The sequence below is a fragment of the Kogia breviceps genome, chromosome 20 (genome assembly GCF_026419965.1).
Source record: "Kogia breviceps isolate mKogBre1 chromosome 20, mKogBre1 haplotype 1, whole genome shotgun sequence".
In the NCBI taxonomy this organism is placed as follows: domain Eukaryota; kingdom Metazoa; phylum Chordata; class Mammalia; order Artiodactyla; family Physeteridae; genus Kogia; species Kogia breviceps.
Genome location: NC_081329.1, coordinates 5,829,034 through 5,973,212, shown reverse-complemented (window position 1 = coordinate 5,973,212; position 144,179 = coordinate 5,829,034). Strand labels below are relative to the sequence as shown.

Below are 144,179 nucleotides of genomic sequence, written 5' to 3'. Positions count from 1 at the left end.
AAAACTTCCATCACTTTCTGTATCCACCACTTTATTTTTTTCCATCCAAAACCATCCAGACTTACTTTTTTTTCCCCTTAATAAAATGCAATTCCATTCCTCATACCTTCTTTACTAAAAACACACACCTTACTTTCCTTAAAAGTTTTTTTCACATCGAGTTACTTTTCTCCTTGACAAATTTTAACAGATAGAATGAGGTCTTATTTCACCTCTAGTAAACCTAGGTACAACAGAAATATTATACTTAAACACTGATGACTCGAAAGACAGGTCTATCTTAATTACACCAACAAGCTTAAGCCATCTTCAATGCCAGATATTAATTTAGTATTGAATATTTTCCAGATGACATAAACCTGAAATTCATTCTGGTCAGATCATATTTCTGAGTATTTATATAAGCTATAAGCACTTAATTTCCTTTAAGTCAATTAAATAGAGCTCTTTTAGGAATTACTTCTGGCAATACCTACAACACACATAGATGCCTACGAACACACAAATAGAGACTTCATAGATCCCATTTCAAAATTTCTGCCCTGTCAGGTACAACATAAAACCCATCAGTTACAAGGGGTTGGATTCAAACTGGGCTTCTGGAAGATGGAACAAATCAACGTCACCTGTCTAGATGGCTAAACCCTTTTTACTAATGTTTTCAGAAGACACTTAGGATTTCTAAGTGTCCTTTATCCTTCACAAGTCAAGTTCTAAATTACTTTACCCTCTTTAAAATTTGCATTTTAGTTTTAAAATTTTTTTGGCTGCGTTGGGTCTTTGTTGCTGCTCGAGGGCTTTCTCTAGTTGGCGGCGAGTGGGGGCTACTCTTCATTGCGGTGCGCTGTAGGATGACATTATAGCTGAGGCTCCCGTTTTCTGGCCAGGCCTCGTCGTCCTTAAGTTTATACATTACAAAAGAAAATGAGCTTTTTCGTTTGAAAGAATCTAGAGAAGACTTGTCCCAGTGACTCCACTTGCACCCGAGTCCTTGGGGATGGTGGAGGTGTTCCCCATCGTCCCCTCAGGGAGAGAATGCTCCTGTACCACAGAGGAGTACCAGGGTTAGGAGGTCCCATGGGGGCTCCCTAAGCCAGGACTGTTCCAGGCATCCCTGTCCACCGAGTCCTGCTGACTTTATCCGCAGCGGGCGCCAGCCACTCCCCATGTGGCAGTCCTGCTGGCCGCAGCGTCCTGGGGCCCGTGTCCTACCCTGGCATCCGCAGTACCCAGGATGAGTGCCCTTCCTGAGGTTCCTCTATAGATTCTATAGGTTAATCCCTGTGTTCTGGGATATGTTCCCCCTGGACATCCTCATGGTTCTAAGACCTATTTAATCAAGCCCCAGGCTTTTTCTCTAAAAAGGTGATAAGTTTCAGAGAGCAGGCACTGGCCAGTAAGGGAGATGGTTTCTCAAAAAGGAAAAAACCCTGTCTTTTCCTTTCCCTTTTGTGGGCAGCACCCCTGGGGCCTCGGTGCCACCTTCGCACACGTGCTCCGGCCAGCGGGAAGTGGGGCTGGGCGCAGGGGCGGATCTGCAGCGGAGGCGGAGGCCTCGTGACTGTCGTTGGGGGGGCGGAGACCCCGCGACCCCGAAAGGACACTCCCAATCACTCAACCCGGTGACGCAAGCGCGGCAAAGGCGGGTCAGTGCCCGGGCACGTATCCCCGGGGCGGGGCCGGGTGCAAGGCCCACCCAGCTTGAGCCGACTGCCCCGCCCTAACCGGGCGGGGCGACGCCAGGGTGGACGCTGGAGGGGGCGGGCCAAACACCAGGAGGCTGGCGGTGAAGCGACGGACCCACTGCCGTAAGTCCCAACCAGGCGGCGCGGAACCCTCCCCCACCCCGACACCCCGGCAACCGCCCGCCGTGGAAGGAGCGCCCCAAAGGGATCGCAGCTGCAGTAACCAGGGGCACGAACTCTAAGAAAGGCTGTAGGCCTTCTTTTTACACAGCTGGACCTGTTAAGAGTTAATTAACTGGTGCATAAGGCAAACCCAGAGGGCAAAGATCCTATGGTTAGGGTCCTTAGCTGTCTGAGGATAGCTGGAAGCTTTCCCTGGCATGCCCTGCGCATATGTACACAGCGACAAGGTTGGAAAATGCCTGGCAGATTCCTTCCCCCCCCGCCCCCGTTTCCAGCAAAGTCACGAGATAAGAGTGGCAAGTAAGAGTGAGGTAGGGGCGTAGAGTTGAGACAAGGATAGTCAGGCGTAGGTGGACCAATAAGCCTATGGGGTAGCCTCGGGGGGGCGGCGACGTTATGCTCGTCCTGAGCCCACATTTTTGCTGCAATAGGTCTGAAAATGAGACAGACTATAAGAAAGAGAGGGAGGGAGAGATGGAAATGCTTGGGAGTAAGGCCGCGCTTCTCAGGCCCGAGAGAGGCGAGCTGAGGTTTATCGTGTTCTTCTGACTCGCTTCGCCAGTAGTTCAAGGTGAATTTAAGGTTCTCTCTTCGTCGCGAAAGAATTTGGAGACGAAGTGATGGGTAAGACTCAGATGTATTTAGAGAGAAACACACTCCACATCCAGACAGACTGTGGGCCATCTGGGAAGGCAAGAGACTTTGAAGCAGGGCGTGGTTAGTTTTTATGGGCTGGTCATTTCATAGGCTAATGAGTGGGAGGATTATTCCAACTATTTGGGGGAAGGGGCGGAGATTCCCAGGAATTGGGCCACCGCCCACTTTTTGACCTTTTATGGTTGGCCTCAAAACTGCCAGGGCGCTGTGGTGGGTGTGTCATTTAGCTAAAGTATTACAATGAGCGCATAATGGATCTCAAGGTCTACTGGAAGTCGAATCATCCTCCATCTTGGACCTAGTTGGTTCTAACCAGTCTTTGTCAAGTAGTATGGCTATGTCATTCTTTTTTTTTTTTTCTTTTTTGTGGTACGCGGGCCTCTCACTGTTGTGGCCTCTCCCGTTGCAGAGCACAGGCTCCGGACGCGCAGGCGCAGCGGCCGTGGCTCACGGGCCCAGCCGCTCCGCGGCACGTGGGATCTTCCCGGACCGGGGCACGAACCTGCGTCCCCCGCATCGGCAGGCGGATTCTCAACCACTGCACCACCAGGGAAGCCCTATGTCATTATTTTAAAGGTTGTGCCCTGCCCCCTTCCCTCCTGTTTCACTAGGTTTAATAGAAGTTAAATGAAATCTTGTTATACCTGTTGCAAATTTGTCAGCAAGAAAGATAACTTGGTATGATGAAATTTTTATGAATGAATTAAATGCAAACAAGATAAGAGCTTTTAGGTAAACTCCGTAGGAATAATTACATTCTGAAAATTATCTAAAATAGTCTCTCCAGATTTTGGTAACTATTACTTGCCTCTTGGTTTTTACTAGAAATTAAGGTTTTTAAGAGTTGGGGGTTCTAATTTAAATAAGTAATTAAAGCTACTAAAAATTATAAAACATTTCACTATACAGTAGGAAAGTCGGATATGTGTTCTGAGTAAAAAGGAGTTTTATGCATGGTCAGGCTGAGATTAGATTAAATTTATTTGGGTAAATGGATTTTGTCATTAAAAGTAGACTGGTGCCGGACCAGACCTGGTTCCTCTCTGATAAGAGAACAAGTTTACTTAGAATGCTGCTTTTGATAACAGATTGTGTGAACTATCTCTTGCCTTTAACTGATCTGTATTTGTTCTTAAATATTCTATCTGCCCAAATGTTTAAAAAAAAAAACGTTTTGATATTTTTGATGAATTTCCTATCAAATTCTAATTAAAGTTCTTTCGATTTCGGCTAACTTTGGGATGCTTCAGAGGGCCCCTGAGAGCCTTCCCTAAAGCGTAGGTTTCGCCTGCGGTGGAGATTTGGTTGGGAGTTTTCCTTTTGAACTAGCCTTAATCATTCATTCAGCTTCATCTCCGATGGGGCATTGGTTGGGGTTCTCCCATTTTGGACGGGGCATTGGTTGGGAGTCTTCCTTTTTGGGGGCTAGGGAACTGTGACCCTGAGAGACCGACTTGATAATGGGACTTGTGTGTGACAACACCAGGGTCTCCTTCCCTATTGCATTGGTTTTGCCTGCAGCAGAGCGCTGGTTGGGATTTTCTTCCTTTCTTGGGGCTAGGGAACTGTGACCCTGAGGCACCTCAGAAAAGAACACACACACACACGCACACACACGCACACACGCACACACACTCACACACACACACTCACACACACACACACATTAAACTGACTAGAATTGGTTGGTATGCTAAATTACACAGAAAGCATTGTCAAATGTGTGTTAAGCCTCCTCAGATTATATGGTATGAATAAATGTTATTAATATAGACATTCTAGAAATTATATAAAGTTTCTGAAATTGGTATATGTCCTGGTATAATGTTATAATTTTAGTTGTTATCTTAAAAAGTTGTATGTCACGGCAACTTAGATAAGCTTCTTTGCCAAGAAGAATTGTAGTCAGATCTTTAGCCTTGTCTTTTTTTTTTTTTTTTTTTTTTTTTTTTTTTTTTGCGGTATGCGGGCCTCTCACTGCCGTGGCCTCTCCCGCTGCGGAGCACAGGCTCCGGACGCACAGGCCCAGCGGCCATGGCCCACGGGCCCAGCCGCTCCGCGGCATGCGGGATCCTCCCGGACCAGGGCACGAACCCGCGTCCCCTGCATCGGCAGGCGGACTCCCAACCACTGCGCCACCAGGGAAGCCCTAGCCTTGTCTTTTAAAGACCTTTATCATTCATAGGCAACTAAGGTGATGCTTTGCAAAACTGCCATCTTCAAGAAGACTCATAAAAAGGAACTTTTTTTTTAAACAAATATAAGTTTCTGCTGGCCTTTAGATAATACCACTGGACTGGGTAAAAAAATGACAAAACGAATGGAAAACCTGATTACTTCATCCAGATCTACGGGAATTTATTACATGGGACTGAATGAATTGATGAATATGATGTCAACTTAAAAAAATGCACAACGTGAGAGTTGCGAGTTAAGTTTTATTTGGGGGAAAATGAGGACTGCAGCCCGGGAGACAGCATCCCAGATAGCTCTGAGAAACTGCTCCAAAGAGGTAGCGGGGAAGGTCAGTATATATGTGATTTTGGTGAAGGGGGAGTACATGCAAACGAGCACGTATTTTTTGCAGAAGGTTTCTGCTAGTCACAAGCAGTCAGCACCCTGAAGGATTTTAGTGCTTTTCCAGATATGAGGAGATACAAGAATTGGGCTCATAAAATCGGCTCCTGAAAATCTCTCACTCTCTGAAGACCTGTTCTGCCAGTTTTTCCCAGAGCACAGAGGGCCTCATTTCAGCTCCCCACCCCGAACTCCTTTCAGGGGGCATTGAAAGCCAGCAGCTGAAGCAGCACATGATTTACTCCATGTAGAGGTAGATGGCCAGTGCCAAAGGTGAGTGCCAGTTGTAGATGACAGTGATTTATAACTATGACTTTGGGAAATATACTAGCCTTAATCCTTGTTTTCCAGAAAAACCTTTTCTCTTAGGCTATGACCTACAATAACTTGTTGCAGTATACCTTTGTAAACAAAGATGAAACATTTATCTTTTTCTCTATACCTGATCCTGCCAGAAGTTGGCTTCTCCAGCCGGGGCACGAACCCGTGTCCCCTGCATCGGCCGGCGGACTCTCAACCACCGCGCCACCAGGGAAGCCCCATGATTATTTTTATTCCTATATCTGTTGCCCTTATGTATTGTGTTTTGGTTATATTTATACAACAATGAATAGAGTCTCTCTACCCCCCCCCGCCAAGGGTGTCTGATTTTCTGAAGATGTCTGTGAGGGGTCCCCAACACAAATACTCACATACTGCAGCTCCCAGCTCATGATATGAACCTTCGGCTTGAAGTTGCTCCTGAGATACTCCTCGTCCCCCTTCTGAGGCAGGGGCTCTCCCAGGCTGGAATGTGAGAACCAAGGATGATGTACTGGGCCCTCCTGAGACTCTGGAAAAAGTCACAAGTCCCTGCGAAGCCCAGCAATTATTTGTAGCCAGCTGGAATCGCCACCTGAGGGCATCTTTGGACATCTTGAGAAACGACTGAATTTTCTCCTTCAACTCGGGGACCCAGAAACAGCTCTTAATGACACAGAAGGCCAAAGAGTGAATGGTGGGCATGAGACTCCTGATATTTCTCTCAGATGCCCCCTAGGACACAAGAACCAGCCCAGAAAGGCTGCAGGGACAACACTTCTCCCTCTTCATAAATTTTTACTTCAGCTCGAAAGCCAGGAGACCACCATTGGTCAAAAGGGCTGCACAGAGGCAGCTACCTTGTTCCTCTTGAGCTGATGAAAACTTTCTAGGTCGCCTCTGGTGGCCAGCAAATGTTGATACTGACCTGGAAGCCGTAGAGGAAGTGACTGGCTCACTCAAGCAACCACGGAACTTTCTAAGTACTCCGGGGAACCTTGGAATTTTATGGAATTTACTCCAATTGGGATATAGCTGATGATTTTTCTTATAATTAGTTTGGCTTATGTGTTGCTTTGTTGAACTTTTATTTTGTTCATTTGTTTTTTGAGAAAGATGACAGAGGTAAACTACCATTCTCATCATTTCATTTCAAGGCTACAAGTATGAAATGATTTATCACTAGGATGTTAATGTTGTCTGTCCAGCTATTTATCAGGTTTCTCCGGTGTAAAGTTATGCTTTCGCCATGTCAAAAAATGCATTATTTTGGAAGGATTTCACTATGCACAGCCCTTAAGGAGTGGCGAGTCTACTCTACCTCCTGGATTGCTGATATCCACCTGAATTATCAGGAATTCCTCTCCATGGGAGATTTGTGCCCTCCCCCAATTTATTTATATAGTTAGTCTTTTATTTAAATCTGTATGAACTCTTGGATATTTACTTTGTACCCTGGCTTATAGTGAATGCTACTACTTTAATTATTTTGTTGCCCAGAATCTTGTTTTCCTTTGACATAAACCCATCTGTGCCTGTGTGTGTATGTGTACGTTTATTGTTTTGTTGGATTAACACTTCCTCACTGTCTGGAACTACAAGAGTCTCCAGGTTCATCTTGTACATTTCCTGCTCCAGACCTAGAATGACCTATTTCTCCAAGGAACATGGTTTCTTTTCATTGGCAAATATGTTCAAAAACAACAAAAACAACGTAGATCTGAATGCGTCCATTGCTACAGGGGAGTGCTTGTTTCTTGGCTTCTCAGCTGACAGTGTGAGGAAATTTTTGTAGGTTCTGACCTACGTATGTCCACCTAAGTTGTATCTACCGATCCATTGATCCATATATACATATAGACATAGATGCATGTCTATAAGGAATAATCGTCGTTTATATTAACATAGTAATATAAATATTAATCTCTATAATATTAAGCTATCAACATAGCTTAATATGTTAAGCTCCATCATCCATTAGCACATGGGCTATTCTAGCCGTCTCCACTCAAGTGTCTGTTACCCGCACGCTAACTGCGGAAGAGCCTGTGAAGGGCTCACTTCCCCAGCGAACAGCGAGCTCTCAGCATCTTGTACCGAGCCCGGCCGCCGGCAGAGGGCGCAGGAGCGCCACGTGGCGTGACGCACAAAAGGCGCATGCGCCTTCTGCCCGCGGGCCTCGAGGACGCCGCCTGCTCCCGAGAGCAAGCGGTTTGTTTCCTCCGGACAGACCCGACCTGGAGGTAGGTATTTTTCTCAAAGAGCGGGGAAAGTACTTTCCATTTTGTGGATTTTCCAAGTGTTTTAGTCTTCACTTTCTCGTGCACTGATTTAGCAAGACTTCTTTTACGGAAGTAGGCGTTCAGTGAGGGGTTTGCGGTGAAAATCGCAGCACACTGCCGTATTTTTTACGGGTTCAAGCTCATTTTTGAGGGGAAATCCCGCTACAGATTCGGAGGAAGGGACCCGTGTGAACAGCCGGGGTGTTTGGTCTAGTGACTTGGGGAGACGGGAAGGGCCTGGTCAACACGCACCCGGTCGCCAGGCAAAAGGGAAGTAGTGTTTGCAATGCCACACGTGTTTATTACTTTCTAGAGGGTAGTTTTTCTTAAAGTGAAAGTAGTTGAAAAAACATTGAAAAATTGAAGAGTAGGTGTATTAAAACTCCCAACCATGTTTTTTTTTTTTTTTTTTTTTGTGGTATGCGGGCCTCTCACTGTTGTGGCCTCTCCCGTTGTGGAGCACAGGCTCCGGACGCGCAGGCGCAGCGGCCACGGCTCACGGGCCCAGCTGCTCCACGGCATGTGGGATCTTCCCAGACCGGGGCACGAACCCGTGTCCCCTGCATTGGCAGGCGGATTCTCAACCACTGCGCCACCAGGGAAGCCGCCAACCATGTTTAAATGTTGATATTTTATTCACATCCAAATCAGAATTTATTATGATTTCACTTTGCAGGAAGTTGCCTTCTCTCTCATATATTTAAAATAATGCTTCTCAGCATATCTCGTTTTCAAGTTGAATTATTACCATGATTAACTTTTTGTGTGACCCAATGACAGCCCTAGATACTTTTGAATTAATTTCATCTTATGACAAGTCTTCTGCAGGACCTCAGTGTGACAGGAATTGTTGAAATAAACCGAGGACACTCCCAAATTTATAAAATTGTCATAAAAAGACATGGAGGGAAAATATTGATTTTGGAACAAAAGCTTATACTCAGAATGACAGTAGATTGTTTTTAAACAGTTTTTCAGAATCTTGTATTATTCTTTCTTGCACTAGTAGCCTGAGACATCTCAATTCTAAGTTTTATTTATTTATAAATTTTATTATTTTATTTTATTTATTTATTGTTTCTGGCTGCATTGGGTCTTTGTTGCTGCGCGTGGGCTCTTCTCTAGTTGTGGCGAGCGGGGGCTACTCTTCATTACTGTGCATGGGCTTCTCATTGTGGTGGCTTTTCTTGTTGCGGAGCATGGGCTCTAGATGCACAGGCTTCAGTAGTTGTGGCACGCGGGCTCTAGATGCACAGGCTTCAGTAGTTGTGGCACGCGGGCTCTAGAGCGCAGGCTCAGTAGTTGTGGCACACGGGCTTCGTTGCTCCACGGCATGTGGGATCTTCCCGGACCAGGGCTCGAACCCATGTCCCCTGCATTGGCAGGTGGATTCTCAACCACTGCGCCACCAGGGAAGCCCCTAAGTTTTATTTTTTTTTAAATTTTTTTAAAGATGTTGGGGTAGGAGTTTATTAATTAATTTATTTATTTTTGGCTGTGTTGGGTCTTCGTCTCTGTGCGAGGGCTTTCTCTAGTTGCGGCAAGCGGGGGCCACTCTTCATCGCGGTGCGCGGGCCTCTCACTGTTGCGGCCTCTGTTGATGTGGAGCACAGGCTCCAGACGTGCAGGCTCAGTAGTTGTGTCTCACGGGCCCAGTTGCTCCGCGGCATGTGGGATCTTCCCAGACCAGGGCTCGAACCCGTGTCCCCTGCATTGGCAGGCAGATTCTCAACCACTGCGCTGCCAGGGAAGCCCCCTAAGTTTTATTTTTTAAAAAATTAGTTAAAACACATTTTATTTATACTCAAATCACTTATAAGTTGTAGCTCAGTTATTCTGAAAGGTCCTAATATTTTTAAACTTTGTAGTAGTGATTTACATACTTAGGATATAGCTATATATCCTTGGAGAGATATAAACTGGGTTGGCTTTTCTTAATTTGTAGTAACACATGAACTCTCCATAACCCCCAGTATGTTTGCTTCTTGGCAGTGTCGCCAGTGTGTTTTTATCTGAAATGTTTTTTAAAAAGTTCAAATCAGGCAACAGGAGGCAAGCTAAAAGCTCAGAGGGGCTATATAAAGATAATCATTTTTTGTTTTACTTTTAAGTGTGCATCTTACTATGTCCAATCTCATGCAGGACCATTTATCATCATATTCTGAGGGCAGGTTAGGTGATTGTGTACATGGAACTTCTGTTTATTCATAATTCATAAATCAGTCAAAGAGAAAATTGCATTAAGATTCTGCAGGTGATTTTTCTGCAGGTGGTCTTGGCAATGAAGAAAGGAGCAAACAAATAAATGCATAGTGAGAAATTAGATGAATAGACCAAAGGAAATGTAGAGTTCTACTCGGGCCAACTAGTTGAGAAGGAAAGGCCTATAGTTTAAAGATGGGATCTCAGAACAAATGGCATTTAATCTCAGGCTGACATCTAATGAATATGGAGGGGTCCTATGTGCATAGATAAAGGGGTGAAAATGAAAGATAACAATCGTTCTAAGTGTAGGGATAACAGCAGTACTCCCTTGTGTGGTTCTGAAAAGTAGTGTCGAAGATTAATCCTTGGATAGCTAGTGGGACCATTATCTAACTTTGAAGACTAGAAGAGAAGGAATTTTTATTTGCGGAAGAGTTAGTGGCTTCATTTTGAAATATATTTCGTTTTGCACACCTGTAATACATGCAGGTGGAGATTATAGCTCAGAAGTGGAATCTAGATATGAGTTTTTATTTTTTATTTATTATTTAATTAAAAAAATTTTTTTTGCGGTACGCGGGCCTCTCACTGTTGTGGCCTCTCCCGTTGCGGAACAGAGGCTCCGGATGCGCAGGCTCAGCGGCCATGGCTCACGGGCCCAGCCGCTCCGCGGCATGTGGGACCTTCCCGGACCGGGGCACGAACCTGTGTCCCCTGCATCGGCAGGCGGACTCTCAACCACTGTGCCACCAGATAAGCCTTAGATATGAGTTTTTAGATATGAGTTTAGATTTAACAAAGGGACAATTGAAACGAGTAAAGGATTGTTGTGAGAGTTCTGAGATAGTATATTGTAAGGGGAGAGAAAAAAGGGGTAGGATTGAACCTTGAGCTATTTTAACACTATTGTTGGAGGAGGACCTTGAAAAGGACTCCTGGAAGGAGTGACTAGAATATTTTATAATTTTTTAAAAATTTATTTATTTATTTATTTTTGGCTGCGCTGGGTCTTCGTTGCTGTGTGGGCTTTCTCTAGTTGCGTCGAGCGGGGGCTACTCTTGGTTGTGGTGCGCGGGCTTCTTATTGTGGTGGCTTGTCTTGTTGCGGAGCATGGGCTCTAGAGCACAGGCTCAGTAGTTGTGGCACACAGGCCTAGTCTCTCCGCAGCATGTGGGATCTTCCCAGACCAGGGCTCGAACCCGTGTCCCCTGCATTGGCAGGTGGGTTCTTAACCACTGCGCCACCAGGAAAGCCCTAGAATATTTTAAAGACAGGAATTTGAGCTGATAATCCTAGGAGAGAGAAAGTTCTCAAAAGGAGATCATGCTTTGGTTCCAAGTAGAAGGTTGAGAAACACTCATTGCATTTAATTATGAGGGAATAACTGTGATCTTATCAAAATGTATTAACGAGATCATTAGTGATTTTTACAAGTGAGGGAGTGTGAGGAAACTGTGACCAAGTGTGTACTGTTTTTCAGTTTTATTTTCAAGGGGAAAGGTCATGTGGCAGGGACGAGATGTCAATTGGCTTAGAGCTGGGTTTTATTTCAAGAGTGTACAGACTAAATGAGTTTAAGGAGATGGATGGGAAAGTGATGAAGAGGGCGCTGGTACAATAAGTTCAGTTTCTAATCTATAATATGAAATATTTGAGGGAGTAGGTGAGAAACGATTACAACTGGAGAAGTTGGATTTAGTTAGGAATAGAGATGACTTTTCAGTTTTTACATGAGAAGACACACTGATGAGTTGGAATTCAGGAATCAGTATAGATTTCATGGCAGTGAGCAGAACTATTTCTTCAAATTATCTAATTCATCTCTGCAGTAGGAAGTGAAGCCATTTTTGAAAAGTGAGGAAAAGAGAATTTGAGAGATTTGAAAGGTACAGAGAATATTGACATATTAATGAAGCATGGCAGAGTGATTAGTAAGCCATAGTAAGATGCCAGATATTTAGACAAAGCCTTTGGGAGCTATATGCCACTGTAATTAGACCAGATCAATACCTAAACCTGAACTGTGACAGATGCAGCCATGGGAAGAGGAGATATTTGGGGTCACCTGGGACTGGTGCTCAGTCAGCGGATGTGGGAAACGACTAAGGGGCATTAGGATTGTTGGTCTTGGTGTGTATATGCTGAAATGAGTAATTGTGTGTCACACTGATCAGTAAAAATGAGGAGAGGTGAGGGCTGATTTTGGAAATTGAGGTCAGTGAACTGTAGGTTACCATGTAGTAGGAGAACGTGGGCATGGGCAGTATTTGTAGGAACAGGCTGAAAGGAGGAGGTTTGTGAGGGAGAGGTCTCTGGTCATGGATCTGACTGGTGACATATACAGGTAAAACCTGGTTTTGGTGTCTACCCGCAAGATTAGAATATTTAGTTATTTGATCTTCAGAGATGGGCAGAGCTCGTTTTAAATTCTTATTCTGTCGATTTCTAGCCGCGCAATTTTGTCATATAAAGAAAGCTTCCTGAACCTAGTGCACATCAGTTGTTAAATGTGTGACTAGGGCTTCCCTGGTGGCGCAGTGGTTAAGAATCCACCTGCGAGCGCCGGGGACACAGGTTCGAGCTCTGGTCCGGGAAGATCCCACATGCTGCGGAGCAAGGAAGAGTAGCCCCTGCTCACCGCAACTAGAGAAAGCCCGCGCACAGCAGCAAAGACCCAACTCAGCCAAAAATAAATACATACATTTATTTAAAAAAAGAAAAATGTGTGATAATCCATAAGGCAGGGTTGTTGTGAGTATTAAGTGCAACAACATGTATGCAAGCAAATACATGTGAATGCCACTCAGAGTCTCACTTAATACTAGCAGATTTTTTTTTTTTTTTCTGTTTCCAGGTCCTCAACATCAAAGGGTTTTAATCAGATTCTGTTGACACAGTATCAGTATTTGGTGATGTAATATATTTAATTGTAAACTTTGTTTTAGGTAGTACTTGAGAGTTGACAGATTCTTTCGTATCTTTAAATTATAAAATGAAGGGATAATCTTGTTCATAAAAATAACTAGAATTCCAGACACCATTTCACTGAGATATCCCAAAGAGTCAATACATTTCCTCCAGAACGAAACCCCTTCACTATATTTTATGAGCCTGTCTGCCTTATGGGGGTCGTGCAGCATAACTGTAGCATTATGACATTTGTACTCCTGCTTGTTTCTGTGCAAGGGGTTGTATGTGCTAGACTTGCATGAATGAGAATCATTGAGCACTTGAGCAAGGGATTGGTCTCTGAATTGTTTCCACCCAGCATGAAAGAAATTCCAGAGTCGCTTGGTCACGTATCCAAGGCCCTGAAGTATACAGCTAGGGTTGAGACACTGACATTGCCTGAATTCCACATGTGGAGGTGCCAGATGACTAAAGGCAAGTTATCTTGAGCGAGAGTACGGGACACTAATGCGCTGAGACGCTTGTTGCGAGACAATGCTAGTGGACCTCACCAAGCGTTATAAAGTCAGCAACTCCAGAATGGCATCCTGGGTTAGGGGTACGAGAGGCTCCATATGGCAGGAGTCAGGTTCTCTTAGGATTTGGTGCCAGGGATGGAACTAAATAATACATCGGAACACCACGTCTAATTAAACTGTAAAGCCCCATACTTGTGTTTTGTTATCTGTGTAGTGAGGATGTTAAGATCTGCATTATGAGCGTCAAGAGCCAAAGACTTATAGTTGACCCTTGGAGAGGAGAGCCCTCTCCCCATTTGTCCTTGTCCCCGCTGCAGACACGTGTGGGTTGGACTATGGTGAGGAGTCACTACCATGTGAAGGTTTGCAGATTCAAGATGGTGGGCATGTCTGGGAACGTTAGAAAAGACTGGAGTCTCTTGGCTTCTTTCTCTTTCCTCAGCTTTGTCTGCTTAGTTTTTGAACTGTCCTTTGGTGAGAATACACAGGAAGACAGGGCCGCTGAGTTCTAGACAATGCAACCCCAGGTGAGTAGGACTTGCTCTTTCTTGTGAATTGATACCTGTTTTTCCAGGGGAGGAGTGCATTTCCCTTCTTGGCCTGGATCTCCTGTGTGCCCCCGTGAAATTAAATTACTGTCTGTCATATTTCCTAAGGACTCTGGGAGGCTTATGGCAGGTCGGGGACTGATCAAGAAATAAACCCCTACCCAATATTTACACTACTTTATTCCATTCTCCACCCCCTTAATCATGTCCTTGAAGAAAAGGTGAAAAGTTGTTTCTTCTAATTTATCCCATGTTAGCGTCCACTTTGGGCTTAGGCCTGTGGTGGACACAGGTGATGGAAATGAGTAAGAGCAAACGTTTATAGTCCTACAGGGAGGCAGATGTTTCTTCGGGTGAGTTCAGTCCATCCAGTGATTCAGATGCTGCAGAGGAGGGCTGTGCAGCATTGAGATTGGGGTAGCAGGGAGGAGAGCAATGAGGAACAATTTATTTATTTTTCCAAATTTCAAATTTATTCAGGTGTGTATAGAACACGCTTGAACATTTAAATAAGGAGAAAAAAATCCTCCTTACCCCTCTTGCTCCCCAAAATCCAGTTTCCTTCTTTGTAATTAAACTTTGTTCAAATTTGAAAACAGAAAGAAATGTCTGGAATCGTTTTCTTAGTTCGGGCTGTGCATTGCGAGAAAGGATTGTAACAGAATAACCCTAGGGTGTTGTGGCAATTTTTGAAGGACTGGAAAGATCAGGTTCAACTGAGGGGCCTCTATTTCCCGTTAGCATATAGACAGGGTTGTGATAACGGGAAGGATAATGATAATCCGTGCTTGAAGGTCCCAGAGAAAATGGAAACGCAAAGCCTCACCACAGGAGGGTCGGGCCAGGACACTCCTTTGGTACAGCAGTCTCAGGGCCCCTTGGGGTTTGCTTCTGAACTGTACGACTTATTCTCTGTCGCGCACGTGTGAGTTGTGTAGAGATGAGAGAGGCCACCCCTGATTATCCACGTTCTCTAGGAGGATGCTGAGTCCTGCAGAATTTGGCCATTATCTGTGCCCACGTTATTTCCACCACAGTTATCTCACTCACGTTTATAAGGATGTTATGTTTTCAAAGTGGGTGGTTGTTTCTGTCTGTGTGAAAGACACACGACATGTCACTGTGAACATTTGACTGGAACCCCAAACAGGGTTGAGCTTTCTCTTATACAGCAACGCAACCGCAGCACTGCCGTGTCCAGTATCTTCCCGTGGCCCTTTGTAGGGAAGGCCCTGGCTGCACAAAATGTCCATGATGTTTTAGGAATTAGTGACCTTCAAGGATATAGCTGTAGACTTCACCCAGGAAGAGTGGGCCCTGCTGGACACATCCCAAAGAAAGCTGTTCAGAGATGTGATGCTGGAGAACATCAGTCATCTGGTGTCTGTGGGTGAGTCTGTCAACACTGATATATTTTAAACAAGAATCCACAACAGCTTCCCCCTCCCTTCTCAACCCTCATTCACATTCTTTCATGGTTCTTAAAACTACTTGAGGTTAATTCGTTTATTTATTTACTTACACCTATTTTGTCAGCCCAAAAGAATATAGTTTTCCTGACCACTCTTCCCTTTCTCTCTTCTTTATCTTTAACAATCAGGAATTCAATGAATATTTTTATTTATTTATTTATTTTTTGCGGTACGCGGGCCTCTCACTGCTGCGGCCTCTCCCGTTGCGGAGCACAGGCTCCAGACGCACAGGCTCAGCGGCCATGGCTCACGGGCCCAGCCGCTCCGCGGCACGTGGGATCTTCCCGGACCGGGGCACGAACCCACGTCCCCTGCATCAGCAGGCGGACCCTCAACCACTGCACCACCAGGGAAGCCCAATGAATATTTTTAAATGAATAAAAGTATTAAATATTTACTAAATAACTGTCCTGCTCTGTAAACTCTCCTGATGGTTAAAACTTCATTCTTGAAGATGATACCAGTGATCTATTTCCAAAGAGAAATTAGATTATTCTGGTGGAGCTTCTGTGTTTCGGATTCTTTTTTTAAACGTAAAGTTCATCCTAATGTGAGAACATTTAATTTCTCCATTGAAAACACTGAGGATTCTTCACTTTGGCTTTGACCTTGGGCCTGCACACCAGCAACAAGAAGAGCTCCCTGTGTTGTCACAGTGGCAGTGTTTCAGCGTTGGGGATGCTCTTCCCTGGGCTGTCCTCCAGTTTTCACCTTGTCCCTCTTTGGTGTCCTGCCCTCAAATTAAAGGACATGCATTGTTCTCAGCAGAAAGTGCAAAACCAATGTATCTTTTTTCCCCACCACAAACAGGGTATCAACTCTGCAAATCAGATGTGACTTCCCAGTTGGAGCAGGGAGTGGAGCTGTGGAGGGAAGAAGAAGGATTTCGCCAGTGCCCGAGTCCAGGTGAGCTCCAGGCTCATGTGCGCTCAGCATGAGGAAGATCCTGATATTGGGAGAGCAGAGGCTGGGAAATGGCCACTGCAGATATTGTTTCTTTTTAAAATATTTATTCATTCATTCATTCATTCATTTTTTTGTCTGCGTTGGGTCTTCGTTGCTGCACGTGGGCTTTCTCTAGTTGAGGCGAGCGGGGGCTACTCTCATTGCGGTGCGCGGGCTTCTCAGTACGGTGGCTTCTCTTGTTGCGGAGCACAGGCTCTAGTTGCACAGGCTTCAGTAGTTATGGCACATGGGCTCAGTAGTTGTGGCTCACGGGCTCAGAGCACAGGCTCAGTAGTTGTGGCTCATGGGCTCTAGAGCACAGGCTCAGTAGTTGTGGTGCACGGGCTTCATTGCTCCATGGCATGTGGGATCTTCCCAGACCAGGACTCGAACCCGTGTCTCCTGCATTAGCAGGCAGATTCTTAACCACTGTGCCACCAGGGAAGTCCTCGCTGCAGATTTTCTTGAGTGAGTTATGTTTTTAGGAAAGCAGTAGAGGCCACTGGGGCCTATACTCTCTTTTGCACTTTGTTTTGGCCTCAGAAAGGGACTGTTCCTGTCCTCTTAGAGTTAAAGTCAATCTTGATTTTATTTTTTCTCTTATTTCAATCCTGAAAATACTTTATAATTTTGAGTTGTCTGAAATGTGTTTCAACTCACTTTACCTCCTTTTCACATTCCTGCTCTGTGTCAGGGTCAGTATTTGAAACATACTTAAATAGGCCTCGCATGCTTTCAGCAGGTTTCTTTCTCCAATGCCACACTAGCATTTTTTTTTTTTTTTGTGGTACGCGGGCCTCTCACCGCTGTGGCCCCTCCCGTTGCGGAGCGCATGCTCCGGACGCGCAGGCTCAGCGGCCATGGCTCACGGGCCCAGCCGCTCCACGGCACGCGGGATCCTCCCGGACCGGGGCACGAACCCGCGTCCCCTGCATCGGCAGGCGGACTCCCAACCACTGCGCCACCAGGGAAACCCCACACTAGCATTTTTTTAACAGTATTTTAGACAGGAAAAGTGGCCTTATGGGAGAAGAAATAATATTCGTACAAGATATCTGCAGAAAGGACCCATCTAATTGCATGTCAGTGATGAGTTTCAAGGGGGTAAACCATTTCCTTCATATTAAAGACATGGGAACTGAAAGGCTTTAGAATGCAGGACATGATGGTTATTTGGGTTGGATGTAAATTCTGCCCCAGCAGAAAGTTGTGGGTAGTTTCAATTTAGGGAGAAATTAATGTGTGCTCAAAACCATAACCTGAGTTCTTATAAAAGAACAATTGCATAAACGTGGCTCATCCTTGAAGTCTTTGAAACTAGTGAAATCTTTAACAAGTTTGATAGCCCTGCCGTTGAAATGTTATGAAACAGGAAATCTCTTCGTGTTGTGGAGGATAACAGGCAATGCATATGTAAATAACATGGGGAAGATTTCAGCAGGAGACATTCACATCATGGTCAAAGTAGAAGTCATGTGTACGGAAAAGAATTACTGGACATCTGTGAAATTCATCAACAGCCTCTCACCTCCTCCCAGCTGCAGAGATTTCACACTGGAGAGGCTGCCTGTGGGCGTAACGAGTATGGGGAAGTTCTCACTAACAGACCCACAGTGACGCAGCGTGTGTGTTAACTCACGTGGGGAAAACCTGTAAAGTAATGAATGTGGGAAAGAATTCCGCCAGAGCACTCAGCTTTCTGTACACAAAAGGACACACACTGGAGAAAAAACCCTATAAATGTAATGAATGTGGGAAATGCTTTAGCCAAAAGGCTAATGTTTGCTCACATGGAAGAATTCACACAGGAGAGAAACCTTACAAATGTAATGTGTGTGGCAAAGAGCCCTCAGCTTTGTATACACCGAAGAACACACGCTGGAGAGAAGCCCTATAAATGTCATGAATGTGGGAAACACTTCAGTCAAAAGGCTTAGATTCACACAAAAAAAGTCACATGGGAGAGAATTCCTATGTTTACAATAAATGTGGAAAAGCTTTTTATCATCCTTCATCCTTTAGTCAACATAAGAGAATTCACACTGGAGAAAAACTATAGGAACACTTTGGTCAAAACTCTGGCTTTAGCATAAGAGAGTTCACACTAGAGAGGAACCCTATATATGAAATGAATATGGCCAAAATTCCAGGCATACGTCCTATCCTTAAAATAATCACGTGTAATGGAAAAGCCTTAAATGGTTCTCTAACCCTAATTGATGTGAAAGAACCCACACTATAAACGTAATGAAGAACTGTCTTCATCCTCAGTTTTAATGTTTACGTACACCAGAGAACTTACACAGGGACAAATTGTGTGTCTGCAATGAATGTGGAAATGCCTTCATTTATAATCTATCCTTTAAGCAACATGGGCAAATTCTATAGCGGAGACTACAGAAAAAATTCTGTCAAGAATTCTTTAACTTATATTACATCCAAGTATTCAGCATTTTGGCAAATGACCTTTCTTAAACAATGTAAGGTGAAAATGTAGGTTTGTGCTATGATGTGGGAATGTTTAATTAAGAGTTTGTAACAATAAAAAATTAGGTTAGGGCTTCCCTGGTGGCGCAGTGGTTGAGAGTCCGCCTGCTGATGCAGGGGACGTGGGTTCATGCCCCGGTCCGGGAGGATCCCACATGCCGTGGAGTGGCTGGGCCTGTGAGCCGTGGCCGCTGAGCCTGTGCGTCCGGAGCCTGTGCTGCACAATGGGAGAGGCCACAGCAGTGAGAGGCCCGCGTACCGCAAAAAAAAAAAAAAAATTAGGTTAAATTATTTCAATGATTAGTACTTGTAATCCTGTATACACAGGAAACGTTTCCTCAAAAATCTGATATGTTGCTCAGTTTATATTTTTACGCAGCTTTCAACATAATTACAGAGACTTGGTTCAGTCATAATCTAAATAAACTGAAAAATATAATACAAAATAGTGTAATCTAACTGTCATATCAGTGTTTAAAAATGTATGTGGTAAATAATACAAACATGGAAGAATAAACATACAGTTTGTGACTAAAGCTTGATGTTAAAATAATACTTCTCTTCTTGAAATGTCAAACCTTTCTGCATTTTCCTACCTGTCCTGCCACAGTCATTCCTATCTTGAACAGGTCAGAGGAGAAGAGGGAGGGGATGGGAGGCCAAGAGACCAGGGCCAAGGTGGGGTAGGAGAAAAACAAAAGCAATCAGGAGAAAGTACAGGTGGGTGAGGGGGCAGCGGTTCCTAAGGTGCGCTGCTGGCATCTGAGGCACAGGGTGTCACTGGAGCAGGGATGGAGTGAAGGGAGCGTTCTGTGACCTTAGGGGCTGGCAAAAGCAGAAAGCAATGTGTGATCCAGGACTGGATCCTGGAGAGTGGAGAATTAACAAATAGCATTTACATTAGCACCAAAAGTAATAAAATACTTAAGAATATATTTATCATAATAGATAGTTTACACTGAAAAGTATAAAATGTTTGGAAAGAAATTAAAGATATATGAAAAAAGTAAATACCTAAATGCCCTAAATGAAAGTGATTATGGATTGGGTGACTTTATATTAGACGACAATACTCCCAAATTGATCTACAGATTAAATGTAATCTTTATCAAAATCCCCAGTTGGCATTTTTGAGATCAGCAAGCTGACCATAAAATTCACATGGAAATTCAAGGACACAGAATAGACAAAACAACCTTGAAAGGAAAAATAAGTTGAGTCTTCATACTTTTCAGTTTCAGATCTTACCACGGAGGTACGTTAATTAAGACTCTGTGATATTGGCATAAGAATAGATTTATAGATTGATGGAATAGAATTGAGAGTTCAGAAATAAATCCTCACATTTATGGTCAATTTTTTTTGTTTTGTTTTGTTTTGTTTTTTTGTGGTACGCGGGCCTCTCACTGTTGTGGCCTCTCCCGTTGCGGAGCACAGGCTCCGGACGCTCAGGCTCAGCGGCCATGGCTCACGGGCCCAGCCGCTCCGCGGCATGTGGGATCTTCCTGGACCGGGGCATGAACCTGTGTCCCCTGCATCGGCAGGTAGATTCCCAACCACTGCGCCACCAGGGAAGCCCTGGTCAATTTATTTTTGACAAGGGTACCGAGAACATTCAGTGGGAGATGTGAGTCTTTTTTATGTGGGCATCTACATGCAAAGGAAAGAAATTGTACCCATATGTAACATAATATTTTTAAAAACCTAAAATGGTTGAAATACCTAAATGTAAGAGCTAACATCACAAAACTCTCAGGAGAAAACAGACGCAAATATTTGTGCCCTTGGATTAGGCAATGATTTTTTAGATAATGGTGTCAAAAGCACATGCAACCAAAGAAAAATTGATAAATTGGACTTCATCAAAATGAAAATAAAAGTTGAAAGACAACCCACACTAGGGGTAATTCTATGACTGTTGTCTTATGAAATCTCTCTATGGAGGTCTGAAGAAAGCAACACTACAGCTATAATTTGTAAAGAAGCAGCAGTCACTTGTATATGCTGAGACAGGGGGATGGTGGTTATTTTTTGGCTTGGACGATGTCCATATGTTGTCTGTGTCCAGACATAACTGGGTGGAATTGTTTTCGTCTTGATTCATCATTGTCACGTAATGGCCTTGAGTGATGCTGATGTTCTGTGGAATTGTTATGTTCACCAGACAACCATGACCCAGCTGAGGGTACCAGCCCGGCTTGCAGCTGATAAGGTCTGCTTTCCTCTCATACACTTCAGAGAAGATTAGGGAAGAAGGAGAGCTCGAGCATTCAGGGCGTCTGCTCTGGACTCTAGGTCCAGGAAAGAACAGAAGTGGAGTAAAAACCTGATGGAAAATATTGGAGCCACAGTGAGCCTGACTGGAGGAGGAAGGGAACTGGGCTGCTGGTGACAACGACTTTCAGCAAAGGGGCGAGGCAGGGTCCAGGCAGCCAGTGAGCCCTGGTTCATTCCCCTTAGGGGGGTCCCTCCCCAGTCTCTCCTGATGTTGGTCCCCCACCTTCCCTTGCATCGGGAACAGATGTGAGTTTTCTCCCTACCCACTCCCCCAGCTCTGCTCTACCCACTCCCATACCCATTGCACTCACCTCAGTCCTGGAAGCTGCTTCAATGCCAGCCCCATAGGATTCAGAGCTGGTGAGTACTGAGCCTCCCTCACTCCAGATGCCAGCTTGGAGCGGATGAGATGTACAGAGGCTGATCAGTGACCTAATTCATGTGCCACAGTGGCTTCCCTATGCCTCATTTGAGAACGTTCCAAATAGTAAGTGAACTGATACAAAATAGAAATGTCTACCACAAAAATCATTAAGTATGGAGCATTCATGACAGTGAGAAACTAGTTGAAATAAAAAGAAACAGAAAAAGCCTTTGGCTTTTACTCCAAAAGTTAATGTGTAAACTGTATGTGATGTAACAATGAAGTGACACTGCATATTGGATCCAGCAGGAGTGTGCCAGTGGGCATGTTCATGCCACACGCTGTGGGCGCTGGGTCACTGTCACCTGGGCCCAGTGGGCTGAGTCTCCCAGAGAAAAATGGCCTCAAGCGTTTACAGTTTATCTCAGGAACTACTTTTACTCCTGCTTTTGGGGGACCAATGGTCATTTTCTCCTCCAGGAAGGCGAACTTTCTATTTCCCAAACTTCTCTAGTTTTTTAATTTAAGGAGAAGAATAACAAGGAACCATATGAGTAATTACTAAGTGCTTTCGAATGATCCCTCTAACATAGTACAGGAATTTGATGCTGTTTTGTTATTGTCACTGTTAAATCTGGATTATCATATTTAGAATATATATTAAAAGTTTATTTATTTATTTATTTTTTATTCATTTATTATTTCCATGCTGCGTGGCTTGCGGGACCTTAGTTCCCCGACCAGGGATTGAACCCCGGACATGTCAGTGAAAGCCACTGGACCACCATGGAATACCCAGAAGTTGATTTTAGAAATCTACTACAGCTTGTTTTTTAGAGAATCAGCAGAGTGGAAAAATTAAAGTGTCTTTTTAGTTATGCATGATGTACATTGCTGATTCATGTGATAATATGTGTATTCTTATGTTCCAGGCACATAAAGACTAAAATAATGTCTATTTTACATTCTATCTTAGGGTCTGTCATCTAGCAACATTTCATGCTAGGCTCATTCACACACTACAGCACTGGTGATGTACAGAAGAAACTCTTCCAGAATAATTGAAATAAAAAAATTATGTAAAATGAAAAATGTACATTGAAATATAACCAACTGTTATGAAATTTAAAATCAATAGTATTAACAAATTTTTTTTTTTTTTTTTTTTTTTTTGTGGTACGAGGGCCTCTCACTGTTGTGGCCACTCCCGTTGCATAGCACAGGCTCTGGACGTGCAGGCTCAGCGGCCATGGCTCACGGGCCCAGCCGCTCTGCGGCATGTGGGATCTTCCCGGACCGGGGCACGAACCCGTGTCCCCTGCATCGGCAGGCGGACTCTCAATCACTGCGCCACCAGGGAAGCCCAACAAATATTTTTATAGCACGTTAAATATTGTAGATTAAGGTAGTCTAGTTAATAGTAATGTGAACGTTCAAATAAAGCGCTCTTTACCAAGAAATGATATATTTAAAGTATGCCAGAGTGTGAATCACTTAACATTTCAGATGAGAACATTAACCAGTACTTGGAATCCTTCATAAATATAAGGGGGTAATAATAATTTCATTATGTGGAAAATTAAAAGACATTAAACTATAACTTCAGATAACCCGTTCTTTTGCAAATATACACTTTTTAAAAAGTTAATCAGCGGGCTTCCCTGTTGGCGCAGCGGTTGAGGGTCCGCCTGCCGATGCAGGGGACACGGGTTCGTGCCCCGGTCCGGGAAGATCCCACATGCCGCGGAGCGGCTGGGCCCGTGAGCCATGGCCGCTGGGCCTGCGCATCCGGAGCCTGTGCTCTGCAGCGGGAGAGGCCGCAGGGGTGGGAGGCCTGCGTACCACAAAAAAAAAGAAAGAAAAAAAAAAAGAAAAAGTTAATCAGCACAGAGGATTTTTTGGGCAGTGAAAATACTCTGTATGACATTATAATGATGATAAATGTCATTATACATACAACTCCCAGAGTGAACTGTAAACTATGCACAGTGGGTGATTATGATGCGTCAGTGTAGGTTCATCCTTAGTGAAAAATGTACCATCTGGTAGTAGTGTTGATAATGCAGGAGGCCATGCATGGGTGGGGACAGAGGGAAATGGGAGATCTGTGTACCTTCTAAATTTTGTTGTAAACCTAAAACTGCTCTAAAAGAACTGTCTTTAAAAAAACTGTTAACCAGAAAATGCCAACACTTTAAGAAACATCACTATTTGTTGACTAAACAATACCTCACACAACTTTTATATAAATATTACTGAGAATCTTATAAAGTATTCTATTAAAATTTTATTAACATCACATATCTTTCAAATTCTAACAATATTAGTAATGTAAACTAAATATATTAACAGTATTCATAATTTGATATTAAAGTATCATTACTTTTAATTACTGCATAATTCAGTATTAATAGTATAAGCACAGGTTATATACATAATGTTAATGAAATTGAAATTTATATGTTTACCATTAAAATATTCCGCTATAACTTAATATTTTCATTAATTACTGTATCATCAATACTGCAATGATTATTATTTTAATTCACCCTTCTACTCAAAATCTCATTGGTTTTTCTTTGGAATTCCAGATATGACTGCAGTCCACCTATCATAGAATCCTGCTGTTCTAAAATCTGAGGGCTCTCACTGCCTGGGCGCTGCAGGAAGAAATGTAACTTTGTTTTCACCTCAGTCATATTTGATTTCTAACATTTTAATTAAACCAAGTTTTAAAATGTGAAAACCCCTAAGAATAGTCTCTTTATTAAATGTAGTGGAACTTGAATTTAACTATAGTTCTTCTCATTCAATTCAAAGATGCTTTTCAGAACGCTTCCATATGCATGTGATCATGAGTCACCAGTTGCTTAACCTTTCTCGGGGCTAGTTTTCCCCAAAGGGCAGCTGTACGGTTTGTCCTCCGGAACTAATAAACTGAGTGAGGGATCCCATTGAATATCAAATGTAGCGGTGATATTAATCTTCTAAATACAGCGCAGTTATCACCCAGAGGTCGCCTTCCCATAGGGAGAAGACTAGAAACCGGCGGATTGTTCTCCTTGCTGTAGTTATGGCTGATTTACTCAGAGGGCTGTGGCTGAGCTCTGCGTGCTGTGATGAGGAGGGTCACAGAGCAGTGGATAAGGGGAGACCCACATACGCGAATGGCTTTTTCTCTGATTTTGCAACACTAGAACCAGTTTTAGAGACAGTTCTGCATGTCATTCAATATCTTATATATTTAATCTTAGGAATCTCCAGGTATTAACGCATGTCTTATGGAGGAACTTCTCAAAGGATTTGAGGACCTGTTTTCTTATCTGGGAGATATTGAGGTGATGGAGTACACCAGGGGTAGAAAAACCTGGTTCCCATGCACCATCTGAGGACACAGAGGTAGGTGACAGAGAGGGTGGTTTTCATGTCCTGTATGGAAAACAGCAGTGAGAGGCCTCCCCAATAACATGAACTGAAACCTAGAAATAAGGTGCATACAAGTTCATCGTGATAGACATATATTATATATCATATAATATGATATACATAGTATATAATATATATTATGTATAATATATAACATACATTATATATGTGATATATATAACATGATATATAATATATATGCTATACATTATATACTATATATAATACATTATATATTGTATATGTGATATGTAATATATATTATATATATTATATAATATACATGTGATATTTATGGTATTATATATTTTATACAATATATATTATGTGACATATATTATATATGTGATATGTTATGTATATATATCACATATATAATATATCATATATAATCGCATATATAACATAATATACAGTATATAATATAATGCATAATATATAATATATTGCATAATTTATAATGTATATATCATAATAATACATATATATGATGTCACATATTTTATATACTATATTATATATCATATATGATATATATAATATGATATGTAATGTATTATATATCACATATAATATATAACATTATATATCACATATAATATATAATTGCATATCATAATATATAATGTATATAATATATAATATATAATTGATAGAAAATATATACAGTATATATAATGTATTATATATTATATAACAATATATTGTAATAAATTTATTACATACAATATATATAATACATTGTATGTATTATATTACATGTGATATATATTATGTGATATATAGTACACAATATGTAATATATGATATATAATATATATTATATAAATAATATAAAATATGTAATATATGATATATAGTATAAAATATATATAGTATATATTGTTATATATGATATATATTTTATATACCATATATATTATATGATAGTCTATATATCTCACATATAATATATATTATATACCGCATATACAATATAATACATTATGTAATACATACTATTATATATAGTATATATAATATGTATAATATATATTATATATCACATATATTATATACTATATAATATGTAATATATAAAATATATATTATATATCACATATATAATATATATTACATATTATACATATATGGTATACAATATATAATGTATTGTTTATATAATTTATTACATACAATATGTAATATATTATATATATTATATATATTTATATATATATATGAGCCCATACGATAAAACCTAGAAATCCAATGGAGATTATAGCCCAAACCATTTCCATATATCCAAAAGGCTCTTTCTTTCCAGAGTAGTAGGTCACAGTATGTGAGATTATTCCGAAACCAGGTAGAATTAGGATGTATACTTCAGGGTGACCGAAGAATCAGAATAGGTGTTGGTATAGGATAGGATCTCCTCCTGCCAGATCGAAGAAGGTTGTGTTTAGGTTTCGGTCGGTCAGTAGTATGGTGATTCCAGCTGCTAAGACGGGTAGGGATAGGAGGAGCAAGACTGCTGTGACTAGAACAGACCATACGAAGAGAGGTGTTTTGTATTGGGTTATGGCAGGGGGTTTTATGTTGATAATAGTTGTAATAAAGTTGATAGCCCCGAGGATTGAAGAGACACCAGCCAAGTGTAGAGAAAAGATGGTAAGGTCGACTGAAGCTCCTGCATGTGCTAGGTTTCCGGCTAGGGGAGGGTAGACTGTTCAACCTGTGCCCGCGCCAGCTTCGACTATTGAGGACCCTATTAGTAGTAGAAATGAAGGAGGGAGCAACCAGAAACTTATGTTGTTTATACGAGGGAATGCTATGTCGGGGGCCCCAATTATCAGGGGAACTAGTCAGTTTCTGAAGCCGCCAATCATGATAGGTATGACTATAAAGAAGATTATCACAAAGGCGTGGGCTGTTACTAACACATTATAGACTTGGTCATCCCCGATAAGTGTGCCTGGCTGGCCTAGTTCAGCGCGAATTAGTAGGCTTAGACCAGTGCCTACTATCCCTGCTCAGGCACCGAATAGTAGATACAGGGTGCCGATGTCCTTGTGGTTAGTTGAAAACAATCAGCGATTTATGAACATAGGTAAAATGGCCGAGTAGGCATTAGACTGTAAATCTAAAGACAGAGGTTGAGCCCTCTTTTTGCCAAGTCCTGTAGTGAATGATCATGTTGAATTGCAAATTCAAAGGAGCAGCTTCAATCCTGCCGGGACTTCTCCCGCCTTTTTTTTCTCGCGGCGGGAGAAGTAGATTGAAGCCAGTTGATTAGGGCATTTAGCTGTTAACTAAAAGTTCAAGGGAAGCGTATCCCTCCAGTCTAGGGAGGGCTTAGCTTAATTAAAGTGTCTGATTTGCATTCAGTTGATGTAAGATATAGTCTTGCAGTCCTTATTGAGCAGGAGTTAAGTGAATTGTACTTGCTTAGAGCTTTGAAGGCTCTTGGTCTGGATTTAGCCTAAACTCCTATAGTAGGATGGAGAGTATCGGAGTGAGGGGTAGGAGTATTGTGGATATTACAATTGCTGTTGGCAGGAGGGTTGTTCGTTTTGTCGGGTGAAATTGTCACTTTATTTTTATGTTGTTTGTGGAGGGGAACAGGGTTAGTGCTGTTGAGAAGGTGAGGTGTATGTAGAAGTATAGGTTGAGTAGGGCTGTAATGGCTATGAAGGTTGGTACAATGAGTATTTCATTTTTTGTCAGCTCTTGGATGATCATTCATTTGGGTACGAATCCCGATAGTGGTGGGAGTCCCCCCATGGAAAGTAGAGTGAGTATGGCAAAGGTTGTGGTAATTGGTATTTTGTTTCATGTTTGAGATAGGGACAGTGTAGTGGTAGTTGAGCTTTGAATGAGTAGTATGAATATGGTGAAGGTTATTGTGATGTAGATTAGTAGGTTTAGTAGGGTTATGGTGGGGTTATAGAGTAGAATGGTTGTTATTCATCCTATGTGAGCAATTGATGAGTAGGCTATGATTTTTCGGAGTTGTGTTTGGTTTAGTCCTCCTCAGCCCCCGACTGGGATGGAGAGTAGGGATATGGTTAGTATTAGGTTTGTGTTGATTGATGGTGAGATTTGGTAAAGGATGGACAGGGGGGCTAGTTTTTGTCATGTGAGGAGAATTAGGCCCGTGGTCAGGGGAATGCCTTGTGTGACTTCGGGTACTCAGAAGTGGAATGGTGATAGTCCTAGTTTGATGGCTAGGGCTATTGTTATTAGTGTGGATGCTGTTGGGTTGAATATTTTGGTAATGGTTCATTGGCTGGAGTACAACTGCCATTATGAGTAGTATAGATGCGCAGTGGCCTGGGTTAGGAAGTACTTAGGAGGCTTCTAAGGCTCGAGGGTTGAAGACTTTTATTATAATGGGGATTATGGCTATAGTGTTTGTCTCGAATCCGATTCAGGCGAATAGTCAGTGGGAGCTGGTAATTACAATTATTGTGCCTAGGATGAGTGTTGTTAGTGTGATAATGGAGACGAATGGATTTATTAGTATGGGAAGGGTATAAACCAACATTTTCGGGGTATGGGCCCGATAGCTTGTTTAGCTGACCTTACTATAGATTGTAGTGTAGCAACGTGGTAGCACGAAGAACTTTGAATTCTTAAGGGCAGCTTCGACTCCTATTATTCTAGAAATAAGGGGGTTTAAACCCCTATTATTTACTCTATCAAAGTAACTCTTTTGTCAGACATATTTCTTATGTTTGAGGGGGAATGCCTGCTGTTATAATGGGTATTGAGACATGTCATATGCAGAGGGCCAGGGTTAGGGGGAGGAAGCTTTTTCAGAGTAAGTGCATTAATTGATCATATTGGAATCGAGGGTAGGAGGCCCGGATTCAGAGGAAGGATATTGTGAGTAGTAGTGTTTTGAGGATGAGATTGGTTGTGTACGTTTCTGGTATGTGGGGGTTGTGGGATGGTCCTAGGTATAGGATGGTTGTAAGTATGTTTATTATGATAATGTTGGCATATTCTGCCAGAAAGAAGAGGGCAAAAGGGCCGGCTGCGTATTCCACGTTGAAGCCGGAGACGAGTTCTGATTCTCCTTCTGTTAGGTCAAAGGGGGCTCGGTTGGTTTCTGCCAAGGTGGAGATGAATCATATTATGGTTAGTGGTCACGAGGGGAAGAGCAGTCAGAGTTGTTCTTGGGTTGTGCTTAGTGTTGATAGGGTGAAAGAGCCGCTTATCAATAGGATTGATAGGAGGATGATAGCTAGTGTTACTTCGTATGAGATTGTCTGTGCTACTGCTCGGAGGGCTCCGATTAGTGCATATTTTGAGTTGGAGGCTCAACCGGATCATAGGATAGAGTAAACGGCTAGGCTAGATATTGCTAGCATGAACAGTACCCCTAGGTTTATGTTGATAAGGGGGTATGGTGTAGGCAGGGGGCTTCATATTGTGAGGGCAAGGGTTAGGGCTAGTGCGGGTGCAGTGATGAATATGGCAGTGGAAGATGTGGCTGGTCGTAGAGGTTCTTTAGTGAATAGTTTGATCGCGTCAGCAAAGGGTTGTAGTAGTCCGTATGGGCCTACAATGTCGGGCCCTTTTCGAAGTTGTATGTAGCCCAGGACTTTGCGTTCCACTAGTGTCAGGAATGCTACGGCCAGAAGGACAGGGAGGATAAGTATTAGGATGTTAATTATAAACATTTTGTTGGGGAGGGGATTTGAACCTCTGGGTATAAAAGCTTAAGTTTTATGCAATTGCCTGACTCTGCCACCTCAACAAAGCCCTGGTCTTGGGCAGATGTGATTTGCGCTACTTATTAAATTAAGATTAGATCATTTATTGTTTGAAGGCGCTTAATTTAAGTTGGCCTTATTTCTCTTGTCCTTTCGTACTGGGAGAAATGCGTAATAGATAGAAACCGACCTGGATTACTCCGGTCTGAACTCAGATCACGTAGGACTTTAATCGTTGGACAAACGAACCCTTAATAGCGGCTGCACCATTAGGATGTCCTGATCCAACATCGAGGTCGTAAACCCTATTGTCGATACGGACTCTAGAATAGGATTGCGCTGTTATCCCTAGGGTAACTTGTTCCGTTGATCAATACTTTGGATCAGTAAGTGATACTATGCTTTGGCTAGTAAGCCTAGGCTTTAATCACTCGGAGGGGTTTTTGTACTCCGAGGTCACCCCAACCGAAATTGTCAACCCATATAAAACTTTTTTATCCCTTGGTGGTTTTAGATTGTGATTTTGGGGTTGATTAATTGAAGCTCCATAGGGTCTTCTCGTCTTGTTTCATTATTCCCGCCTCTTCACGGGAAGGTCAATTTCACTGATTAAAAGTAAGAGACAGTAAAACCCTCGTGTGGCCATTCATACAAGTCCTTATTTAGAGAACAAGTGATTATGCTACCTTTGCACGGTCAGGATACCGTGGCCGTTTAACGATTAGTCACTGGGCAGGCAGTGCCTCTAATACTGGTTATGCTAGAGGTGATGTTTTTGGTAAACAGGCGAGGTTTGTGTTTGCCGAGTTCCTTTTACTTTTTTAAATCTTTCCTTAATGCACGCCTGTGTTGGGTTAACAGTATGTTTGATAAATAATTTAGTGGTGAGTTCTATTTATCGGCTGTTAATTATCAGTGTAATATCAGTTACTGATGTAAGCTTGTGCGAGGAGAAAAATTTCTTGTTACTCATATTAACAGTATTGCTTCTATGGTTGCATAGATTGGTCCAATAGTCAGGCTAGGAGTTGATTTATTTATTGTTGGGATCATAGCACGGTTTTGTTGTTGAGCTTGAACGCTTTCTTAATTGATGGCTGCTTTTAGGCCAACTATGGTATGTGTGTGCTTGTTTTACTCTCTAGTTAAGGTTGTATCCATTTCTAAAAAGCTGTACCTTTTTAGACTAACGATTAAACATACGTTGGAACTTAGTGTGGTTTTTAGTATTGTTTAACGTTGAACTGAAATTCCTTTCTTGGACAACCAGCTATCACCAGGCTCGTTAGGCTTTTCACCTCTACTTATAAGTCTTCTCACTATTTTGCCACATAGATGAGTTCATTCTGGGTACTGCTCGTAAGTAGCTCGTCTGGTTTCGGGTGGCTTAGCTTAAGGTCTCTTTGCTAAGTTATTGCTAGTTAAGTCATTATGCAAAAGGTACAAGGGGTAAGCTTTGCTTTTTTTTACTTTTAGTGTATCTTTCATCTTTCCCTTACAGTACTTTCTCTATAGCGTCACTGATGTTTAAATTTCTATCTCCTATTTTATTTGGTTGGTTTGTGATAGTAAAAGTTGAGAAGTGTGAGCTAGATCTAGTTCAAGATATGCACGAGCTGTGGAATCTTCTAGGTGTAAACTGGATGCTTTATTTAAGCTATATCTTGTTTTGTCCAAGCACACCTTCCAGTATGCTTACCTTGTTACGACTTATCTCCTCTCGTGAGATTGTTTAGCGTGGGTTGACTAATTGGAGCTTTGTTGTAGTACTTGAGGAGGGTGACGGGCGGTGTGCGCGTGCTTCATGGCCTTATTCAACTAAGCACTCTGCTCTTAGTTTACTACTAAATCCTCCTTTGGCTCTCAGATTTCATGAAAACTTTCGTGTAAGTATGAAGGGTGTTCTTGGTATAGAAAATGTAGCCCATTTCTTCCCACCCCATGGGTTACACCTTGACCTAACGTTTTTACGTGGGGTAATTATGCTTACTTTCGTTCCTTTTTAGGGTTTGCTGAAGATGGCGGTATATGGACTGGAGTAGCAAGGGTTGGTGAGGATGATCGGGGTTTATCGGTTACAGAACAGGCTCCTCTAGAGGGGTATGAAGCACCGCCAAGTCCTTTGAGTTTCAGGCTGTTGCCAGTAGTACTCTGGCGAATAGTCTTGTTCTATGTCTATTTAGGTTTACGGCTAAGCATAGTGGGGTATCTAATCCCAGTTTGGGCCTTAGCTGTCGTGTAGTTAGACTATATTAAAGTCACTTTCGTGGTTTATCTTGGTTTTGACTATGGCTTTTTACAGCTTAGTCAAGGCTTGACTTTTATTTTGTGTGATTCCTAGACACTCTTTACGACGTACGCTTATTAGCTTGGGTCAATCGTATGACCGCGGTGGCTGGCACGAAATTTACCAACCCTAATTAACATGACTTAGTCGAACTTTCATTCATAGCTTAATTTTTATCACTGCTGTGTCCCGTGGGGGTGTGGCTAAGCAAGGTGTTGTGAGCTGCTGGTATAGCGTGCTTGATACCTGCTCCTTTTGATCTTTATGATTTGGAGGGCATTTTCACAGGGGTGTGGATACTTGCATGTGTAAATCTGTTAAGAGCTAATGAGAAGGCTGGGACCAAACCTTTGTGTCAGCGGGACTGGCAAGTCCATCTAGACATTTTCAGTGTCTTGCTTTGCGAGAAGTTTAAGCTACGTTAACCGTTGGTGCAGGAGGGGCATTCGTATGATTGTGTCATGGGGCTTGTGTCGGATTTAGTATTGATTTCTTTAAAAAATGTCTTGTAAATCTAGGGGGCAACCTGTCTAGGGAGGTGGTGACTATCTAAGAAGGTGATTAGTATTGGGTAGGGGGAAAAAAGGACTCCTATGGGATACAGTTTTCTCACTCTGGGGGGGTATAGTGGAGTACTATGTCCTGAGACCATTAATTAATTATGTCTTACGATCATTAATTTAAGTAGGGACTAGGAGAGTTGCCTGATCAAAAATACACACAAGTCCAGCTACGACCAACCCTGACTGCGGCGGGGCCGCCCCGTCGGCCATAGGGGAGTCGATGCAAATCCCTCCCCACCAAAAAAAAAGATACCAGAGGTATGAAAGACCACCCGTGACCAGATTAAGAGACCACAAGTAACTAATCCATCGAGATGTCTTATTTAAGGGGAACGAGTGGGCGATTTTAAGTTAAGATGGCCCTGAAGTAAGAACCAGATGTATTGTAAAAGGCATTAAATAGCTACCCCCACGGTTAATGGGCCCGGTGCGAGAAGAGGGATCCCTGCCGAGCGGGTTGCTGGTTTCACGCGGCATGGTGATTAAGCTCGTGATCTAATGGAGCGGCCATAGTGTTAAGGGACTAGAACTGATTTAGAACCATGTCTTATGTACGATCAATAATATTTATGTAATATGTAAAATTAGCAAAATTCAATACGAGCTTTAACTTCCCGTGTGGAAAATAATTGAATGCACTATTACACATAGCATGTATATACATGCATCTACGAGGAGAACGCTATCTGTTAAGATGGGGCATATACTTGTATGATCTCCAACATAAAGATGTAATTGAACGAGCTACCTTTAATACTGACATAGCACTAGGGGTTCGTGACTATTTACAATAAAGTCTTTTTCAAGGAATAGTTTATGTAGAATTTCAGCTTTGGGTGTTGATGGTGGGGTGTGAACACCTCTTCCTTGAGTCTTGGGGAGGTGTGATTTTCTCCTTTTCCGGCTTACAAGGCCGGGGTATTCATTATACTACAAAGACTCTTCATTTTAAGAGTTTATTCTCAATAAGGCTAGTCAGTGGTATTAGGACTAGGATCAGGAGAAAGTATAGGATAGATGCTAGTTGACCTAGGGTTACGTATGGGTGTTCTACGGGTTGGCCTCCAATTCATGTTAGGGTTAGTAGATCTGCGACTAGGGTTCAGAACAAGAATTGGCTGAATGGCCGAAATATCATGCTTCGTTGTTTAGACGTGTGGAGTACTGGGATGAGTATTAGGACCAGGATGGAGAGGAGTAGGGCTAGGATGCCTCCTAGTTTGCTGGGAATGGATCGTAGGATGGCGTACGCGAATAGGAAGTACCATTCTGGTTTAATGTGTGCTGGGGTGCTTAGTGGATTTGCTGGGGTATAGTTGTCAGGGTCTCCTAATAGGTCTGGTGCGAATAGGGATAGTGTGAGTAATGTTGAGATTAGTAATAGGGCGCCTAGGATGTCCTTGATTGTGTAATAAGGGTGGAATGGGATTTTATCCATGTCAGATGGGATTCCTGTAGGGTTGTTGGATCCCGTTTCATGAAGAAATAGAAGGTGGACTATTGCTAGTGCTAGAATAATGAAGGGAAGGATAAAGTGGAAGGCAAAAAAGCGTGTCAGTGTTGCTTTGTCCATGGAGAAGCCACCTCAGACTCATTCTACTAGAGTGGTGCCGATATAAGGGACTGCGGATATGAGGTTGGTGATGACAGTTGCCCCTCAGAATGATATTTGGCCCCAGGGTAGGACGTAGCCTACGAATGCGGTGGCTATTACTGTAAATAGTAGGATTACTCCGATGTTTCATGTTTCTTGGAAGGCGTAGGAACCATAGTATAGGCCACGCCCCACGTGGGCGTAGAGGCAGATGAAGAATATGGAGGCTCCGTTTGCGTGTAGATATCGGATTACTCAGCCGTAGTTGACGTCTCGGCAGATGTGCGTGACTGATGAGAAGGCGGTCGCCGTGTCTGGCGTGTAGTGTATTGCTAGGAATAGGCCTGTCAGGATTTGTGTGATGAGGCATAGGCCGAGCAGGGAGCCAAAACTTCATCATGAGGAGATGTTTGATGGAGTGGGGAGATCAATAAATGCGTTGTTGACGATTTTTATCAATGGGTGTGTTTTTCGAATGTTGGTCATTAGTGTTCTTGTAGTTGAATAACAACGATGATTTTTCATGTCATTGGTTGTGGTTTGAGTCCACGTGAGAATGATGATGGCACACATTGTTTTTGTCTTGAGCGTTATATTTGTGATTAGCTTTGTAGGGGTTTCTTCAAAGCCTTCGCCTATCTACGGAGGTTTGGGGTTAATTGTGGGGGGTGGTGTGGGGTGTGGGATTGTTTTAAGTTTTGGTGGTTCGTTTTTAGGTTTGATAGTATTTCTGATTTACTTGGGGGGAATGTTGGTTGTATTTGGTTATACTACGGCTATAGCTGCTGATCAGTATCCTGAGGTTTGAGTTTCCAATAAGGTTGTGTTAGGGGCGTTTCTTTTAGGGTTGGTGATAGAATTTTTAGTGGTGTTTTATGTAGTGCAGGGTGAAGAGGCGGAGGTCGTGTTCGGGTCTGATGGACTGGGGGATTGGGTAAGTTGATATGGGGGATTCTGGAGTTTTTAGTGGGGAGGCTGTGGGGGTTGCTGCGTTGTATAGTTATGGGGTTTGGTTGGTGGTTATTACGGGTTGGTCGTTGTTTGTTGGTGTGGTTGTCGTTATGGAGATTACTCGGGGTAATTAAGTAGGAATATGGAGAGGGTAATAGCGGCGAGGAAAGATAAAAAGTATGTTTTAATAAGGCCTTGTTGGTTTGAGATTAGTGTGGAGGCTTTTAGTTGGATAAGGGCTGTGATTTTGGGTAGGACTATTTCCAGTCAAGTCATGTCTAGTGAAGAGGTTGCCAGTTTTGGGGCTATTGTTAGGTTTAGGGCAGGGAGTATGCGATGCAGGGTCGTGGGGAAGTATCCTAGTAGAGTGGAGAATTTGGTGTAGTTCGAGGGATGGGTGCGTTTTAAGTTTTGTGTATCGAGGTTGATTTCGAGTGCGATAATAAAGCCTAGGATTGTTACTGCAAGAGCGGTTAGTTTTAGGTGTAGGGGTATGGTTGTCAAGGGAGTGGTTATAGGGGGGATGCTGTTGGACAGAATGAAACTGGCGAAAAGGCTTCCAAGCAACAGGCGTTTGATAGGGTTGATTAATAAGGGGTTATTTTCGTTGATGGGAATGCAAGGGGGGAAGCGGGGTTGTCCTAGTAGTGTGAAGGAGATGATGCGGGTGCTGTAGACGGCTGTAAGGGAGGTGGCAACTAGTGTTAGTAGTAGGGCCCAGGCGTTGGTATAAGAGGAAGTGGCGGCTTCAATGATGGGGTCTTTGGAGTAGAATCCAGTGAGGAATGGTGTTCCTGTTAATGCGAGGCAGCCGATAATGAGAGCGGTTGTGGTAAAGGGGAGAGCTTTGAACAGTCCTCCTATTTTTCGAATGTCTTGTTCATTATTTAGGTTGTGGATGATGGAGCCGGAACATAGGAACAATATGGCCTTGAAAAAGGCATGTGTACAAATGTGCAGGAATGCCAGATAGGGTTGATTAAGGCCAATTGTTACTATTATTAAGCCGAGTTGGCTAGAGGTGGAGAAGGCAATAATTTTTTTGATGTCGTTTTGGGTAAGGGCACATATGGCTGTGAATAGGGTGGTGAGAGCGCCCAGGGAGAGGATTAATGTTTGGGCGGGTTTACTGTTTGCTATTAGGGGGTAGAAGCGGATAAGTAGGAAAATACCTGCTACGACTATTATGCTTGAGTGGAGTAGGGCTGAGACGGGAGTGGGGCCTTCTATTGCTGAGGGAAGTCAGGGGTGAAGTCCGAATTGAGCTGATTTTCCAGCTGCGGCCAGTACTAGTCCCACGAGGGGGAAGTTTGGGGTGTTTTGGTTGAGTGCGAAGATTTATTGTAAGTCTCATGTGTTTATGTTAGAGAGGGATCATGCTATTGATGTGAGAAATCCAATGTCTCCGATGCGGTTGTATAGAATTGCTTGGAGGGCGGCTGTGTTTGCATCTGTTCGCCCAAACCACCACCCGATGAGCAGAAAGGATATGATCCCTACTCCCTCTCATCCGATGAAGAGTTGGAAGAGATTGTTGGCTGTGACAAGGATTAGTATGGTGATGAGGAAAAGAAGTAGGTATTTGAAGAATTGGTTGATGTTCGGATCGGAGTGTATGTACCATATTGAGAACTCTATGATGGATCATGTGATGAATAGTGCTACAGGTATGAACATGAGTGAAAAGTAGTCTATTTTAAAGCTGAGTGTTAGTTTGAAGGTTTGGATAGTAATTCAGTGTCAGTTTGAGATGAGTGCTTCTTGGTTAGTGTGGAGGTACATTGTTATTGCAACTAGGCTGATAGTGAAGGCACAGAGGACGATATTTTTTACATAAAGTTGGTATTTGTTGTTTTTGTAGAAATCTGTGTTGGATATTATGATAGGGGTGGTTAGGATTAATAGTGTGAGCAGGGCAAAAGAGGCAAATAGGTTTATTACTTTTATTTGGAGTTGCACCAGTTTTTTGGCTCCTAAGGCCAATGGATAACTACTATCCTTTAAAAGTTTGAAAAAGCCATACTATTAGGCATGGGGGCATGAGTTAGCAGCTCTTGCGGCACTTTCTCGGTAAGTAAGAAGTTTTTATCTTCTGTCGCTGGCTCCACAAGCTAGTGTTTTTTCTAAACTATGCTTATAGTAGAGAGGGCCTAGGATGATTTTAGGGTTAAGTGATAGGAGTAGGAGGGGGATGATGTGTAGGGCTATTAAGGTGTGCTCTCGTGTGAAGGATGGAGTGAGGTTGTTGATGTGGTGGGTGTATTTGCCGTGTTGTGTGGTAATTAGTATGTACAGAGAGTATAAGGCAGTGATTAGGATGTTCGTTCCTATTAGGATGATGGTGAGGTTTGATCACGAGAATGTTGATATAACTATGAATAGTTCTCCGATCAGGTTGATGGTGGGGGGTAGGGCAGGGTTTGTTAGATTTGCTAGCAGCCATCAAGTTGCTATCAGTGTGAGAAAGATCTGTAGGCCTCAGGCCAGGATTATAGTTCGGCTGTGGATTCGCTCGTAGTTCGAGTTTGCTAGACAGAATAGTATAGAGGATGTAAGGCGATGAGCGATTATTAAGGCAGTGGCCCCCATGTAGCTTCAGGGGGTTTGGAGAAGGATGGCTGTGATGACGAGTGGATGTGACTAACTGAGGGGTATGCGATGAGTGACTTTAGGTCTGTTTGGCGTAGGCAAAAAACATATAAATATATATTTATGTATTACATATATCACATAATATATAATATATAATCACATGTATAATATAAAGTATGTATAATGTATAATATATAATATGGTATATATCGTGATATATATGATATATAATATATAAAATATATTGTATACATTATATAAAATGTATATCATATATGTAATATGTTATATATAATATGGCATATATAATTGGATATATATTATATATTATGTATAATATATATGTAATAAATAATATATTGCATAAGATATATTTTGTACGCACTATAGGTCACATATATATTGTATATCATATATCATATACTATACATAATATGTGCATTTTTTTCATTATATATTACATATGTATATTAAATATCATTTATATAGTATATATTATATAGTACATACTATATATGTAATATATAAAAAATATATATAACAATATATATCATATAAAATATATCATACATTATATATCATCATATATGATATACATAATATATATTATATAATATATATCACATTATATGTGATATATATGTAATATATAATATATATTATAAATGTTATACATATATACTACATATAATATAGTATATATTATATATACAGTATATATCATATACATTATATATGTGATATATGTAATATATATAACAATATATTATCTTATACATATATACTATATATAATATAGTATATATTGTATATGTGACATGTAATATAATATATACACTAATATGTGATATGTATGGTATATATTTTATACAATATACATTACTTAATATATATGTGACATGTGATATATATTTTGTCTACAAAATATATAATTTATTACATATTATATACCATATATATCACATATGTATTATATAATCGCATATAATATAGTATATATTATGCATAATATATATAGTATGTAATATATAATGTATATAATATATATGTAATACATATAACATGTGAAGTTATATATTTTATATACTATATTACATATAATGTATTCTTTATGATATATATCACATATAGTATATATAATTCAAATATATAAAATATATAATAATGTATAAAATATATTATAATTGATATAATATAGACTATAAAATGTATTATATATTAATGTGATATATATTTTATATGCCATATTATGTATTATTTAAAATATACTCCATATAGCATACACCATATATCACATATATAATATGTATTATGTATCACATATACAAAACATATATAAGGTATATGTGTAATATATCATATATTATATATACTATATCACATGTATAATATATATTATATATAATATATCACAATGTATGTGATATATAATAAATATATTACATGTGATATATATGATATATAGTACATAATATATTAAATACGATATATAATATATAATATATTTAAAATATGTAATATAAGATATATAAAACATATTTTATGTTGTATATTATATATAACATATATCAGATAATATATATTGACTATATATCATATATAACATACAATATAATGCATATTATTTATAGTATAATAATATATAATATATATTATGTATATCGTATATGTATGATATATGATATGTGATATATATTATATATTACATACTATATAGTGTATAATATATAGTATATATGTGATATAGTATATATGATATATTACACATATACTGTATTATAGGTATTGTATGTGATATAGTATATATTATATAGAATATATATAATATATAATATGGCATATAAAATATATCACATATATAATATACACTACATATTCTATATATTATATATTATGTACTATATATAACAATAAATATATATTATACATTATATATTCATTTTAGTCTATTATATTTTATAGCATTTATATACTTGATATGTACATTATATATTATATATCTTATACAATATGATTTATTATATTATGTGATATAGTATATATTATATGTGATATATAGTATATATCATATACATTATATATACTATAGTATATAAAATATATAACATCACATGTTATATGTATTGCATATGATATATAATATATATGTGTGATATATATGGTATATAATATGTAATAAATTATATATTATATAGACATATATCAATATGTCACATATATTAAATAATATATATTATATAAAATATATACCATACATATCACATATATATTAGTGTATACAATATGTTGCATGTCACATATACAATATATACATTATATACAGTACATATAATATATATTATATATAGTATATCACATATATAATATGTTGTTATATATAATATATAACATATTATATATCATATATGTTATATATTATATATTGTATATATAATATACAGATATATATAGTAAACATGTATAACATATATGTCATTTACAATATATTACATATATGTTATATATTACATAATGTATGGAATATATATTATATAATATATATTATATATCATATATGTGTTGTATATAATGTATATTATATACTATATATGTGATATATATTATATATTAAACAGAATATATAATACAGGTAATATATAATATATAATATGTACTATATAAATGATATTTAATATAGATATATATTATGAATAAAATTCATAATAAATGTGATAAATGTTATATATCATATAACATATTATATATATGTGATAGTGTATGCAAAATATATACCATATGCAATATATTTATTACATAGAGACAATATATGTTATATATGCGATTATATATTATATATAACATATTTCATATATGGTACACATTTTATATAATAGATAATATATACAATATATTTTCTATATTGTATATTTACTATATAATATATACTATATATAACATAATACTAAATATCACATATATACTATATATCACATATACAATACATTATACATAGTATATATAATATGTGTAATATATATCACATATGTGATATAAAATATATCACATATATATTATATACCATGCATATGATATACATGTTTATATCATTTATTACATACAACATGTAATATATAATATATATTATATTACATTTTATATAACATGCAATATATGTGATGTAATATACATTATATATATCACATATGTAATATATAATTTATTCTATATAGTGTATATTATATATCACAAATATGTTATATATCACATATACAATACATAATATATAGTATATGTAATATATGATATATACAATATCACATATACATTATATATTATATATGTAATAGAATATATATCACATATGATGCATATGGTATACATATCTTTATATCTTTTATTACATACAATATGTAATATATAATATATATCATATATTTTATACAACATATACACTATATATGTGATATGTAATATACATTATATATCACATATGTAATATATAATTTATTCTATATAATATATACTATATATTACATGTATATCACATATACAATACATAATATATAGTATATATGTACTATACGATATATACTATATCACATATACAATATATTATATATGTAATAGACTATATATCGCATATATTATATATCATGCATATGGTATACATGTTTATATCATCTATTACATGCAGTATGTAATATATAATATATATCATGTTACATTCTATATAACATGAAATATATATGCGATATGTAATATGCAATATATATCACATATGTAATATATATTATATATCACATATACAATACATAATATATAGTATATATAATATATGTACTATACGATATATACTATATCACATATATAATATACTATATATTATATATGTAATACAATATATATTACATACATTACAATATGTAATATATAATATGCATTATATATCACATATGTAATATGTAATTTATTCTATATAATATATACTATATATTACATATGCAATATATCACATATACAATACATATGTGATATATTACATATGTAATAAATAGTATATATTATGTAGAATAAATTACATATTACATATGTGATATATAATGCATATTATATATTACATATTGTATGTAATAAATGATATAAACATGTATACCATATGCATGATATATAATGTATGTGATATATATTTTATTACATATAATATATAGTATATTATATATGCGATATAGTATATATCGTATAGTACATATATTATATATACTATATATTATGTATTGTATATGTGATATAATATGTACTATACGATATATACTATATCGCATATATAATATACTATATATTATATATGTAATAAAATATATATCACATACATTATATATCATGCATATGGTATACATGTTTATATCATTACATACAATATGTAATATATAATATATCATTACATTTTATATAACACTATATATGTGATGTGTAATATATATTATATATCACATATGTAATATATAATTTATTCTATATAATATATACTATATATCACATATACAATATGTGGTATATCACATATGCAATACATAATATATAGTATATTGCATATATGCGCTATATGATATATACGATATCACATATACAATATATTATATATTATATATGTAATAGACTATATATCACATACATTATATATCATGCATATGGTATACATGTTTATATCATTTATTCCATTCAATATGTAATATATAATATGCATTATATATCACATATGTAATATGTAATTTATTCTATATAATATATACTATATATTACATATGTAATATATAATTTATTCTATATAATATATACTATATATCGCATATACAATATGTGGTATATCACATATGCAATACATAATATATAGTATATAGCATATATGCGCTATATGATATATACGATATCACATATACAATACATTATATATTATATATGTAATAGACTATATATCACATATATTATATATCATGCATATGGTATATACATGTTTATATCATCTATTACATACAATATGTAATATATAATATATACTATATTACATTCTATATAACATGAAATATATGATATGTAATATGCATTATATGGTCACATATGTAATATATAACTTATTCTATATAATATATACTATATATCACATATGCAATACATAATATATAGTATATATGTACTATACGATATGTAGTCTATCACATATATAATATACTATATATTATATATGTAATACAATATATATCACATACATTACATATCATGCATATGGTATACATGTTTATATCATTTATTACATACAATATGTAATGTTATATATCCTATTACATTTTATATAACATACCATATATGTGATATGTAATACATTTTATATCACATATGTAATATATAATTTATTCTATATAATATATACTATATATCACATATATAATATATAATATACCACATATACATGATATATAGTATATGTGTAATATATACTATATAATATGTGTACTATATGATATATACTGTCACATATATATTATATAATATACATGTAATATATAATATATATTATATATCATGTATATGATATACATGTTTATATCATTTATTACATACAATATGTAATATATTATATATTTTATTACATGCTATATATGTGAAGTATAGTACATAATATACGATATATGATATATAATATATACAATATATAAAATATGTTACGTATAATATATAAAACAAAGTATATAGTATATATTATGTATTATATATTTTATGTACCATATATATCATGTATAATATATTGTAAATGTATATTAAATATATATAAAACATTGTATATCAAATATACAATATAGTGCATATAGTATACGATATTATATATGGTACATATATGTGCAATATATAATATATCACATATATATCACGTACATAATATAGAATATATCACATATAATGTATGTGATATATAATACATATATTTTTTATGATATATATGTGATATACTACATAATACATATTAAATATGATATATAACATATAATACATAAAATATGTATGATATATAACATAAATTATATATGTTATATGTGATATACATTATATACACCATGTTATATATTATATATTTTACATAAAATATATTACATATATAATATCACATACACAATATAATGTATAGACTATATTATATATAGCATATGTAATATGTGTAACATATACTATATTGTATATATCATATGTAATGAATATTTATAATATATAATATAATGTATATCATGTGATATATAATATATATTTCTGATATAATTTATATATTATATAGTATATAATATATATTATATATGTGATATACTATGTGTACTATATATATTACACATATATACTATATATATGTTATGTGTATTCTATGTGATATGTAATATATATTATATGTGATATATAGTGTATATTATATAGAATATATATGATATGGCATATATATCAGATATTTATATAATATATATTGTGTACCATATAATATATAATATGTACTATATATCACATATATACAATAAATACATACTATGTAATATATTGTATGTAATTATATATACAGTATTTTATATACGATATATAATATATACATTTTATACTTTATATATTCTTTTATATCATTTATATAATATAGGATATATTATATACTATATACATTATAGATTTTATGTGATTTATTAAACATATGTGATATATACTATATATGTGACATATAACATTATATATTATATATTGTAGAGATGTTTATTATATACAATATATAATATATATAATATATTATATATATTATATTACATGTGATATATTATGTGATATATAGTACACAATACATGATATATAATATATATTATATAAATATAATATATGATACATAGTATATAATGTATATACTATATTACATGTGATATATTTTATATACCATATTTTATATTATATATAATAGTCTGTATCATATATCACACATAATATGTTATATATCACATATATAATATAATATATATAATATTTAATATATCCTGTTATATAATGTATATGTACAATAAATATTATATATATCACATATATTACATAGTATATAATATGTAGTATAAAAAATCTATATTATATATCACATGTATAATATACATTATATATTACATATTATACATATATACAAAATGTATATTGTTGACATAATTTATTACATACAATATGTAATATGTAATATATCTATTATATAATATATTACATGTTCTATATATGATATATAGTACATAATATATATGTAATACATAATATTATATAAAATATGTTACATATAATATATAATATGTAATACATATAAAATACATAGTATACATAACATGATTTATATTTTATATACCATATTATATATAATATATATTCTATATTATATATTATATGCCATATATCACATATACAATATAATGCATATAATATACTCTATTATATATACTACGTATAATGTGTAATATATATCATATGTGATATATATAACATAATGTGCTATGTAATATATATTGCATGTGATATATAATGATATATAGTATGGTATATAGTAAATATGTATATAGTATATATACATATATATAGTATATAGTAAATATAGTAAATATGATATATGTAATATATAATATATATAATATGTAATATAAAAGATATATAATATAAAGTATATATATTATATATGTGATATAGAACATACATATTTAATATGGTATATATAATATATATTATATTATATATCACCTATAACATCACATATACAATATAATGCAAATATATACTATTACATAGTATATATATGTAAAATAATGTATATATCACATATATAATGTATGTGATTAATATATAGTATATATTATGTATATATTACATGTATGATATATAATACATACATTTAATATATTACATATTATATAGTATATAATATATATTATATATGGGACATACTATATATATGGTATATATTATACATATATACTATATATTATGTGTACTGTATATGTGAGATATATGTGATATAAAGTATATATTATTTAGACTACATTATATATAATACATAATATAGCATAAAATATATGAGAAATATAATATACTATATATTATACTATATATGTAATATACATATATATTACATATATATACATACATATATACATATATACTATATATACATATATATTATATATTACATATATACATATATATACATATACTATATAATTTAGTATATATTATATATCGTGTTTTAGTTTATATATTATATATCTTGTATTATATATTCTGTACTGTATATCACATATACTATAATAAGTATATATTATGTTATGTTGTATGTAATAAATTACACAATACATATATGATATATAATATATATTATATATACATTTTATAGTCTATATTTTATATTATATCCTTTATATATGACTTTATTATATACATTATATTATATATTTTATATATGTGATTTATTATATATATGTGATATATATGATATGTGATATATATATTTATCATATATAATACATTATATATAATATAATATAGTATATAAAATATATAACATCATATATATGTATTTCATATTATGTGATATATACATTATATATTAGTATATATTTTGCATAATATATAATAGTATATATTATATATGTGATTATGTGATATATATAATATGTAATATATATTAGACAAAATATATATGTCACATATATATTAAGTAATATATATTGTATAACATATATACCATACATATCACATATATATTAGTGTATATTATATGTCACATATACAATATAATGTATAATATATAGTATATATGTGTAACATATATCACATATGTTGTATATAACGTTACATATATATCACATATAATGTGTGATATATATTATATATAATATATAAAATATATATGTATATCATATGACATATGTCTATTATATACATTACATATATTATATAGTGTAAAGTATATTATATAATATATACTATATAAATGATATATAATACACATAATCTATATTATATAATACATATTTTGAATATAATACATATATGTTATATATAATATACATTATATATGGCATATTATATAGCATATATTATAGCATATATGTTATGTATATACTATATATGTGGTAAATATTATAGTGTAATATATAATATATGCAACATTATGTTGTATATCATATATTATATAATGCATATATAGAAAATATATATAATATATGCAATATTTAATATATATCACATATACATGTTGTATACCATATATACAATAATACAGTATAATGTATAATATATATCATTTATATAATACATTATGTATGTTAAATAATATATATCACATATACATTATATATATCAGGTATATATTTTATATATTATATACCTTACATATGTGATATATAGTGTATTATATACTATATATGATACATGTTATATGTTATATGTTATATATTGTTATATACTACATACTACATATATTATACATTATATAATATATAGTGTATATTATATAAATGACATAAGTATATAAATATATAATATATAATATATTGTAAATGATATATGTTAATGTGATACATTATATGTAATCTATCATATATTATACTATATATGATATATATTATATAATCTTTTATTTTTTGTGATATATATTATATATCTATTATATATATGTAATGTATTACATATAATATTTATATTATATATATGATTTATATGTGTTATATGTAAGATATATGTATTTTATAATATATAGTATAAAATGTACATTATATATAGAACATGTTATACAACATATTTTATATGATATTATATCCATTATATAACATACAAAATATTCATTATAATATGAATATAATATTCAAAATATCCAGTGTTCAACAAAAGATTGAGTCATGCAAAGTAACAACAAAGTACAAACCATCCTCAGGGAGAAGAAAAAGAAAACAGATACTGTACCTGAGGGAGTGCAGACATTGGACTTGACGAGACAAAGGCTTTACACAACAATCTCGATGCTCAAAGAACGAAAGGAAAAGCAGGCAAATGACGCTTCACCAAATCAAGAGTTTCGATAAGGAGATAGAAAATATAAAATGTAGTCAAATAGGAATTCTGGAGTTGAAAATTGCTATGAGTTTTCACCTCTATGTTTTATATTATAGAAAATACTAATAGAGGGTTGCAACATCAGTTTTGAGCAGGCAAAAATAAATAACCAGTGAATATGAAGAAAAAAATCTATTGAAATTATCAAGTAGTGTTTTATAAATGAGTCAAAGATGGTGCTTGCATATTGCGCCTGTTGTTTATGTCTTCACAAGAGACTGGGCCCATTAGCTCAAAAGCCCACCAGTGCCAAATTTAAATTTTTATATTCTGAATTGTTTTAAACACAGCTCAAATTAGATTTTTAACCATTTAGAGCCTGCCTGCTGTGCATACCCTGTGAAAATGCACCCAACATTTGCTGACCATAGATAAGGTAAACCATGGACTATACAAGTCTCTAAGCTGCTGCTGGCCTTTTATAGTTCTCTGACCAAGAGACTCCCCATCTTTGGGCTGAGAGACTTCATTTGGACAATGAAACCACCACCCCTTTCCACACACCTTCTCCCCCAGGTGTTACTTTGTTATCTTCCCCTTCCTGGTAGTGGTCCCAACACTCTAGCCTCTGGAAGGAGTTATCCTTGACAGGGAAGCTGCACCTTTGTGCCACCCAATACATCTCATTTTGTGATGCTACCCCTCTGTGGTCATGACTTCATGTGATCAGTCCTGAAATCCCTTGATCTCACTGAAAATGCCCAGCACACTCACATGCATAGGTCAGTGTAGATAGATTCCAGTGGGACATGAGCTCATCTGAGAAGGGAGTGTGCACATCATTCCTGGGGGTCCCAGCACCTACACAGGCCCTGCCCCCAGCAGCGCCAGGTCCTTCCCTCGTGGAGACACAGGCAGAGGAGGTGATTTCTGACTAAGCCACCAAATAAGTCTCAAATTCAGTTGTGGCCCAGGATCACAGCTAAAGTCAACTATAGCTTTAGGGTAAATTATGTAGTTCCTAAGCAGATTAAATGTAGTAGCAATAAGAATCTATTATATTTCTAAGTGATATGAAATATTTCAGTATAAAAATGAGGTAAGAGTGGTGTTTCCAGATCTCAATTTATAAAAAATATTCTCTATTTGCAAACACAAAGTGCCTACTACCTGCAGTAACAACTTGGTGTATACAGTATCAACTCAGTAGTACTCATTACTACTCTAAGATAGAGGCACTAAGCTTACTTCTACGTTAGAATGGAGGAAACTGAACCACAGAAAGTTTTAGTAACAAGGTCTCATGGGCTGTGACAGTGGAAATAACCCATGGGGTCTGTCTTCCATATCTGAACTTCTCACTAGTTTGTTCCACTTAACCCTTGTTCACACTTCCATGTATCCCTGCCTGATCACAGCCAATACCTCTCCAGCCAGAGCACCAAGATGTTGAATTTTGGTTGCTCATCATTCTCACACATGACTGTTTCCACCCTAGCTGAACAGTAGAATCACTTTTTTTTAAAAAAATTAATGATAATGATGTATCGGTTTCACCCCAAGATGTGCTTAATCAGCCTGTCAAGCTATGATTTTCGGATTGTGCTAGTTTGGGAAGAGCACAAACCGGCTGAGTTATCTCTTGAGAACACTTCCCTTGAGGTTTAGGTTCAGTATGGAAGTTTGTTGAAGGGCAACACATTTCCAAGCCCTAGGCACAAAGCAGGAGAGACCTCCTTTGAGAGAACTTTCATTTTGCTTGGGGAAAAGAACATTAAGTTAATAAGACAGGCTTGTGTGGTGTCTGATAGGTTAGGGGATATTATTACTGGGGTCTTCTTTTCAGGGCTGCTGTGTGTGTGTGTGTTGGTGGGGAGGGCACAATAGTGGCTCCTTTGGGAAGCAAGTAGGTGCGTAACTCAGGACTCACCTGAATAAGATGTGGGATGGTGTCGTACGATGAGCTCCTGCCCCCAGCTAGCTCAACTCACGGGCGTCACGGAAAAATCCAAGGAGTATTCTTGGCCTGGAACAACAGAGCTGCCTGTGTCTCTGGCCCCGTGGAGCAGCCCAGGGGCAGAGACAGGCTGGGGACTACCCCATGGTTTACACTAGACGTCCATGATACTGTCCACGTGGTAGGCCAGGGTGATGGCACATTGAGAAACCAGCCAGTGGGGTGAAGGCCCCTGTTGTGTCACCACCAGTGCATAGATGAGACAGCTGATGTTGGTGGGAAGCTGGAATGAGTGGAGGTGAGCTGTGTGGAAGGGGCTATGGAGAAAGGGAAGACAGAGAATCGGGCCGAGTCTCCCCGACATGCCATGGAGTGCAGACCCAGATCTGTGTTTGCAGCTGCATGGAGAAAACTACACCTTCACCAACAGACTAGACTTTTCAGCAACTGACTTTACTGTTTAAATATTTACAAATAATCTATTGGAAAAAGTTTAATTTCTTACAAAATTCTGCATTCAGTATTCCCAGATCACTTTACTGTTTGCATTTATATGTCAGGTTTTTCCCCATAAATAGTTCTCTCAAAGTTCTGAATTATTTGCTGAATTGTATGTTAAAGGCTCTTTTAAAGGGTTTTTCACCCCTTCAACTTAGCTTTTCTGAATGTGAAGTCTAGATGAAGTTTTTGCCACACTGATTTCAGGATTGCTGTCTCCTCAGTGTGAGAACCTTAACGTTGATTATGAATTGAGAGATCACTGAAGTGTCATCCTTCTTTCCTGACACTGAGCACGTTTTGTACAGTCTGAGTCCACACAGGTACCACAAGTGTGGCTCTATGAATAAAGGATTTCTCATGATTTTACATTGAATCACTTCTCCTGGATGAATTACTTGGTATTCCTTAAGAGCCTTCATCCTCTTATTTCCTGTTGTAGTGGTTATTCATTCCTTCACTGAGTTTTCTTGCGCACATCAAGCCTGTGCTTGGCTGAATGTTTGTTCACAGTGATTAGACCTAGGGGCTCTCCCAAATGGAGTTTGCTCATGTTGTTTAACCATGGATTATAAATGAAAGCATTTTCACATTGATGGCAGACCTGGATCCTCCCTGATGGCAAGTTCTCTAGTGTGTTTAAAGTTTAGAGCTGTTGTTATTATTGACAGTATGAGTTCTCTCATGTCATCAATGGTCAGACCACTGACTGAAGGCTTTGCCACATCAATATCACACATATGGACACTCTTGCATATAAATTTGCATATGTCAAGTTGAATAAGGATAACTGAAGGATCTTCCCCTTTGATTACAGTGTTTTCTTCGAAGTGGGTCCTCTGGTGTGTTTAAATGTTAAAGCTATGGTTGAAGTCTTGTCCACGTTTGTTACATTTATAATACCATGTCATCTGAGGTCAGAATACTTACTGAAGGCATTCATAATTTTCTCTCCATTGTGGGTTCCCTCATGTCGTCTAAGGGCAGAACACTGGCTGAAGGATTTCCCACAAAGATGACACTCATACGGTTTCTCTCCAGTGTGAGTTCTCTCATGTCGTCTAAGAGCAGAACATTTACTGAAGGCTTTCCCGCAGAGTTGACATTCATATGGCTGCTCTCCAGTGTGCGTCCTCTCATGCTGTCTGAGGTTAGAGGACTGACTAAAGGCTTTCCCACAGAGATGACATTCATATGGTTTCTCTCCAGTGTGAGTTAGATTGTGTTTTCTAAGGTCAGAGCTTTGAATAAAGGCATTCCCACAGATATGGCATTCATACGGTTTCTCTCCAGTGTGAGTCATCTCGTGTCTTCTAAGGCTAGAGCAATTACTGAAGGCTTTCCCGCACAGGTGGCACTCACATGATTTACCTCTAGTGTGGGTCTGCTTATGTTGATTAAGGTACGATTGGTCACTAAGGGATTTTTTACACTGTTTGTTGGTATAGGGTGTCTTTTCCACGTGAGTTAACAAATGTTGACTCAGTGTGGAGCTATGAGTGAAATCATCTCCCAAATCATTACATTCGAAGGGATCCTCTGGAGCGTGAGATACCTGTTTTTGGGAAGGAGATAAAAGGCTATTAACGGTTTGTCCACATACATACATTCTTTTCTCTACATGCGAATCTAAAACAAAGCATTCAGTGAGAGTCTCCATTTAAAATCCTTCCGATATGACCTGCATGTGCCTGATGTGTTACTCCCTGCATACACAAAGGCTTTCTCTTTATAGCCTCCCAGCTGCAGAGGCTATAGGTTAATTTTGAAGACTGCAATATGTTTCAAAGACTAGGCATATGAGCAGTGTTTATGCGGTTGCCCCTTTTTTTTAAGATCTGAGGTTATGGTTTTGAGCTCAGGCTAATTTCTGCACTAAATTCAAACCACCCATAACTTTTTGCTCAGAAATAGCTTAATCCCAACTTAATGTAAATCAGGCAATTGTGTTCAATTACTAACATTCCATTGCCAGGTCTTTAATTTGGATGACCAGGGTTAACACTCAGGAAACTTACCAGTGGGATGATTGTAGATGTGTCTTTGCTGCTGATATGCTGTGTGGCTAACATTTCTTTAAGGGCACTTTCCCTGCCTAAAATAATTGAAAAAAAAAAAATTAGAATGCCATTAGGGGAATGAAAATGTTGAAAAGTTCCAAGACCTTTATGAGTATGTTTCAAAAATTGGTACTTCAATGGGAACTGCTCCAGGAAACAGAAACACATTGTAGGCCATTGACAATTAGTAAAGATTTTCAGGACTGAAATAGGAAAATATTAAAATGGAGATGAGATGTTGGGTAGAGAGAGGGAAAACCTTCAAAGGGGAGGATGAGAACAAGAGTTATTATGTGAAAGTTCAACTTTCCCTAAAGCCAAAAAAAGATAATGGCAGGAGTACACATGAATGTGACTGAAATATGTAAGGAATAATAACATCTAAAGAATTTTGCCCCAGTGTTGTTCACCTACGTTTTAGAAAACCTCACTCACTTAACAAAATCTTCAGTTGATGTTTCTAAGTACATACTCACTCACTGAGTAGGCACCTCCTCATACTGAAGCACAGGCTGCTGCTGCATACCTGGACTGTGGCTTCGGAAAAATCCTCTTCCTTCAATCCACAGCTCTTCACCTTGGTCCAGCTGGAAAATCACATCTGACTTGCAATGCTGATACCCTGTTCATGGAAAAAAGGTGGATTTTGAGTTCTGTGCTAATAAAAGGGCATTATCATCAGGACACGCTACTGAGGAAGAACAAGGAGACCACTGAAGTTCAGCCCAGGCAACAACACTGAAGTACAGATCATGTGACCAAAATAGTGAAGACCTCTGGATGCTGATGTCCATGGCCAAGTTCAAAGACAGAACACAGAATCCTCAGTCCTTTAAAAAATGGAGAAATTAAATATCTCCACAGTCGGTTGAATATTATTTTCAAACAGATGCCGGTAAACATAAGTTCCACAAGAATAATCAAGGTTTTGCTATTTTCTATAGTCTGCTGTCAAGCCTCAGTATACTGACTAGAGCAGAATATTTAGAAAATATTTATTCAATTTATTTATGCATTCAAAAACATTCATTGATTTCCTGGGTCTGTTCCGAGTGTTAGAGATTGAGTAGTAAGGAAGACATTAAATTGTGGTCAACACTACATTTTAGTGGGGTGACAAACTAGATGTAAGTAATATATTAAACAACTTTCTCTCATGTAGTTATAAGGTCTATGAAAGAATCAGGACAGGGAGTGGAATGAGTTTGCAGAAGCTGTTCTAGATACTTATTGACTGAATCAATGAATACCTACCTACCTACCAACCTACTTACCTACCCACCTGCATACATACATAAATGTTGACAGACTCACCCACGGAGACCAGATGACTGATGTTCTCCAGCATCACATCTCTGAACAGCTTTCTCTGGGATGTGTCCAGCAGGGCCCACTCTTCCTGGGTGAAGCTGATCGCTACATCTTCAAACGTCACTGATTCCTAAACATGGATATTGTGGTTCAGACAGAGCAGCCCCTACTAATGTCCAGAGCAGAAGGGTTCATATGGCAGCACTGAGGAAAGGGGTGGAGAAGCTGGGTGTACAGAAAGATCAAACTGAGTTTGGGGTTCCCATCAGTTCATTCTCAGTGCTGAGCTGGCATCTGCTTTTCAATATATCACAGAGATATACACAGTCTGAATTAATAAACCTTTATTATAAAGGAATATCACACGAAGTGTGGTATAATAAAAAAAAAACCTGGAAATTTTCCCAAAAAACTGGTAACTGTGAGTTCAGACATGTGATTAAAAGCTGCATTTGAAAATTCATAAAACTCTTCCTGATTAATTTCAAATAACTTATTGACACATCCAAGGCAAACAATAACTATGATTTGCCACTTTTAAACCGTAACTGTAGTTGTATCATTCCTCTAAATGAACTTCAGACTCATCTATTAAATGGTTTAATAACCTGTTATGAGTATTGAAAGATCCAATGAACTAATGAAGTTCTCCCTACCTAAGTAAACATGTATTAAATAAAAGCCTTAGTCTATTACTTATTAAAATGTCCGAGAACCTTGAAACCATCTCCAGCATTATTCAGAAATAAACAAGTTTCATACAGGACTTGGTATCAACAGGCGTGGTCTCGCTGAACTCTACAGAACTTGGGTGTTCATAAGAAGGTATGAGGTCAGATGGCTCAGCAGCACAAGCTGGGGGGACTCTGGGGTGGCTGTCCTGAAGGACAGACCCAACCTGACCCATCCCTCTGGTGGGAGGACCCCCACTCTCAATTTTTTCTGGGACCTCAAACCACCAGTCCTCACTGTCGCCTTTCTCTGCTAAAGGATAACAGAAGCCTCTTCACTGGTTTTGGTCTATCTAGTTCTTCAAAACTTTCCACAGAGTCTTAAATTTTATTCTATTCCTCCTCAATATGGAGCCACAATTAAGGAAATAATACGCCCTATACATTAATTCCAGTTACCAAAAATGAAAAAAAGGGTTAATTTTCTTTTTAAGAAGTTCCTAAAAGAGCAAATATATTCCATCAAAACTTTAAAATTGGAAAAAAATAAATGATTCCTCATGCCTCCTTTGGCCTCAGCTTCTCTCGTGCTCCCTTCACAGCTCACAGCCCGCACCCAGGGCCTGTGAAGAAAGGACTGACTGAACTCACCTGATGAGACCTCGGCCTCCCTATTGGACTGTAATGTTCTCCTCCTCCCTCATCTCTATTCACCACAACCTTAGACCACGATAGCCAATAACGTGATTAACGAGTGAATTATTCCCCAATGAGACCATGGACAGATTAGAGTAAGAGAACTTCTCTCACCTCTTCTGTAAATACACAAGCTTAGCAGAGGCTGGAATAAAAGAGTGTGATGTTAGGAAGGATACTAGTTATTCAGGAGTTCTTGACCCATGACAACCATGCCAGAGTGCTGGGGAAATTGCACTGGAGCTCAGATCCCTGAATGTTTCTTGACTGCACTTAGAACATCCATGCAAGTAAGAGAAACCTGCCCATCTGCTGTCAGCAGCAGTGTGTGCAGTTCCAGCAGAAAGACGCACTGCTTACTCACCAATGGCTGCATTGTCAGTAAACCAGCTGCGAGCAGTCTTTCTCTGGGTTTTCACTCACAGACAGTCCAAGCACTAAGCAGGCAGAGCTGAGGATGGAGAAGAAGCCGTGAGACTCCAGTCCTGTGCACACTTTCATGAAGCCCCAAACCTTCACCTGGGTGTGACGCCCAGTCTAACCAACAAACATGCAGTGCACACTCTACTGGCAACACACAGAGGCCTCTACTCCTCTCCCAGGGTCAAAAGTAAGACGACTTTAACTGTGGTTGTTAATTTAAAAAGTAGAAATACAAGTAACTTACAGACAAGAACATGGAAAGTATTGAGCTTCATATGTTAATTAGCCTGTGGTACCCAGTTATTCAGTTCTCTCCCTGACTCCAAACCAGTGACCCCTGACCCACGCTGCACGTAGATTTTGGTTCCCACCTGCAGGTAAACACTGGGAATTCTCAGATTTCATTATTCTGACTTACACACTGGCAGGGTTCCCCAGCATTCATGGCAGTGCTCCCTTAACTCTGTTGGATCTGACCCCCACGGACCTGGAAGTCAATCAACTAAAAGTCTATTTTATGAGGGAGTTAACTTAAGGACTTATTCCACTTGGAGGAACTGTGGCGCCCACCCTGCCAGCCTAGTCCTTAACATCCACTGCTCCAGAAGGTAGAGGGGTACACGAGTCATAGTGTTACTGTCATGGACTGTCTGAGCCCTCTGTGTCAGGGATGACTGGGGTTTAGGAGGAAATCTAGTTAACTCCATCTAGTTATCTTAGTAAAGGGGTAGCTGAAATCCTTGAAATCCTGTTCTGCATTAATCTTCATTAGCTGCAGTATCCCTGAATTTCATTATACACAAACACACGTATGTGTACATGCACATATATATATATATATATATATATATATATATATTTGCACACAAATGTGTGCAATAGACACACAGAAAACATTTATAAAGTGTAAATTCTCCCCTAAAATACCAATAACTAAATATATTTCATGGGAAAATGATGAAAATGCATCATAAACAAAAGTAGGATTAACTCACCCATTTGTACCTGAGGTCCAGAAAAAGAAAAAAAAAAAGTTTGTATCAAACATGACTTAGTGCTTGGATATTTATGTATATTCACTCATTTAGGCCTTAAAGTAAACCTGGCGATTTTAGTTTGTTTACCAATATAACAAATGACATTCACAGAAAAGGTCCAAAAATTTAATCATATAACAAAGTCACAGCTAGAAATGACACGTCTGTAATTTTAATTTTGTTCTGCCGGTCTCCTATGCTCATATTCCTTACGCAATACATATCACGTCCAGCTTTTACCTGGAATATCACCTCTGACATTAATCAGGAGCCCCAACCTGTAACTACAACCCCTCTGCCTTCTGATACCCCATACGCAGGTCCTCTACCACATGGGGACCCCCAATGTACTTATTTCACTTCTCAAAGATCAAGCTACATCTCTCCACATTTTTCCTGCTCAGTTTAATCCACACTTACTCATTTCAACAGGCACTTACCAAGAACAGAACATTTTCTATGTCCCTTGGACTATTAATCGGATTTCCCCAGCAAAATCCCAATAGCAGGTAACTCCTTGTACCTGCCTTTTCCACGACTGCATCTGACACACACTACTACTAAGTTGACCCCTGTCTAAACACAGAATCACTACTCCTAGTTGTTTTCAAATATATCTGGCAACTCTACTATGTTTTGCAAAGCAAAACAGAAATATTTCAAATATTTGCTCCATAAATATTTCAAATTGTCACCATGCCTTTTGAATCTACACATTCTTCACATTTTAAAAGATGAGGTTATTTCCTACTACACATATTGTATGAGTTTGCTAAGGCTGCTGTAACAAAGTATCACAGACTGGGTGGCTTAAACACATTTATTTTCTCACAATTCTGGAGGCTCTAAGTCCGAAATCAAAGTGAAGCCAGGGTTGGTCTCTTCCGAGGCCACCCTTCTCAGCTTGTGGATGGCTGTCTTCTCCCTGTGTCTTCACATGGTCTTCCCACTGGACATGTCTGTGCCATAATCTCCTCTTCTTGCAAAGACACCAGCCAAATTGGATTAGGGCCCACCCTAAGAACCTCATTTTAACTTAATCACCGCTTTTAAGGCCTAATCTCCAAATACCATTACACCCTGAGGTCTGAGGATGGCTTTAATATTTGACTTCTGGGGGCACACAATTCAGTTCATAACACAGACGGATTACATGATGTGACAAAGTAACTCGGTTCACCATCATGATAGCTACAGATATTCCTACATTCCTACCCCTGGGTTACTCCTTTTTCTCCCTTCAAATTGACGGGTCATGCTGCCTCTAGCTAAGTCTAGCGTCTCCAGCTGAACTCCTTTCTCTCCTGTTTTCTTGTTCTCCTTTACCAGAAACCTGTCCATCACCCCCTCATCAGTTAAGCTCATTACGTCTTTTAACTTGAAGCAAAAATCTCCTCTGAACCTATTTTGTCTCAAGTCCCTGCCCATCTATCCTCCCTTCACCATCAAGGTGGAAGTACAGCTGTAAGCCCTCATGTCCTCCTCTCCCTGGACTTGCAAAGACCCTCAATGATTATCTTATGCATACATATTGTTAATATCACCAAGTATCTCCCCACAGATAGATTCTTCCTTGAAAACAGAAGTTGAAACTCGACCTCCTTTTCAGAACTTTTTCCTAGCCTAAACTGAAACCTCATTCTCCCGTCTTCAATCTACTCTATAATCAGTCCTTCTCCCAGTCCTCTGCAAAGAATTCCTTGGTCCTGTTGAAGTGTCTCAAGACTTAATGGGAGCTCCTCTTCTCCTCTCACACATTTATTCAATTGCTCTCATTTCTTCTACTGCTATCTCTATTGAAAATGACCAACTTCTTGTCTGGATTCCATTTCTGCGCCATCATCTCTCCTTGCAAACTTACGTACACCTAAAACGAAATATTTCTCAGGACAATACCTCTGCCCCGCCAAATACAAAAATCCCTCCTCCTCTAGTCTTCAATCTTAGCTAATGGCTCCACCAGACATCCTGGCACTGATGTGTGCATGACCTGGCCGAGCCCACACACCTACTGCTATTATCTCTACACTGGGGACTGGCCATCAACCTTCATTTCCACCCAAGCCACATGCACAAGCTTCCCACCCATACACACTGTATGTCAACATCAGTTTACATCTCAACTAGCAGGAGACTTTCACTAAACTCCAACCAAGGTAAACCTTTCCCTTCCCCTCTGCCCTAATTTACACAGAACTCCACCACTCCTTGAGGCCATTCATCTAATTAGTCATTAGATATTTATTTATGCTCTGCGCTCCCAGTGGTCTAAATCTACCTATGCATGGTAAGATTAGGCAAGTTCACCTCTGACCATTACATATGAATTATAAATACAGAGAAACTCTATGTCCACAGTAAGGAAACTTGCCCCCAAGTGGCTGCAGTCATGTAAACCATCATTTCCTGATTATAAACTCTTCCGAAATAATGGAGTCTGTCTTTCCTGATAAAAATTCTCTCTACTACTTACCCAAACCCATGAAAAAGCCAAAGAAGCCAACTCTTTATTGAGAATGCGGTCACCACCCAAAGGAACTCAGAGTTTCTTTCTCTCTCTAGATAAATCAGCTTTTGATGGCAATCCCTCTTTATAAGCAGCTAATAATCTCATCAATCATGTAAATCGAAAGACACACCCTGATTAATTTGGATACCAAGTCAATGTAGATCTAATCAAGGCATGCCTTTTTTAATCAAATATTTTCTCACTAATTAGGTAAATCACATATATGGATTAAGGAAAAAATATGATATCCTTTCATTCTTTTTCTAAAAATGCTTTATTTTTTTAGAGTTGTTTTAGGTTCAAAGCAAACTGAGCAGAAAGTGCAGACAACAAAGTCTATGGATAACTCTTATGGAAGATCTAAGAAGCCCTCTACCCAAACATGTCATCAATATTGATCACATATTAGGTAACAGGAGTATTCTTATAATCTTGCCATTTATTCATTTGCCATTATTATTTTCAGTTTTTCTGGCCGCGGCACATGCGGCTTGTGGGATCTCAGTTCCCAGACCAGGGACCGAACTTGTGCCCTTGGCAGTGAGAGTGCAGAGTCCTAACCACTGGACGGCCACGGAATTCCCTCATTTGCCATTATTATTGTCACTTTTCGTTTCATGAAACCAACCTGGAAAGGATTCATGTGACTTAACAAAAACTACACAGCATATAATTGGTTGAACTATGTTTCACGCTCACGTGTATCTGGCTCAAAAGTCTGTTCCCTGACCACAGTTTAATGTGAGTTATGTCCTCTCATGGTTTAAAACGCCTCTGAAAAATTGGAACCCCAGTGGGGTAACCACTCGGCAGGGAGGGGACGGATAAAAATGACGCAGGCTGTGGAGGTGAGGACGGTGAGGGGTAGGCCTGAGTTACACCGGGGCATCGCTGCCACCACTTGGCGGACGAGTGTCGCCTGGAACTGAGAGTGGCCACACAGCGGAGCAGCACCTCCTGAAGAAGGGCCCTGGTGTCCTCCCTGCCCTGGTCTGAGGCGTGGACTTGCAGGAGCTGGAGGGCTTGGAATCTGGCATTCGGAGGCAAACAGAGAGAATGTCAGAAGCAGAGAGGAAGTCTTCAGTGGTGGGAGGAATACTGTAGGTCCAGTTACAGCAGGGAATCCGTCCCTTCTAGCTGAGACGACACTTCGGTTGTTGAGCCCACCCTCACACTGAGCTTCTGAAGATGCTGGGCTACTGCCTGCAGGAATCCACCTGATGCGAACGAGTTCACCAGTTTTAGGCTGTGGAGTCAATCAACTTCAGAGAAAGCCATCATGAGCCCCTAGTCAGTCACTGGGGGAATGTCCACCAACTCCAGGAAACACAGAGCCTGCAACCTGGGCAGGTTCATCATCTGCCTGCCTTGGAAGGTAAGAAGAGGGTCCAGGACAAGGTTGTGTTAGAAAAGCAGTGGAGAGAAGTCACTTTCCTTGAAGATCCGTGACTCTGACATTTCACAGTTGTATAGTTCCACACTTGTGAGGACTGGGGAAGTTAGGTGATTGGGAATTTCCTCAAGTATAGAACATGCAACTAGAGTTCAGTTTGGTGAGGGAACCTCTTCCCAGCTTCCTTAATTAAAGCTGGAATGACTTCAGAAGGCTTTATGCTTCAGATCATGTAGAGCCCCACACTCAGTGACTGGAACCCTGTTCTCACGTGTCTCTGGAAGAGACGCCTGACAACCGGGGCCTCTCCCTGCAACACCCAAGCATTCCGATGATCAAAGGACAAAAAACAACTGCTTTCAACCTGAATCAGGGAGTGGAATGACAGATATTCAGGGCCCCTGGACAATACCAAAGCTTACTGAGCCGTCACATATACCCGCTCCAAGGAGCCCAGCATGGGTTTTGTGTAAGAACTGCCATGCTCGGTTTACAGCAGAGACCCTCAAGTATTTTCCCAAATAGAGGCCATATGTACCTTGTAAGGTGTCAGGTACACATCTCCATAGTGCAGAATGTTCAACTAGCATCTTCCAAAGCTTACAAACTCTGCAGAGAGAGAAAACTGACATTGATCTCTGAAACTGACGCAAGCCCATGGTTTCCCCTCCGAGCCCCTGCTGTCTTCCTCCGTGACCACAAGGCCAGAAAGTGGTTGGAAGCCCTGCTCCAGTTGTGCCCTAAGCTCTTATCCCAGTGTTTCTGTTTTAGTGCACTTGGACTGGGTCCTATGTTCTACACCCCTCAAACACCTGCCTCTACCCCAAGCTTTGAGGTACCTGATCTTCAGAATAGTGAGGACGCCCCTCCCCCAGACACTGGTCCATACCTGGAAATTTGAATCTTCTCTGTAACACACAGGGAGGAGAATGTCTTCAGCATCACAGAGACAAGTAGTGCCAGGGTGGTCCTCAAGCTTTGCTCGCTGCCCGTTGTATGCATGCACTCTGAGGAGGAACTGGAATCTTCTAGGGTGAGTTGAGGGGACTGAGGATCTGGAGGGTTATTTAAATGTCTGTGGGTGGGTGGGTGGCGCAATAGCTGGATTCTGGGCACTGTTTCTTCTTATTTTCCTCTGTGAGTCACCCAGCAGGGAGGAGAGTACTTTCAATCAGATCTGAAAGAAAAACCCCAGATTAATGCAAGGATCTGATAACTGGGGAAAGGTAGTCAATATCTAGGACAGTTCACAATGTCCAGAAGTTATTCCATAAATATGGTTTACCTACTTGAGTTATCAAGAGCATATGGGAGAATCCAAGGACAAGGAAGGAAAATGTAGGAAGACTAATAAGGCATTGTCCATGGGATTATGTTAGGTTTTGACTTCAGGGCAGATTTATTTTGAAACATAAAATAACTTTTTTTACCTTGAGGATTTTTCTTCTAAGGACATCCAGGGACATCCAGGGAACCACTATGCACATGAAACAGAACAGCCCTGTGAGTGGGAAGGAATGTACCTAGGTATCACTGTGCTTTGCCCACATTTCTAAATAGAAGGCATCAAAGAAGATCATGAGTGGATGAGAACTGTAAATAAAAGCAGCTCCTCAGTATAAAAAAATAAATAAAATAAAATTTAAAAATTTAAAAAAACCCAAAACCCCCAAAAAACTAAAAAAAAAAAAAAAAGCAAGCAGCCCCTCAGGAGCTGATCTTTCTTAGATTGTGGAAAACCTCAACCAGGTCCCACAAACTTTCCAAATGTCCTGTGTTAAAGTCATTTCTTTGAGCCAGGAGGAGTTCCTGCTATTCTCTCCAAACTATCACCATGAACTGATGTGGCTTAAGGAGAATTCAACTCAGTGAAAATAAGTTGGAAAAAATAACCAAAGCAGTAACTATTAAAAGACTAAAGCATAAGAGAGGTTGGGGTAAAAAAAAATTGAATATTAATATTCAAGGAACCCTATGCCTTGGAGCAAAACATTATTTAAAAATTATCCAGGGGCTTCCCTGGTGGTGCAGTGGTTAAGAATCCACTTGCCAATGCAGGGGACATGGGTTCGAGCCCTGGTCCGGGAAGATCCCACATGCCGTGGGGCAACTAAGCCCGTGCACCACAACTACTGAGCCTGCACTCTAGAGCCCACGAGCCACAACTACTGACCCTGTGAGCCACAACTGCTGAAACCCACACGCCTAGAGCCCATGCTCCGCAACAAGAGAAGCCACTGCAATGAGAAGCCCGCGCACCACAACTACTAAGCCTGTGCTCTAGAGCCCACGAACCACAACTACTGAGCCCGCGAGCCACAGCTACTAAAGCCCGCACGCCTAGAGCCCGTGCTCCGCAACAAGAGAAGCCACCGCAATGAGAAGCCCACGCACCGCATCGAAGAGTAGTCCCTGCTCACCACAACTAGAGAAAGCCCGCGTGCAGCAACGAAGACCCAATGCAGCCAAAAATAAATTGATTTTAAAAAAACTATCCAATAATTTTAGTAATGAACAGACTACAAACTATTAAAAACCTTAACAGAACTTCAAAGCATAATTACAAAAATGAAAGTAAGAGATTATAAGACAACAGAAGAAAGAAAAATGACTTGACAGAGCTCCAAAACTTCCACAGTAAAATAAATTAAGATTTATTAATAATTTAAGAGAAAAGACCACAGTGGGAGATAAAAGAAAGGAAAATGACAATGCTAAAAAGTCATTAATTTACATGGATGACAGGCTTTAAAATCAGCAAAAGAAAAAAGAATTAAGTAAAAACTACTGAAAGGATTAGAGAGAAACTGAAAGATGTGAAAGACATGTCAACCTATAAAATCCATGTTAACGGTAAAGATAACAAAGGAAATGATATGACAAAAACAATGTTATGATTTAATTCAATAAAGAAGTATTAAAACATACAAAAAAAGGAATACGCAGAACAATACAGTATGGCAGAGACAGAATGCAGAATGATGGTTGACAGGGGATGGGGAAGGAGGGGACAGGAAGCTATTTATTGTTTAATGGATTTAGTTTCAGTTTTGCAAAACGAAAAGAGTTCTAGACATGGATGGTGGTGATAGTTTGGACAACAGTATGAATAAATGTAATACCACTTAACGCCACTGAACTGTACACATAAAATGGTTAAGATGGTAAATGCTATGTGTATTTTATCACAATTAAAAAAACTGAAAAAAAAATTAGGCTGGAATGCTCTCTGAGTGTTCTGCCAGAGACACAATGTATTCCTTAAATTTCTCTATCGCTCCAATACAGGAATGAACCTCAAATTAATCAACCATTTGCTCACTGCTTGATTTTAAGTTGGTTTCTCCTGCCTCTTACAGTGATGTCAACATGAATGTCTTTACTTGGCATTCTTAATTAATAATGAGTTTATTACTTTGAGGGAGATTGGCAGAAGATGCATTCTAGTTGTGGGCTCATGTGTATTTAAAAAGTGAACAGATACTGCCTGGTTGCTAAACCCCAAATGTAGCACACTTTTGTTCTATCTGCAACGTATGAGAATCCAGTTTTCTTTCATCACATGAAGTAGGATTTTTCACTTTGTTAATGTTACCAGTCAGAGAAGATTAAGCAAGGCACGTTTACATTATTGTATCATTGTTTCAATACTTTGCCCTCCCACTGTCATATAGAGAGCTATTCCCCTGTGTCCATATCTTTATGTCTGTGCACCTTCGTATGTTTACAGAGGTACATCCATTTCTTTGAGCACTTCTGGGCGATGAGTGTTCATATGCTGTGCCTGTTTTGGAGGAGTTTTTACAGCAAGGTAATATGAATTTCCTGCTTTCTGTAGTTACACCAAATTTCATGGCATTTTTAAGAAGTCTCTGGCTCAACTTTATCTTCTTGTCCACAGAGTGCCACATGTTACTGCATCTTCCCTTAAACCATCCTTCTATCATGGAGGATCTCACAGAGTTCTTCATAAAGTCTATTCCAGGTAGAATGGGATCTAGTTCTGGCTCTGAATTGATTTTTTTGAGTGTCTATAGTTTATAAGTACTCATATGGTTAAAAATCTTTCCCATCCTCTGATTTGTTCACAGTTATTGCCCCCTTTTTCATCTGGTGTTTTATTCCCAGGCTTCCTGCCAGCCAGAGGAAGGGAGATGACACCTTCCAGCAGCCCCAGGCAGAGATCTGGAACAGGGGTGGACAGATACTGAAGGACCCAGGAAGAGCAGATGGCAGACAGGCAGCCAGAACTCAGGGCTGAGAGTGCTGGGGCTTAATGTTCCTTGTAGGGGAGCAGGGATCCCTGCCTTCCAGGGAGACCCCCACTCCCGCCAGACGTCCTGGGGATGGGATGGGGCGGCAGGGAGGCCCTGGACCTGGGCTCCTCTCCTCCTGGCAAGTCTCACCTGCAGATGATCTCCTAGGAGCCCTTGCTTTCACCTATGCCCCACTTCCGGTGTTTCTTTTTCTCTTTTGCTGCTTGCCCTTCACCTTCAGAGAACACGTTTCAAGGAGCAGACCTAGGATTCTGATTCGAACCACCCCAAGTCCTACTGGGTATCTGATCACTCATTCACTGAGGTCTGTAGTCTATGCTCCCATCTCCTTCAGTTTCTTCTTATTATTGCTCTTGTCATAAAGACCATCATCATTATTGATGTTAATCACGGTGATTGTACTTATTACAACAATTATGATTTATCACTCTTGTTAAAAAGCACTGCGTCAGCTTTCTCTGCCCACGCAGGGTGCTGAGCCTACTGAAGCGGACTACAGGGGGTCACACAGATGCCTTCACGTCATTCCCAGCGCCCTTTCTAGAAACGAGTGTCCACAAATTTCCCAAGTTTGTTCAGGAGGCCTGGAGTGGCCATTTTGACAGGAGAGACTAGACGAGGACATTCTGGCCTGCCTGAGCCTCTAGAAAACATTCTAAGTCATCTTGGGGACCAGCAACCATTTGAGCCTGCCTGCAAGGCCTGGGGAGGGAATCCACGGCTGGCCAAGCTCAATGAAAAATGTCCTCAGACCCCTCGGAGGCCCTGGAATAGGCACAAGAGAACAAGCGTGGACAGCTAAAGAGGAGGTCCTTGCTGCCTGGAGGCCATGCAGTACCTTCTAAGTGTGCCCAGAACCAGGCAGCTGCCCATGCTGCTCTACGGTCCTGCAAGCACAGGAGGGCAGGGAGGGGCCATACAGTTGCCCACCAACAGTCCTAGGCTCAGAAGCAGGACCCCAAAGTAATGATACCTACCTCTAGGCTGCAGGGTGGAAAGTGGCAGAAAGTGCAGCGAGACAGGGCTGAGAAAGTGCTCCAGTCTTATCGTTCAGAGTAGGTGGAGCTTTGGAGTGCTGGTGCGCAGGGCATGGTCCCTGAGACTGGCCTTCTTCCCAGGAGGCCAGATTCCCTGGAAGACACATACACACATACTTTGATGAACATGTGTGTATATGTGTGTACATCCAAAATGTAGAGACTTTTTAATCCCCATTTCTCCCAACGTACAGACTTCAGTACACCCAGTGCACACATCAAATGTGACTTTGTAATTAGCCACAGAGAAAATTTTAGCTAAATGCAAAAGAGAATATATCAAGTAGGCCACATATGCTTATCACAGTAAAATGAAAATAAACAATAATCAGGTAGTACAAACAAAACTAACAATCTGAAAGACAATGACAGTTTAAACAACAGGGTTACAATACAATCGAATGACCATTGCCAATTCGAGTCATCACCACCATGAAGAATGAACGTATCAACTCCATAGAATAGGGCCACAGTTGTTACCTGGAAAAAGTGTTTAACTTTAAATACACTTGATAGGAGCAGAGAGGGCTTGTTCAACTTTATAAACCGAGAGAAAGTAAAAGGAAACAAGAGTGAGTTGACATTTCAAACTGTTACGAATTAAGAAGATAAAGTTAAAAGAAACAAAAGCTTAAATAAAAGATTAAAGAATAAAATGGAGAAACAGATTATTTGACAGAAATCAATGAAAGTTTTGACAGTCAAATCAAGGAATTAATAAAGACGCGTGGAAAGCTTCTTTCTCAGCCAAGATCAGCCTTGAGATCCTCCCTTGGTGCGGAGGGTGTGCCTCTCACACCCCCTCCCTACGCCTCAGCCACACACAGGAAGGGACTCACTAAGTGGCAAAGACTGTCCCCTGCTGCCAGGGAAACCACAGGGACCCAGGGCGTTCAACAGGAGACCGGCAGATGGGTTTTTCGGCCCATTCCTTCAGAATACCCTCCCATCCTACGGAAGCCCACATATTCCGTGGCAGCAGTGACTGTGTGAGCCGGATGGCCTTCCTCTTTGTCACAGACCCCACGGTCTCCTCCTGGACCTGCTGAGCACAGGGTCACCTCAGGTGAGGAGGGGAAGACGTTTCCCTTCCTCCTGCTCCTGAGCTTCTCAGTCTCCCTCCCATTCCTGGCTCCTTGACCCTCCACAGCATTCTTGCTTTTTCTTCCGGCTCCCTTCAGAGTCAAGTGCCCTCTTCTCCCTCCTCATTGGAGAGAGACGTTTGATCTTGGCTTCGTTTGTGAAGTCCTCGCCCTCCCTTGTCGAGTGGCCTCGGGACTCCCTGCTGTGTTGGAGCAGGCAAGGGGGTCAGCAGGAAAGGCCAGAGGCGAGGAGCCAGCACTGTCCTCAGGAATGACACGGCCTGGATGAGACAGCGCAGGGTTTGCCCTTCTCACCCCTGCCTGCCCCTAAAAATCACATTTCCTATTCCTGAGCAAGAGCCACTTCCTTTCACGATTTTAATCACAATAATCTCAAGTATTTAACTCCTCTTTTCCAGAACACCATATTAAAACCATCAAAAAATGACATTGGGCTTTCCTGGTGGTGCAGTGATTAAGAATCCGCCTGCCAATGCAGGGGACATGGGTTGCAGCCCTGGTCCAGGGAGATCCCACATGCTGCGGAGCAACTAAGCCGGTGCGCCACAACTACTGAGCCTGCGCTCTAGAGCCCGCGAGCCACAACTACTGAAGCCCACACATTCTAGGGCCCATGTGCCGCCAACTACTGAGCCCGTGTGCCACAGCTACAGAAGCCTGTGTGCCTAGAGCCCGTGCTCTGCAATGAGAAACTACCACAATGAGAAGCCGGCGCACGGCAAGGAAGAGCAGCCCCCGCTCGCCGCAACTAGAGAAAGCCCACGTGCAGCAACGAAGACCCAACACAGCCACAAATAAAATATAAAAAAAAAATTTATGCTCTTAAGAAGACCTAATTAGTAGCACTGGAAAACACAAAAGGAGGTCAGCAATGGAAACAGCTCAGCTATTTATTCACCATGAGCAGAAGGGCTCTCTTCCAACTACTTCTGAGGACAATCCAGCTCACCCTTGATCACTTTCAGAGACACGACAAAGGTAATATATATACTTGGCTGGAAACTTCAGTTCACAGCCCACTAAGTTAAAAGCTCATATAAGGGGATAAAGAGGTTAAACATCAGACTAAGTGGTTAATCTAGGTTTTGACTGTTGACACAGAAAATTACCGATATCCTTAGTAAGAACACACTGAAAATAGTGTAAAATTACTTGCTAAGCACTGAAGAATATTTTCAACATGTGGTGAAGCCTGGAAAACCACTGAGACCTCATCATCGGAATCTGACACAATACCTGTAAACTGGACTGTAAGTTGGACATTTAAAAACAAAACTAACGAACCCAGGATCTACCTTTCTCTTGCCCCCGCTGCTACTGGTGCTGGTAACTCCCTCCTCTCCGCCCTCTTCCATCTCTCTGTTGATCCTCTTTTTGTCTATTTTCATTTATTCCCCTGCTGCCCAGGTCATTCTCCTTCACTCTTAGCGGGTCTTTTCAAGCCCAGGGGACCCACTCCCTCAACCTCAATTCACCCCTGCTTTTGCTATCTCAGTGTCTCCCTGGTTCTCCCTTGATCTCGCTCCTTCCTCGTCATCCCCCGGCCGCACCTCTGCAGTCGCAGGAATTGAATGCAGCAGCCCCTGCACAGCAAGAGCACGCTTTCCAGGGCGGCCCCGGGAATGTAAACACACCCTGCAGGCGCGGCCGGTGGGATGGGATTGGAGACCGCGGGGTGTCACGGGGCGGGGACGGGTGAACGCCCCCAGCACTGGGCTCAGGGGCCTCTCTGAGGAGGTAACTGCGACGGGAACGCCTGAAGAGCAGCAGGGCTGGGCCCCAGAGTGAAGCCAGGATGGGGCCGCAGACTCAGGAAAGGACAGGGGGCTGCAGAACGCAGGGTCGGGAGGCGGCGGGACGGCCCGACGCCGCCCTCGAAGGCCGGAGAATACACACCGGGAGGGACCTGACGAGGCGCGGGGTGGGGAGCGGAGACGGTGAAAAGAACCGGGGCAGAAAGGTCGGGGCGAGGACCAGCCGCGCAGCGATTTTACCGGAACAGATTCAGGTCCGGCCCCGGCAGCAGAGCTCCCCCCGACTAGGCGGGGCTCCCCGCGGGCGGGGACGGTAGCGGTCGAGGGGCCCGGGACTCCGGGTGTGGAGGACGCGGCGCTCAGGGAATCCACGAGCGAGTTTGAACGAGAAATACTGAAACACGCCAGGCAACGGACTTTCGAGCCAGAAGAGCTGCTTCCGGGTCGGCCGGAAATTGCGCATAGGAGGGCGGGACCAGAGAGGAGGGGCTTGCGTGGGGCCGTGACCTGCGCCCTCCGCCCCGCCCCCGGGAGTTTCTGGTCGGTGGGTACCGCCGCGCGCTTGAAGCTGACTGTCTACGTGTGCGGGTGTCCCGCGTCTGGCGAGGGGAGCTGCGCACACGTTCCTTCAAGTTAGATGTTGACGGTGCTTAAGATAAAATCTTGGAGTTGGGAGGCCACTTGTGCTGAATGCGGAGACCTCTCCTTCTCAAAAAATAGAAAATGATTTAAATCAAAAATCCCTTTTGGGGGCTTCCCTGGTGGCGCAGTGGTTGAGAGTCCGCCTGCCGATGCAGGGGACACAGGTTCGTGCCCCGGTCTGGGAGGATCCCACGTGCCGCGGAGCGGCTGGGCCCGTGAGCCATGGCCGCTGAGCCTGAGCGTCCGGAGCCTGTGCTCCACAACGGGAGAGGCCACAGCAGTGAGGCCCGCATACCACAAAAAAAAAAAAAAAAAAAAAAAAAAAAAAAAAAAAAAAAAAAAATCCCTTTTGGGAGCGTGTCCTGTGAGTCCTGTGATACCTTTGAGACATGTGAATGACATCCTACACATTGCTTAAGTCCTTATTGTCTTAATATATTGTAATTTCAGAGTTTTCTTTATTACCGCAGTTACCTGAAAGTATTTTTTATTTATTGTTTTGAAAGTATTTTTAATTTGAAAAATGAGATATTTTATTTATTTACTTATTTATTGTTATTTTTGGCTGCGTTGGGTCTTAGTTGCAGCATGCAGGACCATTCATTGCGGTGTGGGCTCTCTAGTGGAGGCATGCGAGCTCAGTAGTTGTGGCATCCCCTGCATTGGAAGGCAGAGTCTTTACCACTGGACCACCAGGGAAGTCCCCAAATGAGATATTTTAATCTATGTTTTCGTTTTCTATTTCCTTTCTTAAAATTTTTGGCTGCACCGGGTCTTCGTTGCTGTGCACGGGCTTTCTCTAGTTAAGGCTAGCGGGGGCTACTCTTCATTGCGGTGCACGTGTTTCTCATTGTGGTGGCTTCTCTTGTTGCGGAGCACGGGCTCTAGGTGGGCGGGCTTCAGTAGTTGTGGCACCAAGGCTTCAGGAGTTGTGGCTCACGGGCTCTAGAGCGCAGGCTCAGTAGTTGTGGCGCCCGGGCTTAGTTGCTCCGCGGCATGTGGGGTCTTCCCAGACCAGGGCTCGAACCGGTGTCCCCTGCATTGGCAGGAGGATTCTTAACCACTGCGCCACCAGGGAAGTCCCCTCATTTTCTATTTCTGAATGTTTTGTGTCAAGTATGGATAATGAGGCTTGTAAAAAGTGTGCCTTTTAGGAGATATGTGGATTTTGCTTTTAACTAGTGAAAAATCAATTTTTATTACTCCCAGATACCTTTGACTGGAATATCTATTCTCTCATGTGAAGATCAGGAAGCATAGTAAAACTGTATTTTCAAATTTCAGTTGCCTCACTTATACCCTTAATATTTTTAAGGTGAAATATGTGAGTTAAAATCTCTTCAATTTTCTTTGAAAATTCTGAAGTTCATGCTGGAGGGAATTTGGCAAGACTGAATTCCAGCTATTCATGCTACAGCAATTTCTCAAAAGATTATTTCCATAGAAAAACCCATCTGGTTTTCCTGTGACTAATACAAGTTTCTTCAACTTTTAAGTTTGTTTGTTTTTAATATTAGATATATGCACTCAAGTGGATTTAACTTCTAGAAGCTAACATTCTCTTAGGCAGGGGAACAGTGAACACCTTGGGGCCCATATGGGGGGAGGAGGTGGGGAAGCCCCGCCCACTGGTCCTCCAGCTCTCCAGGGCTGCTTTCACGTAACCTGAGCTCAGCTCACTCCTGTCAGATCTGTGGGAACTGGACACAGATTAAGGAGCCAGGACTGTGTAGGATTTGGGGTCAAGGAATCCAGGTATCTGAGACCCTCCCCCATTTCGTTTTCCTTCATTACTCCCCACCCCCCTCTTTACATAGGAATCAAGCAGTATAGTTCTGCTTGTGTAAACCATACAGCCTCCAACCCACCTTCTCCATCAAATCTTCTGTGTTCTGGTTTATACCTAGTGTGTGCTTGGGAAGGCTAAAAGTCGACTGAAGTGATCCTTTTGGGTGCACAACGGATGGATATTGTTTGGAAGTGGCACATGAGAAACTAAGCCCATAAGATGGGTGTCTGAGTAAACCGAGATCTGTCCACCATGTTTCTGAATCTCTGTTTATCCCCTTGGAAATTAGATCTGATGAAAGCCGAGGAGTGAAAAGGAGTGAGAGCGCATTGAACTATCATTTCTTCTATTTATATTATTATATTATTACTATTATTATTTCAATGAAAAAATATTTTCCAAGCATTTCTTAGAAAAGCTCCCTCACTACAGATCTCGTCCTTTTTCAGGAGAAAACACAGCCTGACGTAAGCACAATGGCTAGAGGATGACAGTTTGATGAGGGTCACCCAGATGGCCCGATGGGCAGGCGGCCCCTTTAAAATGAAATTCAGTGTGTGACAGGGAACCTGGGGTGATGATGCTCTCATGTGACCATGAGACTCTCAGGGAGTCTCCAGCTGAGAGCAGAGAGGTGCTGAGATCTCTGCTGTGAGTCAAACTAGGGAACCCCGTGGAACGAAGCCATTCACGCACGTGCTTGGTTCAGGATGGCAGAGTAAAGGAGCTTGAGCTTGGAGATTCTGATCGCCCTACATGGGGACCTGACCACATGAGGGGGGTGTAAAGCGTGAAGGTTGTGAATGTGGTGTCCCCCAGTGTTGACACATTTGTTAGGTTTTTGTCCTGAGAGTCTGCCGAGGTCATCGGGATGCTCACGCACCAACACTTGCCACATTTATTTTTTCCATGACGAAAATACGTTTATGTTTGGATGTGGACATTAATACTCTAACCATGCGCCATGTTGGAGGTGAAGGCAACACAACGGCTCAGAGGTAGAAAGCGGGGGGATGGGAACACAAACGCAACGACTTGGTGATGAAAATCCGCGGGCTGATGACCCTCTCGTCCAGACCGAGATGCACACTTTAGAGGCCCCCAAGCCCCACCTCTCAGTTCAGGGTCTTTGGAGAAGGGATCAGAATGCCCAAGTACTCCTAAGGGAAGTTCACAGCCAGTCTTCGAAATCACCTCCTTCCTGCAAGCATGCATTCCTTCTCAGTCAAGGATCATTTCATTCCAGTACTCATGGAGGAAGTATGAATTTGGCGGATGGAGGAAGGAGTGCTAGTTGGCGCTGGAATTTTCTTAAGAGTGTCAGGATTCCAAAGAACATAGTCAAGTTTTACGGTACCTACTGGCACGTCTGTGTCGGATTTCTGGTGGATGGGAGGTTCTGTTCACCCAAACACTGGTGTCATACTGCAGTTCCTCATGAGATGCCTTGATATCTCCTGTGGTCAGGGTAGGCAGCGGAGACTTAGATTTATCGTGGGGCAGTGGGGAAGTGGGGGGGGGCGGTGGCTGAGGAACAAGGCCTGGTGGTCACGTCTTCACTTGATTTGTAGGCCCCCAGTGACGCCCAGTGACACGTGGCTGTGCATAGGCACAGGATACCAACTGGCCTGTGCCCCTCACAGAACCAAAATCTGACCGCCCCGGCAGCACCCGTGTGACTGAAGTTTCCAGCTCAACTCCTGCACGTGTGCCCAAAGCTTTCCAAAGAGGGCCCCACCCCTCTCAGTTCCAGAATCTTCAGCAGCAGTCTGATTTTTTCACTAACTTGGGCTCTGGACCACTCAACCAGTGACCTGGTGCTGTGAGCTGAGCTGTGCATCTCCCCTCCACCCTCCCCCGGTTCTCATATGTTCAAGCCCTGTCCCCCCAATGGGACGGTGTTTGGAGATGGGGCCTCTGGGAGGTAATTAGAGTTAGATGAAGTCATGGGGGTGTTGGAGGAGGTCACTGAGAGAGGATGTAACCACTGGTTGACCCAAGAACTGGACCCTGGCAATCACAGGTTCCTCACCCCTCCCGTCTTTGAAATGTGTGTTCTACTCTGTTTCCGCTCTAGGAGTCATTTCTAGGACGCAGCCTTGAGAGAGCAGTGTGGTGTTGAGACCATCGGGATGGTGTATGTGACTGCGGCCCACTAAGGCCTCTGTAAACGCTTCAGATTCTGGCAGATGGCTGCGGAGATCTACTCACCTTGCAGCCGCCCAAGACAAGCCTCACCTGTACATTCCCTTACTTACTAAAATAGTCACCTACCATTCTTGGGTCATAGGGTACCCAGATATTTGCTTAAATATTGTTCTGGGTGTGTCCGTGAGGGTGTGTCTGGATGAGATTAACATTTCCCTTAGTAAACTGAGGGAAGCAGCTTGCCCTCGTCAGTGTGGGTGGGCCTCACCAAAGCCTGAACAGAACAAAACGCTGTGTGCAAGAGGGAATCTGCTCCCTCTCTGCTTTTTTGTCTTCAAGCTGGGACATCTGTATTCTCCTGCCTGTGGATTTGGACTGGAATTTCCACGTGGGCTCTCTGGACTTGGCAGCCTCCATAATCACATGAGCCAATTTCCTACAATAAATTTCTTTAGATAGATAGATGTTGATACAGATAGATAGAAAGATACAGATAGAGAGAGAGAACCTATTGGTTCTGTTTCTCTAGAGAACACTAAGATCAGAGCATAGCTTCACCCAAGCAGAATTTGTAGCACAAAACCATTATTCCTCCAACTCTGCCAAGTCGCCTACGTGTCCTCGCCTGCCCCTCCCCCATTTCCACCTCTCCTTTCCCTGCACGGGGTGTATGTTTTATTACTAATGCCAGAGTATATGAGAATGAAGTCATATAAACTATTGCAGTTTCTGGCACAGTGCCTTGTATACAGTGAACACTAATAAACGTGTGAGCACACAGTAGATGCTCAGTAAAATTTGTTTAAATGAATAAATGCACGTTATTTCCAAAGTGCTGTCTTGCTCAGACCTATGCCTTCTCTGTGCTTCGCTCAGTTTACTAAAGGCTGACAAATAATGTGATCTTTAGGAGAGATAACGGGTGATCGTCACTGAAACCAACTGTACTTGCCTTGAGATATGTTGGTTGGGTGTCAGGGGCTGTGTGTGCTGGGCTTTCTTTCCCAAGTTCAGTGCTACTGGAAATGGGATCTGGAGAAAACCACCATAAGCATCACCAGGGGTTTTGTTAAAAATGCAAAATCATGGGTCCACCCAAACTGGCAGAATCATCATTTCCCTAGAGTTGGGCCTGGGATCTCGAAGAGAGCTGTCTGTATATATATTACATTTTGAGAAGCAATATTTAGCTAAACGGTTCTGGTTTCTCACTGGGGTGACCTGGTAGTTTATTTATGTATTTTTAAGATTTTTAAAATTTATTTGTCTATTTACTTATGGCCGTGTTGGGTCTTCCTTTCTGTGCGAGGGCTTTCTCTAGTTGTGGCGAGCAGGGGCCACTCTTCATCGCGGTACGCGGGCCTCTCACCATCGCGGCCTCTCCCGCTGCGGAGCACAGGCTCCAGACGCGCAGGCTCAGTAATTGTGGCTCAAGGGCCCAGCTGCTCTGCGGTATGTGGGATCTTCCCGGACCGGGGCTCGAACCCGTGTCCCCTGCATCGGCAGGCGGGCTCTCAACCACTGCGCCACCAGGGAAGCCCTGGAGAGTTTTGAAGTATGAGAGTCTCTCTTGCTGGCCTTGAAGGAGAAAGCTGCCACTTTGTGCAAAGAGTCACGGGAGTGCTAGGCAGCCGCTGCTGCTCAGGACAAGGCCCTGGCTGACGTCCTTTCCTGTCTCAGATGATATCAGAGTCCCAACCAACAGCGTGATTTCAGTCTTGTGAAACCCTCAGCGGAGAAGCCAGCTATACCGTGCCCAGGCTTCTGACCCACAGAAGCGTGAGATAATGTGCCATGCTTTAAGCTGCCGAGTTGCTAGTACTTTGTTATGCAGTAAAACAAGCACACACAGCAGTATCACAGGTAAAATCTTTATGGTAAGCATATTAATGTGTTCTTGTGGGGCTCTTGTGTGGCCCACCTCACTGTGCACCTTCCTGAATGGATAATATTCTTTCTGGGTGATCTCTTATGCATCGACCTCAGCTCCTCTCCTCCCCCAGCTCTGTCCTGAAACCACTTACTGCTGGTTCCCTTGGCCCTCACAGGCCACATTGTTGGAGGGGGGGGGTCCCTTTAGGACGGTCTCAGCGCAGTGACCCTGGTCCATTCACTTGGTCCATGGGAATCACACCCATTTCCCTGCCTAATATCGTAAGTGCAGCTACTCCACCATTGCTCCCTTCTTTTTCTGCCGTCACAGGCCTCTCCAGCCAGAGCTCTCCCCCGGTAGATATTTTCAGGCGTGAGCCAGGCATGGGCACCCCGGGCTGACATGCCAGATTCTCCAGGGAGGCTTCTTGTCGCCAGTCTCATAAGGATTGGCATGAAAGCGTTGTTTTCCTCACCTTTCCGCCTGAGAGGCTGGGCACCCCCCCACCCCCCCAATTTCCAGAGAAATCCTGTCCCGTGACTCCTTTAGCTTTCTTTTATGCCCTCAAGTAAGCACAGGGCTGAGTGTTTCCAGACACATTCCGTGGTCACCCTCTTTGCCTGCTTGCCTTTGTGGTTTCGTACCTCAGCTGGGAACGTGGAAGTTAACGATACTCAGTGTTTTGTCCTCTACCTTTTGGGAATTCAGCCCAAATTGATCTGCCTTGCCCTAGAGGCATTGGCGTTGCCTTTCAGTTATTGTGAGAGGGCTTTGGAGTAGAACCCAGAACCAAGAAGGGGTAATAGCCCCCTAGCATAAGACCGCCAGTAGCTATTGGGTTCGCCAAAAAGCTCATTCAGGTTTTCCGTAAGATGTTAGGGAAAAACCTGAAAACCCCGCATGAACTTTTTGGCCAACCCAACCCAATTTCAGAATTAATGGAGATAAAATCTTGCTCAACAGGGGAATGACGCAGACTTACTTGAGTGGAGATACTTTAAGAGGAAGCAGCCCCAGTGTCTCTCTTCCTTGCCGTTTCCCTCTGACCCATCCAGCATTCAGAAGACATTCCGCTTCAGAAGAGCCAGCAGAAACTGATATCGGAGATCTCCATAGTGTCCTGTGGAATCAACAGAAACTTATGTGAGGAAGTCTTGGGCCTCCACCTGACATCTGAAAGGGTTGACTTTTCAAGTAACAAGAAATTAGTGTGAGTTGAGACTTTAATATTCTGTAGGAAGGACTGGTGTCTCAGGGGTAAAAAAAAGAGGTAATTGGATGGAAACGTTCTAAAAGGAGCAAAGTACGGAAGAGAGAAGAGAGCAAGAGAAAGCAGGGACATTTGTGACTAGGTGAGCATTTATGGGAGGTGTCCTCTGAGACCATAAGCCATCTAACTCTGGGTGGCATTTAGGGTAATTATTAAGGTACTATCAGGGCAAAGCCACTGGACCCCCACTCTGTGCGACGCTGAGACATGTACATGGATTCTTCTATGGAAAAAGACTTCAGTTAGGGTCCAGAACGCTTTCAGTTTGGGGAATCAAGCAATATGGGATATGGAATGAGTAGGGGATACCCTGGCCTCGTGATGCTCTGTGAACCATCAACTGTACTCTTGCTGGGGAGATCTGGGGAGAAGGAGTACCCACTAGCAGATGCTGACTCAACCAGGTTTTTGAGACCAGAGCCTCCACTTGCCGCTTCCCTGAATTAATTCCTGCGAAAATGAAGGAAATGCTGTAGGGTTCACGATGGTTACGTCTCAGATCTCTTTTGGAGAACAACTGATCAAATGTCAATGGATCTGACAACAGAGTCAGCCTAAAGGTCAGATCAGCCAGGCTCCAGGCATGAAAATGGTTCCCATACGAGAAGGTTCAATAAAGAGGATTTAATATGGACAGCTGGTGATAAAGTGTCGGAAAAAGCAGACCTGCACAGTGGGAACAATGAGGGAACACTACCATTAGCCACAGCTGGAATCCCCGCCCCTGCCGTATGGCTGGGGGGAAACAGGGGGCTCTGGTGTGAGCCCGGGAGCGGGGACTAGCTGGCAGGAGCGATGCCCGCAGCGAGAGTGCCGAGCGAGGAGGGAGGACACAAGCTGGAGCGGCGAGAGAGGAAATCCCACAGTTCTCCTGTTCTCTCACCCGCCATTCTTCCGCCAGGCACTTGCGGTTGACATACAAGCCAGGAGAGCCAGGAAGCTTAGCGAGTGAGGTTTGCAGAGAATATGCCGGTTATACAGAGCAGAGCAGGGAGAGGACAGGGAGTGGGTCTGCGTGCAAGAAAACACATGGGGCCGCGGTCCACTCAGATGTGCAGCAACACCTTGTTCAGTCTCCCATGTTAAAACTGAGGGCTCGGGTTTGAGTCACCACTCACAGGACTGGTCATTTTGACCTTTATTTTGCGAAGCTACAAATTTTATTTCATAAGGCAAAGTTATAGAGTCAACCATTTATGCATATGCAATGCTGAACATTTTAAAATTCATCTCTAACATTTTCATCCACTGGTAGGAAGAGAGACACAGAGTTGGTGCCCTGGACCTTAACTGAGTAGATGTGACATGTTTTAAAAAAAAAAACCCACACGCACCATATCCTCTCTAACAGCTGTTGTCTCCTGTCTTCTTGATGATGGCCATTCTGAGTGGTGGGAGGTGTGGTTCTGAGTTGCGTTTCCCTGACGAGTAGTGACGTTGAGCATCTTTTCAGGTAACTGTTGGCCATTTTGATGCCATTTACGACAACACGGATGGCCCTTGAGTGCATTACGCTAAGTGAGATCGTCAGAAAAAGACAAGTACTGAATGATATCTATTATGTGTGGACTCCAAAAAAGTCAACCTTGTAAAAAACGGAGAGCAAAATGGTGGTTACCAGGGGACGGGAGGTAGGAGGATGACATGGATGTCGTTTCAGGTACAGACCGGCAACAGGTAGTAAATAAGCCGTAGTGATCTAACGCACAGTGTAATGAATACAGGCAGCAGTTTTGCTGAGAGACTAAAACTTAGTTATCCGAACACTAAAAAGAAAGGATAATTAGGTACGATGATAGAGGTGCTAACCATCGCCACAACAGCAATCATATTACAGTATATAACTGTATCAAATTAACATGTATGTCTTAAATTTACATAGTTCTATGTCAAACATATTCAATTAAAAATACACCATAAGTACTAGAATGAGTGACAATATATTGGTACAACAAGAAATGATGTGGAAAAAATAATCTATTAAACTCTATAGAATTATAATCCCATTAACAGTGATGTGGATGCCATTTTCATGTAGCTACTTCGTGAGAATTAGTGCATGTAAATGGATACACAGAACACGATAGTGGTGTGTACACCCTTTACTGATTTCCAGCTATCACCTTGAGGAAATGACAGCCTGACTGGGTCTCAGTTTCTTCAAATGCAAATGGGGATAATAAAATCTACCTTATAAGGTGACTGTGAGTCGCACAAGAAAATTATGGGGGAAGGATTCATAGATTATAAGGAACTCTATAAATAGATAGTAATAGCATCCGATTCTGTGTGTAGCTGTTAGGTACCCACTCGTGTCTTGACTTTTTTCTTAATCTAATTATAGTTGACTTACCATGTATTAGTTTCAGGCGTACAACATAGGAAGTCAATACTTTATAGATTACACTCCATTTAAAATTATTATAAAATATTGGCTTTATTCCCCATGCTGTACAGTATCTCCTTATAGCTTATTTATTTTATACATAGCAGTTTGTACCTCTCAATCTCCCTCCCCTACCTCGCCCCTCCCACCCTTCCCTCTCCTCACTGGTAGCCTGGTTAAAGATCATCTTAAAAAATAAGCAAAGAAACGAAGAAGGAAGTGAGCATGATCCGGACACGCACTGTGCGACTTGGTTAGGTTGCATAGCTTCTCTTGACCTTCCTTGAATACCCGGTCCTGTTTCTGAAGCCGGAAGAGTGCTGGTGTGGCTTACTGGACCCTCCGTTGGCAACAGACAAAGTTCACCTTGCAACTCCCAACAACCTTCTCATCCTCCGCGCACACCTTCCTGCATTTGCCCCGGCCGAGCCTGCATGGCTCGCAAGGAGCAAAGTCACCTGCGCCAAGAAAGAGCTGCTCACATGCCTTTCCCAAGGGCTCTCTCTCTAGGGAGGGGAAAGAAGAAGGGAGGCTTGGGGTTTATGATTATAAAAAGTGTTTTCAAGAAACAGCCTGGACTTTTCCAAGGAGCTCCAGTTTTTTCAGAGTAGAGTTGGGGAGAGTTAATGTTTAAGCAAGAGGAAGGTGCAGTCCCTGTCTTCATGGGTTTAGCAACCTGCATGGGTCAAAAGTAAGCACAGTTGGACAAAGTGTCATGTATGTTACGGAACTATAAAAATACATGCCCGAAGCTGCTGTAAAGGTTACAAGGTGAGAACGGGAGGGCTATCTTGTGGTTTGGAAAGATCTTTGAGGGTAGAGGTTCAAGACTCAGGTTCAGTTTTGTTTGGGCCACGTGTCCTCGGTAAACTGCTTAATCTCAGCTTTGTCATTTGTCAAATGGACATTCCAGAAATACTTGCTACATTTTTAATTGTTTCAGTGGTCAGATGGAATAATTTATGTGAGAATATTTTGCCAAACGCTGTTTACTCAGTTAGCTGTTCTGGTTGCTCCTTTAAGCAGAAACTTTTTTTTACAGGACCACAAAGAATTTTTCAGGATAACGTTCATGGAACAGGTAGGCAGTGCCTCTGCTAGCCGGGAAGCCTTTATTTGCTGGCCTGATTCTCCAGGGGCAGCATTTACATTGTAACCTCTTATCTTCTTTCCTATTAACCGCTCTGTGTCCCAATAACCTCAGAACAACGTTGCCCCTTCAGGTTGGTGCCGCTGCTGCAGTAATTCAGCGAGCTCCTAGCAGCCCGTTTCTCCACCCTTGGTGCTTATGTCTGTCGTGATCCTCTTCTTGTTTCCTGTCTCACCACCTGCCCCTCACTCTGTGTACGGAGCAAGTGGCTCCGTAACGTACCCAGCTGGCGTCGGTCCACTCCTGGGGCTCCGTCCTACTGCCTGGCTACTGGATCTCCTGAGGTCGCCCGCATAACTTCTGAATACGAACTCACAGACTGTGTGTGTTCGTGCTAAGTGTTGCTTACGTTGTACTGGAGGTTTCCGTGGTCCTGGGGACTGCCTTGGCTCTCCGTTTGCTCCTAGGAAGTCCACTGTTAGCGTCAAATCCATCCCCTCAGCCTTTGGTCTACTAAGCCCGGGTTCATATCACCTTCCTCTTTTCCTTGATGCTGTACACTCATCACGCCTTTGGATAAGAATTCCGATCGACTCCGAAACAAAGTCCCCAGTGACTTATTCTCACCCTCTTTGACTGGAGGTGACAGAAGATGTCAGGTAGAGCTCTGCTGAAGACGCACTCCTGCCAGCAGCAGATGACATCAAAGTCTCCCTGATAACAAATATCAAACCAGTATCTTTCTTCGCCACCACCTTCGTCTAACGCCTACAGTACAATTCTGCGGCTCCAAGGCACCTCAGATCAATAGCTGAATCTCAAGCTTCTCAACTTTTTGTCCTGTCTAGCTTCTAATTTTATGATTTTCTCCTAAATCCCAGTCTCCTTCCTCACCTAGGATCCTCTGCATTAACATCCACCGGGCTTTCCCAGCTTGCGTAAGCTCCACTTCTCTTCACACGGATTTGCTAACAGTTGTGCTTTGGTGTCTCAGCCTGTCCTACTTCCTGAGATTCTCATTACTGAATCAGGGCAGGATCAACATTTTCAGCCATGGAATCAGATAGGATATGGGATTCTGTTGTATTTCTCATCTGACTTACTCTTTGGAATGCCAGGGATTACCTCTAGATTCCCATTTGCTACAGACCTACAACACCCTTTCTCCCACCCGTCCCCCTAGTAACCCTCTCTGGTTATGCGTATACCCAGGCCTTACGTGCAGTTGGTACCCGCTGGCACTGGCAAAATCATTGCTTATGGCAGCATCTGCTCTTCTCCAGGCAGCATACGGTCTGATGGTTCAATGCTCGTGCGACACAGTCTGTTGAAGATTTTGTTTGCTACCTCTGCTTACGAGTATTGCTGGGCATTATTCTACCTGGTTGAGGGTCACGGAATTAAAACTTTCCCTGACTTGGAAGTCTAGCTTACTACTTATCATTTGTATCCCCTGGGCAAAATTATTTAACATCTAATCTATACCTCTGCTTCATCTTCTGTAAAATGGTGATTATAATAGTACCTTCCTTAAAGGGATGTTTTGGAGATCAAATGACATAATCCACATAAAATTGTTAATAGACTGCCTGGTACACCGTAAGCACTGAATGACTAGTGACAACCTTACTCTTTCTCACTCTGAAATTCTGTCTGAACACTTGTACATTTTGTTTAGAATTACCCAGGAATATTTCTTTCAGTTCTGTTTATAATATGCTTTTTTTTTTTTTCCCTGTATGAGGTGAGTTCACAGAAAAAAAAGATCAGTGGGCTATTCATTATGAAGAGCTCTTCTGCAATGGTGATGAGTTTTCACTGAAACGCCCCGACTCCTTTATTTGATCCTTTTTAGACCAGTGGTATACGTTTGGGACACACCTGGCTGGATTTAGGAGCAGAGGCTATGAGAGATGGGCGAGCATGCTCTCAGGGCAGTCTTAATTGGCTGGTACAAGCTTGGTCCTGTGACCTTGGTTTAGTTAGTACCATGAGCTAATGAGAACAGCCACGAGGTCCAAAGCTCCATGAGCAAAATCACAACCCAGTAACAGAGAGATTTCTCTGTGAAATGGAAAATCCAGATACGACGCTGGGAACAAGCGGAAGAGAAGAAGGTAGAGTCAGTGGGCTGGGATTTCAGGCAATTCTGTGTTCGCCACTATCTACACGGCTTTCCGAACTCAGGGATACCTCCATGAAGTCAGAGATACCTAACAGGGCCAGAGTTCCTAAAAGTAAAAAGGGATTTAACCTACCTGCTGGAAGTGGCTGGGAATACTCGAGTCCTGCCTGGCACCCTACATTCAAAACAAAGCACATTTTGGATTTGAATATCATGCGGGAAATAGCACTGCATAAAAGTTTTCCAAACTCACAGAGGTTGAATCTTCATTGTAATTTTGAAGGCCAGAACTCCTGGTATCCAAGAATAAGTTTGTTTGTTTGTTTTCTTTTAAAGGAATCATAGGGCTTCCCTGGTGGCGCAGTGGTTAAGAATCCGCCTGCCGAAGCAGGGGACACGGGTTTGAGCCCTGGTCCGGGAAGATCCCACATGCCGCGGGGCAACTAAGCCCGTGCGCCACAACTACTGAGCCTGCGCTCTAGAGCCCGCGAGCCACAACTACTGAAGCCTGCGCGCCTAGAGCCTGTGCTTCTCAACAAGGGAAGCCACCGCAATGAGAAGCCCGCGCACCGCAACAGAATATCCCCTCCTCACTGCAACTAGAGAAAGCCCGCGCGCAGCAACGAAGACCCAATGCAGCCAAAAAAAATAAATTAATTTAGAAAACATAAAAACACATAAAAGGAATCATAGTTTGCTCATAGAAAATGCTACTGCAGGTGCAAGGATTCTCATGAGAAGTGCAGAGGGGAGCTGACTGTTACTCTCGTTTTAGGGTGATACGCAGAAGAATCATCGAGCTTTATGACCTGCCCCGTCACGACCCCATCTACTCTCATTTACCTGATGGAAACTGAGCCAAAATGAAGAAAAAGGCAAAGACAAAATAAAACATCTTCCTGCTTGGCGCCATCTCTGAGGGAAGACTCTTCAAACAGAGGTTCGGGATTCCTTGGCGAGGACGAGAGGCTCCCTTATATTTGAAAGTAATGGGATGCGCTCTTGGTCAGTGAAGTGGATCCATAAAGAAGGCACATTTACATGCTCCATTTCCCAGGATCAAGGGCTGATGTGATGCATCATAACCCTTGGCCTCCACAGAGCCTGGAACTGGGGGGATTCTGACCGGGGTGGTGGAAAGGACACCAGGCCAACTCTGCCCTAGTCCGGGGAGAAGAGCAAACTACGCCTCACTGCTCCCAGCTCCCTTTGCGTATCTATCAAACAAGGACCAACTCAGAGTTATTGAGAGAGAGCAGTCACTCCGCCAGCCCTGCCAGGTTGCTCTGAGGAGCTGGTGTGGTGATGACACAAAAGAGTTTTGAACACGTGGAATGCTTTGAGGGAGGCCTGGTGCCCTGTGAGAGCTCAGTAAATATAGTGTCACTTCCCTGGCTTTCACGTGTACTGTCCCTAAAATTCCCAGGGAGAAAGGGAGGGGTAGCGATTGTTTTGCCAAGTTACCTCTGAATCCCTGAGCCCGTGACAACATCACCTAGGAGACCAAAGTCATAATTATCACACCCTTTTAATTCATGAAGAACACGGGTATTAAAAGTTACACCCGTATCACTGCAGCCCCCAAAAGTCCCATCCAGTTGCTAGGCTCGTGCAAGGCTCTGTTCTTCATTTTTGAAATGAAAAAATAGGATAATTTTAAAATTAGTAGACTCGAATAATTAGACTCTAATGCCAGACAGATGGATTTAGCCAGTATATGACTTCGATCAGGTTGCTTCACTTTCTGAACCTCAGCGTCTTCATCCTTAAAATGAGGATGTAATAATGGTACCTACTTCATAGGATATTTGAGAGGATTAACTGAAATAATGTATGGAAAGTGCTTAGCAGAGTGTCTGGCTATTGGTACTAGGACTGATTCACATCTCTCTCTCTCTAGCGTTTCTGTAAACTCTTTTCCAAGTCCACTAATTCACAATGGAGCTTTCCCGGCCCATAAAACACAGCATCGCTGATACGTGTATGTGTTTTCAACGATTAAGCTTCGGGAACACAAGCTAATATGTATGTGCTGGGGGACAGAGCTGAGCCTAATGCCTTTCAACTTCGGGGCATGTTTAGTAGCCTGTAGCCAGGCCGGCTTTGCAGGCAGGTGACCCGGGCGGTCACACAGCTCTTCCTGCCACCTTGGGGTTTAAAGCTCTGCACTCACTGTATTGAAATTTTCAGTCCTTTACCTTTGACTGTGTGTTTTGTAGACGAAGCCTGACGCTCCCTGGGAGGGTTTCTGGTCCCTGGCCTTGCCCCGTGAACCCTGGGCCCCAACCTGGCCTCCTCCTTTCTGTTCCCTCCCAGCGACCGCTGCCACCCTGCACTCGTAGCTGGGACTGGTACCCAGAGAGGGATGGGGCTATGTTCCTGAGCCCTGAGCATCTCAGGACAGGACACCGACCAACCCGCCCCAGGGCTGCTCGTGCTGTGGTGAAGGCGGGCAGATTGGCAGGCGTGAGCCCCTCCCCAGCGGCAACTCAGTACTGACTGCATCCAGCACAGACGGCCCAGTAGCTCAGGAGTCGCCCAGTTGTCATGGTGGGGATGGCAGGCCCGTGAGAAGGAGAGATGCCTGGCTGGACCCTCTCTGGGGCAAGGCACAGCTGCCCAGCAGCGGGTGGCGGGACTCAGGGGCGACCCAGCAGCCAGTGGGCCACGAGCATATGCGCACAGCGGCGGGTGGGGGGCGCCGGGGAGGGTGTGCGAGGTGTCCCTGAGTGTCCCTGTGTCCAAGGGAGTACGACATTGAACAGCAGATAAAAAATACTATGACAGAGACCTGGGAGGAAAGGAAAAAGCTTCACGTTTTGGTGGCTTTAATGGCAACGTTTCCCTGCTTTTTGAACGTGGAATCGTGTGTTTTCATCCTGCAATAGGCCCAGCAAATGATGTAGCTGGTCCTGACCTGGACCAAGTTCACCTGGAGTGAACTTCCAATCTCAGAAAAATAAAATGATGCTTGAAACCACCTCTAATTATAGGGCTGGTCCTCGTCGTGGGAACCACGAGGTCTCCCTGTAGCAGTGGTCCAAAGATGGCCCCGGCGTGCTGGTCTCTGTGTCATTTACTTCTGTAGCACAGATCCCCCGGCTCCAGGCTCAAATTCTTCCACATCCAGGTGCTCTGAATGTAGCACAGGTAGGCATTTATTCAGCCAGGAGGAGCCCCCCTGCTTTGCACACCCTGCAAAATCACACCCACCACCTGCTAACCACGGATCAGACACACCCTGTAGCCATGACCCCAACTGCTGCCGCCTTTCTGTGCGCTGCGACCCAGAGACTCCCCACCCTGCTGCCAAGTGACGCCATCTGGACACACGAGCCCCCCTCTGCTCAGAGTCCCCTTGCCCTTGGGGCTGGTGGCCTCAGGCCGCGCCCTCTGGAAGGCCTCCTCGTGTAACCCCGTCCACGTGCCACCCAACGTGGCCTGTGGTGTTACTGCCTCGCGCGGTCCTGCTTTTTCCTTGATCAGCCCCCAAATCCTAGAACTCACCATACTGTGCTTAGAATTCACCCCGTAAAATGCATTTGTCCTCTTCCCGGTGAGCTGTGAACAGGAGGACTGCTCTTTTAGCAGTTTACACACAGCACTTCCCTCAGGAGAGCTAGTTGGCTCTTTGTGAGAGCTCAGACAAGCTTCTTTAGGCTATCGTCTGAATGTCTGTGTCCCCCACAAATTCTTATGTTGAAATCCTAACCCTTACAGTGATGATGTTTGGGCGTGGGGTCTTTGGGGCAAGATTAGGTCATGAGGGTGGTGCCCTCATGAGTGGGATTAGTGCCTTTATAAAGGAGACCCCAGAGAAATTCCCTTCCCCTTCTGCCACGTGGGGACACAGTGAGAAGTCAGCCATCTGCCACCCGGAAGAGGGTCCTCACCCTGATCTTGCACAGCCTCCAGAACCGTGAGAAATGATTGCTTGTTGTTTATAAGCCACCGAATCTGTGGTATTTTGTTACAGCAGCCTGAACAGACTGAGACACTCTACATCCTGAATTTGGGTGAGAAACCACATGAATCCTTGACAGGAAGTGGAGTTTCCATCACCTTATTAACATTCATTTGTTTCAGAGGATCCAACGGTCAGTCTCTCATGTTTGCAACCTTCACTTGCGGATGAATCAGATTCACTTTGTAAGAAGCAAAAATAAATGAGATGAGGAGATAATAAACAAGATAAATGAAACTGTAGAACTGAAAATATTTGGAAGTTTGTCTTTTCTTGGGGGTTTCACTCTATTTAGGTGAGGTTGGAAGGGAATAGAGAAAATGCATGTTTTCAGTCTATCATTCCTAACTGGATCATTCATCATATATAAGCAACATGCATAAAAAATACCTAACAAAAATATGGTGGTGACTGAGGCTAAAGTTAGATAGGCTATTCCCCAATCGTTTTTTAAAATAAAATTTTTAGTTTGAAATAATTTTAGATTTACTGAAAAGTTGCAGAGATAGTACAGAGAGCGCCCATCTACCCTCCCCCCAGTGCCCCAACCTTAACATCCATGTTAATAGTTATTCATGTTAATTACCATGGTTCATTTGTCAAAACTGAGAAAGTCACAGTAGTATATGACTGCTAACTAAACTACAGCATTCCAGCTTGTCTGATGTTTTCTCATGAGTGGACTGGGGTTTAGGGTTTGGGAGAAGAAGAGCACAGAGTGAAGTGTTCTCCCACTCCTCATGTCAGGGATACATGACTGACGCCTCCTGAGGTTAACCTTGACTGCTTGGTGAGGCGTGCCTGCCAGGCTCCTCTACTCCTCAGTGACTGTTCTTCCCCTTCCATATTCTATTCTTTGGAAGCAAATCACTTTCAAGTTGAGACAGTTAAGCTCGTGCCCTGGAGGGGGAGTGTCAGCTAATACCCTCTGGAATTCTTCCCTTGAGAAATGTGTCCGTTTTCTCGAAGGTAGTTATACGTTCAATCCCTCATTGGTATCAGTGGGGCACGAGGAACTAAATTGGTGATCTTATCCAGATCACGTGTGAAAACCACCTGTTCCATAACATAGCAATCGTTTGTTGCTCGGCGGCTGGTGAGGCGGGGCTTATTCTTGTTTTAACAAATGCATCTAGGGTATTTCGACATGAGCAGCAATCGGAGTAGTGGGGTGATGCCGATGGACGCTTATCCCCCTAACTTCACGTCTTCTTAAAGAGAGGTATCCCATTCCCTCTCTCACAAGGGTGAGGATTAAAGTGGACATTTCAGGTCTTTCTCTCCACCCATGTGGCTGTGGCCTCCAGGAGAAGAGCACAGACGCATCTTCACTTGCGCCACGCCTCACCGATCAAGATGTTATCGGGCTGGAGAAAGGTTTAAATGTGGGAGTTTGCTGCTCTTTTCTCGTGGACACTGTACTGATCTCTCGAGACCTGCGAGCCATGAGGATGTCCCTCTTTCTCTTTGCCGTCTTCTTCTTTCTGGCCCCAGGTAAAACGAGCGCCTTCGCAGGGAAGGTTATCGGAGGCGGAGGCTCCGAGAGCGAGTCTGTCTCCGCGGGCACCTGGGCGCGCTCCGCTCTAGAATGCAGTGACACCCTCGGCCCAGGAGCCCTGAATCTGCCAAAGGAGGGCAATTCTCCTCTAATGCCTCTGCTGTAAAGCCTTTGCATTTTTTGTTATCATCTAGCATGGGGCGTCACAGGTTTGAAGACATCAAGAAATGCCAGAAAAGATGCCTTTTGGTCCTCAGTCTATGCTCATTAACAAAAACAAAAATTTGAAAAAAAATTGAAAGCAAGGGTGGCCATCAATGGATCTTTTTTAAAAAAATAGTTGTGATAGAGATTAAGACAGGTAAGGAAGAGAGGCAGAGAAAGAAAGAAATGGAAGAGAAAGGGGTGGAGCTTAGAGACACTGTGTGTCCTACCGGTCACAGTATTACTTAAAGTAGTAAAGCTTCAACTGCCATTCCTTAATCAAAGGCCACGGAGCTGGATACTGAGACCAAACTGTCACATAATAAAACGTATTTCACTCTTCATTGACAGCGCCTTTGAGGGAGACTCTGCCCTACCTGTAATTTAGTGATATTCAGAGGAACTCTTGGCCTGGAAGCCCTGTTTTACATATATTTCACAGCTGTAGAAGTTAAACTTCAGGTAGACCAAGCAGCTTGTCAAAGTCATGCGGGGAAGCAGGAGGGAAGCCAGGCCTTGAGGCCGGCTCTGTCTCGCCACAGTGTCCTTTCCGCGTCAGAACTCCGTCATCACCTCCTGAGGACCTCCAGTGGCTCCATCTGGATCCTGCCCAAAATCACAGCCCAAGGCCTGACTCATTCCACATTCCAGAGAGCTGAACAAAGGGTTTTCCAGAACCGACCGTGAGTCCGAATTTGTGCCAAATGCTAGTGATATCCCTGGTATGGTGCTCAGAAGTTTCCACCAGCTCTGCACGTCTCTGGTCTGTTGCACGGTAACCCTGTGTGAGTAGATTCTGTGCCAAGCACACAGGGATCTGGCACCTGGAGTGAACCCGTCCTTCCACTGGCCTTGATGGACACGTTGGAAACTAACCACAGCACCCTTTTCAGACCCCTCACACTTAGTGTATAATTAGTCAACACAATACAAGACGATGTAATAGGAAGTTATCTAATGCAACTAAATGAAACTGACCTATTAACGCGCCATACGCGCACACACTGGCCCACATGTATTCTCTAGACGGGTATCTGTGGTGATCCATTAGAAGCCCCGTAGGCATGGGTGCTCTGGCTCTTTCCAGAGGCTTTCTCCTTCTGGGCCGTCACTGCAAATTGGATCTAATACGAGGACTCTTGTCAGAATGAGGTCCAGTACCCCTAGCCTGAGATAGCCTTCTACTATTAGGAGGGCAGAGAGAGATAAATTCCTGTGGTAGAAGCCAGGGTTCCCCGAGCTTTGAAACGTCCGGGTATTTAAACGTATGAGCTCATAGGCCGATGCTTGCTTTGATTAGTGCATATGCTGGCACTAATCTATCTGGTTTGAGTTTTGCGGGTGTGTGAATTAGGCACCTTTATATGTTGACATTCATTGCAACTTGTGTACGTCGGACACATTCATTACATGCACACCCGAACTGCGCAACTTTAAAACGTTGATTCTGGTAGGGTGCACTGCCTGGGGAATTTCCTGGCGGTCTAGTGGTTAGGGCTCTGCGCTTCCAGTGCAGGGGACACGGGTTCGATCCCCGGAGGGGGAACTAAGATCTTGCACGGCGCGCGGCACAGCCAAAACAGAAACACAAACGAAAATGTTTTTTTTTTAAAAAAAAGATGCTCTGCCTGTCTTTAAGTTGAAGCTGGCTACTCTAATGGTTTCTCCTCAGCAAGTACTAAGGCCAGAGCCAGCATCCTATGCAGAATGACACAGGAAAGTCTGGGAGAGCTACGCCAACGCTGCGCCCTCTCTGCTCTTGAACACATTTGATGGAATGCGGACAGGAAATCAGAGTGAGCCTCTTAAAGCAGCCTCTCGACTTCTAGCCGCCACAGTAAACGTTCTTTCTATGTAGTCATGCTCTGTCATTCCAGTCACGGGACACCGTCCCGATCTCAGGCCTTGCTATCTACAGACAGCACCTTGAGGGTGTGTTGGGGTAGCTACTGACTCTGGAGGTGTTTATTGGAACAGGCTGAGAATATCCCAAAAGATTTTGATGAAAGAACCTCAGCTTCTGTTTCCTAAAGCCCTCACACAGCCTAACCCAACATGCTGGAAGGAGGGCAAATCTGTCCTTCCTGCTCTTTCATCCTGTATGACAAGAGCATAGGAAAATCAAATAGAAAACACTTCCCCCACTGCCAACTCATCTGCTGGCAGGATGGGGCGCTGTAACAACAGCTCGTAAAGGGATCCTCCCTCATGAGTGACACGACGGTACCTGGTAACTAGACATATTTGGGAAGAGAATTAATTTGGGTGGCTCTTTCCCTTGTGTAGCCAGGAGTGGATTTCTTGAGGAGAAATGCTACAAGCTTAAAGGGAGATGCATGGAGTCCTGTCAGATAAATGAAGAACTTGTAGGTCTCTGCCGGAAGTCTCTGAAATGCTGTGTGACACTCCAGCCATGTTGGAAAAGTAAGGAAAACGCTTAAGATTCCAGAGCAACAAGGACGACCCACCTCCATCGTGTTTTGACTCTGGCCTCCAGTAAGAAGCCACTTTAATAAGAATAAAGTGACTCTCTTTGATCCATCTGTCAGTGATTCACTGGGAAGGGGGAATGTGAGTAGCTAACCTTGGTGGTCCCCGACTCTTGGCTTCTTTTTCTCTACTCTTTTGATAAGGGGCTTGTCCCTAAGCCGCCTGATATTTCTTTTTAAGAGGGGACTAGAAGCTGTTATGATCAACAGACCTCTAGCTTTCTCTCAGGCAGTCAACCCCAAGCAACCTGTTGAGATAGACAGGTGACAGACAGACGACGGGTAGGTAGAGAGATTAACGTGATATATGGACAGGTAATCTATTTATCAAGGGCTATCCTGTGTCACACACCTGTCTAAATTAACCATCCTGACTCCATGCCTTTGGGTGTCATTGGAGACAGTTCCCATGGACTTACCTCTACAATTGCCAGTAGCTCAGTGACCAGGATCCTAGTCCCAAATGAACTTTCTACTACTTTCCTAGGAACTGGCTAACTGCCAAATTACCTTTTGACTCTGAGCTCTCATGTCACCTGGTTCAATTAAGGATTCCCTGTCAGGTTTCCTAGGCCTAAGATCCAGCCTTGGTTCTCTGCTGGGTCAGAAATCCTGCTTCACCTCCCTTTTAATTCCTCAGGGGCAATGTACTTAATCCTCTTGGAATCAGTGACCCTTTTAATGACATTTTTCTGTTTTGAGACAATTGTAGAGTCACGTACAGCTGTACAAAATCACATAGGAACATCTCCTATACCTTTCGCCCAGTTTCCCCCCAAAGCAGCATGATAACTGAGATACTGGCATTGATACAGAACATTTCCATCACCATCGAGACCCTACTTTTTGCCTTTTCGTGGCCACACTCTCCTCCCTCTTGCCTCTTCCTCTTCCTTAACTTCCGGTACTACTAATTTGTTCTTCATTGTTACAATCCTGTCCTTTCAGGAATGCCATAGCAATAGAATCATACAGTATATAACTTTGGAAGATTGGCTTTTTACTCAGCATAATTCTCTGGAGGGTCTTCAAAGTTGTTGCATGCATCAAGGGTCTTTTCTTTTTCATTGCTGTGTAGTATTCCATGGTGTGGGTGAACCACAGTTGTTTAACCATTCACCCAACAAAGAACATCTGGGTTGTTTCCAATTTGGTGCTATTACAAATAAAGTTGTTATAAACATTGATGTTTATAGGTTTGGGGGCAAACAAGTTTTCATTACTCTGAGATAAATGTCCTGGGGTACAGTTGCTGAATCCTTTAGTAGCTGGAAGTGCAGTTTTTAAAAACTAAAAAAGTTTTTTTTAAAAGGAGGCCAAACTGTTCTTCAGAATGGCTGCACCACTCCACATTCCCACCAACAAGGTAAGAGTGATCTAGCTTATCCACATTCTAGGCAGCATTGGCTAAAAGTAGTTGCCACTACTTTTTTATTTTTGCCATTCTGGTAAGAGTGTAGTGATAGTTCATTGTGATTTTAATTTGCAACTCCCTAAATGTTAATGATATTTAACATCTTTCTGTGTACTTATTTGCCATCTCTATATCTCCTTCAGTAAAATATCTCTCATATGCTTATTTTCTAATTGGATTATTTTGGGTTGTTTTTGCTGTTGAGTTTTGAGAGTCCTTGATATATTCTTGATATTAGCTATTTGTTGAATATATGGTTTTCAAATACTTTTTCCCAATCCACAGCTTGTCTTTTCAACCTCTTTTTTTTTAAGATTTTTTTTAAGTGGACCATTTTTAAAGTCTTTATTGAATTTGTTACAATATTGCTGCTTTTTTAAAAAAATGTTTTGCTTTTTTGGCCGTGAGGCATGTGGGCATGTGGGATCTTAGCTCCCGGACCAGGGATCGAACCTGCACCCCCTGCATTGGAAGGCAAAGTCTTAACCACCGGACTGCCAGCGAAGTCCCTGTCTTTTCAGCCTCTTAACATGATTTTTACAGAGCAAATTTTTAACATTTTGTGAGGTCTAACATATTTTCTATTTAAGGATCTTGTTTTTTGATCAAGTGTAAGAGCTTTTTGAGTAGCCCTACACACTGAAGATTTTCTCCTGTATTCTTTCCTAAAAGTTTTATAATTTAACATTTACTTTTAAATACATTAACCATTTTGAGTTAATTTTTCTAAAAGTTATGAGATGGTCAAGGTGTTTTTTTTTTTTTTAACCTATGGATGGGGCTTCCCTGGTGGCGCAGTGGTTGAGAGTCCGCCTGCTGATGCAGAGGACGCGGGTTCGTGCCCCGGTCCGGGAAGATCCCACATGCCGCGGAGCGGCTGGGCCCGTGAGCCGTGGCCGCTGCGCCTGCGCGCCCGGAACCTGTGCTCCGCAACGGGAAAGGCCACAACAGTGAGAGGCCCGCGTACTGCAAAAAAACAAACAAAAAAACCTATGGATGTTCAATTGCTCCAACATATTTGTTCAAAAGATTGTCTTGTTTCCATTAAATTATTTTTGCATTTTCCTAAAACATCAGTTTGTAACGTTTTACTCAATTGATTTGAAAATTTATATCCACACAAACTCCTGCACAAAATATCAATAGCAGCTTTATTCATAATCACTTCAAACTGGAAGTAACCAAGATATCTGTCAGTAAGTGACTTGATAACAAATTGTGGTTCACCCATATAATGAAATATCATTCAAGGATAAAAAGAAAGGAGCTATCAAGCCTCAAAAAGACATGTATGAATCTTAAATACATACTGTTCCAGAAAAAAGACGGTCTGAAAAATGTCACACACTGTGTGTTTCCAATTATATGGCATTCTGGAAAGGAAAAAACTGTAACGATAGTAAAGAGATCACAGGTTGCCAGGGGTTGCGTAGGGGAAGAAGAGGGAGTGCGTTAGGGAAGTGAAACAATTCTGTATGATACTAGGCACTCGTGAAAACAATTAGAACTTTGCGGCACGAAGATTGAACTAAGGTGCACTGTGCAAATGAAAAGAGATAAGTTAGGAAAGTCAGGGCTGCCCCAGGACAGAATGCAGAATGTGACAAAAGAAGTCTAACAGTATCACAAATGCGTAAAACAACTTCACTGAAGGCATTTGTATGGGGGGAGGCAGATACTGACCTAAGTCCCTTTGAAAAGGAGGGCCGTCTCTAAGCCTGAAGGCCGAAGGAACTGTACCAAAGGGCCACACTCCAGTTGATAACTGGAGTTTCTTTTGTGATACAAGGTTAGGATTCAGGTACGGCTGTACAGGTACAAGGGCATTGAACAATCAAGGGGATGGGAGAGGCTAGGGGCCAGGATTCTGAGTGCTGGAGTGGAAGTTTACAGATAAGCAAGGCAGTTAGAATGATCCACGTGGGGATGGATGAGAGTCGGAGACATCAGTATGAACCCATATTTAGCTTACTGTAGATACAGACGATTACATAAACAAAGATTTATAAGGGTGTGTGCGTACCCATAAAACCCATATATATGTATATGTATATATGGGTTTTGATACATATATTTCCTTGCCCCGTCAGCTGAGATGGCCTAGAAGCAATGATACTCCAGCAGCTAGATCCTGCTTTTTGATATCACTCCCCAATAAAAGGAGCCAAGGATCTTTGGAGAGATGGCTAATTCTAGGGCTGGAGCAGGAGGTATGCGAGATAAACACAGAGCAGCTTGTAGCACCAGAACATACAGGAGTACTCAAGGCAAAACAAACGAAAAGATGGCAGGGGAATGTCCAAGGAACACAAAAACCAACTGAAAGAGCTCCCAGTGAGCAAACCTGAATTAATCTGAGCAAAGATAAATCAATTAAGTAGTATTGGATCTTAATCCAAAGCACAAAATGAAGATCCATGACCATGACTCCATACTAACATAACAGATTGAATAAAGAGAGAAAGACATGGGGTAGAAGAGACAGCTCTCCCACGCAGGATAATTCCAAATAATTTATGCAGATGTTTGGCCCTCAAAGAAGTGGGCATATTTCCCCACTCCTTAAGTGTGGACTCTGCGAGGGGACTTCCTTCCAAAGAGTACAGTGCAGGGGGTTTCCTTCTCTCTGCTTCCATAACACATCTTGCACGTTGCCAAATCTTCTTTAGCAAACTAAACATAGTTATTCTAAATTCACAGCCTTAGGATTCGAAATTTTCTGCCACATCTGAGTCTAGTTCTTCAGAATGTGTTTTTTCTTGCCTTTAGCATACTTTGTGATTTTTTACTGAAAGCCGGACATGATGCATGGGGTGATGGGGACTGGAGTGAATCGGTCTCTAGTGTGAGGTTCCGTGTTAATCCGACTGGGGCTTGAGGCTGTGTTCACTGTTGACGGTACCTGTAGGTGTCAGAAGCCTCCGTTTCCTCTGATGTCCTTGTTTTTGTCTCCCCTGGTATCTCTGCGTTTGCTGGAAACAACTCCTTTTTAGGTAGTTTGTACCTGCAGCTCTTTCAGCCTGTAACATACGCTGTTCCTATGCTGGAGCCCTGTTGATGGCGGGCTAAAGTGGGCGGGAGGAAAGCAGTTTAGAATCTTACAGTTAAACCTCAGCCCTTTCCTGCCCCGCGTCTCTGTAATGCCACCTTCACAAGGTTTCCTTCGCCTCTCCGACCACCACTCAGGTGAGACAGGAAGGTCGGGTGGGCCTCATGCAGGGGAATTGCCCTCCTCCCGGATGGGGCACGGCTCTAGCAAAGCTCTTCTCCCTGGAGGGTAAGCTCTTGTTACAGAGAATTCTCTGGACATGTGTCACATAATTACTCTTCCTTTCTCCTTGCCAGAGCCGGCAGGGGTTCGTTTCTGGTCTCTCACCATGATAACCTGGTGGGTTTCCTGGAGGTAAAACCCAGGAGGCAGGGCGTGGGTCCTGGTGGGGGCGTTCAGTGCTTTCCACCTCTTGTGCGTGTCCGCCCTCGGAGTCTATGTGAACTTAGGCTCGTCAGACCTTGCATGTAAGCTGTCTTTTCCCTGCGGCTCACCATCAAAGTTCACTACGCCTACGCTGGGACAGGCGGGCAGAGCCCACGGGTTACAGCCCTTGGCGCTCGGGGGGCGGGGGGGGGCGGGGGGGGCCCACTGTGAGGAAGCAGCCCCCTGCTGAGGGCACTGTCTTCCAGGGCTGCTTCCGGTTGGAGATCAAGCACAGGGCGGACCCAGAGCTGGGCCGCGGCTGCTGATGCAGGGGTCTTCCGAAGGCGGCCGCGCCCTGGGGGTCGCAGCTGCCAAGCTGAGCTGCCGTCTGAGGCTCTTCCTACTCGAGCCCACCTCACCTTCTCAAGGGTGTCAGGCCCAGAACAAGGGCGGAGACTTTCCCTGCCCAGTCCTGCTCCTTCCCCGCTTTAGCCTCCGCAGGTACTTCCTGCAACAAATGTCTTTCTCTCCTAACTCCCTTTGATACTTGCTCCTTGGAGATATCTGTTGTCCACACCCCACAGGTTTTTCCGTCCCGGAAATGTGCTGAGATCTCCTCCACCTCCCACGCTGTTGTTCTCTTTCACATGATGTGCTTATTTATTTCAGAGCGATCCTGGGCCTGATAGACTTTAACCCCATTGACCTAGGCCATAATTTCAACGAGAAGCTCCAGGCTGAAATTTACCTGGAGCAATTTCATGCCAGTTGAACTGAAACAGAACTGCCAGTCCTTTCATCTGAAGCAAAGAATATCTTGGAGATCATCTTTCCAATTCTTGTTTCAGGCGGGAAAACAAGTGAAGTTGCAAACAGCTCCTCCTGAAGGCTCCTTTCCATACCATAAGCCGCCCTCCCCGTCCTGAGCACGGGCTCCGAGCCGCTAGGGACGTCCCTAACACCTACCGGCCCGCGGTGTCTCGCGAGCGCTCACCTATAAATGCTGCTTTTCGAAAGCCTCGGTGATGCATAGCAGCACCCTGCCCCTGGAAAGAGCCGCTCCTCTCCTGCCCCGTGGTAATTCCGGCAGACTTGCTTCTGTGTCTCTCCAGCAACCCCTTGTCGACTGACAAAAAAATGCACAACGTGAGAGTTGTGAGTTAAGTTTTATTTGGGGCAAAATGAGGACTATAGTCCCGGGGGACAGCGTCTCAGGTGGCTCTGAGAAACTGCTCCAAAGAGGTAGGAGGGAAGGTCAGTATAGACGTGATCCTGGTGAAGTGACATGCCATCAAGCGCATATTTTTTTGCAGAAGGTTTCTGCTAGTCTCATGCAGGTTACTGCTAGTCACAAGGAGCAGTCGTCACCACGAAGGATTTTAATGCTTTTCTAGATACGAGGAGATGCAAGGACTGGGCTCATAACATCGGTTCCTGAAAATATCTAACTATCTGAAGACCCTCCGTTCAGCCAGTTTTTTCCAGAGCGCAGAGAGCCTCATTCCTACTCTCCACCCAGAACTCCTTGCAGGGGGCGTTGCAGCTCAGCAGCTGCAGTGGCTCAGGATTTAATGCTTGTAGAGCTAGGTGGCAAGTGCCAGTTTGTAGGTGACACCCTGCGCCGTGAGTATCCTTGTCCTGCTCTTGACCACTTTTCTTCTGCTCTACCAAGGCCCTCCAGGTAAAAGGAGACTCTTAGCTAGAAATACGTGCAGTTGCAGAGGACAGGATGTTAAGACAAGCCTTGACTAAGAGTACACATCCCACGGGAGGCTTCGTCCTTGTTCAATCACAGCCTGTAATCTCCGCCCCGATTGAGACCATGAGAGTAAAATGCCGTGAAGGGCGGGCCTCGTATTCGCCTCCTGGCAGTGAGACGTCATAACTCAAAAACGCAGGGACCTTAGGTGTCGCGGGGGCTGCAATGATTCACTGTGGATTGTGTGGACAGAGGTGTCTTCCCCCCTTTCCCGTTGATGACCCCCTTCTGCTTCCTGAAAAGCTCTGCTCTACACAGAAGGGGGTCCCACTCACCCTCCTAAATTTTACAACACCTTTTCCTATCATGTCAGAGGATTAAGAGGATCCAGCTGTGCTGGGGTTACACCAATCGCTGGACTCACAGAAACTCCCAATCTTGTTCAAGGCGCTCAGTGAATCTCCATGGCTCTGAAGGGTGCCCAGCCCGCCCACCTTGTCCCCTTCTGGACGGTGTCCCTGCAGTAATTCACATGGGTTATTTCCTTATCCCCAGGGTTCATGTTTAGCTCAACTCTTCCTTCCTTGCGCTTTCTTCCTGGGCCATTTCCCATGGACGCCCCTCCCCCCCCCTGAAATTCTGCTATCAGCGTATTCCAGGTCTGTCAAAGTATGATAGTAATTCATTTATCAAAACCCAGCTTCCCTTCGACCTGTGATCACAGGACAAAGAAGCTGCTGAGATAGGAACCTGGGTCCGGGGTCCCTCCAGGGCCAGGACGGTGCTCAGGACGACCTGGTCGCTGCTGCCCGCCCTTGGCTGCTGAGGGCTGGGTCAGGCTGGCTGCTACGGTCTAAGCCTGAGAAAGGCCCCCAGGAGGGGCGCGATGTGGGGAGAGCGGGGGAAGGGGAGCGCGAGCTGCCGGGACGGCGCGACCGCATCTCTGCTGCCCGCCCCCCGCCCCCCGTTTCGGTGACTCTGGCGCTTACCTACCCGCAGCCCCTTGAAACGCGCGCGAGGCGGTAGGGCGGGTGAACAGGAGGGTGACCGACTACGTACGGGAGACGCGGGGTCACGCGGTCGGCGCTATCAGCATGCGTTTATCAGGTCCTACCACATGCAAGAGGCACCTGCCTCTAGAGCCACCTCAAGCGAAGTTCTCTACAGGGAGCGCCCTTCGACCCACCACCTTTCCGCTCCAGGGCTCCACACCTGTGCTTCCAGGGCTCTCCTGGCACCACTGTGACGTGCTACCAGTTTGGCACATGAGGGCTGGTTTAACCAGCTGCTTTCGGCCTCAGAGGGCACACGCGGAGACTGAGGAAGGAAACCCACATCTCCTGCTGCTGTTCTAAGCCAAGGGCCAAGGGATGAGGATTCGATCTCGTTCCCTCCATCCGACTCTGCACTACTCGTCCCGGTCTGCTCTCTCCAGGCAGGTACCCACCCAGCAGGCCCTCCTTGAGCACATGTACTGGGTGTGTGAGTGTGGGACACAGACATCCTCCTCTCAGGGAACTTGGAATTCCACTGAGAAGAGCAAAGTACTAAAAAAGAAGAGGAACTACAGTTTGGGATACGCGTGATGAAGGAATAGAAATAATTGCATCGGAAAGACAGTAGTTCTGGGGCACTTAAGCACGTGAGGAGGACAGGGCAGATCTCTCCGACACTGACATTTAGGTTGAGAGCTAAAGGCTCAGAGAGCTCGTTCATGGGAAGAGGAAGAGAAGTATTCCAGGCGGACGGAAGAGCGCAAGTGGGGGCACGCAGACAGCCGAGAGCTGGTGTGCAGGGGCCACAGGGAGGCCGGGGGGCTCTGGGGGGAGAGCAGGGGCCGCTGGGGAACAGCACGGTCTAGACAGGAGCCCCAGGCTCAGATCACCACAGCTTTGCAGATCACGCTAACGGGCTTGGTTGGGTTTAATCACAAAGTACTAGCAAATTTTTGCAGGGATTTTAGAAGAAGTGTGGCATGAACCTTGACGTGAGACACGAGAGTCCGCCATCTCCGTCACCCACACTCCCTTTTACTGGCTGAAGGAAGGGGGCCACGTAAAATATCGTCTTGCTAAACATTTTCCACGTTGTTATAATTCCGATTAAAATGATGGTATTAAAGGCCTCTGGGTTAAAACACACACGCGCACAAAAGTCGTGCTGGAAGCGAATCAGACGGCGAAGCGGATCAGCTAGGAGAAGCGGAGGAGGTGGGGCTGTCGGGGAGCTGCCATCCGCGTTCCTGTTCCACTGTTCCCTGCGTCCTGCAGCCAGTTTCCGTCCCTCCCCCCAAACACCTGCGGCCGAAGCCTCGCCGCTCGCCCCTCGGCTACAATGCATCACACCAACTTCTTCTGCTATTTAGTGAGAAGCGACCTCGATGCAGACAGGATATGCGGCTACGGGACCTCTCGCTGCCGGAGGAATTGTAAAAGGCCAGAATGCAGAACTGGAAAATGCCCCAACACCCATCCATGCTGTTTGAAGAAGTGGACCATCAACTCATTGAATCCAGTGAAAGACAGAAACCCAGTGGGGCCTGGTGCCTAGAACTGCCGACAGCGAGACCTCTGAGTCTTCTCTGCAGGCCTCCGAGCTGGAACGTCCCCGGGGGAACACGGGGTGAGGACTTGCTGAGAGCTTTCACCCCGTGCAGAGGCAGGACAGGAGATGCAGAGGACACAGGGCCTCCACCCGATGGCGGCGGACAGCAGTGCAGGTTACGTGAGAGTCTCAATACTTGAAAAGATGAACCAAACGACATATCCAATCAGCCACAAGCCTGAGTGAACATCATTTTATTTTTTGCCTGAATTATATCGATGAATCTGGGTAACATTGGGCTTCTTTTGTGATCAGAAGTTCTGCTCAACAGTTTTACATGTCTTTTATTAATTAAGGTGGAATAAATCAATATTAAGTGCAATTTGTTTGGCACACACTGTAGTTCGAAACATAGACCTCCAGAGAGACCAACCAAAGAAGATGCTCTGTGGGAGGCTATGCAGGGCCCCATCCAGCAGGTGGCAGCAGAGAGTGGCTCTGGCACTGGGCAGGGCTTGGGTAGGTGCCCTCAGACGCCTTAACCTGAAAACTGGCAAAGTAAGGGGAGTAACGAAGCGTTTGACCTGGCTTTCCTGCCCAGACTGTATTTCAGGCAGTGGTCCAGCTAATAAAGGAAGGAAGGGTGATAGAATGAGGATAGCACTATTTTGCAAACACCTTTATACATTTTGTATTATCTGAAGTTGAGAGAGCTCTAGACAGAGGTGGGGAGAGAGAGAGAGGAAAGAGAGAGGGGGTGGAGGGGGAGAGAGAGAGAGAGAGAGAAGGTTGGAAGAGTAATGGAACAAACATCTGGGTGAGCAGACCTGCCATCCGGTTTCTTAATGGAAAAAGGAAACATGCAGGGGGAGAGATTTTCAGCACTGGCACCTCCTCCTTCTTGCCTCCTGAGTGGTGCCGCATTAAATCCTGGCAAATGTGAAAGTGGGGTAAAGCAGGGATTATTGCAGATTATCTTCTTAGGCAAAGCAGCCTCTACCATTTTACTTTAGCTCCCCTGCTTGGTTTGGATGAATCAAGATCTCACATACTAAGCGGCTTCAAGAAACAAACAAACACACAAGAATACGAGTTATTAGTTGCATGGACCAAAAACAAGAGTTAGAACTAGTGATTAGAATCTTCTGAAATGGGTTCTCCTCCCCCTCAGGATGGATGTGGCTTTTAGCAGGTAAACTGCTGTATGGCTTTTTTCGAACACAGTTCTGGAAGAGGACTCGGAACTTTGTTCTGTGAGGACCAACGTGACACCAGCTGCTTTTATAACGACTTTGCCAACATTTGTCTGTCAAAAAGCAGAATGAGCTTTTCACTTCTTCCTCCTGCCCAAGAGTTGCTCTTTTCAGAAGCATTGGAGGGGGATTATTTCATCGTAAGACCCAGACGGAGGAAGTGAGACGTGACTGTTTGGGGCTCGCTTTCTTCATCTCATTTGATCAAATGATTTGAATGAATTAGAGCCTTCCTTTAGCTGAGCGGTGGTTATCAAAATACTGTTTTTTTTTCTTTTTTTTTAAACATCTTTATTGGAGTATAACTGTTTTACAATGGTGTGTTAGTTTCTGCTTTACAACAAAGTGAATCAGTTGTACATATACATATATCCCCGTACCTTCTCCCTCTTGCGTCTCCCTCCCACCCTCCCTATCCCAGCCCTCTAGGTGGTCGCAGAGCCCCGAGCTGATCTCCCTGTGCTACGCGGCTGCTTCCCACTAGCTGCGTCTGTTTTACGTTTGGTCGTGTTCAAAATACTGTTCTAGGTTGATCCGTGACCCATCACTAGTAACCTCTGAATATTAGAATGGGCTTTCTTTTTTTCTTTTTTCTTTTTAATAGGGAAAACAAACATCTGTAGAAAGAAGCTGTTTATATACTGTAAAATTTGCATTATCTTTATAAAAGATCCCAATTCTACACTTAACTACATATAAGTACAACTATGAGAAATAGCTGCTGGACTGGAATAGAAAAGTAAAGAGAACATGGGGTGAGCAATAAGAAATCTCCATTTAGAGCTGAGGTAACCACAGCTTTTCACTTCCCTTCTTGACCATCTACTTTCTTCAGACGTCCAGTTGTCAGGATCTGGTGGCCTCGGTGACTAATGACCATTATCTTGGGCCCGTTGTCTCCCACCCCTGCCCTCTTGAATTGGAAGATTTCCTAATGCCTAAAAATAAAAGGATGTGTGTGATCTTGATGCTACCTCTGCCTAGAACCCCTGCGCTCCCGAGACCCGGAGCCGGGATTGCTGGGTCGAGATGCCGGGACAGGTCTGTGAGCGTCGGTTCAGGGCTCCAGTCCTCCTCTGCTTCCCTGCTGCTCCCCCGGACGCCATGTCCATGGTGCCTGCTGCCCCCTTCTCCACCCACTTCCACCTTTCTCCGGGTAGAACAGATGTACTTTCATTTACACAGGTGATCAGAGGCATTCTTCTCTGGACCAAGATGTGCACGCGTATAAGACGCACGCGGTAAACACTGCCCTCTCCAGACTCACTGACGTTCTACTGGACGTTAGGTGGTTATAAGGTCCGGCGGAGTCAGAACACCCTGCCTGGGTTGTGCAGGCCTGTGATAAAGCAGCGCCTGCTAAGAAGACGATGAAGACACGCCTTTGGCTTAATTATCGCCAGAAGAGAAAACCCAGGCTCAGTTACAGAACTTGTTTTCAAAACAGTGTTGAATTGGACCCAATGGCATCAGTAGTCAGGCATCTGGGGGAAAGTAGAGACTAGAAAGAGGGGAGAAGACTGAAAAGGGGCCAGAAAAAATTACAAAGGGTGAAGGGTAAAAAGAGAGGAGGGAGAGCCTTGGGAGAAAGAACAGGAAGGGCTGTTTGCAGCGGCTTTGGAACTACCTCTGCAAGCTCAGGAAATGACAGCCTTGAAAGTCAGGTCACACCTGAAACGTCTTGTGTTTTTCTGCATGATTGTTTACACTAAAATAAATACGTTCAGGAGAGAGGGTGGGAGCGCAGTGGCAGCTTTAGTTATGTCGCCAGTTTAACGCATAGCCCTGCTTTTAACCATCCACACTTGAAACTGGCGATTTTGTGTTAATGACATTTCTCCCTCCTCTCTCTCCTCTTCCTCCTCCTCCTCCTCTCTTCCCCCGACCTATCTTATGCACCAAATCCGCCCAAGGCATTCAGGCATATCGTTTACTTCCTGAGAAAGATGGCTCAATGTTTGCTTGTTCCAGTAGGTGGGAAAGTAATGCAGGAAATCATTCAGGACGCAGCCCATCGTGGGCTGCAGGCTCACGGCCCCAGCCCAGCTATAAAGGAGGCCCTCCTGCCGCCCGCCCGCCTGCAGCCAACCCAGCTGCAGCCCCCTCGGCGACATGAGGCAGTTCCTGTCTCCAGCCACCCTTCTCCTTGTGGTCCTGTTCTTTCCAGGTAAATTGGAAGTGTGACCTGGGCCCGGGGGCCAGGGTCTCTCCGCAGTGGTCATTTCCAGCATAGGAGTCCAGGCTGGGCCTTGAGAAACTCAGCCCTGGGAGCCCATCTCCTGGTGGGTTTTTCAGGAGGAGTCTCTGCCTGGGTTTGTGAATGACACTCTTTTTTTTTTTTTGGCCGACCCCCGACTGGGGATCAAACCCACACCCCCTGCGTCGGAAGCACAGAGTCTTAAGCCCTGGATGGCCAGAGAAGCCCCGTGAGTGACGCTCTGAATGTGCTGTTGGCATAGCTGCCCAGGAGGGAGGGTCCCAACGCTGACTCCACTTTTTTATCCTTTTAACACCCCCTTCCCCTTACAGAGAAGGACAGCGTGTGTCAGGAAGGGCCTTGACATTTAGGGGGTCTCAACGACTACCTTGGTGACAGCCTAGGGTCGCCAGCTTGGCTTCCGTGGGGTCCTCAGGCCCCGCCACTTAGTGTTTCAGATCGTTCATCTCTCGCTCTCGCTCTCTCTCTCTCTCTCTCACACACACACACATACACACACACTCTCTCTCTCTCTCTCTCTCACAGATGCACACACACACTCTCTCTCTCACACGCACACACACACACACACACACACTCTCTCTCTCTGTCTCACACACACACACACACACAGACACACACACGTCACATCTGCCCCTCTGTCAACCTACTCCGTCCATCCTCTGCTCTGTTTTTGCAGCTTTATTGAGGTATGGGTGTTGCACTGCACCTGAAACGTCTTGTGTTTTTCTGCATGATTGTTCACACTAAAATAAATACGTTCAGAAGAGAGGGTGGGAGCGCTGCGGCAGCTTTATTTATGTCGCCAGTTTAACGCATGGCCGTGCTTTAACCATCCACACCTGAAACTGGCGACTTTGTGTTAATGACATTTCTCCCTCCTCTCTCTCCTCTTCCTCCTCCTCCTCTCTTCCCGCGACCTAACTTATGCACCAAATCCGCCCAAGGCTTACGGTGAAGCGCTGCACCTGCTTACCGTGCACAGTGTGATGCGTTTGGACCTGTGCTACCACCCGCCCCCCAGCCAAGGGGGTGGACGCCCCAACTCCTCCCAGAGTTTCCGTGGCTCTTTCTTTGTGCTGTTGTTTTCCTGTGGTAACAACACCTAACGTGAGATCTGCCCGCCTAGCAAATTTTGAAGCACACACAGCCGTGCTGTTACCTAAGCCGGACAGCAGGTCTGGGCCGTACGCGTCCTGCACGACCGGGGCGGTAAACTCGGGTGACAGTCCCCTGCCCCTCCCGCCTCCACTGTCACCTGGGCCTTGGAATGTAAGCCCCTCGTCCTCCTGGGTCTGTCACTGGCGAGCCCTGAGCGTCCTCTGCTGTGTGTTTACTCTGAGACAGGATTGTCCAGGGTCACGCATGCTGACCAGCAGGACACCGAGGGTCCCAAGGGGCCAAAGCAAGGCTCCCCGGGACATGGAACCAAAGGGTCTCGCCTGTTACGGCACCAAGTAGAACACCGCCTCTTACCTCGCACGCCCCCCTTGCCGGGTAAGTGATGGGTACGTGGAGGGCAGAGCCTCTACAGGAAGACTAGATGTGGGGTGACCGGGCTGGGGTAGGAGCTGAGCAGCGCTGGAGACGCAGAGACACTACGGGGCCGGCTCAGGCTGCTCTGCCTGTCGGAAAGGACGTGGGAGTCTCACGGCCCCCCAGGGCGGGACCCTGGAGTCTTGTGAGATGTGGGAGCATCGGGCAGACAAGGGGCCACCGCTCAGGCTTCACCCAAAGCTGGTGGCCGGAGGGGATGGTGTCGGTCGGACGTGGCCCCGTCGGTGGGTGCAGAGGTGGACAGCTCTATAGCAAGGGGGTCGCCAAAACCCGGAGAGGCGAGTCTGAGATCCTCACCCTGTCAAGGGCCTTAAGCAGAGAAGAGGCAACTGAGATGAGTTTGGGAAGAAGCTTCTGGAAAGGGCCACTGGTGACTTGAGAGGCTCATGCTTTTCCTCAGGGAAAGGCCTGGGCCCTGTTCCCACTCCGAGGCACCGGAGATGGGCTTCGAGAGAGGCCCTTGGAGACCTGGGTAAGTCTCTCCCGACATAGGAGGCCACGCTGGCCTGACGCCTCTTCGGCGTCCAAAGTCTAACGGGTGGGAGCTGCTCTGGTGAGCTTCCCTGGTGCAGGTGCAAAGGAGGGGTGGACGCTGCCTGGGAATGGGCCTGTGTTCCTAGGTATTCGGTGGGCAGAACACATATTTGTTTTCCGTGGTCCAGATTTGGGCCTCACGCAGGGCTCAGCTTTGGTCCTTTTGAACGGGGGTCTGTTGAGGACATGAGGTGTCAGAGAACATGCCTTAGATGCCGCCAGACACTGAGGGCCTGCGAGAGAGTCAGCCGCGAGCCGGAGTAGAGGCGCGTCCTCCTTCAGAAGGACGGCTGACTGCAAGGGCACGGGCTCAGCTCATCACAGAGCAAGTCAGTAAGAAACTCGGATCTGCCTCCTCCTTGCCCACCGCTCGGCTACAAGCCTCAGAAGTGTCAGAAACCTCAGTAACTCAGCTGGCGGAAGACAGTAGGATCTTTAGAGAAAAGAGCTCACTGCTGACCACACCCTGTGCCCTGCCTGCAGCGGGGTGAACTGCAGGGAAGCTGCGTGGGCTTCCTGGGCCTCTGTCGCTGTGTCTTGACAGCCTAAGGGTGAACCAGCACTAAGAATGTAACTTCTCTCTAAGAAAGAGTGATTGGATCGTTTGCATGCCTGTCTGTCTGTCCACGTGGGTGTTTGTGAGGGGAGGTCTGTTGGCAAAATCACCAAGAACAGAGAAGGGAGCATGTGAGCCACTAAGAGAAGCACGACACAGCCGGCTTGGGGACTGACAAGGGGTGGGCTCTCAGGATGGTCCATTGACTGTGCTCCACCTGGCGGAGATTCTGTGTCCCCCATATGCTCTGCCTGTGTCTCCAAAGTCACACGAAGACGAGTAGGAAATGTAAACCTCACCAGAGCATAAGAGATCAACTGCCACATTCACTGTGCAAAGCCCAACACCCAGAACGGGACTTAGCACGTTATAAGTTCTCAGTAATGATTTCTTTTTCTTTTTTTTTCTTTTTTAACATCTTTCTTGGAGTATAAGTGCTTTACAATGTTGTGTTAGTTTCTTCTGTGCAACAAAGAGAATCGGCCTTATTCATACACATGTCCCCGTATCCCCTCCCTCTTGCGTCTCCCTCCCACCCTCCCTATCCCACCCCTCTTGGTGGACACACAGCACCGCGCTGATCTCCCCGTGCTCTGAGGCTGCTTCCCACTAGCCATGTAATTTACATTTGGTCGTGTCTATATGTCCATATATACATTCCCGGTCTCTCACTTAGACAAGGAGCTTTAAATCCCCCAAAGAAAGGGGTTCCTAACGATGACTGTTCTGCAGCTGTGGCACAGGATGACCTAGGAAAACATGACACTTCTCAGCAGCGTTGAGGCAATTCTAGAGCCCTCTGCCATTGATTCATAATGAAAATAATCTTTGGATTTTGTTGGGGCTTAACGAGATGAGTGATTAGGTCTGAGGAGGTAAATCTCTCTCTTGGAAGAAGCAGAGTTATATACCTGGAGTTGATTTTATAGTTTTAAACTCGAAACTATGAGCCATATGGGGTATTTAAAATAATCAAAGGTAGAGGAGTAGACAATAGAATGGTGTTTCCAGAGGCAGGGGGTAGAGAACTAGATGGAGCTGTTGTTCAATAGGATAAAGTTTCAGTTATGCTGAGTGAAGAATAAATCCTGGAGGTGACTAAATCCATAGAGGCTTAGAGTTAATGCTGCAGGTCGAGCATTTAAAAAGTTGTCAAGAGGGGTAGGTCTTATGTTCTTACCACAAGAGAAACAAAAACTAAACAAAACAATAACCAAGGGACACAAGGACACTTTTGGAGGTGAGGAATATGTTTATGACCTTGATTATGGTGATGGTATCAGGGTTTTTTTTGTTTTTGTTTGTGTTTGTGTTTTCTGCCATGCTGAGCGGCTTGCAGGATCTTAGCTCCCCAACTAGGGATTGAACCCAGGGCCCCGGAAATGAAAGCGCCAAGTCCTAACCACCGGACTGCCAGGGAATTCTCTATGCGCAGGTTTTTATGGGTAAAAAATATATATATATTGATCTGAAAATGAAGTGATAAGAAAATAATTTAATTGATTGACCGACTGATTCATTGATCTAGCCAAATAATTGTAAGGCATACGATGAAGGAAATTAGGACAGGAAGAGGGTAACATCTCTTCACATTTCATCAGTCAGAAGGTCAAATCTCAAATCGGTGGCAGCGCCTGTGATAATCGGAGCGCCCTGGACATGGTCTCCATCAGAAGCCTTTCCCAGGCAGACACTTAGTGCTAATTCTCTGATATTGTGCCTCTGTTTTCATTGTGTTCATCAGTTTTTTTCTTTTTTTAACACTCGCCCCGCACCCTTTTCCATCACTGTCATCATAATGCATTACTTAAGAGAAAAAGTAATGTTTAACAGTTTTAGTGCTTGAACTATAGAGTGAGACATCAATTTCGTATTAACTCAGGTAACTTGACTCATGTTTAAGGTAGCAGATCCAGGCAGTCCTAGGTAGTGAGGGGGAGGAGATACACCTTTTAGTTCTGTAAACTTCTACCCTCTGCCACCCCTGCTCGCCTGGCCTGGCCTAGAGGTCTCATCTCCCTTACAGGGAAGGCTCTGCCCACTTTGCTCAGGGACCGTTGCACTTAGTACACGTCTCACGGGGCCATGTCACTTCACAGATGACCTCAGAGAGTCCTTATTTGTCCCCCTACGCAACATTCTAAATTATCGAAAGTACAACATTTGTACTGCAACGCCTCCCTCGCCATTTCCCCTCCCGACCGCCTCTGAATTTTCAGGGAGAGAGAAGGTGACTTGTAAGCCGCGATCAAGGATCTGAGTTTGATGCTGTATCGGAACGGCTGCACGGCCATACGATAGATCATGTACAAAAGAAACCTGTTTCCTCTCCCCTGCCGCCCTCCACCATATATCCCTTTGGGCTAAGATAACCAGTGTTTGATTCCTGAGATTGTCTTCAGAGGCTAACGCTGGCTGTTTCTTTATACAGACATTGAACCAGACTTCAAAGTTGTCAACTGCAAGAGGGGCGACGGCAGATGTCAAAAATATTGTAATTATATGGAAGTACAACTAGGCTATTGCTCTAAGAAGAAAGATGCCTGCTGTTTGCCTCAATACTGAGGCCGTTGTCATAAAAGCCAAAGCTTTGTCCACTCCCTGTTCTCCTGGGCCATCAATCCAGATGCGGGGGGTTTTGCAGATGTTGCTGAGCAGAGAGGGGCTGAGGCTTGGCCATCTGCGCGAGACAGTCTAAACATCCCTACTGCAGCAAAAGAAAAGTCAGAAACCGCTATACGTGATCTTTTGGTGTGATCTTAGAGAAAGTGACTTAGCTTGAGATGTACGGTACCTTCCAAATCACACAGTGTTTACTGGTAGATATGGATGCAATAAACTTTTATAGGAAAGCATTCAAGTACTTGTTCTTTTATTTTAAAAATGTTTTTTGAGCACCTACGTTTGTTCTAGACGCTGAGGAATGTAATGAATTGAAACTGTGTGGATATATGAGGGAAAGAACATCTCAATAAATAAAAACAACAGAATGCTGCGTATTTTAGAATGTGAGTATATCCAAAATGTGGGGAGGACGAATGTGAGAGAATTAAGAAAGGATTCCTGGGGATACTTGAGCGGGATTTTGGAGGACGATCGGGAGTTTCTTAAGCGAAAGAGAGAAGCAGAGGTTTTTCAGGCAAAGGGTACAGTTTGTAGGAAGCCATGGAAACTTGAAAGAATGATTTGCTAAGAAAATGGGGAAGAAAAGCTCAGCATAACCGCAAAGAAGAGGGACTAATTACAAGTCCCAAAAGAGGAGGGTGCAGGAAAATGGTGTGAAGTTGTCAGAAAACAAATATCACGCTAAAGACCCCGGATGGCTAAACAAGAGAAGGTTACCAGGTGCGCCAGGGGAGTGAACGTAATCATACTTGACTGCTGGGATGTTCATGCTAACAGAAGAATTGGGGATGGGCCGGCGATGTGTGAGACCAGAGGCAGAAGGTACGAGACGACTGGGACAGTGAAGGCGGAGGATGTGGTCAGTAGCTGAGGCGGCGACAGAGGCTCTGAAGAGGGAACGATTAAGGGGCTTCTGCAGAGGCTGAGGTTACAGGTCTGGTGACGGAGGAGAAGGCAAGGCACGGGGTGGGGGAGGGTCCTGGGCACCAGGCGACGCACGGGGAGGGCTAGACTGCTCTGGGGAACATCGCGTTAGAAGCCTGCGGCGCTCAGCGTGTCCAGCTGGGACCTGGATGGACTTACGCAGGTTCCGGGAGAGAGAGGGAGACGGGAAATAAAGGAGTCAAAGTCAGCCACAAAAAGGAAAGAAATAATGCCATTTGCAGCAACATGGATGGACCTAGAGATTGTCAGACAGAGAAAGACAAATATCGTGATATCGCTTATATGTGCCATCTAAAATAATGGTACAAATGAGCCTATTTACAAGACAGAAATAAAGTCACAGATGTAGAAAACAAACTTACGGTTACCAAGGGGAAAAGGGGTCGGGGGAGGCATAAACTGGGAGATTGGGATTGACACATACACACTACTATATATAAAATAGATAACAAATAAGGACCTACTGTATAGCACAAGGAACTCTACTTAATACTCTGGAATAACCTATATGGGGAAAGAATCTAAAAAAGAGTGGATATATGTATACGTAGAACTGATTCACTTTGCTGTAGAGCAGAAGCTAACACAACATTGTAAATCAACTAGACTCCAATAAAAATTAGTTAAAAAATGAAAAAAAAAAGTCAAAGTCATTCACTTGTAGGCAGAAACTGAAATCTTGAAAAATTCTTGTAACCGATCAGCCAGGGACAGGTTTCAGAGGGGCGCACTGAAGAATGCTGATGTTTTCATGAGGCACAGAAAAATGAGGACTCCCTAGGGAGATGACGAGAGACCTATGGCAGGAAGGAGGAAGCGGTCCAGGAAAGAGAGCGGTGCTGAGACAACATGCAGAGAGGCTGGGACAGCAGGCAGAGGTGCTAGGAGAAAGTGAAGGATGCCTCCGTCTCCTCCATGGTTCCTCAGCCACATCGAGATCAGGGACCGGGCATCAGACACCCGGGTCTTGGCTGGAGCTCTGTTAGCGACAGAGCCTTGGGTATTAAGCCTTAGGATGTCAGTGTCTCCCTCTAAGTGGCGAGAACAAAAATGCATTCAAGGCAGCTTTTTGCTTTTGTTTTTTGGATTTTTTTTTTTTTTTTGGTGTAAGAGTTAAAATAATGATTAAGTATGAGGGCTAAGGTACGTGTGTGTGTGTGGCAAAGTCTGTAAAGGAAGCACAAAGTTGAGATGACTGAGAAGGAGACGGAGAAAATGAGAGCCCTCCCTGCAAAAAACACATCGACATACGTCACCATTCTCTTTAAATCTCTCTAATGACTTCCCCGCTCTCGTTCACTCACTCACTCACTCACTCATGCATTCACTCATTCATTCAACAAATATCTAGGAAGCACCCACGATGCCCCAGGTAGTGTTCTAGATACGGGAGATCCAGTAACAAACAAAATCTCCCACCCTCTGGTCGCTCACATATATCCTAATTGGAGAGACCGATAAGCAAGGTGTATAAATAAAACATCTATTAGAAAGTGACAAATGGTAAGGAAAAAGAAAAAGCAAAGAGTCAGGCAGAAGGCTGCATTTGGATGCAGGAGATAGAGAAGTCCTTTCCGAGAAGGTGGATCCTGAGACCTGAAGGTGAGGAGTGAGCCCTTGCTATCTGGTGGGGAGTGGACACCCCAAGGAGGGGAAGGAAACAAGTGCCGGTGCCCCTAGAAGGGCCGAGCCTGGTGCATTTGAGGAAGAGCCAGCGGAGGCCAGCAAAGGGAACTCAGAGGTCAGAGTAAGAGCCAGGCTTTCACTCTGAGGAAGATAGGAAGCCACTTGGAGTTTTTGGTTCTTTGTTTTCCTGTATTTACGAGAAGCCCTTTATCAACGCTGCCAGGAGTAAAGTGTCAACATCAGACCAGACCTTCCTGGGGAAATGCCCTGAGATGAAACCACAGCACGGGCCGGAGCCTCTGACCCTTTAGGCCAAGTGAAAGCCTCACTAGCTAAAGGCCTTCTGTGTCACGTGACCCCGATGACCAGTGGAGCCTGTGATGCTGCTGGTGACTTAGAAGTACCTTTATTGTGATCAATCGAAACGTGAGCACTGCTCAGCGAGTCCCTCACCCATCTCTTCACCCTTAGCCCCTGGCCGGAAGCCCACGTGAGCATTTCTGATCACCTCCTGACAAGGACAACTGAACTTCAACACCAACAGCCTCGCCCTCAGCCGCGTCTGCTCCCGGGCTTCCTGGGTGTACTTAGTGCGCCAGGGCCCACCCAATCGCACAAGTGCCCCTCTCAGTCCAGACCTTGCTCTCCCTTGGAGGGAAATGGAGCCCCCCGAAAACTGAGTTCCCGTACTGACTTTATGACCGACGTCGCCATTCAAAACTTGGCTTCCTTTCTTGTCCGCCCCTGTTCCCCTCAGAATTGAGGAGTAGCAAAGAAAAAGGGCGATGGAAACCGCGTAAGGCCCTGCAGGGCCTCCCTGGGTACAAAAGCCCCTCCGTCTCCCCCATTTCTTGTTGGTAGGAGAAAAGGACCCTCCTAGACCTTCCCCGAGTTCCAAAGACTTAACGACCAGCACAACAGCGTCGCAGGACCCCCAGCCCCTCCTGAAGAGAGAGAGAGAGAAGAATGTGCCGCACGCCTTTGAGCTGCTCTGCAGGAACCCAGAGCTCCCCCAGCAGGGAGGGGCCACGGTGACGACACGCCGGCCTCCAGCACGGGGACCCCAGACGGGTCAGAGCCAGAGGGGCAGTGGGTGAGAGTCCGGAAACAGTGCCTGGTTTGTGCCTCCAGGGAAGCCCTGGCGGTTCTTTTTACCGTGATCTCTGTGTGTCTGAGAGCAAGAGCAGGCCGCCAGGCCTTGTCTTCAGAGAGAGCTGCTGAGCGCTCTGAGGTCACGGCCCAGGATCCCACGGTTCTCCTCGGGGAACGCTCTCTCCGTCTGAAACGGGGTGTCGCCCGCCCGGCGGCTCTCCTCGTACAGCACTACCTTCCTGTGCACAAACGCGGGCCCCCGAGTGAGGTCTGCCCTCTGGAATGCGCCTCCCGCTCTGACGTGAAGTGCACCACGTGACCCGTCTCCTCCGGGGGCGCCCTCTCTGCCTCTGAGGAGGGGGAGGGCTAGCCTGCCCTCGCCCGGATTGTGAGTGGGTCTGTGGGACCACGTGGTGGCGTGACCAGCGTTCACTGCAGCTCCTCGCTGCCTGCCACTTCTTCGGGGCCTTACTCAGTGGGGGGATGTGGTGACGGCCAGAGTCATGGGACTGCAGGGAAAGGACAGTGAAGCTGCTGCAGAGGACGCAAGGGAGCCACGGTTCTCCACCTGAGGCCACGGTTCTCAGCTCTGGATGCCCAATAGTTTCACTCAGGTCCCCTTACAGAATCAGCTAAGGATCCACCCTACTCAATCAGTCCGGTCCCTACAGTGGGGCTCTGGGCGCCATACGTAATTCTTAAACGCTGCCAAGACGGCACCGAGAACCGCAGGGCTAAAGGAGAGCGTTTCTGAAGGGTGGAGGCGCTCATCTGGCTTCGAGACCCAAACCTGGGCCGGGAGCTGCCCCGTCTCCGCTCCCCCCGCTTCCTCCCGGGAACAACACAGTGACCACGATAAAGTGAAATGTGCAGCTTTTCCAGTTTTTCACGGTGCTCGCCTGGAACTGCACCACACCTAGCATCAGGCATCACACCTGCACATCCTGTTCCATGAGTCACCACGGCCCCGCCGTCAGCTGGCCGGGCACAGGTGAAGCCGGGGAGCCCCAGGCTGCCTCGCGGTGAGACTTCACACCCCTGGTGCCCGGCTCGCCCTTCCCCTTTCCTCCCCGTCATTCTGGCATCTGCTCATGTGGAGGGAAGACACCATGAGTCTTGGGAAAGGAATTTGCTGCAGAGACAGCGCTTCACGAAAAGGAGGGTGAAGGAGCACCGTGATGGCGGGAAGCTCGGCTCCAGGATCTTCCTCGTCGGCGCCAGCGCCACCCCGCCCCCCCCCCCCCCCCCTTCCCTTTGCTGCCCGCGTCCTGCTGGCACGGTGCTGCGCGCCTCCACAGGCCCCCAACCCCTGCTCTGGGGGCAGCTCTGCAGTGCTCCATCCTACCAACTACCGAGGCACCATTTGAGAAGAGGGTCTAGGCTCTGGTTTTTGACTAGAAACTTTCTGTCGACATCTGCGTTTAAGACGAAAAAAAAGTTCATCATCAAGATTTGAACGCCGTGTGTCACTGTCCTTGAAAAAAGTCCAAGTTAAACCCTCTTCTAAGAATTGCTTCGTTAACGATGTTCTTGATAGGGAAACTTAATTTTTTTCACTTATATAAAAGCATAAAATATAATAAGTAATATGTCTAAGTAAGTTTCAAAGAGCTCATTCAACAAATATAAAGTTAAAATGCCGTGTGATAAAAATACATTGTTCATCGTTTAACATTTTTTATTAATGCATTAAAAAATGGTGCATGTTACGTTTGATGACATCCGTGGAAGCAAGAAGAGTGAGAGCAGAGATTTGCGTCTAATGGAAAACGCCGGCTTAGGAACTGTCTCCCAAGAAATGCTCCCTCTACCTCTACCAGAGAATTCGTCCCCTGCTAATGCGGGGACGTTGACTAAATGTTAGTAGTTCGGGTCCGAACGTGAACCCACACCAGTTTGCTCAAATGTTCTTTCCTGCCTGCCAGGAAGTTTGAAATCCTCTTCCTGTAGGCCTCCCAAGACCTCCAGAAAACCTAATTACTGGCTTAAGTCTCCAGTCTCCTCAGGAAGGTGTCAGGGAAACAATATAAGGCTTTAATCTGGATGCAAAAGAACTATTCTGCTGGAGGTGAAAATTCTTGGAGAAAGAAAGGAGCCAGTGAGCCCAGTCTCACTTCTCCCCAGAATCCCGACAGCCTGAGCCGCTGGGCATGAGTCACTCTGGCACTCTAGCTAAACTTGAAATGCGTGTTCAAGGTTAGAGAGAAAGAAAGGAAAAAAGGAAGAAGGTTCTCACACCCAGAAAAAAAGAAGATAAAGATGTGAGGTGATGAATGTGTTAATTAACTAGACGGGGGGGGGGGGGGGCGGGAGGGGGGATCATTTCAAAGTGTGCACATGCTTTGAATCATCACAATGCACACATCATGGCCTTACAATTTTATTTGTCAATTATAACTCAAATTTAAAAATCAAAAAGTCAAAAATAAAATAAAAAGGACATGGTCCAATTAATCTAAAAGGGAAAGAAAACAAGAAGGGAAGAAAGGAAGAAAGAGGGAAGGGAGGGAGGTTTTTGAGAACCAGGAATCCAGAAACAATCAGACAAGTTTTAAGGAAGCGTAGTTTGGCACGATAAGGAGAAAAGTAAAATAAAAGGCATAGCAGCTGAAAATAAAGTGGGATCCTTTTGGGAACAGTGAGTTCACCAACATTAGAAGTGTTCAAAAAGAGGCAGGATTCAACCATCACGTGAGGCGTTTTATTACATGACCTTGAAGATCCCTTTAAATCTTGAGATTTTTGTGGCTGATAATAAAAAAGCAAGAAAACAGTCACTTTTCAAAAGTGAATAAACTCCGCTAGAAGCATGGCTTTGACCATTTCAGCTTGGTTATATTTCCTCATATGGAGAGGAGGCACTCCCACCGCCCTATGCCTACCTCGTGGGGATTTGAGAATGGTTCGTCCTAGAGAAGGTTTGAAGCCCTCCCCCCTTGAGCTCTTCTCCCCGCAGAAAATGAGGGTTGGTTCTTATCTCTGTTACTTCATTCCGCATGGACCTTCAAAGGACGAGTCATTCCTGGGCTTGGCGGCAAAAGGTTTATTAGAGGACTGTGTGTTCTGGTCACGTTCCCCCAGAATAACCTGGAGGCACCTGCGTGGCCAGAGGATGGAGGTTCCCGGTCAGGAGGTCCCGTTGGCTGGCTGGGGAAGGCGGTCCCAAGAGCTGGAAGCACTGCACCCTATCAGGAAGAGAGTGCTGATGTGGACAGACCCAGAGACCGTGACATTCTCCTCAAGAGCAGAGGCAGAGAGACCACCCTGTGGAGAGACACACACCCACTCACACCCACACACACTCTCACACTCACACACACTCACACACACACTCTCACACACACAGTGTTGAACTTGGAGAGAGTGCCTTTGATGTATTTCTTGAGACAGATGCCGGGAAGCAATAAATTGAGTACCAATGCATTGAGGGAATATATACTGGTATAGACCGCTCTTGAGAAATTTGATAATAAATGAACAAAGAGAGTGAAGTAATGGTTTGAGGGGAAAAAAGGGTCAAGGAGAGATTCTTTTTAAGTAGAGAATTAGGTGCAACTGTGGGCCATAACAAAGGAACTGGTAGAGAAAGAGAGGGTAAGAAAGTGGTGTGAGAGAGAAAGAGGATAAATAATGGTATATGGTTAAAAGAGGTGGATTCTAAAGGTATAGAGAGAAGAGCCTCGGAAAAGAGAAATACTCCCTCTAAAACAGAAAGAAAGAAGCAAGAAAAGTAAAAATCTATAAATTTGAGGGAGAGCCTGGACCGTGGAGATTCACTGGGGAGAGTTGGCTCCTGTATCCTCCATTCCCATGAGTTAAAAATACTTGGTGGAGCTTCCCTGGTGGCGCAGGGGTTGAGAATCCGCCTGCCGATGCCGGGGACACGGGTTCATGCCCCGGTCTGGGAGGATCCCAAATGCCGAGGAGCAACTGGGCCCGTGAGCCACAGCTACTGAGCCTGCGGGTCTGGAGCCTGTGCTCCGCAACGAGAGAGGCTGCGACAGTGAGAGGCCCGCGCACCGCGATGAAGAGTGGCCCCCGCTCGCCGCAACTAGAGAGAGCCCTCGCGCAGAAACGATGACCCAACGCAACCAAAAATAAATTAACAAAAAAACAAAAAACCAAAAACTTGGTGAGATAAAGAATTAATTTTTAGAGCCCTGCATATGTCTTTTACATCTTTGCTTAATGTGTGTACTCTAAACCATCGGGGTATCTTCTTCCTCAAAAAAAGATATCATCAGGTGTCTAAGCTACAGGAAGAAATATAGGGAATAGCCAAAACAATTTTTAAGCTGTATTAATTCAGGAGACATCTCTCCCCCTGGCAGGAGTCAACCTGGGTGTGTCCAGAAATGAAGAATCTGCCCTTTAAGCTCCAGCCTGAGTATAATATGAATGTTCATTCAGCGAACCCAAGGTCTTTTCTGCAGTGAACTTTTCCCTTCTCTTCCAGCAGACACAAAGTAGGCACTGCCCAAGGGTTCACCACTGAAGACAACACAAGCTTCTTCCTCCTCCCTCCTGAGAGGTTCTGTTCCCCGTGCAGTGGCTCTCTTTTTTTTTTCCTGTTCTTCTTGTAATATTTTTGGGCAACGTCAAGTAAGCATGGTCCTCACTTGAAACAAAGTCAGGGAAGGTAATTTGAGAGGATTTGGACTTGTGAGCCAAGTAGCACCTGAGAGGAGTGCTGTATGCAGAGTTGGTGCAGAATATGGACACAGAATCACTTTGCCAGTTTATTCACCCTTTACCAAAGCTAAGAAGTACCTCTGTGTCTGCTGGACCCATGAGGAAAATCCTGAGGGACAGTCCGTCATCAAGGCAATGGTGAGGCGTCGGTGGGTCTGGCTGGCTTAGAGTGGTCCCCGTTCAGAGGAGTGGGAAATGGCTGTATGAAGGTAAGACATGGTAGGTGCGGAGAACCTTGAAAAGAAACCTTAGGGATGTAGCCAAAGAGGATCTTAAGCATCACCTCTTCAAATGAATTTATTTTTCATGCAAAGAAATGAGGACTAGACATGGCAATGTACGGTGATTTTAGTGTTTGGACAATACAGAGTCTAGTGACTCTCCGTGAGACGCCACTGAGAAGATATGCCCCTGGTCTTCCTCAACGGTCTTTGAATCTTAATTCAAAGCTCCTGGGTGGAGAAAACAGGCACACTGCCTCCACCGAGAGCTCTTCCCTCTGGACTATGTCTAGTTGCGCTGAGAACCACCTTGCTGCTGAGGTGTGGAGGAATAGGCCAGAGTGGCTGAGATCCAACGAAGGTCCCTGGCATCAGTGGCCTATCTCACAGTGGCCACACTCCCGGAGTCATTGATAGACACCACTTGGGGGTAGATTATGAAAATGGTCTTTAAAACACAAAGATTTTCGGAAGAGTTACCACCAGGGCCATTGGCCTAATTGTAAGCACGGCTTTCTCAGCCCTTCTCCTCGGTCTTTATTGAAGGAGATGTCGGAGAGGTCAGCATTTTATTTATTTATTTTATTTTATTTTTAACATTTATTTATTTATGGCTGCATTGGGTCTTTGTTGCTGCAAGCGGGCTTTCTCTAGTTGCGGTGAGTGGGGGCTACTCTTCCTTGAGGAGCACGGGCTCTAGGTGCATGGGCTTCAGTAGTTGTGGCACGTGGGCTTCAGTAGCTGTGGCACGTGGGCTTCAGTAGTTGTGGCATGTGGGCTTTAGTAGTCGTGGCTCACGGGCTCTAGAGCACAGACTCGGTAGTTGTGGCACACGGGATTTGTTGCTCCGCGGCATGTGGGATCGTCCCAGACCAGGGCTCAAACCCATGTCCCCTGCATTGGCAGGCGGATTCTTAACCGTTGCACCACCAGGGAAATCCAAGTTCAGCATTTTAGATCATTTAAATCTTAGATCTACAGCTCGTTGCTTTGTGACCACCAAGAGGGGTGGGAGGGAGATGCAAGAGGGAGGAGATATGGGGATATATGTTTATGTATAGCTGATTCACTTTGTTATACAGCAGAAACTAACACACCATTGTAAAGCAACTGTACTCCAATAAAGATGTTAAAAAAAACCTTAGGTCTAATTTTTCATGAATTCTTGCCACCACCACCCCCCACTACCAAATCAATGCAGACTTGTCCCACGCTGGTCCACCTGGCTAGACTAGACAGTTCACTGTTCCCTAACTTGCCCTGTGTCCCCACCATGTGCCTGGCTCCTGGGGTGAACAGTTGTGTCTCTGACTCTGCTCCACCTGATCAACCAGATATGAGTCCATGACTCACGGTGAGCCAGGCATCCCTCACGCCCATACTTGTCTGTTCTCTGCACTTCCTCCTTTCACCTTTCTATCGATATTTCCTCTATGTTTTTGTACAGTGGATGGAGCAAAATGTCAAATAAAATGTTCGCAATTCAAGAGTATTTTCGGGAAGCTAAAGGGTCAGCAATGTTTGCTCATGCCCGGGAGATGCAAAAATGCCAAGGATACCAGCTGCCTGAAGATGATATCAAGAATTAGTCCACACGCAGGGGGTTTGGTGGAGACAACTCAGCCACCTCGTGCGAAATACAGCCTTGGCCTTCCTGGCCCACGTCCCCATGTTGAAATGTAGCTTTCTGACTTGGGTTTGAAGGGAAGACCGTATCTTTTAAAGCAGGAGTAATGGCTCAGATGCCCACAGGAAATATGCAAGTGTATTAATGTATGAAGCAGGGGAATAAGACTCAGCGGTAAGCTAATTTTTAAACCTCCATGGAGACAAAACAAAATACCTCCGTAGATGGCCCCAAACGGAAAGCCTTCAGTTTGCCACCCTTCCAGAAAAAAAGGCCGTCGGTTACATAGTGAAGGAAAGGTTATGGCTCTCCTGTTTTCTTGCTTACATTACTCTGGAGAAAAATAATTAAGCTAAGATCACAGTGGTAACTTGGAATTCTAGAAGCTGCCTCGCCTACAATGGGAAGCACACAACTGTGAGAACATGTAAACAAAGGGCCACAATTAGTTGGTAGCAACCAACAACTCTATACCATCGTCTCGAAGCTCCCACTTGACGCTAAATCTTAAGATGCTGATAAAGTAGACAGGAGGGCAGTGTGTGGCAAAGTATCCTTCTGGCTGGTGGCAGCGTAGTATTGGCGCCAGAAGGGGAAGAATGAACCGAACTTTAATATTGTTATGATTTACAGCATATGGACTTGAAAGATGGTCAAAATCCAACAAGGGAAACTGAAGTAAATATAAGACTCTCAAGTGGGAGGCGTTTAATACGGACAACCGGTTATGGAGGTGGCAGGAAAGCTGAGAAATCAAACCTATGGTGAGTCAGCTCAGCATCTGCAACAGCAGAAAGGCACTGCTATCCCTGGGGCTAGAGGAACAAAGACAGGAAGGAGGTAACCTTCCCAAAGCCTGGGATCTGGACTGCTCAGCAGAAGCCGGGGTCGCGGTGGACCTGCCTGTGGAAGCCAGGCCCATGGATGAAGTAGCTTTCTGGTCGAAATTGAAAGCACAGAGGAGATGCCTTCTGAAGTTCAGGAAGATAAGTATCCCGACTTCTCACCAATTCCTGCCTTCTCGTCTTCTACCAGTGCATCCCTCTGGCAAATCTACATGGTGCCTGGAGGGCAGGGGCGGCTGGGAAATGTACACAGTTCCCTACAGCTCAGGGCACTGCCATGTACTAGCTGGCTGGCCTAGGGAAAGTCACTCAACCTCTCTGAGCCTCAGTTTCCTCATCTGTAAAATGGGATAATGCGTATCCTTGCCTATATAACTTAAATAACGGCGGTCATGACAAGATGAAAATAGTTGCAAAGGAGAGCGGCTGAGTCACACTTAGACTGTGTGAAGATAAAGAAGAGTGGAAATCCTGCAAGGGAACCCATGTCACAACCTTTGCGCTACCTTGTTATTGGTAACCAGACCTCGTTGGCTATTCTTCCCCAGACCACACGGGTGATCCACGGTAATTTGCAGTTTACAAGTCAATTTTATATCATTAACTCACACAGGGCTTTCACCGTGGACTAAACAGGACATTGATGACTCTCTGTGCTTTACTGCTGAGGTACAGATGCTCAAAGAGCTTAAGGAATTTATTCAGGTAAACCCAAATAATAAATGAGAGAGCTGAGAGTTAAATGGGAACGTCTCACTCCAACCTGGAGCTCTGCCCTCCACATAGTACTACCCCGGACCAAAAACTTTGATCTACCAAATCTCTGCTCCATATTTTAAAACCAGAGTTTAAAAAATAAATAAAGGGGCTTCCCTGGTGGCGCAGTGGTTGAGGGTCCGCCTGCCGATGCAGGGGACGCGGGTTCGTGCCCCGGTCCGGGAGGATCCCATGTGCCGCGGAGCGGCTGGGCCCGTGAGCCGTGGCCGCTGAGCCTGTGCGTCCGGAGCCTGTGCTCCGCGACAGGAGAGGCCACGGCGGTGAGAGGCCCGTGTACCGCAAAATAAATAAATAAAGTTTCAGAGGAGATGAGAGGAAAGTCTGACATGAGTGAAAATAGTTGAATTACTCAAGTGCCTCCTCTCTCCACCTAATCAACACAGAACAATGCTGACTCCGCAGGGAGAAGCCCCAGCACATCCAGTCCGCAGGGTCTGCGTCGCCAAGCCGTGTGAGTCAAGGCCTTCTCGGCCTGGGGAGTGCCCCCTGCTCTTGTCAATGTCAGACTCATCGGCGCACGTGAATTATTCAATGGTAAACGTGTAACTGCTATTGCTTGAGAGGCCAAAAGTATTGGTGACATAAAAAAAGCTCTAATAAGTGAAAAAGAAGGCAAATCAGAGTTACCAGTGGCTGCCCAGGGCAGAGAAGTGAAGAGCAGTCTCACTCTCCTATTGTTTGAATTTCTACCACAAATAAGCGTAACTTTTATAAACATCTTAAAACACAGAAATGTTCCTCCAACTTCATTTTGCGGGTGGGGTGAGTACCACTGCCACGGCCCGCTCCGCAGCCCCCAGCTTCCAAATTAGCTGACGAGAAAAAGTGGCTTTCACTGCCAAAGCACCTCTTATGAAATGGTGGTGTTGCCTTCAAAGCCCTCCCTGCTTTGAAGGGACAGGTTAGACCCTGGGTTCACCGTTGAGCTCTGCTCTCCAAGTGGAAACGTCAGTCCGCACCGGTAACCAGAGCTCCGAGGACTCCAGCCCCCGCGCCTGGGCGCAGAGCTGGTCCTAATTCTCTGTGACACCCCTGCAGCTATCTCTTTTACCCCCCGTGAGGCCGAGTGAGAATCTTTACCCAGTCAGCACCTGCCCGCCTGGAATTAAATCTCCTTCCCGGGTTAAACAGGTCTGCATTGGGGAATCAAATTAGCGCAGCCACTGTGGAAAACGGTATGGAGGTTTCTCAAAAAAACTAAAAATAGAACTACCATATGACCCAGCAATTCCATTCCTGGGTATATATTTTTTAAAAAAACTAAAACCACTAATTTGAGAAGATATATACACACCGATGTTCATAGCAGCATTATTTACAACTGCCAAGACATGGAAGCAAGCTAAGTGTCCATCAACAGATGAATGGATAAAGAAGATGTGGTACATGTATATAATGGAATACTACTCAGCCATAAAAAGAACAAAATAATGCCACTTGCAGCAACATGGAGGCACTGGGAGGATATTATGCTAAGTGCAATAAGTCAGACAGGGAAAGACAAATACTGTACAATATTGCTTACTTGTGGAATCTAAAATATACAACAAACTAGTAAACATCACAGAAAAGCAGACTCACAGATATAAAGAACAAACTAGTAGTTAACTGGTCGGGGGAGGGAAGGGGGGAGGGGCCATATAGGGAGAGGGGAGTAGGAGGTACAAACTATTAGGTATAAAATAAGCTACGAGGATATAGTGTACAATATGGGGAATATAGCCAATATTTTATATTAACTACATTATAATACAGAGAATATAGCCAGTATTTTATATTTTTAAAAGTGTGACTCACTATATTGTATACCTGTAACATATAATATTGTACATCAACTAATTAACTAATTGAAATAAAAATGTCTACTTTGTCTCAAATCCTGACCTGATGAGGGAAGTTCCATTTTAAAAACATGAAGTGTCTACAACTCCAAATTCTTCTTAAGTCTGCTATCCAAACTTGCCTTTCAGCATGAATTACCTTTCTTCTACATTTCTACAGCCTTGTGCTTGAACCCTTATTATGGCCCTTATTAAAATCCATTCTCTATGGTTTATCTGACTGTATGCCCGTCTACATGGGAGTTCCCCGAGAGAAAGCGCCAGAACTGGCCCCTCTTTGTATTTTACCCCTTCTATCCTCTCACCTACCCCAAGCACATGGTACTTTATCTATAGTAGGAGCTCAGAGTTTGCTTACAGAATCTGACAGGTACAACAGGATTCTGAACCCACAGTCCTAGATCTAAGACACCCCAGAACGCTGGTGGGTCCATTACAATTGCTTTCACACAGAGCAACAGCCAACCGACACCATATGATGATTTCAGCTTCCAAGGAAATAATCTATCGAGTATAACCCACTGATTGGATTTCTTAACAGTTAAGCCTAATAATAATTTTTTTAAAAGCACTTGGCCCCCTAAATATTGAATCTATATCCAGTGGAAATCACCTGACCCCTGGACTTCCCTGAATGCTCATGACACAGGAGTAAGCAGAGGTCGTAAGTGTATCTTCCGAAGCCCCTCATTTGTGTAGGGGGTGTCACCAGTGAGGAGGAGATGTCAGTCCATCAAATGTATCACCCCAACATCCGCTTTCTCTGATAAAGGAAAATGAGACACCTTCTTGACGCATGCTTTGGTAGTTTTCCGACAGCGATGAAGTATAAGCTGTGTTTCACCCAAGGGGGAACACCCCGTCACAGGCCAAGGGGCATAAGGGCAGGGTCTCTGGAATGTAGCCCACTTTCCCTCCCTTCCCACACTGCTTAAAAGCTGATCCTGTTTCAGAGCAATTTCAGGCATATCCGTGCAGGCTCAGGGCGTGGCCTAGCCCCAGTTTACGCCTAGATTCTGAATATACCAGTCTTGGACTGGACTGATGTGCCTCGCAGTGGCCCCCGGGCTCTCCCAGGGCTTTAGGAAGAGGCAAAAGCTTCGAAGGGCCACACTGGGGACAGGTGAGCTCCCAGCTACACGCCCTAGGACCCCATGCCGGGGCAGCTCTTTCCCACCTGTGCGGACAGCCAGATGGGAGCCAGGCCGCACGAGCGCCCAGAGCTTAGAGGCTTCGGGAGAGCCCTGTGCTGACATCAAGCTCCGCGTCCCCATGGGGTTTGTGATTTATCTCCTGCGAGGAATGGGCGTGGTCTGCTTTGTAAGATACGTTGGCATATGAAGCATCAGGAAATACGTCATATTGTCATAGCTGTAATATTACAGGAATTGCAGCTTTCGAATGCTTCTCCCTGTGGCTGTGGACCTGGAGCCTTTATAAAGCGAGCCAGTGCAGCCTCCGGTCCAGTCGCAGCTGCGAAGCCGGCCAGCCATGAGGGTCTACTACCTTCTCTTGGCATTGCTCTTCTTGTTCTTGCTGCCTGTCTCAGGTAAGGCGGGCTGGGAAATGAGAGGGCGGAAAGGATTGAGAATGTATAATTCAGAGTCAGCCCTCTCCATTCTTCTGGGAATTTTAGACCAAATAGATTTATTGTCTGGGAACTAGACATAACCGATTTTTTTCTTTCTGACAAAGACCATTAAGAACCTTAAAGTAAGTGTCTCGATCTCTTCTGATTCACTCTTAAGAGAAAAACCAGATCACAAAAGCCACCCCTTCCCGGGAAGGCTGTTATACCTGTTAATGAGACAGGAAGAAAGTGATGTAAAACTTTAATACCAAGAGGAAAAATTGACAATCTGAGAACAGAGGCACAGACTTCCCTTTTATTAGCTTAGTGGTTGGTGGTAGAGTCTTTTGGCCTCTAGAGAGTCCCGGGGGACCACCGTGGCGCCGGCTTCCCAGGTGTCAGTTCACGAGGGGGGCTGTCCGTGGTCATGACACTTTCTCAGCACCTCGGCGGTTTATGGCTGAGCTGAACCCATGGACACGTCGTTAGCTGCTTAGTCCCACCTTCTACTTTACTCCTGATGGTATAGAAAAAGGAAAAAGAAATAAAGCAAAGGCCACAGATCAGTTATTTGAGGAATTCCAAAAGCCTAGGTCTTGCACTTCCTAAAACCTTCCCGTGCTTTCTGTTTCTTCATTGCAGGCACTGGAGGAATCATAAATATAATACAAAGGTATTATTGCAAAATAAGAGGCGGCCGGTGTGCTCTGTTTGGCTGCCTTTCATGGGAGATACCCTCAGGCCGTTGTTCCAACAGTGGTCGAAAATGCTGCCGAAAAAAATGAAAAATCCAGAAGTACGATGAAAATGCTGCCAAGTGTGAAAATGCTCCCTCGAAGTCTACAGAAGCCAAATCAAATTAAAGATTTTTCACAAAAAAATTAGAAGGTGGATTATTTTTTTTCTTTTAATTCTGCTTATTGTGCTAGTTGTTACCAGACAGGCAACTTAGAAAGTGTTGGTGACTTTAATTCAAATAAAGTATAATCTCTAGAGCAATCCACAAGAGGATCTAAACCGATGTTCCAGGGGTTATCAGATTTTATTCCTCTTTTGCAAATGTTGCAACCCAGTGACACAGGACTCCTTGTTCTTCCTGAACTATTTTCTTCACTTTCTTGTCACCCATTATGAGCTTTCCAGGTCATCTATATGCCATAGCCTCTCCCCATCAAATCTATGTCTAATTTTCTGAGGATGGCCATTCTGACTGGTGTGAGATGATATCTCATTGTGCTTTTGATTTGCATTTTTCTAATGATTAGTGATGTTGAACATCCTTTCATGTGTTTGTTGGCAATCTGTATATCTCCTCTGGAGAAAAGTCTATCTAGGTCTTCTCTCCATTTTTGGACTGGCTTGTTTGTTTTTTTGATATTGAGTTGCATGAGCTGCTTGTATATTTTGGAGATTAATCCTTTGGCAGTTGCTTCATTTGCAAATATTTTCTCCCATTCTGAGGGTTGTCTTTTCATCTTGCTTATGATTTCCTTTGCTGTGCAAAAGCTTTTAAGTTTCATTAGGTCCCATGTGTTTATTTTTGTTTTTATTTCCATTTCTCTAGGAGGTGGGTCAAAAAGGATCTTGCTGTGATTGATGTCATAGAGTGTTCTGCTTATGTTTTCCTCTAAGAGTTTTATAGTGTCTGGCCTTACATTTAGGTCTTTAATCCATTTTGAGTTTATTTTTGTGTATGGTGTTAGTGAGTCTTCTAATTTCATTCTTTTACATGTAACTGTCCAGTTTTCCCAGCACCACTTATTGAAGAGTCTGTCTTTTCTCCATTATATATTCTTGCCTCCTTTATCAAAGATAAGAGAGTGTGGAGAAAAAGGCACCCTCTTGCACTGCTGGTGGGAATGTAAATTGATACAGCCACTATGGAGAACAGTATGGAGGTCCCTTAAAAAACTACAAATAGAACTACCATACGACCCAGCAATCCCACTACTGGGCATACACCCTGAGAAAACCATCATTCAAAAAGAGTCATGGACCACAATGCTCACTGCAGCACTATTTACAATAGCCAGGACATGGAAGCAACCTAAGTGTCCATCGACAGATGAATGGATAAAGAAGATGTGGCAAATATATACAATGGAGTATTACTCAGCCATAAAAAGAAACGAAATTGAGTTATTTGTAGTGAGGTGGATGGACCTAGAGTGTGTCATACAGAGTGAAGTAAGTCAGAAAGAGAAAAACAAATACCGTATGCTAACACATATATATGGAATCAAAAAAAAAAAAAGGTTCTGAAGAACCTAGGGGCAGGACAGGAATAAAGATGCAGACATAGAGAATGGACTTGAGGACACAGGGAAAGGGAAGGGTAAGCTGGGACAAACTGAGAGAGCGGCAGGGACATACACACACTACCAAATGTAAAACCGATAGCTAGTGGGAAGCAGCCGCATAGCACAGGGAGATCAGCTCGGTGCTTTGTGACCACCTAGAGGGGTGGGATAGGGAGGGTGGGAGGGAGGGAGACGCAAGAGGGAGGAGATATGGGGATATATGTATATGTATAACTGATTCACCTTGTTATAAAGCAAAAACTAACACACCATTGTAAAGCAATTATACTCCAATAAAGATGCTAGAAAAAAAAAAAAGGGACAGGTTTGTTTTTAAGGCTCCAGAGTAACGAGAGAGAGGAAGGCGTTCCCCAGGAGGTGGAGTGTGTGCAGGTCTCGGTCCGACCACTAGAGGGCGACGGCATGCCCCATCCTGCGCCCGGACCCTCAGCCAGCGCAGCTTGTTTGCTCCTGGAAATGGTCCTTCTAGGCACCCCCGCCAGGGATTCCAGGTTTCTACCACCACAACCTTTTTAAAGAGAAAGCAATTTCAGAGAAAACAGAGAAATCCAAATCCCAGGAAGAAAGCTAAGTTGGCCAAAATGTGCCCACGGAGCTGGCAACCCCTCTCCATCTGCCTAGCCATCAGAACCCGGGTTCTGTCCATTACCTCCCCTCCCGATGACCACATCCTTCAGAGCAGTGCTTCCCAAACCCTCCCTGGCGACAACTTTTATTTTTAGTGTATGCCGACGGTCAGTTTTTAAAAGACATACAAATAATTAGTCCTATTTTTATTGTTAGATTCAATAAACATAAAATTGCGTTCCAATCAGTATAATCAGAACAAACATCACGCAGAAAAAAAAGGAAAATGATCTCTGCACGCACTGTCCGTTGCAAGTGTGCCTACAGGCACTGAGCACAGACAGTCACTGCTCTGTTTGTGTGTTCTGTCCTTCCTTAATTGAGATTCAACAAAAATTACGTGTGAAATACTGATTACCCATAGTGAAGGCCTATGAACATTTTGAAAGAACACTGTCTCCCTCCAGGGTTAAAGTCTGCTTTTTGCTTGTTAGTGTATCCAAAGCAGGGTGAGGACTGTGCTACCTGCCGGGGATACTAAGTAAACTATTTTGGTGCTTTGCTTCGAGAGCACTTACAAGGCAAAACAGTCTCACCAGGATATCCACAGAAATGAAAGAAGAAAAGTTAAAAACAAACTCTTCGACAAACTCAGAATCTTCTTTTTTAGCTTTTATGCAAAATGAAGAAAGTAACTCTATATTTTTAGATTTCGTCTTCATCCCTTCCTCAGTTCCATCAAGCAGTGGTTTCATGGAAATTATCCTTCCATGAAAGAAACAGACTCTGGATCTGCATTTCCTACGCACGGATCTTATTTGAAGGAATTTAAAATTCGAACACTCTACCTACGACAGAAGCTGTTCAGTGATCACTTTTTGCTGCTGTGCAGTTAATTTAGGAAACAGGCTGTCAGGGTCTGCAGAACTCTGTCTTCCAAGTGTTTAACTTCCCTTTTTGCCCTTTGTTCTCATGACTTTATTGCCTGAAAGTATGAAGATCATTAAGAACATGGCCTGTACCAGGAACAAGCAGTTCTGGCTGGTCAATGGCAGTTTTAGAATACTGTGACTAAACTTGTTTTTTAACTTGCAGAAAAGTGAAGTGTTTTGTTGGTTAAACATTTTTGACAGAACTTTTCCTGTGGTTCTCATGCAATGACAGTTGTTTATGATCTTTGAGATTCTCACATTGTAAAACTAACCATCTCAAATTTACCTCCTTAGTCTTGACATAGCTGCATCTCTAGTGAAATAATGTACATTTTCCTGAAAGGAGAGGGGATTCCACTTCCTTTCAGAGAGGGGGAACGAACAGGTCCTTTTGCCACTTCAGACGGGACAGCGTCACATCCCAGGGAATGGAAGGGAGACTGTGACTCAGGCCCATTGAGAAAAAAAAAGAATCATTAATTTAAGGTAAGAAAAATGACATTATTAACTCTGGAAAGTGACGTCAGGTTGACTTGCTTCTCTGATCGGACTGATATGAGAACCATACACATAAACAAACACACACGATTCCAGAGCACGAGGCAGATTTCTTCACTAAATAACCTTCCTTGGAAGTTTCTAGGCTCTGTCTTTTTTCCTCCTTTAACAAGAACATTTAAAACTATATCATCATTTTGCTTTTGCACCAGCCTGCATAAAATCCATAAGACGGGTTTTTTGGGTTTGCTTTCTGTTTGGGTTTTTTGTTTGTTTGGCTAAGCAAAGTTTTTTCAATCACTGAGTTTATTTGACCTTGACGTGACCTTTAAGCCATCCGCAAGTCTGAAGTCTGCTGGAAAGCCCTTCATATGTTGAAGGTGAAGAAGGTGGCAGAGCTACTTCTGAAACCGTGTCCCTGCTCCCTGAGACACCTACGCTCTATGACCAACTCTCAGGCGCGCCATGGGAGTTTAGAAAACACTATTCAACGTCTACCAGAGGGCTTCACTGGTGGCTCAGTGGTTAAGAATCCGCCTGCCAATGCAGGGGACACAGGTTCGAGCCCTGGTCCGAGAAGATCCCACATGTCACAGAGCAACAAAGCCATGCGCCACAACTACTGAGTCTGTGCTCTAGAGCCCATGAGCCACAACTACGGAGCCCGTGCACCACAACTACTGAAGCCCACATGCCACAACTACTGAGCCCTCGTGCCACAACTACTGAGCCCTCGTGCCATAACTACTGAAGCCCGTGCACCTAGAGCCCATGCTCTGCAACAAGAGAAGCCATCGCAATGAGAAGCCCGCGCACCACAACGAAGAGTAGCCCCCGCTTGCCGCAACTAGAGAAAGCCTGTGCGCAGCAACGAAGACCCAGCACAGCCAAAATAAATAAATAAAATTAATTAATTAAAAAAGAAAAAAAACAAAGTCTACCAGAAATCTTCACATAGTAACAGTCTTGACAATTTTATTTCTCCCTCTCATGAAATCGTATGTATGTGTGGTATATGTCTGGGTGGCATGCACACGTGTGCACATACATGCATGCGTGTAGCTGTGCGCACACAGGAGCAGGTTTGGGAAGCAGCAGCGAGACGACTCTCGCTCCCAAGCCCGCACAGAGCTTGCGCCCTCGTCCTGTCCAGACCTCGGCTCACAGGCTCCCTCCTCAGAGACACTTGCCCTGACCCGCCCTCTGAACTAGCTCCGTCATCCTTTCTGCTGCCTCGATTTTCTCACACGCTGATTCTCTCCTACACACACACACACACACACACACACACACACACACACACACACACACAGACACACACACACAGACACACACACACACACAGACACACACACACACACACACACACACACACACACACACACACAGGTGCGCACCCTTTGTGTCTGCTGTCCATCTCTCCCTCTAGGTTAATCTCATCCACTACAGTAAATGTTCTGGTATCAAGGGGCCCTGGCTGTCCTCCAATTGTCTGAGTCGGATCAGAGACAGAGCCACCACTTGTCCACACAGGGGGGCCCTGCAGGAGCGTCGCCGGCTGGGCTGCAGCCCTTGGCCACAGCCTCGTGGCCCCTGCAGCCCGGACCCCGGGGGGGCAGTGAGAGGCCTCGCTGGTGGGCGTCTCAGAGGCCTCTCTGGTTTCTCCAGAGTCACGGCCTCCAGACTGAGGACCCCAAATCTCACAGCAGTTCCCCATGTTGGCAAATGGACCCAGGCCCACACGTGAAGCGGACGGCACGATGGTGCCGGGGGACAGCCCAGCTCCTCCTGTTCGTGACTGACCCTGGGGCGAGCAGGGTCCCAGACACACAGCAGACAGTCAATGGACGTCGTGGGATGAATGGACCAACCAATGATACTTCGGTTCAAGTGCACTGGGAGATGGTTGCTCTCCAAGGAGGAAAAGCTGTGTTGGCTGTTCAAGAGGAATTCACGCGCACTTATTCAATCAGAGAGGCTCCTCCTCGACGCCGCCCACGCCCCCCGCCCCGGTTTCCGTAGCTGTGACTCACCCCCAGGATTGTTTGTAAAGCCTGGTGATGGCTCAGAACCTCAGAGCCGAGTGGGAACACCTCCCACCGCACCTCCCCGGCGCTCACGTCACACGATCCTGCCCAGCCCCGGTTTCCTGTGGCCGCGGCCTGCGGGCTCCGGCTGGCGAGAGGGCAGGCCTGGGCCACAGCACGGCCGCCGTGGGCTAGACGCCCCGCAACTGCTTGCCGGCGAGCAAAGGGAAACAAATCCGTGCGTGGCTGGCTCTCCTGCCAGTTACCTCGGGTGAGATCAAGCCCACAGCACCCGGGTTGTGTCCACTGACCTCACCACGAGTGCTCGTTCCTGGAACCCAGGCGCGCCGTGGCGCCCGCGACAGGCGACACGGTCGTCGCAGGATGATAAGCGGTCGAGCTGAAAGGGGCTTCACCTGGGGCTTCACCCGGGGCTTCTCAACCCCAGCACTGTTGTCGGCCTGGGCAGGTGGGCCTCGGTCCCGAGGGCTGTTCCCCGCGCCGTACGGCGCTCAGACGCTTGACAGGATGCTCGGCCTCATGCGCCAGGTGCCACTAACGCCTCCCCCTACTTATGACAGAAATGTCTCCAGGCATTTCCAAATGTCCCCTGGGAGGCGTTGAAAACTCCTGTTCTAACTCGGTGTTAGAAGTAAGAGTTAACGTATTAAAAATGGGAAGTTTGCATTATTTCACCAGAGGTGCAGCGCTACAAAGACTGATGCGGTACATTTGAGATGATTGTTTTTACCATCCGAGAACCTCAGAGATCGTAAACAACTGTCGCTGCGCGCGAATCACAGTGTCATCAAGAGGAAAAGTTGCGTCAGAAACAAACCCCTGTGCCGCCCTTTGGCCCCTCTCCCCACTGCTCCACCGGCCACAGGGGAGGATAGGCAGCCCCCAGAAAAACCGAGGTCCGTCTTCTGACTAGGTGTCCAACGGGTGTTGACTAATGACGTATCTTCACGCCTTGACCCGAAACAGGACCCACTGCTTCTTCTGCCAGCACGCGCTGCACCCACTTAGCAATCAATGCACAACGGCGGCCGTGAACACTAGGGTCCTCTTGCCCCGGTCACCCGGACAGCCTTTGTCTGGAAGCCCCTTCTAGCCCAGGGCCCTGAGGAACGCTTTCTTTTGCAGAGCCTGAGGGCCGCGCAGATGGCCCAGAACCAACGTATACCGTCGTCTCTGAGAGGCCACTTCTCAGAAAACACCCTCCCGGGGCTTCCCTGGTGGCGCAGCGGTTGAGAGTCCGCCTGCCGATGCGGGGGACGCGGGTTCGTGTCCCGGTCCGGGAGGATCCCACGTGCCGCGGAGCGGCTGGGCCCGTGAGCCGTGGCCGCTGGGCCTGCGCGTCCGGAGCCTGTGCTCCGCAACGGGAGAGGCCACGGCGGTGAGAGGCCCGCGTACCGCAAAAAAAATAAAATAAAAAATTTTAAAAAATTTAAAAAAGAAAACACCCTCCCTCCCTAACGGCTAGTAAACTCCTGGGCTTCTTAGAGGCTGACAAAGGAGGCCTTTCCTTCAGAACAAAGGAGCAAGAAAGATCTGGGCCAAGGGGAAACAAGGGAACCAAACGAACCCCATTTAAGATAAGGGGACAGATAGGCTTCAAGCTTTGGCTTGAATACCTCCTCGAAAGGAGATCTCGCTGCCCTCTGAACGGCCACCCGAGTGTTGAAACGTTTTATTTACTAGAGCCTATGTCTCACTAAAATCTGCCCCTTGCTTCCAGCCTGGCCACCCACAAGAGTAAAGAACGGGTTCCATCTCCCTTCTGATGATAATGAGGACTTACATGCGTGAAGCACCCCCACAGCGTCTCATTTACACTCACACTATCCTGTGGGCTGGACCTTGTCGCTCTCCTCGCCCTGCAACAGTGGGAAACGGAGGCTCGGAAGGTTTGAACGTCCACATTGTCCAGGATCACACAGCTGGTCAAGCAGTGACTTAAACCCAACCCTAGACTTTACTGAGGACACCGTGCAGCCTCCTCCGCTCAGCCAACCCTCCCAGCACTGGACGGAGGTCTGTGTGCACCTCCTGAGCTGCTACTCCCCTGGGACAAGCACCCCCCAGCCCAGGAACTTCAGATCCTCCTTCGAGCTGTGGTCTCAACCAGGAGAGAGTCTGCCTTTCTCTCCCCCTGCCCCTGAAGACATCGAACAACGTCCGGAGACATTTTCGACCGTCACGATGGAGGGCGCGACCGGCGTCCGGGGGGGCCGAGGCCGGACACGCCCCGAACACCTCCTGCTACCAGGCACGGGGCATCTCCCGCAGCAAAGAGCTACCCAGTCCACAATGCCAGGAGCGCTGAGGGCGCAAAGCCTGCCTCAGAGCCGGGGGCTTAAAGTCTCCTCGTCGGCCCAGGAGCTCCTGTGGGCGTGTTTGTCTCGGTCCATCCCCTCAACCCGGGGGCAGCGCAGGTGTCGTGAGGCAGGGGCGGGGGCTTCGCTGAGACGCGGTGCGGAGGGCAGCACGGGGAGGCCAGCCCGACCAGTCCATCGAGCTGCTTCTGGGAGCAGAAACTCTGAGGGCGAAGGGGAAACACGAGGGCTGCCCGGAGAGCAGCCACAGCAGACGCAGCCTGCCTTAACCTGGGGGGAAACGCCGAGGCTTCTCGCGGGGGAGACAGTACAAGCAGTTTCCCACGATGAGAAAGCCTGGCTCGCGGATAACAAGCAGGTGGTGTGCAAGGGGTTTGGAAAAATAGATCCAAATGTGGCAAGAATTCGGTAGTTCTTCCAGCTCTGCCTACAAATGACGAACACGTAATATGACCACTGTTAGGAGTCTTCCCAGAAAGGTGTTCCTTATTCTCAGACATAATGTCTGGCACAAATATTTGTCTGTGATAAATATTTGTTAAATAACAAGAAAAAAAAAACCCGAAGTCTGACTCAGAGCCAGTGTGCTTACTGCAGGCATGTAATAATTTACTAGGGACCCAGCACCCAGCGTTCGGCACTGACCCTGGCCTTCCATGGGCTGAACCAAGGGGACGCAGCCCTGGGAGGAGGAGGGGAGGGCAGGGGTGCCGGGTAGGCAGCGCACGCGCTTTTGTCCTGCTAAGATAGCTGCTCCAGTACTGTTTGGACACGCTGCTGCACTCTCAACACTGTTAAAAAATAAAACCTGCTTTAGTTCTGGACACTCTGCAAGGAAGTCGGATTTTGACGTCCACAGGTGGCGGTGGGGTGGGACTGTGTAGACCCGAGGCCAGGTCGGCCTGTTTACCGCCTGGTCCTGATGCCCAGCACAGGGGGGCTCACCTGCCCAGTAGCCAATCTGCGTCGCTCTGAGCTCCACGGCTTGAGAGCAAACGCTGCCTTCACACTGCGAGCCTGGTGGGAACTCCAGAAGCCACGTGGCCTGCAGGGGGAGCTTGGATTCTTTCTTCTCTTCCCCAGTGTTCCCGGGCACCTCCTTCCAAGTGCCATGTCCTGACCCTGCTCTCCTTAGTTCTTCACCTTGTCTTCCTATCCTTCCTGCCCTCATGGGACTATCACTGGAGCAAAACCCAAAAGACTTCCGCACCCATCCGACGGAGGAACCGTGAGGTCCAAGGCAAGTCTGCTTAACGTTGTTGAAGCTTATTTAGAAAACGGGGACATGGGGATGCTGGATCTACAGTACTCATGTCCAGGGCTGAGGTGATGGTCTAACGAGAGTGTGGGCCTGAGAGCTCATCGGAAGCATTACACACCGTGCAAACGTGCCAGCTGTTAAATGACATCCAGAAGAAACGAGTGGCTATTTAATGGGACATTTTTTCCAAGCCAGAGTCAGTGAAATAGCTTATTCGTTGTTGTAACACGACCCCTAGCATGAGACCTTGCACAGACCCTGACAATCAGGTACTGGATGCATGAGTGCATGCACAAGCCCGAGACCAGTTAAGGATGGATGCATTTCAAGCAGCCACTGAGCCTTCCTTATGTGCCAGCTATTGTCAGTGTGTATGACATTCGGGCTCATTGCTCTAATATGAAGGTGATAAACAGACAAATGACTATCGTTCAAAGCAGACAAGCAGAAGAACATGAGAGAAGTATGAAATACAATAAAGACCGCAAAGGAGGAAAATGTTACAGCTATTAGGAGATCAAGAGAGGGTCATGGGCCTTGACGGATGGACAGAATTTCAACTGTGTGTGTCTCGAGGAAAGGGTCTCCCAGGCCAAAGGAAGTAGCCCAAAGGTGTACAAAGCAGGAAAAGCAGGATCCAGAGGGGGTTAGTGAGACTAGAGCAGAGAAAATAATGGGATTTGGGGGAGAAATGGAATATAAACCAGGAAATTTGATTACATCAAGGAATGGGTGACTGCGGATATCAGCTGAGTGTTTTAGATTTACTTCCAAGACAGGAGAGAACATTGGGGGTTCCTGCAGGCATTGGCCTACTCCACTGACTCCTTTTGCAGGAGAAGCAAGTGGTCCGTTATGGTTTAAAGTCACGATCGCTGCCCAAACACACCTTACTGCCGCCTGGAACAAACGTTGTCTCTCCCGCTTGGGCAAGTCATCGGCCGCTGAAACTTAGGTATCATCCTCTATTAAATGGGACTAACGGTACCCAGATCACAGAGTTGTTTTGGAAGTTAACTGTGACTCTAGCTATGTACGTACTTGGCTTTTGGCAGAAGCATCTTTTTGTCCAAGGGAACACAACCACCTTCTCTGGTAGGGACTTCTTTGTAATACAAACACACCAGCAGTGAGGAATGCATTCCAGAATTTTCTAGCTGGCGAAGCCTCCATCTCACAGGTAAGGACTCTGCAGGTGGGGAGCTGTGACATGCCAAGGTCGCACGGCCAGTAACGCCCAGAGCTCAGACCAAAGCCTGGTCTCCCCTCTCCTCCACTGGCTGCCCGGAAACCAAACACCAGAGACATTTCTCTGCAGCAGAAGAGGCTGGCCCTCTATGTTCACTGCCAATCCCCCATCCCTTTAAAGACCCGAGTACAGGTGTTGAGAACGACACTCGCCAACTCCTCAAGATGCCTCTTTTGTTGTCTTGCTGTGGATCGGGGAGAGCGGGGAGTCAGCCACCAGGTCAAGGTCACCTGCTGTCCCTGGGACCCTGCCTCAGCTTGGGAGGTAGCGACATCCCCTCAACCAACCACCCCGGGGTGCACGGCTGTAGTGAGTTGTTGGGAGTCTCCTGAGCATCCACTACCCACCGTTTTGCAGATTCAGAAACAAAGGCTCAGAGACGTTGAACAACTAGACCAAGGACACACAGCTGGTAACCTCCCTTGTATCAGTGTCCTTGGTTTCTCCATCCACCCGTCTGGTGTGTGTAGCACACACGTACGTTGCCTTCACCCACGTACCAACTACTTCTCTGAAATCAATGGACTTTTTGGGTCTTCCCTTAACTAAACTCCTTCTTCCTCGGCTTTCATGACAGCACATGCCTCTGGTTCTGTCCCCTCTGAATGTTCTAGCTCACTATTCTTGGTCAGATGGTCAACTAGACCTTAAACATCACAGTCGCCCAGGGATATTCTGGGCCTCTCCGCTTTTACTCTGCACCCTTGCCCTGGGGAATGACATGCACCCCTCGGCTTCGATGGCTACTTCGATTGCGACCTCGATTGCTGATAACTTTCCCATCTGAGCCTCCAGCTTAGACTGAACTCCAGATTTATAAATCCACGCTTGGATGGCCCCGTGCTTCTGAAACTCCACGTAGCCAAAGCTCAACTCCTCACCTGCATCTCCTCCTTGTAGATGGCAGCCCCATCCCCTGGGGATAATACTTGCTTGACTCTCGCTCGCTCCCCACACCCAAATAAACCTTCTGATAAACCTTTTGATTCCTCCTCCCAAGCGGCTCTTACATCTTTCATTTCTCACCATCCTCACCTCCACCTAATTCGCTTATGTGGGACTCCTGCAACACTAGTCTCCTAGCTGGGAGACCTAAATGGGACTGTTACTTTCTGCCTTAAAACCTTGTAATAGGTATCCACCAACAAATGACTGGATAAGCAAAACGTGGTGTATGCATGTGATGGAATATTATGAAGGCTTAAAGAGGAAGGGAACTCTGGTGACGCTGCGACACAGGTGAACCTTTGCCAACACTGTGCTAGCGAAATCAGCCAGACACAGTAGGGCAAACGCCGAGTGACGCCTCTTACAGGAAGTACCCGGGGTAGTCAAATTCATGGAGACAGGTCACAGGGGTCGGGAAGGGGGAGAATGGGCCGCCATTGTTTAATTTCACTCTGGAGGGGTGAAGACGTTCTGGAGGTGGACGGCGGGGACGGTGCCACAACTGGATGGCTGTACTTAAAGCCACTGAACTGTGCACTTGCACACAGTTAAGATGGTGACATTTATGCGATGGATAGTTGACCACAGTGACTCCTTCTAAAAGACACAAACCTTCCAGTGGTTTCCCACCGTCCTGGAGGAAGGTCCCAAAGTCTCAGCAGGCCCTCATCCCTTCCCGTCACCCTGTCACCTGCCAGCTCTTGCTGTACGGCACTCTGTCGCCTCCTAAACGGAATAACGCCTGTCTGCCGCATCCCCTCTGACCCCGTTCCCATCGCTCCCCTCTCTCTGTACCATTCTTTTTGCCTGGGAAACCTCTGCTCATCTTTTCCATCTCAGCCTCAAAATCCCAAGCTCTAAAGGGACTAACCTCACACCCAAATGAGGCCTGAGACCCTGGTCTCCCACGGATGCTACAATATGTTCCTCTCGCAGAGAATTTAATATGTGCAAAATTATTTAATATTTGTGTGTCAGGCTAAGAATGAAAGCTCGTGTCTGTCTTGTCCATCTTTTTTTTTTTTATTTTTATTTTTTGGTGCTGGGCTCCGCAGTGATAAAAAAGCCTTCCAAGCATTTGTTGGATGAACAAAGTGGTGACATGCAGATTGTAACCAGAGTCCAAGCTCTTTCCTCTACATGGTGTTGACTCTGATAGGTCCCTTGGGTGCGTGAGGGCCATAGAGCAAAAGTGGGAAGGAGGGGACGTGGGTACACGACTAACCCCCAGGTCAGAGCCAATCACTCTTTCCCCACGGCTCCCGTGGGGCCTTCTGGCGCCACTATTTGAACCAGCCACGGGTACGGCTATGTCCCCATGAGCCTCTGAGCTCCTTGAGGATGGAAACCAGCTCCTTGTTCATCTCTGCACCCCCAAACCTAACCCAGCACCTCTCATGGGGAAGATGCTTATTAGTAATACTGTCTGAATAAATAAATCAATATCCTGCCCAACCTACTTGAGTCTGCTTCTTCTGGGAAGAGGGGATAAATACTTCCCCAACACCTACTTTGTAAGGTTGCTGTAAACATAGAAATGAGATGAGGTGTTTCCTTAATTTAGAAATACCACTGAATGCAAGATTCACAATTCTTTAACCGCTTTTTTTTTTTTGGTGGGGCGAGGGAAGAGTCATTACATTCATTACTATTGTTATTATATTATAATTTATTATATTTATGTTCTTATTAATAATCAATTGTAAGATCCACCCCAACTTCAAAATGTTAAATGAAAAACTGCGCATGGGTGAGTCTAGGAACTACGTCAGCTGTGTGAGGGCACAGAGCGCGTGGCGTTGCCCGAGTCTTGGCTATTTGGGGAGCGTGTTAACAAGATACATTCTAGAGTTTCACTGTTGGCGATTCTCATTCGGGAGCTATTTTGTGAAGGTGTCCCAGGTGATTCTGATTGGCTGCCTAGTTTGGAAACTGGTCCCTAAAAAAAAAATCCCATATAATTCACCCTCTTCTTTTACCAGATGGGAAACCGAGGATGGCGGATGGCCTGTAACATATGAGATCCTGCACAGCCACATGTACCCCAGCCCTGATTCAGGAGGGTCCCCGCCTCTTCATCCAGGGGGGCCTCCCCCAGACCATCCTGCCTCCTTACGGCTCCAGCACAGGCTTTCCCAGATCCTGATGACTCTGGCAGCTCCAGATTTCTGACGTCATTAAGCATTCTTATGTCTGGAAAGTCAGTGCACCAATTACCCATGGGAAGAGCTGGTTACAGCAGGAAATGATTTGGGGGGAACTTCTGATGAGAATGGATAGTTGCACACACAAAACTGGTTCTACTCCCTTTAGGGTCTGGCAGCTCTTTTGCTCCACACCCAGAATAAACTAGATGAACCAATCATCCCCCGCAGTTTCTGGGACGCTTCCAAAAGCCTTTGTTCTCAACAATGGTAACACTAAAAATCCACCTGGCAGGTAATCGGCAACTGGCAGGTATCATTCACTGTCGTGTGAAACTAAAGCAGGTCCCCATAAATCAAGGACCTTGGCGAGCCCCGTGGACTCACCTTGAAGGGTGAAAAGACTGTATGGCCTCCCTGGGCGGCACGGCCCTCCCTAGCTAGACTGGAGAGCCAGATCTGACTGCCAGGCAGAGGCAAACATGGTCAGCGAAACCCTCCTCCTCCAAAAGAAACCCATTTCCATGGGACGCAGACATTCTCCAGAGTCAGCGCTGGAGTGCCTTCCCGCTCAGATATCGGTAGGCTACAGTTGTAAATGGTAGCACGCGGCAGTTCTGGGCGTCATCGTGAAAAGGTGATACCTGTGACTGACCAGCGGGCTCTGCCCCCAGTCCCACGTGTCAGAGCACGGCTGCCCCTGCCTGAGGGAAGCGCAAGGGGTCATGACCTTCAATGGTACCTTTATTGTGTTTATATCCAGTGAGGGACACTGTCCAACACTCAGTTCTGGAAAAGAAGTCAGAGGCATTGTAGCACATCCCAGGGGGAGCATGAGGCAGGTGGGGTGGGAGCTAAGAGCATCCATTCACGACTTCGCCATCTCTGAGGTTTGCCCTACTAAGTAGGGGAAGAGGGTGTGAGTGGAGAAAAGAGAGGAGGTCGTTTATTAGAGATTTTTCTGGATTGTAGAATCACTACCAGAGAACTATACTCAATATCCTATGATAAACCATAAAGGAAAAGACTATTTTTTAAAAAAGAATGTGTACATGTGTATTAACTGACTTACTGTGCTGTACAGCAGTAATTAACACAACATTGTAAATCAACTATCCTGCAATTTTTAAAAATGCGTTAAACAAAAAAGAATTACTACCAATCTTGTGTTTCTTCAAAGTGCTCCGAAATATTATTCAGCCTTCGAAAGGAGGGAAATTATGACACATGCTAAAACATGAGTGAACCTTGAAGAATTACGTTAAGTGAAGTAAGCCAGTCACAAAAGGACAACTACTGTATGATCCCACTTATATGAAGTCACTCATATGAGGTACTTAGAGTGCTCGCAGAGTAACCAGATTCACAGAGACTAGAGCACTCGCAGAGTAACCAGATTCACAGAGACTAGAGTACTCGCAGAGTAACCAGATTCACAGAGACTAGAGTACTCGCAGAGTAACCAGATTCACAGAGACTAGAGTACTCGCAGAGTAACCAGATTCACAGAGACTAGAGTGCTCGCAGAGTAAACCAGATTCACAGAGACTAGAGCGCTCGCAGAGTAACCAGATTCACAGAGACTAGAGCGCTCGCAGAGTAAACCAGATTCACAGAGACTAGAGCGCTCGCAGAGTAACCAGATCCACAGAGACTAGAGCGCTCGCAGAGTAACCAGATTCACAGAGACTAGAGCGCTCGCAGAGTAACCAGATCCACAGAGACTAGAGCGCTCGCAGAGTAAACCAGATCCACAGAGACTAGAGCGCTCGCAGAGTAACCAGATTCACAGAGACTAGAGCGCTCGCAGATTCACAGAGACTAGAGCGCTCGCAGAGTAACCAGATTCACAGAGACTAGAGCGCTCGCAGATTCACAGAGACTAGAGTGCTCGCAGAGTAAACCAGATTCACAGAGACTAGAGTACTCGCAGAGTAACCAGATTCACAGAGACAGAAAGTAGAATGGCGGTTACCTGAGGCCTGGGGCAAGGAGAAGGTGGAGTTACTGTTTCCTGGGCACAGAGTTTCACTTTGGAGGGACGAGCCGTTCTGGAGATGGATTGTGGTGACGTTTGCACTACAGTGTGGATGTACTTAAGGGCCCTGAGCTGGACATTTAAAAATGGCGACATTGGTCAACTTTATGTTATGTATGTCTTACCAGAACTTTCAAAAATAAGTAAATTTTCCACAAGTATTCCACTGTCCATGGAATTCATACATATTGTACATGTGTTATAAAAATGAAGTTGATTGGGCTTCGCTGGTGGCGCAGTGGTGGAGGGTCCGCCTGCTGATGCCGGGGGACGCGGGTTCGTGCCCTAGTCTGGGAGGATCCCACGTGCCGCAGAGTGGCTGGGCCCGTGAGCCGTGGCCGCTGGGCCTGTGCGTCTGGAGCCTGCATTCCGCAATGGGAGAGGCCACAGCAGTGAGAGGCCCGCGTACCATAAAAAAATAACAATAATTTAAAAAAAATAAAAATAAAAAAATGAAGTTGATCCAGTGATATAGAAAGAGGTCCCGGTGAAAAGTGGAAATCAAGCAAGCTGCAGACCTGTATTACAGTATGTTCCCTTTAAAATATAGACGTATGCATAGAGGCCTGGTGGAGAGATACCTCCATGTGTATAGAGGACAATGTCATGGACTGAGAGAAACCAAATTGTTAGCCATCCTTCCTTCTAAGGGAAGTAGAATTCCAGGCCACTTTCAGTTCCTGTTGATACACATCAGCGTTGTTTTCGCTTTTTGCCACGTGTGTATTGTATTTGTAAATAAAACCAACACCGGGGGGATGACCCCCAAGAAAACGCTCTCGGCACAGTCAGCTTCTGCCTGGTCTGAGGTCAGTCAGGACGGCTGTGCTGCACCGATGCTCTGGGTTCGATCCAGGACCTACTCCCCATGAGCTGTTTCTTATTCTCTGCCCGTCCAGGTGTGTCATCCAGGCAAGTGGGGATAGCAGTGCTTCATAGTGTGCGAAGGGATAGAAACAGGAGCTGTAAGAACAGCACTTACTAAACCCTCCCGCCTGTCAATTACTTTCTGGGCACAAGCGTATGAAAGCCACACAACCCTCTGGGCTTGGGTCTACTCATCTTTCCTGCCACACAGAAGGGCAGCTAAACGCCACGTCCCGTTGGCCCGGCCTCTAGGCGGAGGCACAGAACTGAAATCCAGTCCGCCTGACACGGGGGCTGATCCAGCTCCCCTAGTGACCCCTCGTGGCTCGCTGCAGGAACAGGGTGAGAGGCCCCGCGGCGAACCTGGCCTGGGGAGGGGCTCCATCCGGCTCAGCCTGCCAGGCTAGCCAGCTCGAGCATCCACAGCTGAGACCGACTCCAGAAGGGTCCCCAAGTTGGGCCTGAAACGAGCTCAGCCCCACGGAGTCGGGTTCGATCTTCAGCAGGTAGGGCCCGAGGCAGGTGCTGCCATCACGCCCCTGTCCCACCGCCCCCGGCCAGGTCTCATGCTCCGAAGGTGTGATCAACACCTGACACAAACAGCTCCTGCCTCTGGGAAGCGGCGGGCCACGCGGCCTGCGAGGAGACGTGTCCTAGAGACCAGCCAGCCAAGGACGCGACCCGCCAGCTGTGATCAAGGTCAGGTGCTAGCTAGAGAACAGGGACAAGTGCTGGAAATTCTGGGCCACATGCAGCCTCAAAACAAAACGTGACATCCATCAGTGGGGTAATCAGAATGAAAATGTACAGCGGGAATACAGGTAGGATTTCTTCCCCGCCTGTCCCTCCAAACCCCCTTCCCTTTCCCAGAAGCAAATACTGGTAACGTCTGGTGATTTTCTTTTTAGGCTCTGGACTGTTTTCCCTGCATTTACATACGTGAATGTGCACACACGCACACACACACAGATTTTCTTTTCCTTTTACCCCACACAAATGTGCTTAAATCTCAAGATTCTCCCTGAAAAGAACCTGACACGTGCCTTTTATGGTAAAGCGTGTTTATGATCGCCTTGCCCCAGAAGCAGTAAGGAATGTAGGCCCTTCAGAGGTGGCCCCAAACTGTAAACAGAGATCTTGAGTCTGTTTTCAGACACAGGAATACAATATGAAAATAGCTATCATGGACCCACAAAAAGAGGTAAACCGAGGCAAGCTCAAAATTGTCAAAGAGATGAGTTTATTCGGGAGTAGCAGAGGAATTGCAATTCAAGACACGTGAACTGTAGCCAGCCATAAGCGAGTCGGTTAAAGTTGTGCAGCAGGCTGTATTTATGGGCAGGGAATGTAAACAGGGGAGAGTCCAGTTAGCATCTATTAAAATAAAAACAATTTTTAAAAAACGGACCAGTCCTGAAAGTCCCCTGAGCAGACAAAACCAGTCCAGGCAGGCAAACAAAGCTCAGTTCAGCCCAACCCAGGTCATTTCTTTTTCAGACCTCCAGAAATCGTAAGCAAACTTTCCAAGGCTGATATGAGGCAGCCCTTGACCAAGTCCCTACTACCATATTGTCAGTTTTCTGTAAACGGGGCATTTACGGGAGCTCTGTTTCTCGGTTCTTAAAGGTTTTCTTTTTCTGAGGGCACATGCATGAGCTTTTCCATTTTATATCCTCTGGCTCCACCTTAGATTGAAATCCTGGCACGCTATTAAGATGCAAACAAATGCGGGCTGTGACGTTTACAGAGGGAACATCATCTGGGTGCCGGGAGGTTGGGGTGCTGCCAGGAGCGAGGTCCTAGGAAACGAAGGGTTAACCGAAGTGCGGACACTTGTATCAGTCAGCTATGGCTGCTGTAACAAAACACACAGGCTGGGTGCTTGAACAACAGAAGCTTATGTCTCACAGTTCTGGAGGCTGCCTTCTCCCCGTGTGCTCACGTGGCAGAGAGAGAGAGATGGTGCTCCTCCCTTCTTGTAAGACCACCTGTCCTACAGGATCAGGCCTTGTGACTTCATTTAACCTTAATTTCCCCCTTAAAGGCCCTGTCTCCAAATACAGGGCCTCAGCACAGGAATTCGGGGGGACGCCCTTCAGTCCATAGCAGCACGCGTTTCATTCATTTCTTCCAGTGACTGGTTATCTATGCCGGACACCAGAGCCTGGGGGGGTGGAGAGGATGGGGGTCCCCACTCAGCCCCCCCCTCAAACCTCACAGCAAGCACGCAGAGGACATGACAGTCACCGAGACAGGGAAGGAAGGTGCGATGGGGCAGCTCAGAAGTACCAGCCGCTTTTAGGACAAGGGGCGGAGGTCAGGGAGGGCTTCTCGGAGGAGGCGGCAGGGGACGAGAGCGTGGCTCACGCACAGGAGCGACCAGCCCCCCAAGGGCAAAGCGTGTTCTTCGCTCCTGCTCTCTGTGCTCAGGAGTTGCCGTCACGTCAGCGATATTGCCGAAATGCCATCAGGTGTAGCTCTGATAAGGAGGGACCCACGTTAAACACTCACGCAGGGCATGTGGGCCGGCCTGGTTCCCGTGCGCAGTCAGAACGTAGCTGTTCTTATTCTCATGAGCCCGGCGCGACACAGGGTCACTGCCAGTGCCTCCACCGATCTGTGTAAACACCGCAAACGCCACCTGCTCTGACCTGAGGGCCGCTGTCTGAATCGCCCTACTTCACAAAGGGGGCAACTCGAGCCAAGAGGTTGTCGCGGCCTGTGTGTGCCAGGCCCGGCCGGCTCAGAACGGGGAACAGCAGGGAGGGAAACGAGGAGGGCGGGGCCTCCCCAGGACCCGTAATCTCGAACGTGGAAGCCTGGAGCTTCCCGCTGCTGATGAGAAGAGGGGGACCGAGGGTTAGAGGCTCGCGTGCAAACACAGACTCCGTGCTGTAACCCCCCCCGGCCCTTTAATCCAGCCTCCTACGCCCCCATTCGACCACACGCCCCGCCCCCAGCACACCCCCAAATACACAGCCAAGGGCCCAGGTTTCTGCCTTTTTCTGCGGCTAAGACGTCTCATCCCCTTCAAATACACGGAACGTTCACTTTTCTTGTTGCTCCTTTGCAGCTTGGGCGGAGGGCCGGAGCTGGGCGGCCCCTCCCCGGACCTCAGGCTCCCTGGAGCAGCGTCCCCTCGTCACACCCACTTTGGACCCGGCCGCCGGAGCTTCCGGCCGCTGGTGGTTGCGGGGACACAGCCACGCAGACTTGCCACCCAGACACGCCATCCTAACCATATAGGAGGACTGCGGGAGACACCCAAAGCAAACGTGACGACGGGACCAAGAGTGAAAGAGTGGCGGTGAAGTCCTCAGGTGCCAGCAGTAAAGGAGAAACCCAGAGCCCGAGTGGAAACAGAGACGCATGCACTTTTTTGCATGAGGAGTTTTCTGCACCTGACAGAGACTGCCCCGCCCTCCTCTAAAGATGTTCCCTCCCCTGACTGCTACCTACTCGCCCATGGATTTCTCCCCTCCTTCCTCGAAAGTCAGTGTTCTCTGGGAATTTTTTAAAAATGTTATTTTCCTAGGGGTTTCATTCACTACCAGGGCTTCAACCGACCCACAGAAGCTGATAAGTTCGGAAGCCAGGTGTACCTTCTGGCTCTGTCCACAGAGAGCCAAGCCCAGAGGTGTGACGCCAGCAAGACCCCCATGCGGATACCCACGCATCTCGTAGCAGCAGACCCTTCTGGGGCTCCTGTTCCCCCAGACTCCACGCAAATCACTGCCTTCCAAAAGCCAGCCCCTGCCTCTCGGCCCCAGGCAGCTCGCCCCTTATGCTTCTGAATGTTGGGGTCACGATGCCTAGGAACTGGCATCCCGCTAAGAGCAGTTTTAACCACTGAGTAAGAGGCATTGGGGGTACAAATACCCCAGCTCTCTCGCCCCCTGGCCTGGATGATTCTGGGGATTGTCTTTTGCCCTGCTTGCAAGAGTCCCCGTGGAATTCAGCTCCTGTAGTCAATGGTGGCCTTAATAACACACTTCTATCTGCCTCCTCTTCTTCACACCATCCCTCCCCTCACCTTACTCTTTACGTCTCCCAGTTCTCCACGTTCACTCCAACTCTTGGCTCACGCTCTTCTTCTAGGGGAGCCCAATGCGAGACACTCTTTCCCTGCAAACGTATAT

The 144,179-nt window shown here is 44.3% G+C and overlaps 5 protein-coding genes and 1 long non-coding RNA gene across 13 annotated transcripts; 4 read left to right on the top strand and 2 right to left on the bottom strand.

Moving 5' to 3' along the window:
• Window positions 1-1,738: 1,738 nt before the first annotated feature.
• LOC136793337 (uncharacterized) lies at window positions 1,739-6,944 on the top strand. The gene is made up of 3 exons (XR_010838526.1): window positions 1,739-1,808; window positions 2,935-3,101; window positions 4,711-6,944. It is a non-coding gene; the product is annotated as an uncharacterized lncRNA (long non-coding RNA).
• Window positions 6,945-47,422: 40,478 nt separating this feature from the next.
• LOC131747553 (zinc finger protein 705A-like) lies at window positions 47,423-68,772 on the bottom strand. 8 transcript variants are annotated; one of them, XM_067022740.1, is made up of 11 exons: window positions 68,463-68,772; window positions 65,404-65,557; window positions 61,039-61,326; window positions 60,688-60,758; window positions 55,152-55,238; window positions 53,424-53,550; window positions 52,636-52,731; window positions 52,068-52,144; window positions 50,980-51,604; window positions 49,525-49,620; window positions 47,423-47,597 (listed from the first exon to the last, which is right to left on the bottom strand). In XM_067022740.1, the coding sequence occupies exons 5-10, from the start codon at window positions 55,161-55,163 to the stop codon at window positions 49,577-49,579; spliced, it is 981 nt and encodes a 326-aa protein (XP_066878841.1). In that variant the 5' UTR covers window positions 55,164-55,238; window positions 60,688-60,758; window positions 61,039-61,326; window positions 65,404-65,557; window positions 68,463-68,772; the 3' UTR covers window positions 47,423-47,597; window positions 49,525-49,576. The 8 variants fall into 8 exon arrangements, with proteins under 8 accessions (XP_066878841.1, XP_066878842.1, XP_066878843.1 ...); XM_067022742.1 differs by lacking the exons at window positions 47,423-47,597; window positions 49,525-49,620 and adding an exon at window positions 61,580-61,650 and having other exon boundaries at window positions 49,984-51,604; window positions 68,463-68,760; XM_067022741.1 differs by lacking the exons at window positions 60,688-60,758; window positions 65,404-65,557 and having other exon boundaries at window positions 68,463-68,760.
• A 9,986-nt stretch (window positions 68,773-78,758) lies between these two features.
• On the bottom strand, window positions 78,759-82,556 carry LOC131747588 (beta-defensin 105-like). Its single transcript, XM_059049532.2, has 3 exons — window positions 82,487-82,556; window positions 81,777-81,818; window positions 78,759-78,886 (listed from the first exon to the last, which is right to left on the bottom strand). Exons 1-3 carry the CDS (start codon window positions 82,554-82,556, stop codon window positions 78,759-78,761), a joined length of 240 nt encoding a protein of 79 aa, XP_058905515.1.
• Window positions 82,557-87,052: 4,496 nt separating this feature from the next.
• On the top strand, window positions 87,053-89,750 carry LOC131747559 (beta-defensin 15-like). Its single transcript, XM_059049492.2, has 2 exons — window positions 87,053-87,101; window positions 89,596-89,750. The coding sequence occupies exons 1-2, from the start codon at window positions 87,053-87,055 to the stop codon at window positions 89,748-89,750; spliced, it is 204 nt and encodes a 67-aa protein (XP_058905475.1).
• A 12,485-nt stretch (window positions 89,751-102,235) lies between these two features.
• Window positions 102,236-107,745, top strand: LOC131747555 (sperm-associated antigen 11B-like). The gene is given in 3 exon segments (XM_059049489.2): window positions 102,236-102,290; window positions 103,689-103,838; window positions 107,420-107,745. Coding segments are annotated over 3 exon segments (531 nt in total).
• A 15,025-nt stretch (window positions 107,746-122,770) lies between these two features.
• On the top strand, window positions 122,771-123,634 carry LOC131747558 (beta-defensin 103A-like). Its single transcript, XM_059049491.2, has 2 exons — window positions 122,771-122,828; window positions 123,492-123,634. Exons 1-2 carry the CDS (start codon window positions 122,771-122,773, stop codon window positions 123,632-123,634), a joined length of 201 nt encoding a protein of 66 aa, XP_058905474.1.
• The last annotated feature ends 20,545 nt before the right edge of the window (window positions 123,635-144,179 follow it).

Coding starts and splice junctions, on each gene's coding strand:
- LOC131747553 (XM_067022740.1), bottom strand. Junction 52,145..52,635: donor TTTCCGAAGCCACAGTCCAG/GTATGCAGCAGC, acceptor CAATTATTTTAG/GCAGGGAAAGTGCCCTTAAA. Junction 51,605..52,067: donor CATCTACAATCATCCCACTG/GTAAGTTTCCTG, acceptor TCCCAAAAACAG/GTATCTCACGCTCCAGAGGA.
- LOC131747588 (XM_059049532.2), bottom strand. CDS start 82,556: ATGGCGCCAAGCAGGAAGATGTTTTATTTTGTCTTTGCCTTTTTCTTC. Junction 81,819..82,486: donor TTTGGCTCAGTTTCCATCAG/GTAAATGAGAGT, acceptor TTTTGAATGTAG/GGTGCCAGGCAGGACTCGAG. Junction 78,887..81,776: donor TTCCCAGCCACTTCCAGCAG/GTAGGTTAAATC, acceptor TTCTTGGCGCAG/GTGACTTTGCTCCTTGCGAG.
- LOC131747559 (XM_059049492.2), top strand. CDS start 87,053: ATGAGGATGTCCCTCTTTCTCTTTGCCGTCTTCTTCTTTCTGGCCCCA. Junction 87,102..89,595: donor CTTCTTCTTTCTGGCCCCAG/GTAAAACGAGCG, acceptor TCCCTTGTGTAG/CCAGGAGTGGATTTCTTGAG.
- LOC131747558 (XM_059049491.2), top strand. CDS start 122,771: ATGAGGGTCTACTACCTTCTCTTGGCATTGCTCTTCTTGTTCTTGCTG. Junction 122,829..123,491: donor GTTCTTGCTGCCTGTCTCAG/GTAAGGCGGGCT, acceptor TCTTCATTGCAG/GCACTGGAGGAATCATAAAT.